The 124,400-nt window shown below is 33.9% G+C and overlaps 2 protein-coding genes across 3 annotated transcripts; one reads left to right on the plus strand and one right to left on the minus strand.

Moving 5' to 3' along the window:
* Positions 1-13,619: 13,619 nt before the first annotated feature.
* LOC111056285 (cholesterol 7-desaturase nvd) lies at positions 13,620-79,815 on the minus strand. Of its 2 annotated transcripts, none has more exons than XM_039425631.1 (8): positions 39,880-39,900; positions 37,527-37,738; positions 30,093-30,294; positions 27,807-27,995; positions 24,611-24,789; positions 20,479-20,727; positions 17,662-17,832; positions 13,620-14,127 (listed from the first exon to the last, which is right to left on the minus strand). In XM_039425631.1, exons 2-8 carry the CDS (start codon positions 37,713-37,715, stop codon positions 13,966-13,968), a joined length of 1,341 nt encoding a protein of 446 aa, XP_039281565.1. In that variant the 5' UTR covers positions 37,716-37,738; positions 39,880-39,900; the 3' UTR covers positions 13,620-13,965. The 2 variants fall into 2 exon arrangements, with proteins under 2 accessions (XP_039281565.1, XP_022199322.2); XM_022343630.2 differs by lacking the exon at positions 39,880-39,900 and adding an exon at positions 79,682-79,815 and having other exon boundaries at positions 13,621-14,127.
* Positions 79,816-79,876: 61 nt separating this feature from the next.
* Positions 79,877-112,271, plus strand: LOC111056287 (cytochrome P450 307a1). Its single transcript, XM_022343632.2, has 7 exons — positions 79,877-80,671; positions 86,547-86,846; positions 100,393-100,615; positions 103,710-103,941; positions 107,020-107,217; positions 109,686-109,857; positions 111,599-112,271. The coding sequence occupies exons 1-7, from the start codon at positions 80,581-80,583 to the stop codon at positions 111,943-111,945; spliced, it is 1,563 nt and encodes a 520-aa protein (XP_022199324.2). The 5' UTR covers positions 79,877-80,580; the 3' UTR covers positions 111,946-112,271.
* Positions 112,272-124,400: the final 12,129 nt, after the last annotated feature.

A 124,400-nucleotide genomic window follows, 5' to 3' on the forward strand; every position in this document is an offset into this window, starting at 1 on the left:
AGATAGCATGGTCCTTCATTTTTCACAATTATTTTATATACCAGAATCAGGAGGAAATATTTCCTTCGATTCTTGAGTTCCAGCCATTCCAGTTGCATAAAGTAAGGCGTTATATGCTCATCCCGCCTGGCATCGTAGATGTATCTTATTGCATAATTGAGGGATCTCTGCATCCTACCATTCAATTCATCTGTCAGGTCAACGTATACGGTTGAGCAATAATCAAGAAAGGGTATTATTAATGATCTGACCAATAGGATACGTGTGCTTTGAGGCAGGAAATGTTTCAGACGTTTGAGCTGGTGCATGCCTGCAAACACTCTGTTACATAAATGAGTGGTCTGCTCCTTCCAGCTAAGACTCTGGTCTAGATACAGTCCAAGAGTTCGCACACTCTTCAGGTAGGGAACAACATTTCCTGCAACAGTGATAGCCGGGAGTCTCTCCTGATCAAATCTGCTCAGAAGAGTTGGGAAGCCAAGAATGATGCTTTTCGTCTTTTGTGCATTGAGGATCAGCTGATGGGCATCAGTCCACTGCAGGAGTGACTCAATATTCTGGTTCATGGACTGAACTGCTTCTGAAATTCTTTCTTTTGAACAGTGAACGTAGATCATAAGATCATCAGCAAATAGGTGATAAGAACAGTTTGAGAAAACAGAGGAAACATTATTGATGAAAACAGAGAAGAGAAGGGGTCCCAACACAGAGCCCTGAGGAACACCTCTCAAAACTGGTCTCCAATTAGAGGAATCACCACAGCTACCAAATACTGCCTGAAATCTGTTGGACAAATATGAGGAGAACCATGCTACTGCAGAATCGGAGAAGTGGCAATGATACTTCAGCTTATGAATTAGCAAGGCATGAGAAACATTATCAAATGCCTTGCTCAAGTCGAACTGAATAAGTAACGTGAGTAATCTTTTATCCATAGCTGCACGTATGTCATCTGTTATGCGCAAGAGAGCAGTACATGTGCTATGATTTGGGCGGAAGCCAGACTGGAAAGATATTGAAAGATATTGACTTACCTGAGCATGCACAATTCTCTCCAGTGCCTTAGATATGGAACACAGAATATGGATGGGCCTGCAGTCTGCAGGAGCGATTGGATTAGTCGATTTAGGAATGGGTTTCACCATGGAGCATTTCCAAAGATCAGGAAATTTTCCTGTCTGAAGAGAGACATTGAATATGTGAGTGATAGAAGGTAAAATAACTGGTAACAATTTTTTATAAAATAAGCTTGGGATATTGTCAATTCCTTTAGAGTTTTTTGAGCAAGAACATATTATCTTTGACACCATAGATGGAGTAACATGTGAGAAATAGAATTTCTCTGCCGGCAAGTTATGATTGAACTGCATGATAAGATGGTCTGAAGCCAGTGGTGCGTTGGATGCATCTGGCTGATTTGAACTGAGAGTGAAGAAATCGTTCAGTTCATTAAGAGGTATATTGATTCTAGTATTAGATCTGGCTTTATGCGCTCCTAGTCTTCTGACATTATCCACAGAGTAGATGTTGAATTATTTTGATTAACTGCCTGTGATAGAAGCGAAGTTTTGCATTGCAACTCATAGATTTCACACGATTTCTCCAAGTTTTAAAGACCTCAAAGTCTATCTGGCTGCTGGTCCTTTTAAATACTCTTCTGGCTTTATCACGCTCATGTCTGGCAATCAGTATCTCTTCATTCATCCAGGGCACTGGTTTCCGCTTAGGATGCGCAGTACGCACAGGGGCATGCCTATCAAAAATGCTGTGAATCATATTATTGAATACTGCAACCTTATCATTGATGTCATCAATGAAACCTATAGTGTGCCATGGCATGTTGATAGCATCCTCAAGACATCTATCATCATTGAAATGTTTGAAGTCTCTATATAAATAGCTCACTGCAGACAACTCATCACATTTCAAGTTGTAGACTAAATAAATCATATCATGCATGGAGAAGCAAGGCATAGGTATCTGTCCAAAAGAAGAAACATAATCTTTATCACTCACCACCGCTAGATCTAGTAAAGTATGTGAATTGGGTAAGTGGTAAGTCGGGTCAACATTATTTACAATGTGGAAGTTGATAGAATCAAAGAGTGTCACGAGTTGCCTCCTTTCGAAGCTATCTCTCAATAGATTAGAGTTGAAATCACCAAGTAAGACAATATGTTGATAGCTATGCATTATCTGCAACAGAGAGTGCTCAAGGAGTGACAGTCGACCTGCTTTGGGTGGCCGGTATACAATCCCTACAAGAATTTTGTCTTCACAAGCTGTGATCTCTATGAAGATAAACTCCGGAGAGTTGGAGTAGGGTTGAGGAGAAGATAACACATGTTTGGGTGACAAAGAGGAGCGAACATACACGGCAACCCCACCTCTGTCCCTCCCGACTCTATCATTACGAAAAACGCAATACTCCGGAATGCTGAAAGAACAGGAATCCAGTGATGGTTTAAGCCAGGATTCACTAACACCTATTATATCAAAATTCAAAATAGTGGAAAATGTCTCCCTGAAATCATCGAAATGACCAGGTAAAGATTCAGCATTGATATGACAGAACCTGAGAGAAGACGAGTGACCATCTAGCAGTCGTGCTAACTCAGATACACTCACATCCATTAGTATGAAATGTAATGTACTAGTAATGTATAAATATATTATTATAGGAAGATATATGAAATCACAGTGTACCCTGACAATGGTCTTAAGTAATCTTAAACAGAGCAAATTTATTAAAAAATACAGAATGCGTGAAATCAATCAAGTAAAGATCAATATTTATTTCAAATAGTTGGGAAGGTAAATTAAAAATTTAAACGATAATCTCAATTTAATCGTAGGCGACGTCGTAATTGAGCCCCCTTTGATGTGAGATAACTACTGAACAACAGTGGGCTTAAGTAATCTTAAACAGAGCAAATTTATAAATATTACAGAATGCGTGAAATCAATCAAGTAATCCAATAAAAAAAATATTCTTATAAAATAAAATAATCGTATAAAATATTAATCTCAATAAAATATTAAGAATAAATCATTTCCATGATGAACTCACCAAGTAATCATGAAAAAAAAATTCTATAATGACCAATCATCATAATGATCAAACTACAATCATTCTTCTAATTGAGATCATAATTCAATGAATATTGAGATTACAAGGATACATGTTCACAGAGAAGCGGAAAAAATAAAAATTAACATTGCAATAATCATATTCAAAAGTACTGTCAGAGTTAGATTAAAGAACAGTGAAATCAAGTTCATAAGTATGGAAAATATATGGCTTCTATTAATTACTCGTCGAAAATTAGCTTCATGGAAATAAATAATTTCGAAAGGAAAATAAACAATAGTGAGAAAAAAAAATAATAATAATAAGAAGAAGAAAAATCATTTCAATGATAAACTCACCAAGTAATAATTATCAGTGCTTGGTAGGCAATGAAACTACGTACGGTACTTTACATATGACTATCACCGAGCTGATCCGAATTCGCATTATTATTAGGGCCATTAGAGAACTCAGAGAAGACTCTGTTGTTGTCTCTCCAAAAAACACGCCCATCACGACTCCAGACGTTCTTGAAACCCACTCTTCCACACATTTCCCGGAAAAACAAGTGACGCGTGAGATCTTCTTGCACTGAGAAACCGGTACCACTCAACTGACGCCTATTCGATATTATAGAACTTCGCTTTTGATAACTGATAAACTTGACGAGAATCTGCCGAGGTCTCGGCTCTTGGTTGTCACGCGGTTGAGCGAGGCGACCGACGCGGTGGCATCTGTCGATGTCAGCCGGCTGGATCGGAACGCCCAGCTTGTCGCTGAGTAGTTGCACCGTGGTCGCTGTCACATCCTCGTCACTCGCCTCAGGAACACCAGTGATGCGGATATTATTTCGCCGGGAATATTGAGCCAAACCGTCCAGTCGCATGTCTGAGCTCTCCTTGAGTTGAGCAAGCTCGGCGCGAAGGGCGTCCATCTCGCCATTAAGATCGACCAGCCTGTTCTCAGCCACCTGCAGACGGCCCCCAAGATCCTCCAAGACTCGAGCGCTGACAGTCTCCGAGAGGCGTGCAGCTAGTCGATCAACGAAGGCGTCGCTCGTCAACAGTTTTTCGAGAGCCGCCGCAAGTTGTTGTTCGGTTGCTAAGGAGACAGCAGAGCAGTCAGCTGTTGAGCAAGACGGAGAGCTATGAGGCCGGGCAGCATTCACTCTCTGTTGTTGTTGTTGTAGAATCTTTTTCTGTTTAGGCTGCTTTGCTGCCGGCGACTGCGCAACAGAGGTGGCCTTATCGTTTTCGGATTTCAGCCCTGTGTTTGCTCGTGTAACTGCTGGTGATGGAGACATAACGTTTTACGATTTACCGTGTTTGATAATAGAAAAAACAACAAAGTAACTAGATCAATCGATTCACAAAATACTATTACACTAGTAAGCAAAAATTCAATTCGATCCACTTAAGAAAACCCACGAAAAATTGACAAAAACTGGGAGCTCGATTTATAACACGCTAGCCTGACATTTCTCTTATCTATGAGAGGGAACTTTTCGAAAATTTTGATGTAAAATCACACTACAGCTCAAACTAATTGGCCTACAGGCTTAAAACTTTGCACAAATATTCTTCAAACATGCTAGACGCGCACTAAGAACTGATTTTGAGATATTTTGCCTCTAAGGGTTTCAAAGGATGAAAAAGGATCCTATTAAGTAAGCTTATGGTAAGGTGAACTCCATATGGAACTGAGATAATTGACACATGATATTCTAACATATATTGTAATCATTGGAAAGCTTAAAACAATTTCATCAATTAGCTGATCGAATTGATTTTGCGTTGATTGAGAGTGCGAGCTTACCACGTGTTTTACGTGGTAAACGTTCTACAGATTTATAGTATTCCTGGTGATTGATCCTGTCTTTTTCAGCGTTGTCTATTAATAATAAAGCTTAATTTACAACTAGCTTACCCAGCGAACTTCGCACCGCCAATGTATATCATGTTACACTTGGACTTTATTTGGTGAATCATGAAATTTATCTGACAATCAACATGTTCATCTCAATACGGACTTCCTATGTGCTTAGTCATGCAGCATTCATTATTCCGAAAACATATTATTCTTCTCAATCAATTGGTAGTAATATCTATCAGTAAAGTTTTCAATTAAAAAAAAGGCTATATCAGTGTTTCAAAGAAAAATATTCAATGTTTTCATAGCTGTAGATTGTCGATATATGGTCCAGGAAATATGCGATGTACGATGAATCACACAGAATTCCATATTCTTTCCATTTTAGGATGAATATAAGCTAAGCCAAATTCAAAAAATTGTAAATTATTCTTTCATTCTTCAGTAATTAATGAATGCAATATGAATACTATACATATATACTATACAATATATACTCTCTTTCATTAGGTGATAATTTTGTTCAACATTTTCCAGTTTCTCAATGATAGGGGAGTGATAATTATTTGTATAGGTCTTCTAAGGAACCATTATCAACAGCTGGTACCAATCAACTACACTTCAACTCCAAACTACCGTTTTAATACCAGTATACAATAATTTATGACATGGTGATATGTTTATTACAGCTGGTAACTTTAGATGCTAAATCATATTATCACAATATGATCTTGAATCATGATCATCTTTTTGTTCTTCAGTAGCCGCTCGGCCGAAAATTTCGAAAACATATGTCTGTAAAATGGATTAATAAATAACTATTATTAGCCCCCCTATTAAAATTTCTGTTCAGAAATCATCCCACAACATATTCCCAAAGTTTCATGCCGTTATGTCAAGTAGTTTTCAAGTCTACAGGGAACAAACAAACATACAAACAAACACACAAACAGACATTCATTTTTTATAAATAGATTTCCATTCGGCTCAAACAAAAGCCTCTCTAAATGAAGGTAGAATGATAAGGATTCAGTTTTTTGTTTTAACATTTTTTCAAATCACTTTCAAAAAGTTCATGTAGTACCTACTATTGTGTTTGAGACACTTCTGGCGCTATCATAGTTTCACCACTATTCTGTTCCACAGTCCTATCTCTTGCAGTCGTTAACTATATCTATAATAATTATATAAAGTAAAGAGCTGGCTTATGCACGTACGGGATAGGAAAATTATGTTTGACGCATCATCACGTCTGAACTACTGGACTAATTAACTTGAAATTTTGCTTATAGATTCTTAAATAACCAAGGATGGTTATAGGCCTATTCTCAATTCTTCAAAATTTCATTACATCAAGTTTTAAAATAGATCCTTGCGAAGCACGGGTTCTTGCTAGTAGAATCTATAAGGATTAAGTTATAACCATTTTGTTAATAACTTTGGTGTAAATTCAGCTTAAAGATGCATACCTCTTTAATGTCTTTGATTGAAACTATAGACCTTATACAAATACAGTAATAGACTGGCTTCTCCACACATCTGTGTAATCACTTGTCAGCTGATTTATGATAAATAATTCTATAGTCTGATTAATTTTTACTCTAATATTGGCCTATGAAGGGGAGGCTCCTTATTCCTTTTATATTATCCTTGAAAAGCAAAATTTCCAAAAACCTTGAATAAGCTATACGTCGAAGCGCAATTAAAAAAGTCAAATCTCGTGATAATTTATTACCGCGTTTCGCCATAAATGCACAACATATGAACAAGTTGAACATTTAAACACATTTAAACATTAAGAGAAATGCCAAACCTTCAACTTGAATCTTAAAAATGTATTATGTACTATGTTAAAGATGATAATGGAACCTTTGTGAGTGTAAAAAAAGTTACACCTTCACAATGGTCCTCCAAAAAATTATAATATAAATAACGCAAAAAACTTGTATGATAATGACTGATTACATGCATTCTACTATACAAAACTCTTCCACAAATCTGCAACGAGAGCCGGCAGCTTGAAAGTCAGTTATAAGTAACAAATTCAATGTCAATCGCATTGAAATTCATTTTGTGAGTTCTTTGCACATCAAGAAAAGGTTTTTGATGGTAAAAAACGTGAAAATTCAACACTAAATTACTTAAAATCCTTGTTAAATGTTGCCTTTACGAGAACTTGAGTAGGAAAAAGCTTAATGTGGTTGTAAAACGTCACGCTAGATGGCGCTGGCAGTAGACAATCTAATAGAATCTATAAGGTTAGCTGCATACCTCTTTAATGTCTTTGATTGAAACTATAGACCTTATACAAATACAGTAATAGACTGGCTTCTCCACACATCTGTGTAATCACTTGTCAGCTGATTTATGATGAATAATTTATTCTATAGTCTGATTTTTACTCTAATATTGGCGTATGAAGGAGGCTCCTTTTTCCTTTTATATTATCCTTGAAATGCAAAATTTCCAAAAACCTTGTATATACGTCGACGCGCAATTTAAAAAGGAACATACGTAGGTACCTGTCAAATTTCATGAAAATATATTACCGCGTTTCGCCGTAAATGCGCAACATATAAACATTTAAACATTAAGAGAAATGCCAAACCGTCGACTTGAATCTTAGACCTCACTTCGTTCGGTCAATTATACCTGTATTTGTACAGATGCAGTAACACAGTATACATACAGTACGGAAACTTGGCTATACCCTGACGCCAAAATCCGCCATCTTGTTAGAAAGCGCCGCATTGTAATAGTATTGATGGTAGGTTCGGATCACTTTAATGATCCGGATCAATATTGATCTCGTTCACTGCCACGAGCCAATCAGAAGACCAGGATTGGAACTTCCCAAGGTCACGTGACGTGTTTAGTATTGGGGTCATGTAAAAAGCATTGGTTAGATAGGCGTTTGATTACAAGTTTCCATTCTGTATCTATTCTGTGGCAGTAAGATACAGATATAATGACCATAGTTTCAGCTGATGGAAAGCAAACTGCGTGTGATTGTGCACTCAAGTCTGTACCTCAATTAATCTTCTTTGTTCTCCTGTATAGCGATTTTTAGCGTGCAGACCTATGTCGAAGCCACATCCAATGAAGTTCAGGATTTCGACTGTACAGAAGTATATCGGACATGTGAAACACTGCGTTAGTAGCCCTCAAGCCCTGCACACACACACATCGATTTTTGTTCGTATGATATTTTGCCGTCCCTATGAATTCTATCAGATTAAACGGAACTTGACAAACATCATCTGTTTGAAATCGTCTGCTTAATCTAATAGAATTTATACGGACGGAAAAATACCGTACGAACAGAAATCTATGTGTGTACTAAATCTATGGCTTTACTCATCTCAAATTATGTTTAAAAAACGCTGTTTCTGTTATCAATTCCGCTTCATTAAAATTTATTTATTTATTAGATAGAGCGAACAATACAATAGTCGGAAAATAAAAAACAGGCTATTGCCCAAAACTTCTTCAATTTCCTGATTTTGTCACAAATTGTCCAAATATTATGTAGGTTATGTTCACTTCAATTTCAACACCAAATCTTCAATCTTACTTGAAAAATTACTTGATCAATCATTAGTACAGCTGAAGATGTATTGGTTCCAACCAGGATCTCCTATATACCAAGTATATAAGAGGTCCTTTATACCAAGAATGTGGGAGATCCTGGTTTCAACACGAAATTGTAGTCCTGCAAGCTATTTTAGTAGAGTGGATTTGATTTGACAACAAAAATAGTCAGTGTTTTTCATTTATGGAGTTTTAGTTCCAAAACATCAATATGTATCCATCAAATCTTATAAAATAAGAGACAATTATTAGATTATAATTATTAATAAGAGACAATTACTGTTTATGCTTTTCTTTTTTCTTTATTTTATTGCGGATGATTCCCACGTGAGCTTTTTGCTTGTGCGTGGGTAATGAGAATTGGGAGGGTGAACAATGAGATGATCAAACGTCCATGCCTATTCGATGGGATTCGAACCCGTGACCAGGCAGCACTAGCAGACTGATAGATAGATATTACGTCTGGTTGGCCTCAGCGGCGTCAGACAAGTCAAAGTGCTAGCAAAAGCGAGACACCATTAATTTTTTATGAAATTTATATCTAGTATATAATTACTATTTGCCTTTGACTCTATTACAGTAATCAAAATAGTCCTTCAGACTTTAAAAGCACTCCTCCTTTAGAAATAATTTTAAACTTTGTTTAAACTCTTTTATCATTAATATTTTTTCCCGCAACCGAATTGGTAGTACTTGGTCAATCTTTCTACCAATATAACTGGGTTTTACTTCATACAAAGTCAATCTATGATATTCCGAGAAGGTACTCTTATGCCGTGTATTATATTCATGCGTCTTATTAATAGTCTGTAGTGAACACCTTCTAATATATACACACATTTCCAAAATATAGAGAGAGGGAATATTCCAGATAATGGAATAATAATTCCAAAATATAGAGAGAGACTGAAGGGTGCAACGCCTCAGTCAACTCAGTTATCTGACCGGCTAATAATATGCATATCAGAATTACATTAAATATATGCAGCATTATAATAAAATAAGTGGTTCTAAGGTTCTAGAGTAATGTGAAGATGATGCCAATGAAGAATACACATGATTAAATAATTATAAAAATATAAACGTTTATTCAACTAAGCTTATACAATAATTGACGAGTCTCTCACACTAATACACTAAAAAACCGACTAAATTCTAATTTTTAATTCGGGTAATGACTTTTAAGAGAATATGAATAGTTGAATAGGTAGTTAAACTGTGTCAGTACAACAATACATGGCTGCATTTATCATATAACGTGTTTCATTCAGGTGTTTAATGTGTTTAAACGAACAGTTGACATTAATTTCTCCGGTTAAACCGAGTAGGCCTATCTGCATACAGGCCTAAGAAAGGAATAAATGAATCTGGTTGACCCAAGCCTGGTTGCACAAAAACCAGTTATATTTAAATCATGATTAAATCCATGAGAACCAATGAGAGAAGGGTATTTTGAAAATAAGGCTCTTCTCTTTTGGAATTAATCACGGTTAAAATTTAATAGGATTTTGTGCAACCGGGCTTGGGTTTTCCAGATTCATTTATTCCTTTCTTAGGCCCGTATGCAGATAGGCCTACTCTGTTTAAAAGGAGTCAAGACTCAAATGTGTCATTTGGACAATAATGGATGTATTCTATTTAAATATGGATAGTTGAATAAGTTCTGAGTCAACTATGTCAGTACAATAATTGTCAAGTCACACTAATGAAAACTAGATTCTGATTTATAATCTGGGTAATAACTTAAAATAAGATAGCAATAGTTGAATCTCCAAGACTAAACTGTGTCATTTTGACAATAACATTGATGAAAATCACAAGATTCCAATTAAAAACTCGAGTAATGACTTCTAATTATATAAAAACATTCAACTATGCCAGTACAATAATTTGCAAGTCACACTAATGAAAACTAGATTCTAATTTATAAGCTGGGTGATACCTTAAAATAACATAACAATAGTTGAATCTTCTAGACTAAACTGTGTCATTTTGACAATAACATTGATGAAAATCACAAGATTCTTTATGTTAGATTTCGTCTCATATTTTAGCCAGTCTTATGGTCGTCCATCTTGTTTTTGTAGCATTTGAATCTACCGCTGCTACAGTCCGCAGACAACTTTCTCACGTGTCATGCGATCTCTGACGTCACGGTTTCATTGATCGCTTGATCGATAGTAGCGCTAGTTGTCGTCTGCTTCTTTCAATGTTTTCTAGTTTAATATTCGTCTATAAGTATTTTGAATTGTATTTTCATTATTTTTGAACCTCCTTTGGTATACTTCAACAGTCACTTCAACCTCAACACCTTCAGTTCGCTTAATATCGATTTTATATTTTCACTTCATTCGTTGAGTTTGTGCTCATGACTGCCGTGGACGTCATGTTTCCGCTATTGGGCAGTTCCTGTCTCTTCAACCAGTTTTTGGCAAGAAGACTCACTCTCTTTGTACAGTCATACGATGTAACATCTCAGTTTTTAACGCGTCCATCTTTGGAAAACTTTATCCATTTTCATCATTCATTATGTCCTAGTTTGTGTGCTTATTCAAGAACCATTCAACGCATTTTTCATCAGTGAACGTTTTTCAACCATATTTTCTATGAATTTAACTTACCTTTCGGGACTTTTCTACTAAGCGTCCTTTTTGCAAATCACGCCATGCTTTCTGCGTACAACGTTTTTCAATTATTCATCATATTATTATTATGAACTGTAAGTAATTTCAACATGAATTCCACATGAGCTTTCAACAATCCTCAATATGAACTTTTGATTTATTATTTATCACTTCAATTTTACTGAGCATCAGTACACATTTTTTAGCGGTCACATTCATTCTTCATGTATGCTCATAGGAGATACATTTTTCAACTTGGGAAGTCTTGTGCAAGTGCAGCTTACCTTATTCAACATTTCAACTCAGGAAATTTGCGCAAGTGCAGTTTGCCTTCATTGTCAACCGCTACTCATTTTTAGCTACTCAGTCTTAGCTACTCATCATTTATTTAGTCGAACTTTGTCAATCTCAATTCTTACTGATGCCAGTGATTTCATTCATCAAGAACATTTTATCTCGTTTTTTCAAATATTTATTCACTGCAATTACATCAACTTTAGGACATAACCTCAAACATTATTCTACTTAACTCATGGTGGAACTTTTTCCAATTAACATTCAACCAGTGAAACTCATTCAATTTGTGAAGTGCCCATTCGTCGTTATACTCATTATCAATTTAATATTGGAACAGTCTCAACTTTCAATATCTCAACGTATTCAAGTCAAGTTCTCTTCCGCATCGGTCATCGTTTATCAGGATATAATCAAGATATCTTCATCGTTCAACTTCTATTAGCCCAGCAGCTGTCTGCAACTACAATGTACTTGACAGGAGTCAAGTTTCATCCTCGGAATTTGAGTCACCGTAGGCCTATCACTTTGGCAACACATCATTAATTATTCAGGGAAGTCTTATTCTATTATTCACATTTTTGTACTTACCCTCTCAGAGGCACTGTGTTTACTGGTAGTCTTCATCCCATTCAATTTTGTTCCTGATTAACTTTTTATTCCTAAATAATAACTATTTAAATACTATCAATCATTCAATTTTTTTATCTTCTATTATTATTACTTATGTGTTCTACATATAGTAATATTCCCCATGTAACTTGACATGCGTTAAGCTGTCATTTCCCAGCCCGCTTATGTAATACAATATGCTGAGCTTCGTCTCCTTTCAATATTGTATTTGGTATTTTTCAACCTTTTCTATTTTTAATTATTAATCGAACCTTCAGTTCTGGACAGACTTTCTGCTCCTTCTGCTTACATTATAGCCAAGTTGCTATATTTGTCCTCTTTCAGTGTTACATAGTCAACAGCTTGAAAGCTTCAGGTACGATTGGATTCTACCTAAACTGAATTCCTAGTTTTCATTTTTTGTGAAATTAGGTAATTGTTCATATTCATATAATTTCTTTATTTTCATACCTTTAAGATTACTAAGAATTTTGCAGGACTTTTATCTAGGATTTTTGTCTCTCGACTGATTTTATTAGGCAGGTTAAGATTCTCATATATACTATCATTTTTCAAGTATTCTAAATTTTTATTCATTTTAAACATTGCTAAATTTTGTACGTTCAATTCAATCTTTACTCATTGTCATTATTATTCTATTATTAGTTTCAGCATCAATATACTCTTTGTGTATTTCAACATTAACATTGTTATCCCAACTTTATCTTTGTATTACTCAATCTTTTGCGCTCACAGAGGTAACATCATTTTGAAACATTGTATCAGTATTCTTAAACGTACTAGCAAAAAGTCTAGGTACAATAAACAACTTGAGTTCATTCCTAATTCTTTTTATTTTAATTACAACTACATTAATTTTAAGCATTCCAATAGTTACATTCAAATATCAGCCTTACATACGGATAATAAGAAACTTATTATCTATCATTCTTCAATTATTAGTCATCATTATTGCACTACCTTTGTGCATTCTACTTGTGCTCAGACGCACAGTAAACCAGAGGTATTTTTCGGATCTACACATTCAAGGTTTGTAAATCCGCTCATAGCAAATAATGAAAAGCTGTCAGTGCCTAGATCAGATATAGATCTCATCTACACACTTCCACACAGTCCACTACTTTGCAGATCGGCCTTACAACCCGGTCTACTGACAGTCAACACCAATCAAAAACTAGAGTTGAATGACTTCTAATTCAATAAATAGCATTATTATTATTAAACGAAAATCCAAATTAAATGCTTTAATTCATCCCGAAGACTTCTGCTACTGCAAATATTGACAACAGGATAAAAAGCTATAAACATAGGGGTGAAGGATTTAATTTGGATTTTTGTTTAATAATAATAATTAATTCATTAGCATTTGAATAATTGCAATATCTCAGTAATTTCCATCTATAAAAGCAGTTGAACATAGAAGATTCATTTGTGTCACTGGTTCACAGACTAAACTGTGTCATTTTGACAATAACATTGATGAAAATCACAAGATTCCAATTAAAAACTCGAGTAATGACTTCTAATTATATAAAAACAGTTAAACCTAGAAGACTCAACTGTCACTGGGTCAATAACTTATGAAAATTCCTTAATTCTAATATAAAATTCGAATTATGACCCCTAATAAAATAGGAACAGTTGAACATGAAAGATCCAACCGTAGAAGGAATAAGGTAGCTGTGGTGTCTTCACCAGTAAGTTAGGTGATACCACAGAAGAAAGAAGAATATTGGGTATTCTAAAATGTGTTCTCTCCTCCGTGGTGATACCATAGATAAAAGATCTTATGCTATCTTTTCTCTATGGAGATACTTACAAAAATTGATGAATAATAGTAAAATATGGGTAGTGAAAACAATTATTTAGGATTAAACTATTTCATCACCAATCAATGGCGTCTCGTCTAAAGGTGAATAAAGGACTGTGCTCGGAGTAGAACTGTCTGTACCAGCGTCTGTGGTTCTGAAGCATGGTTTCCTCTTTGGTGACTAGTGGTCGCTTCTTGTATTTCTTGTGGTTCCAGGCACCGATGTCTCTCTTGATCTGCAAATAAAACAGTATCTATTAAAATGTGGTTTCATTCGATAAACTCTACTAAATATTATTGTTATTGAAATCACATTGAAGTTTTACAGAATAAGTTTACAGACTTATTATACCGTGTAGTATTTTATTCATCATAAATACAGTATTTAAATTATTAGAATATGTGGAAACTGTGACTTTTTATAAAAATCAAAAATCTTTAAAAAACTAGTCACGAGCTATCTCAATAATTTTTTCTCAGAGTATTAGCTCTAGAGATTTAGAGAATTTTTTGGAAAGTATTTCCAATTTTTCTCCACAGATTTCGACAATTTTGAATACCACCACACTTGCACAGAATCTTCTTTGATAAAAACTTGATACATGAGATCAAGACGTTGATTGCCGTGGTCATCAGCATCATCAGCATCATTATCATCATCATCATCATCATCATCATCATCATCATCATCATCATCATCATCATCATCATCATCATCATCATCATCATCATCTCATCATCATCATCATCATCATCATCATCATCATCATCCTCATCATCATCATCATCACATCATCATCATCATCATCATATCATCATCATCATCATCATCATCATCATCATCATCATCATCATCATCATCATCATCATCATCATCATCATCATCCATCTTCTTCTTCGTCATCTTCTTCTTCTTCTTCTTCTTCTTCTTCTTCTTCTTCTTCTTCTTCTTCTTCTTCTTCTTCTTCTTCTTCTTCTTCTTCTTCTCTTCTCTTCTTCTTCTTCTCTTCTTCTTCTTCTTCTTCTTCTTCTTCTCTTCTTCTTCTTCTTCTTCTTCTTCTTCTTCTCTCTTCTTCTTCTTCTTCTTCTCTTCTTCTCTTCTTCTTCTTCTTCTCTTCTTCTTCTTCTTCTTCTTCTCTTCTTCTCTTCTTCTTCTTTCTTCTTCTTCTTCTTCTCTTCTTCTTCTTCTTCTCTTCTCTTCTTCTTCTTCTTCTTCTTCTTCTTCTTCTTCTTCTTCTTCTTCTTCTTCTTCTTCATCTTCTCCTTCTTTTTCTAGTTCAAGAAATCCTTTCTACAAAGGTTCCTCCACCGTAGGAGTTATTCCTCCTGCATTATATCCATGTTTACAATCATAATTCTGATATTGTTTTTAGTACGATTATGTAATATTTATCCACAATGACACACTAGAATATTGTTTAATGATATCACAAGTTTCTTGAAACGCCTATAAAAATCACACCATAGATGTTGAATCTAGTATTTAATTAGTGTAATTATTGTGTCAGGCACCTTCAATTTACATGGCTTTTTCTGTTAACTGAATAATACTAATGATAACTCAGAATGTGCTGCCCGCACAAAATGCTGTTTAATTGCTTTATTAATTTATATTTTTTATGTTCAATACTTTTTCTCTAGTAATTTTTGTTCAAAATTCTACAGTTTTTAAATTTATGTGTAATATCCAAGTATGACATATTTTCATTTGATTTTTCACTTATTTCATTCAATTTTTTTTTTCTTCTTCAACTTTGATTGAAGACCAAGCAATGCTGCACCCAATAATAAGGGTCTCTTTATACACTTATCTAGGCTACGCTTAAATATGTCCTATCTACCAATGTTCAATCCAAGTTACGAATCTGTCCCGTTCACATTCATAGCTTGAATTTAACATTGGGAGATAGGATGTGCTTTTAGTGTATGTAGTAGCTAAGTGTAAAGAAACCCTAACTTTTGAGTCAACTCATATATTGTTGATCTGACATTTTCCAGCCGTGTGTTGATGGAAAAGATATTGTTATATTCCCTTTTCAGTGTGTTGTCAACTATTTGTTGAACCTCCCCGATTCATGTACCGTACGGTAGTTGTTACATTGCAATATTATTATACCCCAACTCTTGAGTCAACTCATATTATTGACCTGACATTTTCCAGCCGTGTGTTGATGGAAAAGATATTATTATATTTCCTTTTCAGTGTGTAGACAATTATTTGTTGAATCTCCCCGATTTATGTACGGTAGTTACATTACAATATTATTTAATCATAAAATTCAAATTGCATTCAATCTTCTTTCTGATTAATAAATAATAAATATTACTTTGCAAAATTTGTTGAATAAAATTCAAATAAATCATGAATTCTCTGTCCAACGCAAGTGGACTGTATTTTAAGGGTGAAGAGAGTGGGAGATAATTATATAGAATGAGGGACAGAAAAATTTTCCTGATTTAATACTGGTGCACCCTTGTGCATGATCTTGCCTTGGCCAATAGCTTGTCATGCAAAGGGGTAGATATGGCACCTTTGGTAATTAAAATAAGACAGATTAGGTGAACAAACGTTGTCGACAAAATAGTTAAATATGAGTATAAAATTTAATGAACAAGGTCTATTATCCCTGCTACTACATGTCAAGTCTGAGGAAACAAATCTAACCAGAAACAAATTCATCCACACACACCATACAAGAAGCTATGCAAATTTGCATATACCACAAGTACGGTTATCAAAGACCTTAAGAAGCCATGTAAATGTAGGTTTGAGACTCTTCAATCACCTTTCTCAAGAAATAAGAAATTTCCCGTTTTTGAAGTTTAAAGATGCACTTTACAATTTTCTAGTCAAAAATCCCTTTTACAGCTTGAAAGAGTACTATGAGAAGTGAATAATTGAATGTATTATGACTTTTAAAAAATGAATACTTTGATTTTATCATGACTTATATTGTTAAGATGTAATTGAATATTATAACTATCTTGACAACGTCTCATGCAATCATGTGATTGTTCTTGGACAAATAAAAATATTCTATTCTATTCTATTACTAGAAGTAATAACAAGAAATGTGTCAGATGGAGTAGGCTACATATACTGTAATTTATTATTGTAAATCATAAGTGTAGAATATATTGTACTGTAACTTACATGAATGAATCATTTTAATCTAATCTAATTTTATTTTTTACAACCTATCAAATTCTTCTAAATCCATCTAACTTTCAAAGAATAGACATGAATATTTATAAGGCTCCACCAATTAATGTAGATACAAAACAATATTATTTTATAGTGATTCCAAATTGCATTTTTTCATATCATATTCAGTTCAATAATTATTATTTCAGTTTAAGTTATTTAAATTCGTTTGAAACTTGTAGGATATTATACAATAAATACATGTATATAAGCCAGTACCTTAATGTTGTAATCTGCATGAATAATTATTCAAACACTCATATCAATGTATTTTGAGATTTTTATATTTAAGTATTTTCCAGTTTGATTTCACATTACCCACATTTTATTTTTGAATTTTTTCTGTGTGGAATGAATTTGCATGTGAAGAATCTTAGTTTATAAGTACTAAGTCGTTGTTGTTTATCCATCTTGTTTTCATTGGAATTATTACTAGTGCATTCTTATAAAACTTGTTTTTCACTTTAAAGTTTTATAAGAATAAATCTAGGTAGTAATTATAAGTTGGTACCGTACTAAGTTAAATGAGTAGCATAATATTGTAGTTCTGGGAAAAATCACTCACCATGACATTCTCACCATACATGACGATAGCGGCATAAATCATGAGATGTGGCGGACAGTAGAACCTGTGAACTACTCTCTGCAGTAGAGGCTCCAGGGGGGTCACCTCCATCAACACCAGAATCGGACCGAAAGTGGTGTTCAGTTGCAGTTTCACATGAGTTGGTCCAATCTGTTAACAATAATAATCATTATCTCAATTCAATTCAAATTATTTTCTTCATAATTTTACAAAATTTTTAAATTTGTGGTTGTATGGTAAAGTGCTAATAGTTATAGCACAGGAGACAACGATATATTAGGATCATATACGTATCTTCTTCTTCTGGCTTTACAGCTCGATGTGAGCTTTAGCCTCTCTCACAAGAACCCTCCATACATCACGGTCACATGCCTTCCGTCTCCATGCTATTATCCTCATCTTCCGGAGCAGTGGCGTAACGTTTCCAAACCGGCCCCCCCGCAAAAAGATTCCGGGCCCCTCTTCTAAGATCGTACCACCTTTCTCCAGCCCCCTTCTCCCTTAATCCCAAGCATTGAACTCTAATGTGAACGTACATCTTTCATGAGTGAATTACATAGCTTAGTTGAAAAAATAAAACTTGTTCTCGATTGAATTCTACAATTCAAGTCAAGAATTATGATTCAAGCAACAAATATAGAATCCAACCTTTAGAGCTGGAACTAGAGTTAGTAAGTAGTATCTAGTCTTAAGATTCATGAATTATTAAAATAATAACGATAATAATTTATGAAAACCTTTAATTTGATGTCTCCTACAAGCCTCCAAGTTCTGCAATCACTGCTTTCTATAACCACACTGATAACATTGTTCTATTGCATATTTCTTCTTACACAATGGATGAAACCTGTCATCTTCCACAATAAAACTTTTGCTTTTTTATCAAAAGTTACTTCCATGATTATTTAATTTTTCTTTTTAAAAGTATGCAATATATAATTATCATTTCGGGCCCTAACCCGGGCCCTGACCCGGGCCCTCTAGACCGGGTACGGTAATTTTTTTTTCAGAAAACCTATATTAGCCTACATATTATCCAGGCCCTAGCCCGGGCCCCCCGCGCCGCGGGGGCAGCGGGGGTGTACGTTACGCCACTGTTCCGGAGATCATCACTGCTTCACTTCATATCTTCATTGGTTGCGTGGTTTCCCCTGACATCTTCTGCCCTCCATCCTGGCATTAATTCATTCAATAGTATGGTCCGACGCCAACATCTGCCTTGAAATTCTTTTTTTTTCTTTTCAGGAAATAAAATAATTAATAATCAGGTCTTAGACCCTCGTCTCCAAAACATAAAATATCAGTTTCAGGCCTAGCCTGAAAATAAAAATTTTCACTTCTTCCATAGTCACTCACAATTATTATATTCTTAGCTGCTTTAACCAGTCTACAGCTCTGTTTGTGGCTTCATGCAACTCTCTTAAGGTGCGTACAGACTTTCGCTCTGCTCCGCAACCGAACGTCACTCCAGCAGAGCGATTGATGATCGACCGGCGAGCAAGAGTGGTTCTCGGGGAACGCGAGAAGATCTAACATCTTCCGTAACGTTTATGATGGGTGCGTGGGCGGAGCGACTGTGGTTCGATGGTGGTACGAGGGCGGTACGAGGGAGGAGCGTGCTCGGTGCGGGGTGGAAGCGCGAATATGTGTACCCAGCTTTAGATCTCCCTCGAAAGAATGGATTGGACACTCAGCAGTTATGTGGCTCATGGTTTGTGTTTGGCCACACTCACACAAATCTGACTGCTGTAGGCTCCATCTCTTTTGCTCCTGAGCGCATCGACCTTTTCCCACAAGGATCCGATTGAGTGAGAGCACTCCACTCTTTCCTCTGGAGTTCAAATCCATTCACCCTTTCAGTTGGATCTTCAACTAGGAAGTTATTTGTGGGTGTATCTTGTGCCCACTTTGATCTCCACCTCTCTTTCATGTTACCACGCTCCATAATCATCGGGTACATCTTCCATGGAGGATTTATAGACTTGAGGGTAGTTTGTGGAAAGAGTGGGATGTCATCATACATCAGCGTTTTTGGATTGTGTCGGCACTTTTCCAATTCTCTCTCACTCTCTCTCTTTCTCTATCTATCTCTCTCTCTCTCTCTCCCTCTCTCTCTCTAGGTGCTCTTCTCTACGAAGCTGTGCTGGGCTAAAACTGGAAGCCATAGAACAGGAGTCGGTCTGCTAGCCAATCATTTATTGCGACTGAACCAGGGCAGCCAACCATACTTTGCTAGCCAATTATTTATTGCGACTGAACCAGGGCAGCCAACCATACTTTGCTAGCCAATCATTTATTGCGACTGAACCAGGGCAGCCAACCATACTTTGCTAGCCAATTATTTATTGCAACTGAACCAGGGCAGCCAACCATACTTTGATAGCCAATTATTTATTGCAACTGAACCAGGGCATCCAACCATACTTTGCTAGCCAATTATTTATTGCGACTGAACCAGGGCAGCCAACCATACTTTGCTAGCCAATTATTTATTGCAACTGAACCAGGGCAGCCAACCATACTTTGCTAGCCAATTATTTATTGCAACTGAACCAGGGCAGCCAACCATACTTTGCTAGCCAATTATTTATTGCGACTGAACCAGGGCAGCCAACCATACTTTGCTAGCCAATGATTTCTTGCGACTGAACCAGGGCAGCCAACCATTACTAGCCAATAATTTCTTGTGACTGAACCAGGGCAGCCAACCATACTATTCTATATATCCACACTATTTCTTGCAAATTCACCATCGTTAGCTTAATAAGGACTTGAGCCTAGAGTATATATATGTACCTGTTTTCCGTCGACATGAATGTGCATCAACTCCAGGGCTCCAAACAGCTGTACACAGTGCTCTATGGTGATGAGTCCCACATGTTGTTGTAGTTCGTTGGGTGTCCACTCGGCGCGCCACTTGTGCTTGAAGAACGATGTCAGCGCCATTTGTGGGCCGTTGAAGGAACCCGGTTTGCTGCCCGCCAACATCGACTGGCTATGGATGGCGTTCAGGTGCGCTGTGTCGGCTGCGTTCTCCGATATGTCCTGGCAAAAAATTACCACAAAATATAGAAACTGTAATAATATTAAAATATTCATAAATCATTGCCAGTTGTAATTAAGGTAGGGACGCCCAATAACACACCCCCAAAATTCAGCACCAGCGCTTAAATTAGTCTATAGACAACCCACAAAGGTTGTCAAATTGTGCACAGATAGCTTAGAAAGCTAAGCTCACCGTGTCCCTATGTGTGGGACTCAAAATTCCTAAACTTAGAGTCAACCATGCAGGGGCATTCAACATTGTCGGGCGTCCCCAATATGGATATGATATCAGATAATATATGATACTGTACCATGTAAAGCATGTAAAGCAATGTATACGGTATCCATGTAAAGCATTCGACACTGTCGTGCATCCCCAGCATATGCATGTAGGAGGCGTTCAGCATTGTCACGAGTCCATATCCTCAACAGTGGATAAATACCCACTAAACTGCATAGTGTCCCCAAACTTTGAGACTGGAATTCTCATAGAAAGAATCTTGCTTTAGTCTATATTGTATTACCTACTCATGTTCTAATTTATATTTGTATTATACACTTATGTTATTAATAAAACAAAATAAAACTTGTAGCACCCTTTATTTATTAAAAAACTTAAAATAGTTGAACAACTAGTTTCGGTTCTAAAACCATCTTCAGGTTCTAAAATAAATAAATAAAATTCAATAACTGTTTACTAATTGATATAAAACTGACATATGTTTAAATTCATATGACTAATTATTTATGGTAAAAGTTATTAAATTTAAATTTAAATTTATATTTTAAAATTTTTATTTTATTTATTCATTTTTAATTTTATCAAAAATAGGATTATTTAAGTCAAATTGGATTATATTTATTAAATTATTCCTATTCAATTTTTATAAAATTTTATAAAACAAGTTTTATTTTGTTTTATTAATTTAAAAGCAGCCCATTTCAATAAGTGTTTACTCATGTTATTGTACATAATTATATGTATTTTTCATTTTCTGGTAATAAATTAACTTCAACTCAATTCAATTTGTTTGTAATAATTTAATATAGAGAATTTAATACCGCATCAGTTTTAATATTACTGATTTGTTCCAGTTCTTTTTGATAGATATGTTATTGTATGAACGTATATTGTAAGCTATAGAAAATCATTCATGTGCATTATCAGAATTCTATTTATTTTTCAACTTTTCTCTTTCATATGAAGTTATCACAAATAGTTTCATTCCACAATTCCACTGTTAGGCACACACTAAAGTTGAATATAACAGTAGAGTTTCCACTTGAAATTTAACAAATTAAAGACTGGCAGTCTATTTTTTTATTTTTGAAACCTGAGGATGACAATAGATATAATAGAATTTTATTGGTCATAAAATATTCACATGAATACATGGACTTCGTCAATTTTTTAACACTAAAGTAACTCAAAACAAACACAAAAACACTAAGATCAGTCAGTATCAGTACAATACAATAAAATAACATGAATCACATAAAACGATTCCAATCTATTCTAAAATAGTCATGTACGGTATACAAACATTCATCAATAAATTAACACTGCTTTCAATATTTTTTTTAATTGTGTGCATGTGAGTACTTTTAAGTGGTCAGGCGTGGAGTTATATAATTATTTGATGGACGTGAAGTGTCAGTTTCTTTGTGATTTAGTGTGACTGTACAACGGAATTCTAAGTTTGTGTCTATTGCTTGTATTTTAACGATGGAAGCTATTAGAATCATACCGACTTATTCATGCCTTGTACATAACATAATATGTTTGAGACGTATAACGACGGCAGCGTCAAGATACCTAGGTGAATGAAATAAGCTCTACAATGTGCATTATATGGTAGCTGGTATATTACCTGCATATTGCCTTCTTTCGAAGGACAAAAATTGATTTGGCGCTCACACTGTCTGCCCAAAGCATTATTTCATAAGAAAGGAGACTCTGGATCCATTCGATAGATCTCATTGTGAAAGTAAGTTTGAACACAAAAGCATCGAGTGAATAAACATAGACTAAACTAAATAAATAATGTTAATTTTATAGTCTATGAACAAAGTTAAAAAATAAACTGCTAGTCCTCAATTTATTAGATTTAAAGTGAACTATAATCATCGCAGTTTAAGATAGAATCCAAAATTGATGAAAATAGCTTGAATAGCAATGTTCTTGCTAGAATTGTATTCGACCGGTGATCAATCTATATTCTATCTGTTCTATTCTATCGAATTTATTTCAATCATTCTCTGATGATTCAATTATAAAACTCATGGTTTATTTTATTACCGCATGAAGCTGGATTCGCACACAGCAGTGACAATGAACAGTGAAAATATAATCCCAATGCGTTCTAATGGTATTGTTCATACTCAGTCGACTAAGATGAGTGGAAATAGTCCAATAAGAACTCGTGGGAATCATATTTTCACTGCTCACTGTCACTCTTGTGTGCGAATCCAGCTTGACTATGATTCCATGAATCAATTATGTTATTTTTTATAAATAAAGATCTCATTGTCATACTGTCCACTCAATAAGAGATTTAAAAATCTACGTTGTAAAAATAAAAAATCTGGTGTGGTACACTCACACAACTTTCCTTGCACATTGAACTATAAGCCTCATTATCAAACGAGAATAATTCAGGGGAATAACGACGATTGACGGCAACATATTTTGCAACTACGATCAGACTAGGTACTGTATAATATGTGTATATACAATTGTTTTCAGAGTACTTTTTCCTTCATGTAGATTGTGAAATTCGATGATTTTTTTTTAAATTCGTCAAAACAGCTGTTCTACAGATGAAATATCTTGACTATGACTGTGTTCTTTTCATAAACTGCTCTACCTCATGAACGAGAAGGAGGTTACCAAGTCCATTTCTCAAGGATTGGGTGGACCCCCCATTAGTACCCCAGGAGAAAGACTCATGTCAGTTGATAGAGCTAATAAATAACTATACAGGGTATGGAATTGAAAAAAATCGTTAGAACCATTTTTGAGAAAATCGTGAAAAACATAGTTTTTTAGTAACTGTCATTTTTCTCAAGAATATTACGGAGCTCCTGCAATTTTCTCAGAAATGAGACTCTTGTCAGTTGATAGGGCTTATCAATATCTATCCTTGGTATAAATTTGAAGAAAATCTTTGGAGCCGTTTTCGAGAAAACCGTGAAAAACATGGCTTTTTAGTCATTATCCGCCATTTTTCTGAAGAATATTACGGAGCTCCTGAATTTTTTCCAGAAATGAGACTTATACCAGTTGATAGGGCTTATGAATAGCTATCCATGGTATAAATTTGAAGAAAATCGTTAGAGCCATTTTCGAGAAAAACGTGAAAAACATGGTTTTTTAATAATTATCCGCCATTTTTTCCGCCATCTTGAATTGAATTTTATTGAATTTCTTATTATCGGGTCCTCATGGTATAAGGACCTTAAGTTTAAAATTTCAAGTCAATCGGTTAATTAGGAATGGAGTTATCGTGTTCACAGACATACACACACACACACACACATACACACACACACACACACACATGCACACACACAGACCAATACCCAAAAATCATGTTTTTGGACTCAGGGGACCTTGAAACGTATAGAAAACTTGAAATTGGGGTACCTTAATTTTTTTTGGAAAGCAATACTTTCCTTACCTATGGTAAAAGGGCAAGGAAAGTAAAAAGAACTAAAAATTTTGTGAAGTGACACAATTCACTACAAGACTCCAATTTCGGACAATGTGTAACATTATCTAAATTTGGGAGAGGAATCGCACAAGGATAGCCTACCTTATTTTCTCTCTCCCTATCATTTTGATGATGTACTTATTGTATCAATCAATAAAAGATATATTTACCTCAACATGAGAGTTGACAATGAACTCATTGCGCCCGCGGAACCACCATTCTCCGCTCTTGATCTGAGGAACCTCTTCCACTTGCCAGAGTGGATCACAGCCCTCAGCATGGTACCAAACGTAGATGAAGTCGTTAGCCTCGCAAGAGAACCATTTCTTCACCTTGGCTACGTTCAGCGCTGTCAAAAAGAAAAGGATAACAATTTAAATACAGTATAGTATAATAGTTCAAAATGACGTAGGCTACGTTACTCCTCTATGTATTTTGTGTATGTATTTTTATGTATTACTCCTCTATATCAATTGAAACATTTACAATATTCCCATTAATAAATGAATCCTTAGTTTAATTAATGAAATCAACGTTTTGGTAGAGAGTTAGTGGGGAGGATATTTTCAATATTCTTTCCGAAGAATGGTCATTGATATGTCCAAAGCTCCGCCAATTTATGTAGATTCATAAAAACATAATTATCTATAGTTATTATATTACAAATTGCTTTTTCATATCATATACAGTTCAATAATTATTTTCTTAGTCTATATTATGTAAATTCATCTATAATTTTGCTGTATTGTAAGTGTATAAGCCAGTATATATTGTAATCTACATAAATAAAGTACTCAATCAATCAATCAATATTTTGAGTAAGTTTAAAACCTGAATTCTCATCCCATTGAATCAGCAAAATGAAAAGTCACAAAAAACAAAATGATTCAGTATTCTCACTCTAGATATATAGTGAGGTACACGTTATAATGGCAGTGTTTAATTAGCAATTGTATTGCTATCCTTGTCTATCATTCAACAAAGCGGATAGCGCTATCTCTTTCTCGCTTTGCTCTGTTGCCAGATTGTTTTTTTAACAATGTAGAAATATAATTAATTAACAAAATATTCAATCTCGATTATGAAAATTCATTATGAAATCATTGAAAAGTAATTTATTGCTTGATAAAATATAATTGATTATTTTAAACGAGAATGAACAGTTAATATTACATCAATAAACCGATATCAGTTGCCCTCCATAGAAGGCTTTGACAAGACAGTGGATCGGCAACGTTGTTCTAATATCTTTCTCCACTGCCATTATAAAGTGGACCTCACTATAGATCTAGAATGAGGATACTGTATCATTTTGATTTTTTGTGACTTTTCCATTTTGCTGACTAATGGGATGAGTTTTCAGGTTTTAAACTCATTGTCTCAAGTATATAGAGGAGTAACTACGTCATTTTGAACGGTTTAATTTAATTCCATGATTGAACACCTAGAACATTCCCAGTAGTCAAGCAAGATTCCAATTAGAAAAAAATATTATTGCGGACGATGCCCACATGAGTCGTTTGCTTATGCGTGAGCCTGTAATGAAAAGTGAGAGGATGGTTTCATGAGATGATCAAACGTCCATACCTACCGACGGGATTCGAACCCGCGACCAGGTAGCGCTAGCTACCTAGACTGCAGGGTGTAACACCTTGGTCGTCTCGGCTACACTTATTCAAACATTTTGTAATCTGAAATATTATTAAATTAATTTATTGCTGCTGTGTTTATAAACTCATTAACTCATATTTCAGAAATCAGACCCCTCAACTAGAATTAAACAAAATATCCAACTGAGCTATCCCATCGATTTCATAATATGTGCATCAACTCCTAGGCCCGGTTGCAAAAGAGCCTGTTAAATGTAAACCATAATTATAAATGACACTAGAACTATTCAGAGAAACTTTCTTTTCACAACAGCCTTCTCTGATTGGTTCTCGTGGCATTTTTAATCACGGTTAAATTCTAACAGGCTTTTGTGCGACCGGGCCCTAGACTCTCAAAAACTCTCTTGAAATAGAACTTCTGTTCAATTATATTTTCACAAATAAACCTGCATTATCAAAGATCATTTATCGAGGCTTCAAGTCTCTTTAGATGTCAAAGAATTCTACGTTTCCAATATTTAATGTTACCGTACTTGAAAAAAAATCATTTTGTATAACATTTAAATCCACAAACCCTTTTTAGAGTTTGGTATATCGAATCTCCAGTTCTCAATTTCCACATATAATTCTTCGAGATTCAATTATTAAATGTTACAAATGTTTTTTACTTTCCTTGCCCTATTACCATAGGTAAGGAAAGTATTGCTTTCCGAAAAAATTAAGGTACCCCAATTTCTAAATTTCTAAACGTTTCAAGGTCCCCTGAGTCCAAAACTAAAAACTGTGTGTGTGTGTGTGTGTGTGTGTGTGTGTGTGTGTGTGTGTGTGTGTGTGTGTGTGTATGAGTGTATGTGCGTCTTTGTACACGATATCTCATCTCCCAATCAACGGAATGACTTGAAATTTGGAACTTAAGGTCCTTACGCTATAAGGATCCGACACGATCAATTTCGATCAAATGCGATTCAAGATGGCGGCTAAAATGGAGAAAATGTTGTCAAAAACACGGTTTTTCGCGATTTTCTCTAAAACGGCTCCAACGATTTTGATCAAATTTATACCCAAAATAGTCATTGGAAAGCTCTATCAACTGCCACGATGTAAAAATATCAGAAGCTCCGCCCCATCTATGCAAAGTTTGACTTTAGATTCCCTATTATCTGCCTTCAGATACAATTTAAACGAAAAAATTCAAGTGGAAAAGATTGAACATGAAAATCTCTACAACTAATGTTCAGTAACATTTTCACCTAAAATTGAAAATAAGCTTCAAATTCGAGAAAATGTGATTATCCAATTACAAACTGTTGGCAACTGTTGATTCTATTAAATCATTCACTATGAAGAGATAGCAGACCTCATGTGTCACCAGCGTTATTGTCCTGTCACCAGCTGGCTTAGATCCTTGAATAGTATAGACTTGAGATGCGCGTGGACGCTACGTCAGGTGATTAATTTTCATAACAGCAAGGAAAGTTGTGTGAGTGCGCCACACCAGATTTTTTGAATAATATTTTAATCTCCACAAACCCTTATCGGAGTTTGGTATATCGACTCCCAAATTCTCAATTCCCTCATACAATTTACTAATTTGAATATTGAATGTTTGACTTTTTGTGTAGTTGAGTTTCAGTTTATCAGAGATTGACAATGGTATAACAACCGAAACCGGTCTTTCCAACTTTCAATAACATCTGTGGTTTTTGGCAATTTCTTAATCTTTTTATTCAATTTGAATGTTTGAATGTTAGCAAACCTTTATCGGAGTAGGGAATATCGACGCACATCCCCGTTGATCCATCGAAAGTCCATCCGTGGAAGGGACACTGCAGACAATCCCCCTTCACCACCCCACCAATCGCCAAATTTGCCCCCAGGTGAGGGCAGTAGGCGTCCAGTATCATTATCTCTCCCTTCTCACTCCTGAATACTGCCAAGCTTTCACCTGAAAAAATTGTTCTCTTTTTAATCAAATTTCTTCTTATTTCTGAATTCTCAAATATAGTGCCGGCTGCACAACAGCCGGTTAAATTTTAACCGTGATTAATTTCAAGAGTACGAATCAGAGAAGGCGTTTTTGAAAAGACGGCTCCTCTGATTGATTTTCTTTAAATTGATCACGGTTAAATTTTAACCGTGATTAATTTCAAGAGTACGAATCAGAGAAGGCGTTTTTGAAAAGACGGCTCCTCTGATAGATTTTCTTTAAATTGATCACGGTTAAAATTTAACCGGCTGTTGTGCAACAGGGCCACAGTATGATAAATACAAATAAGTAAAAATTTTATATTGAAAATGAATCACAAGTTCATAGAGAAAGAACGTTTTATTTTGTCTTATGTAAAGCTATTGCCAATGTTTGGGGTAGGTACAAGTACTAAAGTTTTAATTCCAGTATGCAGTGTAAGAAGACGAAGGAGAGGGAAGAGAAGAAGGAAAAGGAGAAGGAGAAGACATAGGAGAAAAATATTGTGGAAAATGAGAAGGACTAGAAGAAGAAGGAGGAAAGCGAGAGGAAAACAATAAGTAGACGGTGAAAAAGGTGGAGAAGAAGATTAAGGAAAAGGAGAAGGCGAAGATGAAGAAGAAGAAGAAGAAAAATAAGAAGAAGAAGGAGGAGATGGAGAAGGAAAAGAAAAATAAGAAGATGAAAAAGAAGATAAAGAAGGAAGAGGAGAAAAATATAATAAGAGAGGAGGAAGAGAAGAACAGCAACAAAAATAACAAGAAGAAGAGGAGAAAGAAGAAGAAGAAGAAGAAGAAGAAGAAGAAGAAGAAGAAGAAGAGAAGAACAGCAACAACAACAACAGGAATAAGAATAGGAACCAAAACAACAGCAAGAACAACAACTGGAAAAATAATAAGAGCAACAACAACATCAACAACAGGAAGAAGAAGAATGACTACAACAATGACAACATGAAGAAGAATAAGTACTACAACAAAAACAGGAAAAAGAATAAGAACTAGACAACAACAACAAGAACTAGAAGAGGATGAATAAGGAGAAGGAGAAGGCGACGGAGAAGGAGAATGATTCAATGGGCCATATGAATAAAGTTGAGCATTTGCTCATACTTCTTAAATATGGAGCATTTGCTTCATTTTCTATGAATAAACGTGAGCAAAACCATTTGCTCATGCTCATCAAAATAATAGTTTGAGCATTTGCTCAAAAGTGAAAGCTTTTGCTCAAAATTGTATGAATAAACTAGAGCATTTGCTCAACTTTTGAAGCAAATGCTTCAAAAAAGGTGAGTCTAGTCTAGAGCAGCTTATCACCTTTTGCTCATAGTAAAATGGCTCAACTAATCTGTATGAGGAAGAGGAAACTATACCAGATACGATCACAACCAACAGTTGAGAACTATAAAACTCTTATTAGATTCAACCATGATATATATCACCATTATCCCTACAAAAGAATAGATACAAAAGATAGCTACCTGTTATAAAGATAGCCATCACAAAATAGGAAACAGGCATTTAAGAAGATGAGAGTGTGGACGATTATAAGAAGGCTATCGATATTAAAAGAATATGCTGAAGATTATTATAGAGATGACATTTTAACTCAACTAACCTAAAACTCTATTAATAAATAGAAAACAGAGCAGACGACGCAAACACAAGCGGTGCACCCTATTTGCATATTTAGCGCTTCCGTGAGCTATAAAACAAACTAAGGCTACAAAAGCGAATCAGCTGATGAAAAATCTCTAAAATACGTGAGCATTTGCTCCAGAGCTCAGGAGCATAAGGTAAGAGTATAAGGTAAAGCTTATTCATATAAAAATGAGCAAATGCTTTTGCTTCTACCTTTTGCTCATGAGCAAAACCTTATGCTCCATGCTCTTGCTCATGAGCATTTGCTCTGGTTTTATTCATATGGGCCATTGATTTTATTACAGCTGGAAAATACATACAGTACACTAGGCCATGTCATTACAATAAAATTTCTTTTAGAAGAAGAACAATAACATCAAGAACAAGAAAACTAATAAAACGAAGTAATTGTAGGAGAAGAATACAGTCTATTTACCCAGTGCAGCAATATGCTTGACTTGGCCCTTGCTTATGTTGTTGGATTCGAACAGCGCAATCCACCCGTTGGGATAGACAGGGGGCAGATCTCCAATGTGACGTAGCTTCCTCACGTCTTGCACCATCTGACGTCTGGCGGCCCGCGAGGTCCACATGGACTTTCGCTCCCACAGAAAATCATAGCCCACGTCACACAGCTCCTAAACACACAATTCAATAATTACATTACATTTTCGTGATAATACCATTGAGGTTCCATAAAAAAGAAACGGAAGTCCACTCTGATTGTCCCTCCCACAGAAAGTCGTAACCCACGCTCCTGAACACACACAATAATCGATAATTACATTACATTTTATTCCAAACACATAATATCATATAGTCCGGGAGAAATAATAATAATATCGATTCACAGTTTAAAAATAGAATAGTACAATTGAATTCAATTTAAATTATTTTGTTGCAATCAGAAGCACTGTACCATAGTCACCTCTAATACAAGGCCCCGTCCTACGATATTGCAACATCGTAGCATAGGCCTAGAATCTAATACACGATTGATGAAAAAAAGATCAGCTGGTATTTCTTTAAATCTTTTTCACCAATCATTATATTAGACTAGCCGTCAGGCGCGCTTCGCTCGCCATATCCGTCTAGCCAGGGGGCTCCGCCCCCTAGACCCCAGACTGGATCGTCCAGAATGAGATCAGCAGGCTCGCTTCGCTCGCCTGCATTTTTCATTTGAGCATTTTTATCATATGCTAGGACAATCCAGTCGGGGGTCCAGACTAAACGTCTGGCTAAACGGATATGGCGAGCGAAGCGAGCCTGACGGCTAGTATGATATGATATGATATGGAAATTTCAATTATAATATTAAGAGATTGGGAGAAGAAGAATATACATGCTAAAAGACCAACTTTAAACCCTTAAAAACAACCCTTAGAGTTAAAATATTTCTTAGTGCGCCTCTAAAGGCCAACTGAACATACCTACCAATTTGAACGTTTTTGGTCCGGTAGATTTTTAGTTATGCGAGTGAGTGAGTGAGTGAGTCAGTCAGTCAGTCAGTTAGTCAGTTAGTCAGTCAGTGAGTGAGTGCCATTCATTTCGCTTTTATATATATAGATTCTAGTCCTACACTGCGACGTTGCAATATCGTAGGCAGGGCCTTGTATTAGAGGTGGCTATGACTGTACAGTCTGCTAAAAGATAACATTACTATTAAGATTGTAAAAAATTAAGTTTAATAGTCCGGGAGCAAATATATAACAATTATTGTATAGAAAGGTTATCCGAAAAACTCGTGTCCGTTCTTGAATCGCATTTGATCGAAATTGTTCGTGTCCCATACTTTATAGCGTAAGGACCTTAAGTTCCAAATTTCAAGTCATTCCGTTAATTGGGAGATGAGATATCGTGTACACAGACGCACATACACTCATACATACACACACATACACACACATACACACACATACACACACATACACACACACACATACAGACCAATACCCAAAAACCACTTTTTTGGACTCAGGGGACCTTGAAACGTATAGAAATTTCGAAATTGGGGTACCTTAATTTTTTTCGGAAAGCAATACTTTTCTTACCAATGGTAATAGGGCAAGGAAAGTAAAATGAGACTATAGAATATTATTCATCATAAATCAGCTGACAAGTGATTACACATTTCGTTGCACGAAAATCTCGTGCAAAAAACGGTGGAATATCTTGAATGGTTATCAATATACAAACTATAAAGCAAAACCCTGGAAATTCTGTTTCTAGCCATTTTGTTTTCGAGGTGTTAGCCTGTGATTTCGAATTATCATCATTGTGTTTCTCTTTAGACTAGTCTTAAAGGAAGAAGAGATTGAGACATCTTCGGGCTAAAAGCCTTGCACAAACACATCGATTTTTGTTCGTACAATATTTAGCCGTACGTATGAATTCTATCAGATTAGACAGAACTTGTCAAACATCATCTGTTTAAAATCATCTGTTTAATGTAATAGAATTTATAATGACAGCAAAATATCGTTATATAGTGTTAATTTATAATGATAATTTAACGTTAATTTAGAATACGGCACATCGATTTTTGTCCGTACAATATTTTGCCGTACGTATGAATTCTATCAGATTAGACGGAACTTGTCAAACATCATCTGTTTGAAATCATCTGTTTAATCTAATAGAATTTATAATGATAGCAAAATATCGTTATATAGTGTTAATTTATAATGATAATTTAATGTTATTTTATAATACAGCACATCGATTTTTGTTCGTACAATATTTTGCCGTACGTATGAATTCTATCAGATTAGACGAAACTTGTCAAACATCATCTGTTTGAAATCATCTGTCTAATCTAATAAAATTTATAATGACGGCAAAATATCGTACGACCAAAAATCGATGCTAGCGGTTGTTACTGGAATCGAAAATGATCTCGGAGTACCTTTTTAGCAACGTTAGTAGACAGAAGGTTGAGAGGTGGGTTTTTTGCTTTTATATTGCAAAATGCTTGTATTATTCAAATGTTTTGATAATTATTGTAAAGCAGAAACAGAAAGCTTGCATGTCAGAAAATGTTTGTGTTATATAATTTGACTATAGGTCACCGTATGATTTTCAAGAATGCGATATTCTGCCTACTCTGTACTACAGCCTACGTCACGGCTGCAGTTCCCCCACTCCAATTGCATTTCAACTAAAATACTATAGATGAGTGACCAACCTTCTGTCTACTAACTTTGCCTTTTTAGTACATTTACGCCTAGACTACAACAAACTCAATAATTACATTTTATTACTTTCCTTGCTCTATTACCATAGGTAAGGAAAGTATTGCTTTCCGAAAAAAATTAAGGTACCCCAATTTCTATATTTCTATATGTTTCAAGTAGTCCTGAGTCCAAAAAACTGGTTTTTGGGTATTGGTCTGTATGTGTGTGTGTGTGTGTGTGTGTGTGTGTGTGTGTGTATGTATGAGTGTATGTGCGTCTGTGTACACGATATCTCATCTCTCAATTAACGGAATGACTTGAAATTTGGAACTTAAGGTCCTTTCACTATAAGGATCCGACACGAACAATTTCGATCAAATGCAATTCAAGATGGCGGCTAAAATGGCGAAAATGTTGTCAAAAACAGGGTTTTTCGTGATTTTCTCGGAAACGGCTCCAACGATTTTGATCAAATTCATACTTAAAATAGTCATCGATAAGCTCTATCAACTGCCACAAGTCCCATATCTGTAAAACTTTCAGGAGCTCCGCCCCATCAATGCAGATAGATTCCCAATTATCAGGCTTCAGATACAATTGAAACAAAAACAATCAAGTGGAGTAGATTGAGCATGAAAATCTCTACAATTAATGTTTAGTAACATTTTCACCTAAATTTGAAAATAAGCTTCAAATTCGAGAAAATGTGATCATTCAATTATTATTGATTCTATTAAATCATTCACTATGAAGTGATAGCAGACCTCATGTGTGTCTCCAGCGTTATTGCCCTGTTACCAGCTGGCTCAAATCTTTGAATAGTAAACTTGAGATGCGCGGGTACACTAGCGTCAGGTGATCAATTTTCATTACGGCAAGGAAAGTTGTGTGAGTGCGCCACACCAGATTTTTATCTTAGTGAATAACAGTTCAAATTTAATTTGAATAAACTCTCATAAAATTAATAGGCTACCGTACTTGTGCTGGATTTTCATCAGCTTCTGTGCCGATGTCCGATTTAGTGGAAATATGTTTCCTATGTGTTCTAATATGACTATTCACACTCGCTCATCCAGTTTGAGTGTGAACAGTCCCATTTGAACTCATGGGAAGCATATTTCCAATGAACCGGATACGATCACTGAGAGCCTGTTGCACAAAATCCTGTTAAATTCTAATCATGATTAAATTCCATGAGAACTAATCAGAGAAGGCTCCTTCTCAGAGAAACCTTCTCTGATTGGTGATTCCATCAAACATCGATTGATAATTCTGTTGTCAACATTCGCACCTATTTATAGAAGGTTTCAAAATAGCTTAATGTCGTAGTTGCTATTTGCCTTCAATCACCCATTAATTCAATATAATAATATTCAATACAAAGAATTTCACACCATTAAAACCGATGAAAATCAATTATTGTTATGTGCATTGATAATAGGAAGGAATCGTTCCAATAAACCATTAAGAATACATGCGGCATTGATCTATATTGACGACATTGAAATCAATAAAAATTAAAATAGGAACTTTTATAACCAAAACAATCTAAAACAACGTGAAATTGATCTACCATGTACTTTGAAAGTTATTTATAACTAGACGTCAGGCTCGCTTTGCTCGCCATATCCGTCTGGACCCCCGACTGGATCGTCCAAAAATGAGATAAGCGAGCTCGCTTTGCTCGCCTTCATTTTTCATTTGAGCATGCTTCATTCCATCAGAAAGTTAAAGTACTGAGAAAACGCAGAGAAGCTGGAAAAACGTTGGAAAAAAGCTGATTTTGGGCGTATCTTTGATGAAATATTAAAATCACGTCATCACAGAATTTATAGACCCTACCTAAACCTCCGTACCAAATTTGAACATTTTCTGTCTATTACTTGATTAAAGAACTGAGAAAACGCAAGAAACCGCTAATTTTGGGCTTATCTTTGGCGTTATTTCAAATCCCTTCTAACACAACATTATTACACCCTAGCTTAGCTTCTGTACTAAATTTGAACAATTTATGTTCATTTGTTCTCGATAAATCTGAGAAAAAGCAAAAAACCGCTGGAAAAACGCTAATTTTGGGCGTATCTTTGACGTTATGGAATTTTTTTCCATATCCATTCTTAGTGCGCCTCTAAAGGGCCAATTGAACATAACTACCAAATTTGAACGTTTTTGGTCCGGTAGATTTTTAGTTCTGCGAGTGAGTGAGTGCCATTTCGCTTTTATGTCTAGAAAACGTCTAGACGCAATTCAATCTTTAAAATCTTTTGAACTTTTGGGAGTGAATTCTAGAACTATTTTTCTTATTTACGCTGAAAATACAATAACATTGATGTTTCCAAGATTGAATTCTCCAATTTATTACTAATTGTTAAAAAGTAGGACTATCTAGGACTATTTTTTATTGAAGCGATAAAAAAGGGATTACAAATTTTTTCAAGAAAGTGGTGGTTTATTCTGGTTAAAAGCCGATCGTTCGATTGGATTAGAAATCCTGAATAATCACTTCCTTAAATGAACAACAAGGTCTCAAATTTCTCAATTTATCAGTTCTGATTTCGGGAAAATATTGTAGACTAAGCAAGTAGCCTAAATAACGAAAATAAACAAGTTTATTTTAGTGAGGTAGTTTTTGGAATCGGATGGCTGGTTTTTGGATAATTCTTTTAATTTTTTCTTGATTCAATGATACAAAATTATAATGTAAGATGATTTGGGGGAGGATCAACAGGCACAGCCCAAAACTGTTCCTGTACCGAATTTTGATTCATTAAAATAGTCCAGAAAAAATCTAAATATGTCAAATTCGGTCAGTTTTTGTAAAAAAATAATTTTTCCAGATCATTTTCAAATTGAGTAAGTAGGTACTGAATTGTTTCCACTTGGAAAACCCCATCATGAAAATAAAATATTTTCAGACAGCTTACAATATACGTTATCAATCTTTTTTCAAGTATGAAAGTGGAAGGTCAACTTCTCAGATATTAACCGTGATAGAATATATAGGTTTGAAGAAAAGCTGGTAAATTCAATTACTGCGCAAAAAAAGTATCGTCATAATATGGCCTACTTTTCAAGACTGATGTTTACTTTTCTACTATTGGAATATTGCATATAAATTTTTAATGAACTTGAAAGTATTGATCTAAATAATACATTTGATGCACTTTATCTAATCACTTATAATCAAAGTAGGCCTATATAACCAATAAATTTATTAACTCAAGAATTTGGTTTAAACATAGAGTATTGTCAATAAAAAGAAAGAATAATTATATATTGTTAGGCATAGAAACAATATCAATCAATCAATTATTTACAGTTTCAGTCTCTACTGTAGTTATCGTTTACTTAATTTTAGTTCAGTCTTTCAGTCTTACAGTTTTAGAAACATCACATTTTAATTTGATGGGTGTTACAGTTGGGTGTTACAAAACAAAGTCAACAGCTAAAATAATATTGTAAGCAGACAAATATCGACAGAAAACAAAACACAGCAAACAAGAAACATACATTCAGAAAACATCCATATCACAGTTCAAATCAAGAATCACAGCCTACATGTCAAACTCAGTTTCATTCAAGAACTCAGCAATAGAACAGAGTGGGGCCCGGTTGCACAACAGCCGGTTAAATTTTAATCGTGATTAATTTCACGAGAACCAATCGGAGAAGGCGTTTTGGAAAAGACTCTGATTATTTCTCGTGGAATTACGGTTAAAATTTAACAGCTGTTGTGCAACCGGCACTAGGGGTTCAGACATCATGATAGCTGCCAACGTGAGAATTCAACCAATAAGAGAATAGCTATTTTGTTTACAAGGCAACAGCCAATGGGAGTTGAGTTGAATTGGAAACAGAATTGAATTGGAATCACAAGCAAACCAATGAGAAAGTCCTACTGTAAATGTCATGACAAAAACGATCGTGATAGTTATTATAATAGTCATGATGTATTATTACCTACTAGAAGGAAACCCGTGCTCCTCAAGGGTCTATTTTAAAACATGACAAACTGAAAACTTGACGTAATGAAATCTTGAAGAATTGAAAATAGGCCTATAACCATTCTAGGTTAATTAAGAATCTATATGCAAAATTTCAAGTTAATCAATCCAGTAGATCAGACGTGATGATTCGTCAAACATAATTTTCCTATCCCGTACATGTATAAGCCAGTCCTTTACTTTATTATAGTACTAGCCGTCAGGCTCGCTTCGCTCGCCATATCCGTCTATCCAGGGGGCTCCGCCCCCTGGACCCCCGACTGGATCGTCCAAGAATGACATCAGCAGGCTCGCTTCGCTCGCCTGCATTTTTAGTTCGAGCATTTTTATCATATGTTAGAACAATCCAGTCGGGGGTCCAGACTAAACGTCTGGCTAAACGGATATGGCGAGCGAAGCGAGCCTGACGGCTAGTAATAATATATTCCCAGGATTGAAGTAGCAGTGCCCAATCAATTTTTCCTCGATAAATGCATTTAAATCTTCAACTTGGTGCCAATATATATCACAATTTTATTATAATATGGTTGTGATATTCTTCAAATTTTCAGCATTGCATGCTAAAAATAGCTTCAATAATAATTTAGTATCAATCAGTTTGCATTTAGTTGTCTACTTCAATATTAAATAATTTTTGAACGTATGTTTGGAGTTTCAATTTTCAGAATTTGGAAACAATAAGATTCTACTCACGTGATTCCAGTCGAATTTCCAAAACTGAAGGAAAATCATGAATAGTAGGAACGCTATCACTAAAGTGAGATAGACGTATGAAGGGAATTGCATATCCAACACGTAAATGTCGTCTGTCTCAAGTAGAAAGAGATGGAGGGATCGCTTCTCATAGCTTGTCAAGTTGTATGTTGTCGTCTCAGTCGCCATCTTGTGAGATCACGATGAGTGACCTGAAAAAAAATAATTCTTTAAAAAAATATATCGAAAATAGATTGAAATCAATACAGGAGTCTGGAGAAATTGGTGGGTTGCTAGAATATATGAAGAAGGAGAAACAATTTCTTCTAAGGTCTTCGTAAAGATAAACAGCTATAATTCAAATCATTCTGTAAGATGATTCCATCTTATAAAGATGATTCATCTTCAAATCAGTACTCTATTGTACACATTAGACCAGGAAAGTGAGGAACTGTTTGTAACATTTGTTCTGGACCAGGAAAATTTATGCTATGTGGTAGACTTTTGAAAACTATCTTGGATTGATATAAAAATAAATAATTTTTACTAATGTTTTATGAACTATAATATTTATAGTACAGTCTCTAGTTAACGTACTACGCATTATATATTTGTACTGATTATTTATTTATAGACTAATAATGTGGGAGAGAATATATTTATTATAAGATCGAAATCTATGAGAAGAGTCGATGGAACAAATATTACAGAGGTCTTCAAAACAACAATCGAAGTAGACTTTTTTGTCGATTCATGTAATGAACCGTAGTTATTTCATATAATAAATAGAAAATTCATGTGAAACTGATAATTTATCTTGAAATTGGTGAAATGTGAAGCTTCTCTGGCAAATAGGAGAGAAATGGATTCAAGATATTGACAAGATTTAGTTTTGTCAAACATTTTTGATTAATTTGTGTTGCTTTTATTTTGTATTTCTAAGATGTTGTGATTTTTTTATTTCTGCCGATAAAACATTTCATTTCATTTAAAAATTTCTGAGAAGTCCGCCAAATAATGGGAAACGATCTATGAGAAGATATTCAAGAGGGAAAACTTCAAGATTAGGAAAAGATAAAGCGAAGAAAGGAAAGCTGGATTTCCTCAAAAAATGAAAAGCTGGTAGGCTGAGAAAACACTTCAAAACTTCTCAAATGAATATTATCACGTTACTACGGATCATTTACTCCGAAAATATATATGATTGAATCATTCAACCAGAATAATGATTTTTCATTCGACACTCTTATGTAGTCCTGTGGAAGACTAGAGAAGGAGACTCATTTAGAGAAGAAGATAGATCAATGCAATAACAAAAATTATTAATCGAAAATTCGAATGTGAATAACCTCTCATTTGGACTCGTTTTATCAAAATTAGGGAGTGAAACAGTCTTGGGTTAATCCTGTTGATTCTCTACCAATAATTAATTTGATATTGTAATTGTGGAATGAAATATATAAATAAATATTAATAAATATATATAAAAATATATATTAAAAATATCTAATATTAATAAAATATTAATTTCCACTTGAAAAGTTATTTTAATCAATTGCGTTTTGATGGTTTCCCTCAACAAATAGATTATCTATCAGGTACCCACTTATCACAGAGAAGAATATTGATCAAAAACAAGAATAATATTATCTCTTGGAATAATAATATCATGTGACCTGGCTGGCTCAGATCTGGTGTCAGAGTTTTCAGGTCGCAACTGATCAATTTCAGGGCCTCTGACATGATCTAAAGACTGCTTTTTAGACAGCCGGGATCGACGGCTTAACATGTCCATCCGAAACACAGGAGTGGCCCGAGAAAAATATCTTGCCTGGGCTGGGATTCGAACCCGGGCCTTTGGAGTACAAAGCCAGCATCCAAATGTTTGCAACTGGTATAACTAAATGGACTGTATTCGATAATTAAATAACTTGTGACAAAAATACTCGAAATCGACAAACTTTCATTGTACACAAACGGGACTGCACATCTCTTGGAATAAAATAGTCAATGATCGCACTATATATTATTTGAAATACACTTATTAGAATGGTAAGTGTTTGAACGAAAGTGGACACTGAAAACAAGTGCTCAAACTATTTTTTCATAGCCCATTCTCCAAGAGATCATCTATCAATAGGCTACTTTCGGTAAGTTTGACTGTCGTTAAATCCTTCCAACTATAAAAGTAAAAACAACTATCTAAATATAGTAGGCTCACTCTCACAGATCCCTGTCTCATAAAAAAGTCGATTTTAAAATAACTAAAAGTAAAAACAACCACTATCAAAATAATACAGTGCACCTACTGATATAATGGATACAGTAAGTTATTTACTTTACGAACACTGACCTTTTGAACACTTTTAGTTCGGGAAAGAAGTCAAGTTCTACAAGAGATAACCACGACAAAAACTCCTTAGGTACTGGGAAAGATTCTCAAGAATGTAAGTTACTCCGATTTGATCAGATATGGAAATTCAACAGTGGTGAAGAGAAAGGGATAGATAGATGGAGAGAGAGAGAGAGAGAGAGAGGGACGTCTGATGTCGACTCAAAAACAAAATTCTCCCAGAAGCACTAAAAGGCTATGGTTGGATTTATTTTATAATGTCAGCATAGTTTTAAAGGGAAGCACAGATATTATCTGGAAGGAATGGTGACAGTTGAAAGTGAATCTCGCTGTATAGCAGATATGAAGTAGCGGTCATTCAGAGCAAACTATCATTTCCAAGTCAAATTTTCAGTCTCCACTTCACGACATCTTCCAACGTCACAGAATTTTGTTCAAAGAGATCTATTGATCATTTCGAAAAGTCAGACTGTTGGTTGAATGGTAAGTATTTGTGTCATGCTGAGAATTGGGAATGATTGATTAATTGCCTTTTTTTAAAGGCGGAGTTAGGACTACAGGTCCTCTCTGCCACACAACCCTTTACATTTAATACTTATGAATACTATGATATGATAACAAAATCAAGATTACAATAAATTAATTAGAAAAATGAACAGAAAATCTAAACTTCAAATGATAACTAATCTTCTATAGAAATAAAAATCGAGCCTCAAATTTTGACATTCAATAACTTTTTTATGTGTGCACCGAATTTGATGATTTTTTTCAGTTGTGTTTGTTATGTTCAGAACCAGGGTTATGGCCTATCAAATTTATGATCCGACTTCAGGACTCTTTCCTACGGTCCATCAAAGTTTACATGTAATCCTTATGGGAGAAGATTTTTGAGCTGGCCACACACAGAAATAAAAATCAGCTGTTATAATCATTGCGTCATACAACAGCCGTCGGTAGATAGTAGACAAGAGTGTGTGCTGCTTCATAATCGCCCATGTATTTTATTCTAAACGCCCCGACTAAAAACAAAATGACTGTTCTGTGTGTAACCATCCAGCAGTGCGGCCTCAGGTTAAAGACTTACATGCACTAAATACATTGCTTTGTTTCGAATAATTATGATGTCTTTGGTGTTTATAATTAATTTTTAGTAAATTATTCATTTTGCAGTTGGATAATTGACCGAGCGAAGTGAGGTCTAAGATTCAAGTCGACGGTTTGGCATTGCTCTTAATGTTTAGATGTTTGAATGTTTAGATGTTTGAATGTTTAAATGTTTTTATGTTGCGCATTTACGGCGAAACGCGGTAATAGATTTTCATGAAATTTGACAGGTTTTTGGAAATATTGCATTTCAAGGATAATATAAAAGGAAAAAGGAGCTTCCTCCATACGCCAATATTGGAGTAAAAATCAAACTATAGAATTATTCATCATAAATCAGCTGACAAGTGATTACACTCATGTGTGGAGAAGCCAGTCTATTGCTGAATTTCCATAAGGTCTATAGTTTCAATCAGGTACTTGTGGATGAGAATACTACATGAGGTCTACTGTTCACAGAACTACTAGTTATCTATATAAATAAAATCCATTAAAATTGATAATTGGAATAATATGAATAATAGCATCTGCTATTCAAAACCAATAAGCAAGAAGCACCTGGATGCAAAATGCCACATCGCGCCTCCTCAGGTGCTAAAGTTTGTCATGAGATGCATTAACTATTTGGCGGTACGAAGTTCGCCGGGCCAGCTACTACAAAATAAATTTGAATGCTGAAGGTTTTTAAGTGAAGTCACTATAGAAGCATATGGATAAACATCCGAAAAACACATAGGTCATGTAACTAAATTATTCTGGAATAAATTAAAGTCGTGTATTGGATATTGAAACAATATTATACTGAATATTGAACGCCGGTTGGGTTGGTCTAGTAGTGAGAAACGTTACAAACTTCGATCTGCTAGCACCGCCTGGTTCGTGGGTTCGAATCCCGCCGATGGCATGGACGTTTGATCATTTTATGAACTCACTAACGCACTTCCATTAGCCACGCACAGGCAAAAAGCTCATATGGCGTCATCCGCATCTCTATAATAAGAGAGAGTAGGGTTGTGTTTGTTCGTTTGTTCGCATCAAAACATGTCAACTTGTTGATTGCATACCGGAAAAAACGAGAATGATTTAGATCTCCAAATTTTGAACATAGATTCTAAAAATATCAATCTTGTGCACTTGGAAGCCCAAATTTCAATTTTCCTTCTAGATTTTTCAGAATTAGTGTTTAAACTTCATTAATTAATTTATACTTATAAAATTCTTAACTCACTGACTCACTGATCACGATTTCTGGAAAACTACTGGATGGATTGCAACAAAACTTGGAATATAGGTTCCTTAAACGTCCTAGGTGCTCACTAAGAAATCTTTTGGCGATATTTCAACTCTACGGGTGGTTTTTAAGGGTTTAAAGTTCGTCTTTTAGCATGTATATTCTTCTTCTCCCTATCTCCTTATTATAATAGAAATGTCCATATCATATGTTATCATAAATCTATAATCTAGAGAGTACCTCTTCGAAACAGTTGTTAACTGGCAACATGATTAATAATTTTGACAGGTTGGCATTAAGTTGAGATGACTTCATTAGGTTGGCATCAAGTTGAAGAACGAATCAAAATGCATTTATCGAGAACAAATTGATTGGGCACTGCTGCTTCAATCAGAGCTATTCCTGGGAGATAGTTTTTATTTTTCATAAAACAAACTTTTATGACGGGAGTTGCTTCTATCAAGTGATCCTATTCTATCAAGACTAATTTAATTTTGTTTGTATATCCGATCGCGATAACTGCTCAAACAATTTCGATGAAATTATAATATATCAGTATGATTTATGGAATGTATTTTCAAAACTTCAGAAGTGTCCGTTGTGAAATCTGTTTGCAAAGAATGAGGAAATTCGGCCAAAATTATTTAACTTGGGCGGAAGAAAGGGGCCATTTATTAAAACGGCCAAATAGCTGTTCTTCCTTTTCCCAATATTCTACAAAATTCGCTGCAATTGGACTACTATTCTACAGAGCACTTCCAACACATCAATGATTAATCGAATGATTTGACTCAATAGTTTTCATGCCAAGTTGTGGCCTTATCTCAAAAACGATTATAACAATGTTGGTAGAATTTAGATTATAAATGGTTCACAAAAATAATCTTTCAATTCTCGAAGCGAAGCACGGGTGCCCTGCTAGTTAAAAATAAACTTAAACAGGGTAAGGAAAAAGACCAGCTGTAACAATACACAATAATTTTTGAAGAAAAGAAGTATTCATAGTAAACATGTTTGTACAACTCTGACACTGTGACACACTTGCAAAAATGTTTTACAATTTTCACCCCTATTTCAACAACAAAACAGAGACCTTAGCCTGTATTTTTCTTTGAGGGACAGAATATAAATAGGGTAGGAGAACACTAGATCATACATCTATAGATCACTAGATCTATAGTTGCATATCTATCTTTGCCTATCTTTATCTATAAATTTATTACACTTGAAAACAATGTTCGCCCCATAAATTTTCTTTTCATCTATTCAACTTTGTTTCAGTTGTTATTATAGTTGGGTGCTTCATTATTTCCATATCCACTGAACCAAACAAAACCCAAACCAGTACATGTGTGTACAACCTTGAAACCCCGCTTAAAATTTTGAGTTGTATAGTTTGAAGTCCAGTGAATACTTTTTGGATTGGACACGGAGGATCGTTTAAACAAAGAGGAGAAGACATGAGGACTAGACAAAGAGGCGAAAGTGATTTTTAGCATTTGGGGGAGAACGTCTTCAACAAGAGATAATTTACTGGCAGCTTTGTGTTAACAGCTATGTCAAAACAGTCAAAAAGACTAGATTCGAATAGAAACTGGACGTATTGATGGAAACTGAGAGTGGTACGGTGCAGCCCTTTCACGACGGGACCCTAGACAGTTACTGGAACGCCTCTATCACAGTCCAGAAGCCGATTTGTAAAACACAAAACGTCTCCAAATCTTTATTTATTTCAAAATTCGTTCTGGTGACCCAGGTCAGTTTTGGCCTTGAGCTGTCCTCTATTCACAGAACTTTCATTATTTCCTGAAACAAAAAGGCTTCCTATGCTTGATTTCGCTTTCTGCGAAGCCCATTCTGTTGAAATGTTTGAGGGAATGGAAACCGGTTGCAGTTGCAACCCTTCAACGATTTCTTGAAATATCCGTTTCTGACACACCTATTCAGGCTACTCGAGTACAATAGTTCCTTCTATACAAAACTTTAGATTCTATAGGCCAAGATATTCTATTTCAGAATAAAGTGGAAGACGCAGTTTTCAACTGTCTCTATTCATATAGTGAGGATCACGTTAAAATGGCAGTGTTTGATTAGCAAAGGTACTGCTATCCTTGTCTATCATTCAACAAAGCGGATAGCGCTATCTCTTTCTTGCTTTGCTCTGATGCCAGATGTATTTTAACAATGTAGAATAAATAATTAATTATATTTCATCTAAATTATGAATTTATTGAAAAATATAATTTCTTGCTCAGTAAAATATAATTGGTTATTTTAAACGAGAATGAACCGTTAATGTTTCATCAATAATCCTGTATCAGCTACCGTTTATAGAAGGCATTGACAAGACAGAGGATCGGCAACGTTGTTCTCCTATATTTCTCCACTGCCATTATAACGTGGACCTCACTAAATAAAAATTTATTTATTAGGGTACTAACTAATTATAGGGTACTGGTAGTTCTTTCTGAAAATAATGTTATTTATTGAAAGAATTTCAGATAAAACTACGTGTACTTAACAGAGAGTATAGAATTGTTATAGTAACTTTCTGGATACGCTACTGGTGATAATTCTTTGTATAATCTTTGGTTTCGATGTGGTCCAGTTGTATTTTATTGTGGTTAGTTGTGTGCGTGTGTGAGTGAATGATAGATAACTTAGTAAGTTACTGGAATTGTTGATTTGGATTCAACTTTATTTTTATGGGTTTCAACTTTGATAATTTCAATGATTAAATTGAGTGACATTTCTTCAAATATGTTCCAACTCATTGCATTAGTTATTTGAAATTCAGATTTTCTTCCCGTTGTAATTGCATTTTTCAGTGAGGATTATCTATTTTCTATGTATTCATTCGTAAACTGATATAATATTTTTGATGTGAAGGGTTGTGTGGCAGAGAGGACCTGGAGTCCTACCTTCTCCCACAATCAATGGATTATTATAATGTTATCATACAATCACTCTCTTTCCCTCAGTCTCACTTCCTCTCTCTCACTCTCACTCTCTCTCTTCAGATAGAGAGTAAGGGCCAGACCATATTGGGCGTTTTTCAGTCGCCAAGCCAACCAGCCAATTGGAAAGCTTCCTGCCCTGCCGACTCTGAAAAACGCCGCCTGGAATGCCTGAAAAAACCCTGGCCCTTTTTTCAATTTCAATTTGTTTTTTACACACACATACAAGTTTAATACAGAGATTAACAAAAAGAATACATGCAAACAACAACAACAACACACATTAAAACAAAAGAAAAAGAAAGTGGTGCAAAAAAAGATGGAAGATTTAAGGGGTTTTCCAACTATGGATATCCATGTACTAGGAATGAAAATTCCTAAATGGGAAGGTTAATATTCTGAGTAGCCTATCCTTCCAAAGAATGGTCATAGCTCCACCAAGTTATGTAGATGAATAACAATATTATCTCATAGTTAGTCAAAATTGCATTTTTCCATAATATCATGTCCAGTTCAATAATTATTCAAGTTTATGTTATTCGAATCCATCTGAAACTATGCTGTATTGTGAGCTATTACAAATAAGTAGTGTATAAGCCAGTATTTTGTAATCAGCATAAATGAAGCACACAATCGAATAATCTCTCTCTTTTACTCTCTCAATAATAATTATTATTTCAGTTTATATTATGTAAAGTTATCAAAAACTTTGCTGTATTGTGAGCGTGTATAAACCAGTATGCATTGTGTTCTGCATGAATCTCTCTCAATCTCTCTCACTCTCTCTCCTACTAAATCTCTCTCTCTCTTCATTCTAGTAGCGACCCTCGTCAAGAAGCGGTAAACTTGCATTCTCCAGCGAATTCGTTATCCGTTGTCCTTTATCCTGAACGGTCAGGAATAAACTAGTGAAAAGAGAACCCGTTACGCATTTTCCTGCCAATTATTATCCCGTCTTGCGAAATAGCCGTGAAAGAATGAAAGTAACAGAGAAGGTAGATGAATTTAAAGAGATGAACAACTCATTAAAAGTTGAAAAGCTACCATTCCAGTAGTAGACAATAGTATTGTCTTTGGAATTTAGTTAGTCTTTTGATTCTGGAATTTTGTTGAAAGCGAGGGTGGAAAGAAATAATAGACAAAGCCAACTTCTGACTTCAATAGAATTGTAACATCTTCAATAGGACCTTTTATATATTCATTTAGATTACTCACGGTGCTTGGTGTGACATTGTGTGTTGTTTACAGTTAGTATGCAATTTTAGTACCTTAACAATGGAACGGATGCACAAGAATTATCCTGAAAGTGGTGGACCCAAAGAAAATTCCACTACAAGTCTTTGAAAATATTTCCAAAGCATTTGACTCTATGAACACGTTCTTCTCGTTTATTATTTTATTTATTGTATTGAAAGTATTTTGTTTCTAAAGTATTAAAGTGCTCATTCTTGTTATTTGTTCCTGTTCATGTTCACATACACAATGGTCTCTGTTCCAGTTGACATAATTCCTGCTCATGTAAACATGCTCTATGTTCCTATACACTGCATAAATCATGATCCCTGCTTCCTGTTCATAATCACAGAGAGAATCACCTAAAAACTCCCAGTTGCATGTATTTCATCCAATGGAATCAACGAAGGATATACTTCGTTGTCGTCGTTTAACCGCAGTTAAATTTTCATGCAGCCAGGCTAATAGTAGTTTTCACACTTACCGTACCGATTTCTTGACGACACGGCACGGCAGGACAGGAAGCTCTCCGTTTGACTGATTGGGTTGGTGTATCGAGAATCAGCTTACTGTCCTGTCGTTCCGTGCCGTGTCGTCAAGAAATCGGTGAGAGTGAAATGGTCATTATTGTTGTAGAATGTATTGTGCTACTAGTAGTTCTGTGAACCTCGTGCAGTCATAAACCACAGTCTCTTCTAATACTGTCGATCAGAGTAAATTCTGTCCTGTCCTGTCGTGTCGGCGAGATATCGGAGTATAAACGACTAATGGATGTTTGGGTTGTATCGATAATGCTAATAATTTGATGTAAACAGCTATGCTACTTTCATCAAAAGCTTACCGAAATGAAAGCAGAGAAAAGTCGGGAGAAAATACTATGCTACTTCAAGTTATTAATTGCATGCCTCACTGCATGCAATTAATATTCGACACAACAGCTGTTTACATTGACATATTGAACCGCATGAGTCATTGCATGCAATTTATAATCTACTCGACAGCTTATGATGAATGATTCTATAATCCGATTTTTACTCTAATACTGCGTATGAAGGAGGCTCCTTTTCCATTTATATTATCCTTGGAATGCAAAATTTCCAAAAAAATTCCTTGTATATAAAATGTCGACGCACAATTAAAAAAGGAACATACCTGTCAAATTTCATGAAAATCTATTGCCGCCTTTCGCAATAAATGCGCAACATATAAACTTAAAGAGAAATGCAAAACCCTCGACTTGAATCTTAGACCTCATTGAGCTCGGTCAATAATATGTAACAATCATGAATAACCAATTATTATTTATTGTTACAATACTATTGCAATCTGCATTATTATAATTTGATATGCAAAGATAGTGCCTTTCGGATACCTGCTACTCGGTATATAGGATCAATAACTCTTTCATACCATTCAATGGTACATTTGTTTTATATTCTGACACGTATGATACGTGTACTACATCGATTATGTTATCACAAAATTTTTGAACTAGTTACTTTCCTTGCCCTATTACCATAGGTAAGGAAAGGTATTGCTTTCCGAAAAAAATTAAGGTACCCCAATTTCTAAATTTCTATACGTTTCAAGGTCCCCTGAGTCCAAAAAAGTGGTTTTTGGTTATTGGTCTGTATGTGTGTGTATGTGTATGAGTGTATGTGTGTCTGTGTACACGATATCTCATCTCCCAATTAACGGAATGACTTTAAATTTGGATCTTAAGGTCCTTACACTATAAGGATCCGACACGAACAATTTCGATCAAATGCAATTTAAGATGGCGGCTAAAATGGCGAAAATGTTATCAAAAAAGGGTTTTCCGCGATTTTCTCGAAAACGGCTCCAACGATTTTGATAAAATTTATACCAAAAAAAGTCATTGATAAGCTCTATCAAATGCCACCATTCCCATATCTGTAAAAATTTCAGGAGCTCCGCCCCATCTGTGCAAAGTTTGATTTTAGATTCCCCATCAATAGGTTTCAGATACAATTTGAACATAAAATTTCAAAATATAGAGCATGAAAATCTCTACAATTAATTTTCATTAACAATTTCACCTAAAATTGAAAATAAGCTCGAAATTCGAGAACATGCTATTATTCAATTGCTAACTGTTGGCAACTGTTGATTCTATTCAACTATGAAGAGATAGCAGACTTCGTGTGTCTCCAGCGTTATTGTACTGTCACCAGCTGCTTGGATCTTTGAATAGTAGACTTAAGATGCGCGTGAACACTAGCGACAGGTGATCAATTTTCATAACGGCAAGGAAAGTTGTGTGAGTGCGCCACACCAGATTTTTTCTTTTGTTTATGTTCCACTTGTGAGCTGATGTTGTTGATGAAGAAGAAGAATCGATGATGATGATGAAAAATAGATTATGATGATGATGATATACTCTTGAGTCGTATTTCCACTGTGCTGGTCACGCTCTCTGATACTGATATTTGCAGCTTAATTGTGTTCCAGTGAGTAATAATTATATCATTTCAGATAGTTTCAGTGAAACTCATGTGTGGGAATCCAGCTTGGTAAACTTGATTTCAATCTTGAATCGAAACGAACTAACCTTCACCTTCACGAGAAGACGAACTGCATCCCTAATCACTGTAAACTCTTGACACACAATCAAAGTGAAAAATGCAAACTCATTTTCACTGGCCAACCCGTTCTCGATGCTCGATTATGATCACGTCCACTTTTACATGCTAATCGAATGCTTCACAACATCAGAGACTAACGGTATGCATGTCGGCAGACAACAATAACATCAACAAAAGAAGTAACCAGCTCAAGGGCACCACGATGATGATTATGATGATGTTGATGATCAGATGATGTTGATGATGATAATGGTGATCAGATCATGATGATGATGATAAAATTATAATGATGATGAGATGGTGATGTTGATGATTCTAATGTTATGATGATAATGATGGTGAAGAAGATGATGATGATGATGAGGATGTGATGATGATGACGATGATGTGATAATGATGATGATGATGACGGTGAAGATGATCAGATGATGTTGATGATGATGACGGTGAAGATGATCAGATGATGTTGATGATGATACTGGTGATCAGATGATGATGGTGATAGAGTTAAAATGATGATGTTGATAATGATGATCTAATGAAGATCAGGTGATAATGATGAAGAATTGATGATTGTAATATGGTTATGATGATGATTGTAATAAGATGATGATGATGATTATGATTGTAATAATATGGTGATGAAGATGTTGATGAAGTTGACAATAATGGTGACGACGATGATGTTGATCATGATGATGATTATGATGATGATGATGATGATGACGAGATGATTATGTTGATGCTAGATGCTAATGACAAGATGATGTTGATGATGATGATAACGATGATGTTGATGAAGAATTGTTGATAAATTTATTATGATGATGTGATAATGATGATGATGATGAGATGATAATGATGATGATGATGATGAGATGATGATGATGATGACGAGATGATGATGTTCATGTTTGTAATGATGATGATGGTGATGATGATGTTGATGAAGAATTGATGAAAAATTTATGATCAGATGATGATGACAATGATTTTTTACGATGATGTTGATGATGATGATGATGATTGTAATAAGATTATGATGATGATTTATGAAGATATTGATGATGGTAATGATTATGATGGTCATAATGACAATGGTAATGATTATGATGATCAATGATGATGATAGTAATGATGACTCTGACGATCTGATGAAAATGTATTTGATGATGATGATGATTATTGATGATACATAGATGATGATGCTTGATGATAAATTGATAAAGATGATGACTACTAAGACGCTTTTTGCACTCTGTAGCCAAGACCTTGTCCCCGAGAGCTCCAGATAGTAGGTGAAAGGGTGAGAGAGAGTGAGAGGTCAAGATAGAGTGAGAGTGTGTTCGAGAGAGAGAGTTTGATTAAGCGAGAGAGTGTGAGGTTTGGAGTTGCCATCGGTGATCAATAAATTTACTATCTTTTGCAGGTCAATGTCAAGGTGAAAAGGATAACTGAACGGGTCTTTGCATCTTTCTCCTTCTTCTTTTTCTTCTTCTTCGGCTTCTTCTTCTTCTTCTTCTTCTTCTTCTTCTTCTTCTTCTTCTTCTTCTTCTTCTTCTTCTTCCTCTTCTTCTTCTTCTCCTTATTATTTATTAGATTTTTAATCGAGCGGTGCAGTGCATAAAACAAGATCAAAAGCAACAACAACACCTATTGAAGCTTGTATCAAAAGGCTGCATTGCATATCCCGTTATACTCTGCAATAATAATTGAATGATGTTTAATAATAATTATTGTATGATGGTCTTGAAAGTTGTTTTGCCATCAGTGAAAAATAAAATTTGAATAGCAAGTAAATTAAGTCCTTTGACAATGATCAGGTCGATCGCGTAATAGTCAATTCTCAATTATTACTCTATCGAGAGTAATTACTCAGATTGATTAATATTGATAATCAAACCATAGAGTAAAGAAAACTATATGGGAGATTTGAAGAGATTTATATTGATTTAAAGATTTAAAGGACTATCAGATTGAGTTGAATTTGGAACATGAACCATGGTATCCTATACTATTAAACGAGCAATTTCTGTTTAGACGTTTGTATGTTATGTATCTGTATGTGACCGGATCTCGAAAACGGCTTCAACGATTCTCACGAAATTTGGAGCAAAGTAGGTTTATGATATGAAAATTCGATTGCACTAGGTCTCAATCCTGGGATAACTTGCTGAAGGACATTAAAAGGATAAATACGTCCTTGGAAAAACAGCTGGAATTTTTGTCGTCTGTCGATACCGTAATGGAAGTGAGTGAGCGAGTGCATGTATGGATTATTCCTCAGCTGATCTCACGAGAAAAATAATCCACCAAGAAAAACTTTTTTTTTGTTTATTTCTCGTTTATTTTAGAAAAGATGTTTACTTCAGAAAGTCCAAAATAGTAACTATAGTGTGCTGTTAGTGTAGAAAAGTACCATAGAGAAACAATAGTGTAAGTAGATATCCCATGGTATAGGGCGTTTATGTCGCAACTTTTACTGTTATCTCAAGCTGAAAAACTTATTTTTGTTTATTTCTCGTTTATTTTAGAAAACATGTTTACTTCAGAAAGTCCAAAATAGTAACTATAATTATTATTATGCTGTTAGTGTAGAAAAGTACCATAGAGAAACAATAGTGTAAGTAGATATCCCATGGTATAGGGCGTTTATGTCGCAACTTTTACTGTTATCTCAAGCTGATTACTTTTGATTATTGTCGATTTTTACTGTTTTGTTGGGGTGAGAGTGCATGAACGGCACAATATGAGAGACTACCAGTGTCACACAGCTTCACGGGAAAGAATTACATGAACTATCGGCTTGAGATAACAGTAAAAGTTGCGACATAAACGTCCTATACCATGGGATATCTACTTACGCTATTGTTTCTCTATGATAGTACATAGTATATTAACAAATATTGTAACAAACATAGTTTATCATTCTAAATCGAATTCATAGTATATCTATTTGTAGATGATGTGTTTGTTTTTTGAAGTGTGAATGAATTATTATTTTGATGAGTGATAGTAGCTTAACCTAGATTTTGATTTGGTCTGTAGTATAAATTTGAAAAGGGACAGTTTTGGGCATAAGCCTGTTGAGCCTCCTCATATAACTGTAAAAATAAGAGAATGAGAATATATATCATATAACTATAAGTACGAATGAGAAAATGGATAAATAAATATAGCCTAAACTATAAATTCAATCTTTCGTTACAAATTTTCTATGCTTTTCACTCCAGTGCGATATTATCTATAATGGTATAGATAACGATATTATCGTTTATAGATAAACGATTTAATTTATTACGATAAATTATAATAACGATATTATTTTGTAATGGTATCTTTTCTCCATGGTACTACGGTACTTGAAACAGCAGTGTTTGAACAAACAAACTAAAATTCGACAAGAATATTTTTGGATATTCAAGAATCCCTTAACCATTGACATACAACTGAAGATGGGAGATTTAAAGATAGACTATTGATAAACATCTATAAATCATCCATAACTAGAATGATTCAATTCTAAGATAATCTTTTGTTGATCTGTTTTTAAAATAATTAGTGTTGCGATAATGACACACAAACAGATACTCAGATACGGATGACAGTACGAACCTTCGTAATGGAAACTCTATAACTATAACTATAATCTATAACTATAATCTATAACTATAATTTGTCGTCTCCAAAACCTATAACCCCAGGCGAGCTCACCCTCCGTGACAATATTTAAAAACCACAACACCTTCAATGGAATGAATCCAGGTGATTGATAGCCTGCTGTTTACACGATTATCTATATCTATAGCGTGGATAGATATAGATATATGTGTAGATGTAGTTCGCACTCTATATTGTAGTGAAGAATGTTAATTGGAAGGAGCCTAATGAAAGTGAGAAAGAAAACAGCTTGTTAAAAACGTGTCAGCCTAAATCCCTTGGGCAGATTGTGTGGAGAATATTAGGCGATGGATAAACATATAGCGGCTTACAATCTGTTTATGATGTTCAGCAAGTGCCAAAATCTACAAATTTGTTACAAATTGGATAACATGGATTGTAACACAGCTCTATTAGTGGAGAGTGGAATCAATGGTTTTCCATGTATTGTGAGATTCAGGTTAATTTGTCGGGTTTCCATATGAATGAGACCAACGCTTTTCATTCTGAAAATTTTGACAGTATGAATTGAACCTCACTTTTGAGGTATAGCGGCCTAGCCCTCCCTAATCAATTTTCAATATAAATATTTAAAAGATTCTATGTGAAAATATTGATTAAAACGTATGAAGTAGATAGACATCAGTTCTGAAAATTTTCAAAAATGTTATGGAAATGAGGTAATGTTTATGATACTATGAATAATATTGATGAAGAGGAAAATCATAGGAGACGGAAGAAGTAGAAGTAGAAGTAGAAGAAGAAGAATAAGAAGAATAAGAAGAAGAAGAAGAATAAGAAGAAGTAGTAGAAGAAGAAGAAGAAGAAGACGAAGAAAAAGAAGAAGAAAAAGAAGAAGAAATAAACAGACAACAAAAATCATCCCAACAACTTCAAGAGGATAAATCATATAGTATATAATATACTCACTCTCACTGAGTATAAAATATGTAGACTTATGTTCCAAAAAAGAACAGTTAGTAATCGGTCGCTGAAAATCGAATTTAGTCTTGCATACATTACAAGGTTAATACATTGCATACATACAAGGTTGTCACACATATCTTATTAGGTTTATTTATGTTCTTCCCAAGTATACAAGCTTCTGTTGACTATCCCATATAGTGCACATCGATCATCACGGTTTTCTCACAGCTCTGGTTTAGATTGCACTGCAGAAATCAATCAATTCATATCAACATCTGGTAAACTACTTAATTTATTAAACAAACTGATACAATGATTTAACAGGAATTATTTATTTAAAAACAACTTCTACGATAAATTGAAGAAATGATTTTGACTTGGAAGGGTCTTCAAACAGATCCATTCGCTTCAGGTCGATCTATATCAGTTTCTATAAACTGAACCGAGCGTGTGACTTACTTGTTTGCTGTTCCCTGGAAACGAATTCGAACCTCATGAAACTTATTGTGTCGAAAGGATTTTCGGTATTGTGTGGTTTCTATTCTGAACTGAATTAAAACTGCATAGTTAAGAATTCATATTTAAGAATACTTTGCGCACTGTTTCACACTTGTCGGAATTGACCGAAAACAAACAAACAAGCTTCTATCGAATTTTCTGTGCGAGGCTGATTTAAATGTGTCAAAAATATTTGGGAGGTTCACTAGGGGTGCCAGAGGAGTGAAATTTTCAAGTTTTGGAGGTTTTCCTCGGAGGTGTGTTCTCTAACTGAATATGTGTTTACTTTCAGCAGACAGAAAGCAGTATTGACACATTAGTATCTCTCATTAGAAGACACACTTCTGTGGATGATACATTATAATAACTTTCAATACCCTTTTATTAAAAACTTTAATAAAGTTGAAATTTAATTTGAAAATGAACTATGGTCGAACTAGTCAAATATTGTAAAGTTTTTAATAAAAGGGTATTAAAAGTTGTTTTTTTTTTAAATCAAGTAGTCCATATAAGCGAAGTGATTTTATGATAGACTAGCCGTCAGGCTCGCTTCGCTCGCCATGTCCGTCTAGCCAGGGGGCTCCGCCCCCTCGACCCCCGACTGGATCGTCCGTTAATGAGATCAGCGGGCTCGCTTCGCTCGCCAGCATGTAGACCTCAGCGGAACCTCTGTACCGAATTCTGGACCCCCGACTGGATTGTCCAAAAATGAGATCAGCGGGCTCGCTTCGCTCGCCTGCATGTAGGCCTCAGCGGAACCTCTGTACCGAATTTGAACGTATTATGTTAATTTGATCTCGAAAAACACCTGTTACTATATCGGCGTATCTTTGGCGAACAAGATTCTTCCACCTCAGCTAAACCTGTGTAAAACTGAATTTTTTTTAATATATTTCCATCAATTGTTGAAAAAGGTGAGGAAACGCAGAAAAGCTGAGAAAACGCTAATTTTGGCTAATTGGATAAATTGGTATTTAGGAGATCCTGGATAAATGCATTTCAATCTTCAAATTGGTGCCAACCTAACAAAGTCAACTCAACTTAATGCCAACCTGATAAAATTTTTAATTTAGTTACCAGAACAACTGTTTCGAAGAGGTACTCTAGATTATAGTTCTATATTAACATATGGTATGGACATTTCAATTATAATTTTAAGATATTGGAATAAGAAGAATATACATGCTACAAGAACTATAAATCCTTAGAAACCACCCTTAGAGTTAAAATATCGCCAAAAGATTTCTTAGTGCGCCTCTAAAGGACCAACTGAACATACCTACCAAATTTGAACGTTTTTGGTCCGGTAGATTTTCAGTTCTGCGAGTGAGTGAGTCAGTAAGTCAGTCAGTCAGTGAGTGAGTGCCATTTCGCTTTTATATATATATATATATATAGATTATCTTTTTTATGATAGATTATCTTTTCTCTATTTGAAATCCATTTAGAAGATACACTTTTCAAGAACAGCCCACATTTCGTCAATACTTACGCAAATAACGTCAATGCTTCTCCAATGCTGAACGTTCGTTTAGAGAAGTGAATCTCACATATTCAGCAAGAGCGAAGGGGGTAAGGATCAAGGATAGTATATACTAGTAGTTCTGTGAACAGTAGACCTCACGCAATATTCTCATCCACAAGTACCAGATGTCAACTGTTTTAAATGTTAACAAACTCAGTTCACGTTTGAGTTTGTATTTCATTATGATATAATTCATCCAGTTCCGTAATGATCTTTCTATCTGATGAAAATTAATGTTTTAGAATAAAAAATATACTAGTAGTTCTGTGAACAGTAGACCTCACGCAATATTCTCATCCACAAGTACCAGATGTCAACTGTTTTAAATGTTAACAAACTCAGTTCACGTTTGAATTTGTATTTCATTATGATATAATTCATCCAGTTCCGTGATGATCTTTCTATCTGATGAAAATTAATGTTTTAGAACAAAAAATATTATAATTTCTCCAGCATTATTTAATTCATTTGTTTATTTTTATTCACCTATTAAATTAGTCTTTTCGAATGTGAGAATATTGATACTGATGGGCACGCATAATAATACCATGATTGCAAAACAAATATTGAAACCAAAGACCTTAAAGCTGCGATTAGACCAAATTTATTAAAAAAAAATGTTAATAACTCAATCCTTTTAGATTATATTAGATTGAACATAACTTATCATACGCATGATGAACATATGTGTTTGTCAACTTCCGTTCAATCTAATAGAATCTATAATGATAAAGTTATAACCATTTTGTTAATAGCTTTGGTGTAAACCCAGCTTAAAGATGCATACCTCTTTAATGTCTTTGATTGAAACTATAGACCTTATTCAAATACAGTAATAGACTGGCTTCTCCACACATCTTTATAATCACTTGTCAGCTGATTTATGATGAATAATTCTATAGTCTGATTTTTACTCTAATATTGGCGTATGAAGGAGGCTCCTTTTATATTATCCTTGAAATGCAAAATTTCCAAAAAACCTTGTATATATGTCGACGCGCAATTAAAAAAGGAACATACCTGTCAAATTTCATGAAAATCTACTACCGCGTTTCGCCGTAAATGCGCAACATATAAATATATAAACATTCAAACATTAAGAGAAATGCCAAACCGTCGACTTGAATCTTAGACCTCACTTCGTTCGGTCAATTATATAGTATATAGTTATATACCATTCTTGGGTAAGGATAATCTTGAGGATGATGATAATACACTTTTCCTTTGAAAGGAAGCTTGTATGCAATCATGTGTATCATGCTTGTTTCTATCCTTATCATATCCAACAATGGCTAAGCCAGATAACAACAAAATGTTAATAAAGCAGTACCGTTACATTGTCCCCTGCAAAAACTGACAACATGAGAATCAGGTCATTACCGCTCCACCAACATCTGGAACAGGAAAAATAGTTGCGCATGCGCACAACACCACTGTTTTTCTAGATCATCGATAATTATTTTGATAAAACAATTTATTATTATCCAACGTGGGCCAAAAATCAGATTTCGTCGAAGTTTCAGATTGTCCGTCAGACATTGTTGAAGAATGACATCATCGGGTCGCCTGACCGATGACAATTTTTCTTCTCAAACAAGCTGCAGTGAACTATATTTTCATTCACGTTTTTACAACAATCGATTCACGGTGGCACAGAAAATGTCTGTGGAGAATGTATGACTGATAAAAATATTATTTCAACTATGTTTTCGTGTTGACACAAACAAAAAACAGACGGCTTAACAAGCTGCCGTTCTGAAGATGCTGTGCGGAGACTGGAGACGTGATCATTGATGAAAATTTGAGGACATTGATAGATTTTTGAGCATGAAGATTGATAGATTTATTTATAGATTGCACATCATTTTTCAAGTCTACGTTCAGGCAGTTTTGATGCTCAAGTTTTATCTTTATTGATTCATACAATAACTAAATCATCGAAATGATAGGGAAAGAAAAAATAAGGTAACTTGTGCTATTCCTCTCCAAAATTTAGATAAGGTCACACATAGTCCGAAATAGTCTTGTAGTTGTTCACTTCAAAAAATTTTCAGTCCTTAATTATTTTCACAAAGTAGATTTTTCAATTTAGATGCTTCAAAACCAAACCTAGAAGAAATATTTTACATTATTATCACTAAAATAGGAAATATTCACATATTAGAGAAATAATTTTGCAGGATACTTTAGCCAAAAGTGTGACCTATTCAAGTGAAGAAATAAAATTCAAACTGACAGCGTCTATAGTCTATATTATTTACAATTATATTACTGTCAGTATACTTCTGGAATGTTCTATTATTAGTCAAAGTATTATTATATTGTATTATTCAATGGTACAATAGAGTTTATTTTCATTTTCTTTATAGACTGTTAATATAGGCTGCATAAATCAATCAGTACTGTTATAACTATGATAAAAATAGGACCAAGAAAACCTTTGAGATGTTAATTAAGCCAACGGAACTTGGGATCGATTCATGAATTAAGGGTACAGTGCTATTACATCATAATGGTAATGAAAGTAATGTGGTATTACAGAGCTGTTAGGCTCAACTGAGATCTTAGTTAAATATCTCGAGATCTACCTACTATAGATCTAACTAGGCTCAACTTATTTTTTATTCATCAATGATAAAAATATATAATCATAGGATGGTTGTGAATTGATTATAGAAGAACAAAGCTAAAGTATGAAGTACGAGTAAACGAATTAGGTCTACGAAGTTGAAGCTTGTCATGAAATGATAATATGACGTTGTCTGTAACTAAGATCAGTTGAATGGCAATGGAATTATATTTTTTAATTATTTTAAGCAGGATGATAAATATTATTATCCTTCAATATTCAAATATTCTTCAGGCTGAGAAATATTGAAATATATGGGCCTATATTGGGGCACAATTGAAATATCTTTTAAAGAGAAATTCTTTCAATTTTGCATTGTTTTCCTGTAACAAAATTTATATTACATTCTCTATTTCTATCTGAACACGACCAATGATAGCTCGTCAAATTGTCAAGTCTTCAAGTTGAACTAAGTCAAGTTGACATAGAAATTTTCCTCATTTCCAAACTTTACCTCTGAGAAGTTTCCTCCTATTATCTTGACATCCTATATCGTCAAAATAAGGTAGGTCTATAGGCAAACATATTCTTCAACAAATTATTGATTGATACTCATATTCATCAAATTATTGATGAGTCAGAGTGTTGGTTCCAATGAATTCGATGTTTACATCTCGATGATATCCCTTATCTAACTTTCTAGTTTGTCTATTATTTCATTGTTTATCTACAACTTTCTAGCTTATCTAAACTAGTTCGAAACTGTAAGAACACCTCTATATTATATAACTGGTCGTGCAGATGATATTGTGATAGATAACAATATTCAATGGAAATACCAGAATTAGTCAGAGTCAACGATTTTTCAAAAATAATAAGATACTAGTTTCATTATTTAGTCCTCAATCAATCAATCAATCAATAATCAATCTTAAACAAATCACTGTGTAAAGAACTTCTTCCCTCAGTTGTCTTAACTGAACAAAAATCTCCAGGAACGCAACTAATTATGAATGGAAAAAGTTTACTATACTGAAGTCCACGTTATAATGACAGCGAAGAAAGATAGCAGAACAACGTTGCCGATCCTCTGTCTTGTCAATGCCCAAGTATAGTATATAGATTCAGTTAATAGCTATATCCTTGGTCAATTGACCTATCCTTGGTCAATGCCTTCTATAGACAGTAGCTGTTACAGGTTTATTGATGTAATATTAGCTGTTCATTCTCGTTTAAAATAATCAATTATATTTTTCATTAAGCAAGAAATTATATTTTTCAATAAATTCCTGATGAATTTTCATAATAAAGATGAAATATTTTGTTAGTTATTCAATAATATTCTACGAATTATTGGCAACAGAGCAAAGCGAGAAAGAGATAGTGCTATCCGCTTTGTTGAATGATAGACAAGGATAGCAATATCAATGCTAATCAAACACTGTCATTATAACGTGGACCTCACTATAGTGAGGTCTACGTTATAATGACAGTATTTGATCAACTTTGGTTTTGCAATCCTTGTCTATCATTCAACAAAGCCGGTGGTACTATCCTTTTCTAGGTCCACAACGATGACAATGATGTTTTTGACAGTGTAGAAATATAATTAATTAATGCAGAGAATCGGCATCGCTATTCTTCTATCCCACTGCCATTATAACATGGACCACACTATAGGTTTACTTATCTATAGTGAGGTCCACGTTATAATGGCAGTGGATAAAGATATAAGAATAGTGATGCCGATTCTCTGCATTAATTAATTATATTTCTACACTGTCAAAAACATAATTGGCATCTTTGTGGACCTAGAAAAGGATAGTACCACCGGCTTTGTCGAATGATAGACAAGGATAGCAAAACAAAAGTTGATCAAATACTGTCATTATAACGTGGACCTCACTATAGGTGTCTCCTAGAATACATGTATTTTGGGTACATTGCTAATTTCTGTTCGGGTGTAACAACCAAAAATAGTTTCTATCCAAATAAGTGGTTTTGACTATTCAAAGTTCTCTTGTATACCTAAAGTATTGTATATTTTCAGCCAATAGATTCTAATTTCCAATCTGAATAAGGTTAGGCTCACACCAGTTAGTCAACACAAGACAAAACATGATCAGACACGTTTAGTCACAATAATTCACATAGTTGCTTATGAAGACATGTTTAATTGCAATGACTAATCAGTGTGAGTTGCGTCATAAGCAACAATGTGAAGTATTGTGACTAAACGTGTCTGATCATGTCTTGTCTTGACTAACTGGTGGGCGCCTATCCTAAGTATTATAATGTAATTGACCGAACGAAGTAAGGTCTGAAGGTGTGTACAGATTTACGCGCCGCGAACATGAGCAATTCACTTTTAATCAGCTGATGCCAAGACTTTTAAATCTGTATCTTACCGTCTCTGTAAAAGTTTTCACATAGGTATATACTGACTATATACAGATATAGTCAGCTGATTAGAAGTGAATTGCTCATGTTCGCATCGCGTATATATACGCACCTTCAGATTCAAGTCGACGGTTTGGCATTTCTCTTAATTTTTAAATGTTTATATGTTGCGCATTCACGGCGAAACGCGGTAATAGATTTCATGAAATTTGACAGGTATGTTCCTTTTTAAATTGCGCGTCGACGTATATACAAGGTTTTTGGAAATTTTGCATTTCAAGGATAATATAAAAGGAAATAGAAGCCTCCTTCATGCGTCAATATTAGAGTAAAAATTAGACTATAGAACTATTCATCATAAATCAGCTGTCTTTAATATAGTGGACTATAATACTACCCGTTCAAAAACATCGAACATCTTGAAAATCTATCTTTCCATCAACGTTGTAGACAGTTGCAGCCAGACCTTATAACAGCGACACGTCTCGGTACGATAGGACAGAAAGCTCTATGTTTATTTAGGTTTTTTTCTAGACATTTTAAATTGATAAATTATTTATTAATTTTTGAGAAAACATAGCAACAGGTCAATGTAACTTACTGAGCGCGAGGTCTACTGTTCACAGAACTACTAGTCCTACTTTAGTTAGCATCATTTATAACATCCAGCGCGCTCTAAACTGAAAGTTCTGTGAATATTTTTGTAGGTGAAAAACTGTAAAGATGTTGTGGATATGATGTAATTAACAGTTCTTGGAACTGTTACAACTGCATCAATCTGTTACAAAAATAGTCGGCGAACCGTTCCAGTTCCCGGTCCTGTTCGAGGAAAAAGGAAGAGTTGTAAAGAAGTGCACCAAGGTCAAGGGCGAAGAAAGGTCGAGCAAAAAGCGGTCCTTCCTATTCTTTCCTTCTCTATCCTTTTCCCTCCTTCTCTCCTTTCCTTTCACCCATTACCATAATATTCTCTTTCGTTCTCGCTCGCTAATCGAGCATCAGAGCCAAAACGGGATTATCGAATTTTTTGTCAGAATCAAGGATTGAAGAAGAAGAATAAGTTTAAGAAGAAGGGGGAGAAGAAGAAGAAGAAGAAGTAGAAAAAAAGAAGAATATGATGATGATCATGAAGAAGGAGATGACGATGTGATGACAATACAGTTGATGATTGTTGAAAAAGAAGAAGAAAAAGAAGAAGAAGAATGTGACGCTTCCACAAGTCTTGCACCATTTGCAATCATCTATTATTCTCCTAATCAAGGATTGAGTAGATTGAGGAGATTGAGAAGAAGATGAACGGAGAAAGATAAGAAAGTGGAGGAAAAAGAATAAAGAAGGATGAGAAGAACAAGAAGAACGAGAGCAAGTAAATGAACAAGAACAAGAGAAGGAGAGAAAGAGAAGTGAAAGAGGTAAAGGAAAAAGACTGGAGAAGAAGAAGAAATCATGAGAAAAAGAAGAAAAAGAATTTTTAGATGATCAAGAAGAAAAAGACAGGGGGAAGAAGAGGAAGATGAAGATGAAGAAGAAAAAGAAGAAGATGAAAAAATAAAAGAAGAGGAGGAAGGAGAAGAAGGAGAAGAAGAAGAGAAAGAAAAAGATGATGATGCCTATTATCAGCAATAATAGCTCGATATTTTCGAGCTCAAAATTTAAGAGGTTTCATTCTTTATTTTTGTGAATTTAAAGTTTGTTCCATGTTTTTACGAAAGTTTTACTAAATTTGAAATTGTTCGTTTTATTCTAATCTATATTCTCAGATTGTGATTTGGTGTAGAGGAAATGGACATAATCTATGTATAATATTTGGACAATTTGAAACTAAATTAGGAAATTGGAAAAGTTTTAGGCAATAGCCTGTTTTTTCTTTTTCGATCATAGTATTGTTTTTGCTAACCAAATAAATTAATAAATAAATATAATTATGTAAGTGATCTAAAGACTGTTTACCAGATGCAGCAATACGATTGAAGGAGGAACAGGAGAAGGCAGGAAAGGAGAAAGAGGAGAAGGAGGAAAAGAAGAAGGAGAAGGATGAGAATGAGATTGAGGAGAAGGTATAGGAGAAGAAGAAGAAGAAGAAGAAGAAGAAGAAGAAGAAGAAGAAGAAGAAGAAGAAGAAGAAGAAGGAGAAGAAGAAGAAGAAAAGAAGAAGAAGAAGAAGAAGAAGAAGAAGAAGAATAAGAAGAAAAAGAATAATAATAATAAGAAGAAGAATATTATGAAAATGAAGAAGAAAAAGAAGATGAAGGAGAAGGAATTGATGATGATGATGATGATGGTAGCTCTTTATCAGCAATAAGAAGAAGAAGAAGAAGAAGAAGAAAAAGAAGAAAACAAAAAAAGAATCAAAATAAAAAGAAGAAGAATAAGAAGAAGAAGAAGAAAAAGAAGAAGAAGAAGAAGAGGAGGAAGAAGGAGCAGCAGCAGCCAATAACGGGATTATCTTCTTGTCGAAATCAACGATATTGATAATATTACGGCATTCGGCCGATAATACAGTGATATTGCCAACATTCCTCCTTGATGCTTCCCAGTCTTCCACTGCTGATATTTGGAAGTGAATCACCCCACAACATCCACTCTTACTGAGACCTACCTTTCTATTTATTTGTTTTCTTCCAGCTTCGACTCAGATAAACATGTAGACTAAATATTCATGAGTTTCTTGGAATTCTAATTGGAAATCGTTCGGAGAAATTGTTGAAAGGCTGAAAGAGGTTCACAGTTATGATTTTATTTATGGATTTGTTAGTATGAGAACTGTTATGAATATATTTGTTATTGTTTTGGCGAGGGTGATTTGGTAGAGAGTTAGTGGGGAGGATATTTTTAATATTCTTTCCGAAGAATGGACATTGATATGTCCAAAGCTGCGCCAATTTATGTAGATGCATAACAATATAATTATCCATTGTTATTATATTACAAATTACTTTTTCATATCATATACTTTCAATAATTATTTTCTTAGTCTATATTATGTAAATTCATCTATAATTTTGCTGTATTGTAAGCTATTGTATATAAGTGTATAAGCCAGTATATATTGTAATCTACATAAATAAAGTAGTACTCAATCAATCAATCAATCAATCAATGCCCACAAGAGCTCCAGGATTCTGATTTGGAATTTTAGAATGGATAATGATTATGATGATGATGATAATGATGATAGGTGTATGGATAAGCAACAGTATTAGATGGGCTTCAAACCACTCGCTGCAGGAAGTATTTTCTGTACTTCAGTCATAGTGAGGTCCACGTTTTAATGACAGTAGGCATATTCAATAAACATTGGTGTTCCTATCCTTGTCTATCATCCTTGTATAATCTAAAGGTGCGTACAGATATACGCGCCGCAAACATGAGCAATTCACTTTTAATCAGCTGATTATATCTGTATTTTTACAGAAACGGTAAGATACAGATATAAAAAGCTTGGCATCAGCTGATTAAAAGTGAATTGTTCATGTTCGCGGCGCGTAAATCTGTACGCACCTTTTGAATCATCTTCTTCTAGTGAAGTCCACATTATAATGACAGTATTTGATAAAAATTGGTGTTGATATCCTTGTCTATCATTCTTGTATCATCTTTGTAAAATTTTTGTATCATCTTCCTTTTGTGAGGTCCACATTATAATGGCAGTATTTGATAAACGTTGGTGTTGCTATCCTTGTCTATCATTCTTGTATGATCTTTGTATAATTTTTGTATCACCTTCCTTTTGTGAGGTCCACATTATAATGGCAGTATTTGATAAACGTCGGTGTTGCTATCCTTGTCTATCATTCTTGTATGATCTTTGTATAATTTTTGTATCACCTTCCTTTTGTGAGGTCCATATTATAATGGCAGTATTTGATAAACGTTGGTGTTGCTATCCTTGTCTATCATTCTTGTATCATCTTTGTAAAATTTTTGTATCATCTTCCTTTTGAGAGGTCCACGTTATAATGACAGTATTTGATAAACATTGGTGTTGCTATCCTTGTCTATCATTCTTGTATCATCTTTGTAAAATTTTTGTATCATCTTCCTTTTGAGAGGTCCACGTTATAATGACAGTATTTGATAAACATTGGTGTTGCTATCCTTGTCTATCATTCTTGTATGATCTTTGTATAATTTTTGTATCATCTTCCTTTTGTGAGGTCCACATTATAATGGCAGTATTTGATAAACGTTGGTTTTGCTATCCTTGTCTATCATCCTTGTATAATCTTTGTATCATCTTCCCTTAGTGAAGTCTACGTTATAATGACAATATTTGATGAATATTGGTTTTGCTATCCTTGTTTATCATCCTTGTCTATCATCTTCCTATAGTGAGGTCCACATTATAATGACAGTATTTAATAAACATTGGTGTTGCTATCCTTGTCTGTCACTTGTCAAAGCAGATAGCGCTATCCTATATTACCTCAGCGATGTCGCCAGATTGTTTTTCAACAATATAGAAATATAATTGATTAGCAAAATATTCAATCACAATTTATTAAAAAAAAATATTATTAAATCATTGAAAGATGAGATTTATTGGCGAATGAAATATAATTGATTATTTTTAACAAGAATGAACAGTAGATTTACATCGGATATATCGGTATAAGCTATCTCTCATAGAAGGCAGTGGCAAGGTAGAGAATCGGCAACACGGTTCTCCTGTCTTTCTCCACAATTTATTATTAAATAAAATTTCTTGGCGAATAAAATATAATTGGTTATTTTTAACAAAAATGAACAATGAGCTATCTCTCATAGAAGGCAGTGGCAAGGTAGAGAATCGGCAACGCGGTTCTCCTGTCTTTCTCCACAATTTATTATTAAATAAAATTTCTTGGCGAATAAAATATAATTGGTTATTTTTAACAAAAATGAACAGTTGATAAACATCAGATATCGGTATCAGCTATCTTTCATAGAAGGCAGTGACAAGGCAGAGAATCGGCAACGCTGTCCCCCTATCTTTCTCCACTGCCATTATAACGTGAACTTCACTATAAGGGTAGGTACCTTTTTTGAGAGGATTCTCGAAGAAATGCATTGAATTAACTCACATATTAACACTTATTTATATTTCAAACTCAAACACTAGGTGCCAGTTGCACAAAAGCCGGTTAAATTTTAACCTTGATTAATTTTACGAGAACCAATCAGAGAAGCCGTCTTTTCTAAAAGGCCTTCTCTGATTGGTTCTCGTGAAATTAATCATGGTTAAAATTTAACCGGCTTTTGTGCAACCGGCACCTAGATGTTGATCGATTGAAGAAGTATAGAAAATTTTCAGAATGAGCCATAAAATTAAGCATTACCATTTCTCCAGACACGAAAAAGTCAATCACTGTGAATTGAATTCAGATGAATGAATTCGGAAACTGAATTTCGAATTCTAGGAAAGCTAGCATCATCTTTTCTACGGTGAAAGCTTGACTATAAAATATGCCAATAATGGAAATGGTCAGTAGCCTAAAAATTCATTGATGAAATGTGTTGAGCTTGGGGGCCAAGCGGCTTAAACGCTGGGAGAAAATATCTCACAATTTTTCTCATTTGGAAAAATTAACTGGCAAGCAGATTGTTTCCTGGAAGAAAATAAATAGACTGAAGGTTCGTTTGCATTTGTTCAATCATTGCATAGTGAACAGATTGAGTTAGAATGAAATGGAATCATGATCATGCCAAATCTTTAAAATTGTCTGTTAATTTTGATTCGCTATTTCTCAACTGTCTAAGAATTGGAGCTGAGTACCACCAGTTCTGTGAACAGTAGACCTCACGCAGTTTTCTCATCCACAAGTATCTGATGTCACCTGTTCTAGTCGATTTAGTTGAATCACAATTAATTCACAGTTGAATCATAATTATTTACTCTTAAAAACTGTTATTTGTTTTCTCCAAGATCAAAAACTCACTCATGTTAATAAACTCAGTTCACATTTGAATTTGTATCCCATAGATGATTTATCCAGTTTCGTGATAACCTTTCCATCTGATAAAAATATTTCTCAACTATTTTAAAATTAATTTTTTCCAATCAAGAATATTATAATTTCTTCGGAATTGTTCAGTTCATTTATTCATTTCTAATTTTATTTTCAATCACCTATTAAATTTGTTTTTCAAATGTGAGAATATAATTGATACTGATGGGCATGCATCATAAAAAATATTGAAACCCTACCTTATAGAAACAGACACGGCCAGACATCTGTGTATTGCATGCAATGAATAATCCACTTGTCAGATGATTGATTATGAATAATACTATAGTCTGATTGATCCTATCTTCAAAGTAGATTATATAAATAGTGATATCAGAGTATGGAGGAATTCCTTTTCTTTTCATATTATCCATAAAATGCAAAATTTCAAAAAACCTTGTGTACACATCGATGCGCAGTTGAAAAAGGAATATTCCTGCCAAATCTCATCGAATTCTATCAACGCGTTTGGCCATGATCGCGTTACATACAGACAGACAAAAGCAAATCGAATTGAACATAGACCTCACTACGTTCGGTCAATTAATTTCTTCATCATAATACAAAAATGTTGATTGATATATTTAACTGTCGAATAGTAGGTACTTATTACTGTAAATTATACTTTCATCAGAGTTGATTGAAAAAATTGAGATTTCATCCGAAATTTTCAAATAAAAAAATTCTACATGCTGTAACCGTGTAACCCTTTGCTGATTCCTATTTTTATCCTAATCTGCCTACGTCCAGTATCCATAATTCGAATCTTTTTTCAAGCCAACAGGTATTGGCTACTAGCAGGTAACCCGTGCTCCGCAAGGGTCCATTATAAAACTTGACGAACTAAAAACTTGACGATATGAAATCTTGAAGAGTTGAAGATAAGCCTCTAACCATCCTCAGATAAAGAATCTACATGCGAAATTTCAAGTTAATCAGTCCAGTAGTTCAGACGTGATGATGTGTCAAACATAATTTTCCTATCACCTACGTGTATAAGCCAGTTCTTTCCTTTATTATAGTATAGATTACAATTTATTTCTGTCGAAAGCATAATAGGCTACCTGAATTCATCTTAGTATACTCTACTAGCTTTCTGGTATAGTATTATACTTAAAAAATATATATTATTTCTTATGAATGTTCAATTATTTGTTAAAATCTTCAAATTCATGTAGAAACAGCACATATTTAACTTGTTAAATTATCGTTCCTATAATTATTATTACACTTTATTTCTGTTCCGACCAATCCACAAATTAATTGATTTATATTATATTTGAGTTACCTATATTGTCGTTTATCGAGAACCAGTATGTAAGCTGGCATATAATGTGATAATCCACATGAATGAAGAAATCCATTCTTATCTAACTGTGGACATAAGGGCGTAAGCTAAAAGGGATATGAAAATATTACTACCGTACACTCAAACTCATATTAGCACACTCAAAAATAAGGCAGTCATCCTATTCTATTTTATTCTATATTGCAATGAACAGTTTGTTAATCACAAAGCGGCTCTCAATATTGTAAACAGAATTCAATTAGAAAAATATAAAAAATTGACAGCTTAAAATTTACAGTAAAGCCACGTTTACACCACAGTTGTCAACAGAAATTTTGATAATTTGTTGTAATTTTCTAAAGAAACGCAGCAGCATTCAACTTGTTTTCTACAGAACATTTTTTTGAAGAAAACTTTTATTGTGAACAATATTAACAATGTTGTCGACACTAGTATAACGGACAGACAACAGTCAGAAAAAAGTTTCTTTATTTCAAAAAATTCATTTAACAAGCCACAAACGTGGCTTTATTTTCTCACCAAAACACGTCTTCATTAATATATAATTTCATAATTATTCTATCATATTGATAATCTATCTGTCAATAATATAAAAATTATTCCAACAGCATCTATCCACAAAACAAAAATAACCTACCCTTGAAGTGAATATGATGATTATGAATCCAACAGAAGATCATATTTTTCTCAACAAATAGTTTTATGATTCCAACCCAATAACCTACTGTAACGTCACGTCAGCTGTACTACTCACAAGCTGCAAATAGCAGAAAACAGCTATACTAACAAACACTACCATACCCAACACTGAATTTCGTCGAAAACATACATTCTGACGTATTGTTAGGTAAGTGGGTCAGATGCGAATACAAAGGTGAAGGGTGTAGGACTGTCTGGGTCCAAGGATAGTATATAGGTACTGGTCATATCTCCCATATAGTATATAGGGCTGTATATAGGGTGTAGGGCTGTCTGGGACGAAGGATAGTATATAGGCATTGGTCCTCTATCCTGTATAACTCAGAGTTAACAATCAGTATAGAAGTTTTCTCTACTATATAGGTATTGGTTCTATATTCTTTAAACGATATTGGTCCTATATACTAATATAGGTCCTATATACTATCCATGATCTGGGACTAGGTGTTATCTGATTGGGTTTCACTTCAAATTGTCAGGATTACTTGTAAAATATCACCGATGCTTCAAAGTCATCAAAACGCTGACTGTTTGAAGTAGAAAAGGACAGACAGATGATAAAAGACACATGCTAAGGGATGGAAGTCAGAATTCTTCATAAATGACACCAATGCTTTGCTTTCAAATAATACTGACAGATTGAAGTGGGAAAGGGCCGACAGATGATAGGCACGTGCTAAGGGATGGAAAAGGATAGACAGATGGTGAGAGACACGTGCTAAGGGTTGGAGAAGGATAGACTGATGATGAGAGGCACGTGCTAAGGGATGGAAACGGATAGACAGATGGTGAGAGACACGTGCTAAGGGTTGGAGAAGGATAGACTGATGATGAGAGGCACGTGCTTGGGGATGGAAAAGGATAGATGATGTAAGGCACAAGGTAAGGGATGAAAAAGGATGGACAGATGACTAGGCACGTGCTAAAAGGATCATCCAGGTGTCACCGGTTATTTTGCCCGATTTTTGGCAAAGTTTTGCATCATTTCTGACCAGCTGTAACCTCACATCCTACGTAACACTTTTGCAACCCTTCTGCAATTCGGCGTAATCACGAAAACAACATGTGAACTCCTACCAACCCTGACCCCCTCGGGAGCCCCCCCCCCACCCCAACCTCCCAGCATTGGATGAATGGAAAGCATTCATGTTATAAGAAATGCTAACAGTTGACAGAGGTCAGAATTGGTTAGATGGGGTGCATTGATGTTATCCATAAAGAACGCTGTCAATTTCAAGAGAATCTCACTAAGCCGACCTTACTTTCGCTGTCAGACATCACCAACAGCTGAAGTTATGTCGGCAAAGAAGTTACGTTATTGAAAAGGGTGGAGGTTTGTCGTTTATTTGTGTAGGCATTATTGAAAATAGGATGCAGAAGGTAAAAACTATTGAGAATCGAATGCTAGCGGATGGAGTATGTCTTTTATTTGTGTGAGAATATTGTCGAAAAATGATAATTATTCTCATGAAATACTGCCTTTTATTTGTGAGAGAATATTGTCCAATAATAATAATTATGCTCATGTAGTACTGTCTTTTATTTGTGAGATAATATTGTCGAAACACATGGAACACACATGCTGAGCAACTTATGAAAAGGCTCAGTTCTGCATCGTATGCAATAAATGATTTGAAGGATACATGCAGTCTGGGTGTCGTACTGGACGTCTACAGAGGCTTCTTTGAAAGTTTAGTAAAGTTGGGGTACATCGTCTCAATTAGATAAAAATATTCAAAGCCCAAAAAATAGCCTATTATTCGGCGAATTTTTAATTTGAGATGGAGACACCCATGTAGAGACATCTTCAAGAATAAAAAAATTCTCACCGTTCCCTCAGTTTATATACTCCCTCAATACTCATGTTAGCATTCAGAAACCTCAATATACTGAACAAAAGGAATGAAACAGCAAGAGAAACAAGAGCACATAACTTATTATACTACCCAATGCATAGGACAACTAAATTTGAAAAAGGAGCACTATATAGAGCAGTAAAATTCTTCAACAAACTTCCAAGCGAAACTTAAGTTTTTAATTCCAAATTTCAATTCAAGAAGAATATCTCACAGTATTTGACAAATAGAGCTTATTTCTCCGATTGCGAGTTTTTAGATGAATGACTGATGATTTTAATTTTTTTACCGCTTTCCTCCCTCGGATCCAACTCCAACCTATCTAGACACAAGGCTTGATTGGATTCAAATAAAAAATTTGTAGCCTTATAATAGTTACTAAACTTCTCTAGTGTCTTATTATGTATTTTATAAATTTGTGATTTATATTATTGAATATATGTAGAATTGTAACAATGCAGAAATTCTTTATATGTTGTAAATAATATTGTAAACGAATGAAATTGCAAATACATACTTTGAATTTGAAAAATAATAATAATTTTGCTCATGGAGTACTGTCTATTATTTGTGAGAGAATATTGTCGAAAAATAATAATCATGCTCATGTAGTACTGTCTTTTATTTGTGAGAGAATATTGTCTAAAATGATATTATGTTCATTTAGTACTGTCTTTTATTTGTGAGAGAATATTGTCGAAAAATAAAATGCTCAAATACAGTGAAAGTAGGATACGGAGTAGCAATTACTGAGATGTTAGATGGATTTTTATTCATTTTAATTGTGTGAGTAATGTTGAAAAATAGTATAATCATGTGTTTTGAGAATACTAGAGGTGGTAGTTATTGGATGGAAGCATAAATATGTTGTTGCCATTGGAGCATTGCCTTTCATGTTTTATGTGAAACAATAAATTCAAGAAATTCGTGTTTCTTGAAAACAATACATTTGGATAATTTGAAGTTACGGGAAATCAAATTGGTGAGTCGAATTTAATTTGATTTAAAATAATAATCAACATTGTTGAAAGCGTTCTACTGCAGTTGATAATGATAGTTCCTAATGAATCATAGGTGGCGAGTGGAGGGTTGTTTTATGTAAGAATTTTGAAAAATAACTTGATAAAAGAGAATGTTGGAGCTGATAGATATTGAGACTTGTTATTTGGTGGGTAGAGTACTTTTTTTAATGTCACTTCTAATACATTCAATACGGTAATGTTCGAGAAAAGAAACTGGAGGTGATGGATGAGAATAATTTGTAATGTTTGAGTAATTTCTATCGGTACACTGAGGTAAGATTGTAATAAAATAATAGGGAATGATAAAATTATCATGTTAGTCGAATTTAAGTAGCCTTAGCAACACCTTGATTTGAGATACCACATAAATCCAAGTCGAAGCGCCCTTGGGTAGAGAATCTTCTCCAGTCATTAATTTGATGATTATGATCAGATATTGTACCTTGAATCTACACAAGCCTCAACTCCTACTCCCTGTAGCCTGCCTAGGGAACTCTTGCAAGGGGATAGGTTCATTGAAACAAATATAATGCGGAGAAATTAATGCTTTTAATTGTAATTGGCATCATCCAAATCTGCGTACAGACTTATGCGCCACGAACACGCTCTTGCGCTCTTCATCAGATATTGTATCGGTAGTCTACAAATTTAGTAAGTTGCAGATCTCATAATAATCATGCACCAGCTGAAGAAAAGTCAAGGCACTATGAATACTAGTGGTTCTGTGAACAGTAGACCTCACGCAGTATTCTCATTCACAAGTACCTGATTGAAACTATAGACCTTATGGAAATACAGCAATAGACTGGCTTCTCCACACATCTGTGTAATCACTTGTCAGCTGATTTATGATTAATAATTCTATAGTCTGATTTTTACTCTAATATTGGCGTATGAAGGAGGCTCCTTTTTCCTTTTATATTATCCTTGAAATGCAAAATTTCCAAAAACCTTGTATATACGTCGACGCGCAATTAAAAAAGGAACATTCCTGTCAAATTTCATGAAAATCTATTACCGCGTTTCGCCGTAAATGCGCAACATATAAACATTTAAACATTATAAGAGAAATGCCAAACCGTCGACTTGAATCTTAGACCTCACTTCGCTCGGTCAATGATAGGTTAATATGAATATGAAGTGATTTGAAAAGCTCTCAAACAATTTATTCCATTGAGGTAAAGTGATTCAATGTAGTTCAAAATTATTTCAATGTGCAACTGAATGAAAAAATATTTTGTTTTGAGTGTAATTCAGTAAAAAATTACAAATAGGCACACTACAAAGTAGGTAGATAAGACAACCTACTATAGGCTACTCTGAATAAAACATTTCGAGATTTCGATTTTTTCATGGATGTTCATATTAATATTGGAAAAATCCAAGACTGAGGTTTTATTAATAGTACAGTGGGCCTATTCGTAGTTGTTTGCCGAATTACACTCGAATCGAAAGCATGATTTATTTAGAGCTATTTTAGCTTTCCAATTATTACGAAAGCTACTCTCAGTATTTTCGAGTACATCGCTTGGAAAATTAAAATTTGTGAAGAGGTAAAAACTAGGAGGAATAAACATGTATAATAGATACAAAGAATAATCTAAATGGAACACAAATACAAAAAAATCTGGTGTGGCGCACTCACACAACTTTCCTTGCCGTTATGAGAATTGATCACCTGACGCTAGTGTTGTCGCGCATCTGAAGTCTACTTATAAACAAAGATCTGAGTCAGCTGGTGACAGGACAATAACGCTGGAGACATACGAGGTCTGCTATCTCTTCATAGTGAATCATTCAATAGAATCAACAGTTACCAACAGTTTGCAATTGGATAATCACATTTTCTGGAATTTCGAGCTTATTTTCAATTTTAGGTGAAAATGTTACTGAACATCAATTGTAGAGATTTTCATGCTCAATCTTTTCCACTCGAATTTTTTGTTTAAATTGTATCTGAAGCCTGATAATTGGGAATCTAAAATCAAACTTTGCAATGATGGGGCGGAGCTCCTAAAATTTTTACAGATATGGGACTTATGACAGTTGATAGAGCTTATCAATTTCTATTTCAGGTATGAATTTGATCAAAATCGTTGAAGCCGTTTTCGAGAAAATCGCGAAAAACCCTGTTTTTGACAAAATTTTCGCTATTTTAGCCGATATCTTGAATTGCATTTGATTGAAATTGTTCGTGTCGGATACTTATAGTGTAAGGACCTTAAGTTCCAAATTTCAAGTCATTCCGTTAATTGGGAGATGAGATATCGTGTACACAAACGCACATACACTCATACACACACACACACACACACACACACACACACACACCACACACACACACACACACATACAGACCAATACCCAAAAACCACTTTTTTGTACTCAGGGGACCTTGAAACGTATAGAAATTTAGAAATTGGGGTACCTTAATTTTTTTCGGAAAGCAATACTTTCCTTACCTATGGTAATAGGGCAAGGAAAGTAATAGAGACATAGACGAAGGAATGGATGCAAAAGAAGAGTGCAGCAACTAATGAGAACGACTGGCCAATCACGAACGAGATCCAGATGACAGGCTTCTAAGCTCCGCCCACTTTCTCCTGATAGTTCAACTCTGTATAGGCCTAGTTCTGAATTCTTCCGGTAGGTGGCAACACTTACAGGGTCGAGTATAATATCATAGAGAACCAATAGCATAAGTAGATATCCCATGGTATAGGGCTATTATGTCGCAACTTTTACTGTTATCTCAAGCCGATAGTTCATGTAATTCTTTCCCGTGAAGCTGTGTGACACTGGTAGTCTCTCATATTATGCCGTCCATACACTCTCATCACAACAAAACAGTAAAAATCGACAATATTCAGCAGTAATCGGCTTGAGATAACAGTAAAAGTTGCTACTTAAACGCCCTATACCATGGGATACCTACTTACGCTATTGTTTCTCTATGATAATATTCTACACTGATCATTTTCAAATTGAGATAAAATAAATTTTGAGCATAGTCATGATTGTACAGTAATGAATTAAACAGTATTTTTCTTGAACTTGCTATTTGACTTTCAAACTTGGAATTGAATCTTGTTGAGTTGTGAGATATAAATAATTATAGTGACTATTAAATTCAATAATATTAAATTATATGAAATGAATGATCATAATTCAATAGCTTCTCCCACTTTGCCAAAATTTCGTTGATGAGGCGAAAAATGTAAAACAATTAAAAATGCTATTTCATAAACATTACTGTTTTAATTCGACTGCTTGATTGAATAGGGGAATTCCATACGGTACATTTATAATACAATTATCGTAATTGTATTTATTATTGTTTAAATGCATTTTATGGAATAAAGAATATTTGAATTTGAATAAGAGACAAGTCACACGGAGCGTTTTTCCAGGCGTTTTCAGACGAGTCGACAGGGCAGGAAGTTCTTTGATTATCAGCTGATTCCCGAACGCCAACCCAATTATAGTCAATCGGAAAGCTTCCAGCCCTGCCGACTCGTCTGAAAACGCCTGAAAAAACGCTTCGTGTAGCTTGACCCTAGAGCTACGCAAATCTGAACAGAAAAATCGGTGCTTGGCGCTTAGAGACTTAAGACCCATAGGCAGATACTCAGTTTAAACGGAGAAATATCAGCTGTTTGTTTAAACCCCGTATGAAACACATTATGATAAATGCAACTATATTCACAAGTAAACGTGGTTTAGCGTTAAACGTAGTGTTAGCATATGGCCCTTAATTATTAGTTACAAGCTAGTTTTTTATGGTTTCACATCCGTATTCCAGTAGGAGTTTATCATAAATGCAACTATATTCACAAGTAATTAACGTCGTTTAGCATTAAACGTAGTGTTAGCATATGGTCCTTAATTATTAGTTCCAAGCTAGTTTTTTATTGTTTCAGACTCGTATTCCAGTAGGAGTTATGGAAGATTTAGCTATGAATAGTTTTACTAACATACTTTTTTCTAGTTCATTATTTTACTTGTTAGATCCATGTCTCCCCTGAAATGCTTCCAGGAGCGTTGAGACTTCCAGTAGGAGTTATGGAAGATTCAGCTATGAATAGTTTTACTATCATACTTCTATCTAGTTCATTATTTGACTTGTTAGATCCATGCCTCCCCTGAAATGTTTCCAGAAGCATTGCGACTTCCCCTTAACCTCTCCCCTCACAAAGAGTTCAAGATTCACTCCTAAATAAGGAGTTTGATAAGGAATGTTATAGCCTAACCGCTACTATAAAAGCCATTCGATAGAGAATTTGATAGTGTAATAATGGAGTTAGACCACCTAGATAGTTGGTGATTCTACCTTCCATTCCTCCCGCTTACCATGGTTAAACTTGTGGAATTTTATCAGTTTTTTCTTCAATCAACTTCCTATAAGAAGCAGCATGTTTCTAGAGTGGGATTCACCACAAACTGATGTTAGCATTCCTTATAAATAACATTAGTGTTTCTCATTTAATTAATGATGACAGCATGAAGTGAATCTCTGTAGAGGACTTGAGCCTACTACCCAAGTTTTAAGTCCTGACTTGATTACACAATTGATTGTTCGTTGAAAGCACCAGTGAGAAGGAAGGATTCATTTTGTTTAGTTTTTCTCTGTATTCCTGATCCTAGCCTGATCCTTGTGGGATCTCCTTTTTTAAATTTGAATTTGAATTTAATCTCCTTTTTTTCAATATTCACAGTGAGAATCACAGTTTTCAAGACGAATGCATCATAGATGCACCAAATGTAAGTTTGACAAACTTTTACATTTACATTTATTACATTCCTTTATCACAACATCAAATTAATGATTGGGAGAGAATCAACAGGATAAACCCAAAACTGTTCCTCTCCCTAATTTTGATAAAAATAGTTCAAATGAGGTTATGAAAACACTTTTATAAAGATCACAAAAATTTACAGTCCAAATATACATTATACTAAAAAATTTGTATCTCGGTTGATCAGAAAGATGAAACAAATTATTATTACACTTGAAAATGCATTAATAAATTGAAAAATATTAAAAAACTTGATAAATTTGAAGCCAGAAATAAATTTTGAAAATTTTGTATACCACAATGAACGGTGTAGAGAGAGTATAGTTTCAGTTGCTACACTATTAACAATATATCTAAAACTAAACTTCTAGTGGCTGGACTGTAGTCCATGACTACATGAATATATCATATTTTTACTGAATAAGATTCTATACCTTATTAGAACCGTATTATATTATAGAAATACTATATAAATATTGTTGTTATGTATGAAAGTATTCAAATATAACCGATATGAAATAATATCAAATATGACCAATTCCATAATCGAAGATCGTCAAGATGAAAGATCCAATCAAAGATTGTATCAAACATCTTTAAAAAAAGTATTCTATATTGTAATTAGTCCCATAGTAAAGAAAGGGGTGATCGTCTGACTATTTATATTTACGAGTTGCAGAGGATTAAAACTGATTACAGAGCGTTGGAGAATGACTTAGTTCTGATTACAAAATCATTCTCACAACTGTATCATAGAAAGTTTTCTGTAAAGTTTGAAGTTTTTAGCTCAAAAATTTCTAGTTTCATTCAAAATTTAGACTTTTTAAATAATTATTAAGTTACTTTTCTAGATTTTCTAATTTTAGACTCTAATAGTATCTATTCGATTCAAAATTTGCTCGTTCATCTGAGTATTGAAGAGCGTAAATTTTATTTTGAAAAGTGAAAGTGACATAACCAACATTTTGATTTAGACAGTAACCTATACAGTAGTATAAATTGGAAATGGGGCAGTTCAGGCATGAGCCTGTTGTGCCTTTCCTCATGTTAAGTATTTGTACACAATGTGATAAATAAATAAATAGAAAAGAGAGGGTTGAGCACCTCATTATATTTATATCCTTTATATTCACGAAAGGAGGATGAAGAATTATGTTTCCAACTCTCACGACAACACTGTATCATAGAGGGGACAGAATTGAGCATCTGACTATTTATATCAACTAGTAAAGGATTGAAGCCTTCTGTTTACAATATTCTCATGACAGGTGTCATTATTTGAGAGAAGGAAAGATATGTTATATGAACAATCTTTGTCTGATTATTGATATTAGCTAGTAAAGTATCAAATAATTCCAATTACAATTCTCAAATCTCAATGATGAATGTGTCATATAGAAGAAAGGATAGAACATCTGATCCTCGAGTGAAGGATTAAATAATTCAGATTACAATTCTCACGACGACAACTATTATAACAGTAGAGATAAGGGTGAGCCTCCAATCATCTACATTTTCGGAAGACGGAGAATTTGATAAATAATCTATCGTTAGAGGATTAAAGAATTCAGATTACAATTCTCACGAATTGTAGAGGAAAGGGTGAGCCTCCAATCATCAACATTTTTGGAAGACGGAGAATTTGATAAATAATCTATCGTTAGAGGATTAAAGAATTCAGATTACAATTCTCACGAATTGTAGAGGAAAGGGTGAGCCCCCAATCATTTACACTTTCGGAAGACGGAGGATTTGATAAATAATCGATCGTTAAAGGATTACCGGCTTCTGATTACAGCGACCGATCATTTATATTTTCGAATGACGAAGGTTTAGGTAATCGATCATTACATGGTTTCTGATTGCAGCGTTCGATCATTTACATTTTCTAGATTACGACCATAAGATCTGATAAGCGATGGCTAGAGGACTACAAACTCCAGATTACTTTTGATAACCGATCGTTAGAGAACTACAGATTACTGATTGCATTAGATTTCTAATTTGAGAGTATTTTTGTTTGCTGTTTGTATGCTTGTTACTTTCCTTGCCCTATTACCATAGGTAATGAAAGTATTGCTTTCCGAAAAAAATTGAGGTACCCCAATTTCTAAATTTCTATACGTTTCAAGGTCCCCTGAGTCCAAAAAAGTGGTTTTTGGGTATTGGTCTGTATGTATGTATGTGTGTGTGTGTGTGTGTGTGTGTGTGTGTGTGTGTGTGTGTGTGTGTGTGTGTGTGTGTGTGTATGAGTGTATGTGCGTCTGTGTACACGATATCTCATCTCCCAATTAACGGAATGACTTGAAATTTGGAACTTAAGGTCCTTTCACTATAAGGATCCGACACGAACAATTTCGATCAAATGCAATTCAAGATGGCGGCTAAAATGGCAAATATGTTGTCAAAACAGGGTTTTTCGTGATTTTCTCGAAAACGGCTCCAACGATTTTGATCAAATTTATACCTGGAATAGTCATTGATAAGCTCTATCAACTGCCACAAGTCCTATATCTGTAAAAATTTCAGGAGCTTCACCCCATCTATGCAAAGTTTAATTTTAGATTCTCAATTATCAGCCTTCATATACAATTTAAACGAAAAATTTAAAATGGAAAAGATTGAGCATGAAAGTCTCTGCAATTAATGTTTAGTAAAATTTCCACCTAGAATTGAAAATAAGCTTGAAATCCGAGAAAATGTGATTATTAAATTGCAAACTGTTGGCTCTATTCAATGATTCACTATGAAGAGATAGCAGACCTCATGTGTGTCTCCAGCGTTATTGCCCTGTCACCAGCTGGCTCAAATCTTTGAATAGTAGACTTGTGATGCGCGGGAACACTAGCGTCAGGTGATCAATTTTCATAACGGCAAGGAAAGTTGTGTGAGTGCGCCACACCAGATTTTTTTTGTTTGCTGTTTGTATGCTTGTGTTTGAATTTTTATTTCTTTGAATGTAAATACTTTCCATTCACCATGTTTAATTCATGACTATGCATTTGTATATAAATGTTTTTCGCAATAAAGAAATCTTGAATATTGATAATCGTTAGAAGACTACAGGCTACAGATCGCATTGATTAACAGATAGTAAGTGAACTTCAAACTTCAGATTACATTGGATAACCGACAGTTAAAGATTACATTAGATAACCGATCGTTAGAAGACTATAGATGACATTAATTAACAGATGGTTAGTGAACTTCAAGGCTGCAATCAATAAAGTGAAAATTGCCGTGATGATTTCCAACCTCCGATAGGAGAAGGAACCAGAAGAAGAAGTGAACTTCAAAGTTCAGATTACATTGGATAACCGACAGTTAAAGGGCTACAGATTACTGATCACATACCTCTAGCGGTATTGATACATTGAAACATTGGATAACCGACAGTTAAATGACTACAGATTACTGATCACATACCTTCAGCGGCAGACGAAGCGGAGGTCAGTATCAAGATCAAGGAGAAGGTATCACTTCGCCGGTAGAGACAAAACAATGAGAGTCAGCGTGGTGCTGCAGACTGTGTACTCCCTTGCCGAGAGCATCAGCTGTCCTGGCTGTGGGTTGGGATTGGTGCTGGGGTGGGGGTAGGCACATAGACTAGCTCGGAGCCCAGCCGCGGACGGTCAATCGACAATCGTAGTCAGACAGTGACACAACTCGTGTTAGCTCCGCAATCGGTGAAGTTGGTCTCATAGTTTCAATCGGAAAACGTGATACACCACGCCAATGGTCTCTATTTAGACATCTACTAAATTTGATCTCTTGATTTTATCGATAAGTGCTACTCTCTTCGACAATGGTCTCTCATTAGTCTTCAAAATTAGGACTCGGTTTATTCTCTTGAAGTGCTAATCCTTTTCTCTATTTAGCCCTCTACTAAATTTGCTATCGATTTAGTCTCTTGATTTTAACGAAAGGTGCTAATCCTTGTCTCTATTTAGCCCTCTACTAAATTTGCTCTCGATTTGCCCAGATTTTATCGAAAAAAGTGATTTCAACTCTACCAATTTTCTGTATTTAATCTTCTACTAAATTCTCCCACATTAGCTTCTAGTATTGATTCTAGTAAGATACTTTACTTCTCTAGTAAAGATATTAGTTCAAACTTTACATCCTAGTTGTTAGTTTCAATTGGAAAAAGTGCAAATATCTCCCCAATGAACACTTATTAATCTAGTTTTTATCGCAGTGATCAACCGCGTCAATGATCTCTAAATAGTCAGAACCAATTCTTCGCCAATGGTAACTATTTAGTGAGCTTTATCTAGTTTTTATCGGGCTCGATAATTGTGCGGAAAATCTGGTGATAGAGAATCATGTCGGCGACTACTGTTGTTCTTCTTCTGCTCTCCACTATCCTGGCGTTGATCAGGGTTTTTGTGAAAGGATTTGGCCACAGTTTTAATGGTAAGTGAGCTCTGTTTCTCAGGTTTAAAATAATTATGTTTTGAATTAAGTGGGGTTAATTGAGTGCTGTATTTATATTGATGGAGTATTTTATTGATTGAAAACAAGACTTGTTTAGTATAAATGATTTGAATTGAATAATTGCCTCTATTAAGTGTGGAGTTAGGACTCTAGGTCCTCTCTGCCACACATGATTTGATAGATGGATAAATAATATCAATCAAATTCTCCTCAATTTTAGGACGATTCATGTATAGAATTTGAGTGGGATTATTCATGAAGTGTTGTGTTTATATTGTTGATGAAGTATTTGACTGAAAACAAGTATCAATCATTTGATAGATAAATAAATAAATGAACAATTGCCTGTTTACTGTAGAGGCTCTGCTCCTAAATTTCAAGACAATACATGTCTGGAAATTGAGTTTGATTATTCATTAAGTGCCGGTTTCACAACAGCCGGTTGAATTTCAACTGTAATTAATTCCACGAGAACCAATCAGAGAAGCCGTCTTTTCAAAAAAGGCTTCTCTGATTGGTTCTCGTGAAATTAATCACGGTTAAAATTTAACGGGCTGTTGTGCATCCGGGCCTTAGTTTTGTATTTGTAGTGATGGAGTATTTGACTGGAAAGAGTATAAATTATTGGATAAATAATAAATAAGTGGATAAACAATTGCATGTCTACTGTAAGGGCAGTTACCTTAATGATGTTTGGGAGTTTTCTTTAGTTGATTAAATCATTGTCAGTTTTAATTTATGTACCGTATATTTGATGAAAGTTTTAATGGTGTAGAATCTATTACTCATGTGATCTATACTCTTTTCAACAATTTATTAGGATGTAACATTGGAATAATTGTCAATTGGAAATCATAGTTTTTAAAGATTGACTAGAAATATGGTAGCATCAGCTATTGACCGCTATATACATTAATAGCTATTACTTTACGTCATATTGGGAAAAGTTCTCTTTACTAAATGAAATTGTTGTTTACGGAGCTTCCTTCAAGTCAATAATATTTTTTTCATTTATTCATATGGTAATAGAATTTGATTTATAAGGTTTATGAATGAATACATAAGTTTTACATCAAAATATTGAGGGAGTTTTCGTCGATAGTCGAAGTGGGGGAGTATTCTTTATTCTTTATTTCATCGATTCATACAATAAATACCTCATCAAAATGATAGGGAGAGAGAAAATAAGGTAACCTTGTGCTATTCCTCTCCCACATTTAGATATTATTTGAAGCTTTTTTTCAAGTGTAGGATCACCGTTTTCCATTGAGAGCTTTCCAATCAAGTTCTGTTTATCAGTGAGTTGACTTTACTCTTCAAATTCTCAACAATTCATCTCATAGAAAATAGAAATAAGTTGATTGTTATTTCCTGATTAGATTAGGGTTGATTGTTGAGGAAGTTTTTCTCAATTTGGAGATTGTGAGTTGTTGTTAAAGGGTTGTTTTTCATTGAGATTCACCTATTTTTCAATATCTCATTCTAGAATGAGATAGCGAGGAACGCGTCATTACAATACTTTTGTATCAATCTTGTCATTTTCTATAATCGAACCATGCATAGTTCACTCGAAAATAGCGTAGTATGGTCTCATTCCTTTAATTTCGAATCAATCATGTGATTCAATCAGACAATATCGAGAGAATCAAAGATAAGTGTAATATAATTTTAACATAAATGTAATAATTGGACATGACTGAATAAATAAATAAATATTTGACTTACATTATTTGAGAACTTCAATTATAAATATTATCAACCCCAAAATTTCCATGAAATCCGACCAATAACTTACCCAGAACTTACCTCATCTGTAGGCTACTCTGTGTTTAAATCAAAATCAATTTTTAATTAATGTTTTTTCGTTATTTGACTTCGAAATATTCATGATACCACAATACTACATAGTAACAATCATGTTGAGTATATTATAAAACAAATTTTCCATGTAACTTTTGCGCTTTGAAATAGGAAGCTTTAGGATTGTAGGCTACATGAAATACAGTGTACAAAATAGATACCTAACCGTAATTTTGTTTCTGATAAACAATCATCACTATAAGCTTATAGTAAATTGTAATAATAATAATAATTGAGAAATAAACAAAATACCGTAATTTACCGTAGTCTAGTTCTCAATGCAAGCATGAAGTCATAGGCATAAATCCTTGAAATTGTTATTAAAGTCATAAAAAGTTAGTGATTTGAAACACTAATAAAAATGATTGAACGTTTGCTTGGTACCGATCTACTTATTCATTTAGATGAAGTCACAATAAATTCATTATTTATTATTGGTGAGCATTGTAGCCAGAAAATAGGTTGAATAATTCAGTCGAATTCACCCAGAGACGTCTAGCAAAGATCCCTTATATTTAATTTGAATACCGTACCACTATCCTCGCATTTTTATCTCCATCAAAAGATCATCACAGTTTATCAACAATCATGAAGATGTCACCTGTTACCTAGCTGTCTGCTCGAAGATTATTAATTATGCAATTTTTTAATGGAAGGGATTTGGTAGGCCTACATCCCCCAATTTAGCAACTGATACTACTCAAATTTTGTCATTGTACCCCAGTGTGTTGGGTTTTGAAATATCCACTTTGCTGATAAAAGTCCTTTTTCATCTCCATGTATTTCACAATATAATTTCTCATTGGCAAAAACATAATATTATTTCAAATCCTTCGGGAGACATAATATTTTACCTGGATATCCTCCTTCAAGAGTGTACCGTTATACATTAAAAATTTGCTATTTATCAAGATAAAACAACACAATATTAATTTTATTATAAAAATTGCATTTATTCTCCATATCGTCTAATAACTCTTCAGTTCATATTTACTCGAATTCAGTTAGCTATAATAAGCCAGAAGTCCGCGAAATAATTATATTGTGATTTATAGGAAAAAAGATTCTAATCTAGTGTAAATCTTTCTATCTCTAGACCATACTATCTCTATCTCTCGACTGTTAAGATATAGATCGGACATTCTACGTAGAATACTCGTACATTGGATTGACAATGCAGTTGCAACAACTAGTTAGTTATCTAGTTAGTTGATTTTACTAGTTAGAACAAGTTAGTTGTTGATTTGGAATGATATTAACGGGTAACTGCCTGCATAAAATACAATTAAAAAATCAAATCTTTAGATAGATTTCTCTCTTGATCAACTAATCGGCTAAGAAAAACTACAATACAATAGTGTAATACTAGTAAAATACTAGTAAATACTAGTAGTGTATTGCTAGTAAAATTCCGGCTATAAATGTAGATTGTGATGAAATATACAACGACCACTTCCCATTAATAAACGAACAGTTTACCCTGAATCCTGTTACGAGTGATGAGATTAAATGTATTATAAAAAATTTGAAGAATTCAGCAAGCCCCGGACTAGACCATATCAATAATAGTACAATAAAGAAAATATCTACTTGGATTGCAGAACCTTTATGTTTCATCATTAATAAATGCTTTGAGGCTGGTGAATTCCCGATTTGCTTCAAGACAGCCAGAATTAAACCGCTTTTCAAGTCAGGTAACGTTGATCTTCCGGAGAATTATAGACCCATAAGTTTAATCAGTAATCTAGCAAAAATAATGGAGAAAGCAATCAAAACTAGATTGATGGGTTTTATAAACAATCACAACATAATTCATAAGGATCAATATGGCTTCCAAAGTAACAAAAATACTGAGGATGCTCTGGCCGCCTTTACAAATGAAGTTTCTGAAGCCATGTCTTCCAATAACAACAGATGCCTAGCTATAATGATTGACCTGGCAAAAGCCTATGATACCATACCCCACAATAAATTACTAAAAAAATTTGAGAGGTACGGGATTAGAGGACTCCACCTTGAATTATTTAAGAATTATTTAAGTGATCGGACACAATTAATATCTGATAACAACAGTTACAAATCAAATACTACAAAACTTAACGACTTTGGATTACCACAAGGTACCGTCTTGTCCCCGATTTTATTTTTACTCTATATCAACGACATCTTTAAACTAAATATTAATAGTTCGAAAATAATTTCCTTTGCTGACGATACGGCTGTAATAGTTAAGGATCGCTCATGGTTAGAGACGTACTCGAGAGCAGAAAGAGTAATATCCATTGTTAAACAATGGCTTGATATTAATACATTGAGTATAAATACATCAAAAACCAAATATATTACATTTTCTCCTACAATAGTTGGTCAACCAAATGATGCTATGAATTTAAAAATACATACAAATTGTGATTTTGAGAAATGGAAGGATTGTGCATGCCCTCAACTAAAAAATGAAAAATCTATAAAGTATCTGGGCATCATGGTTGATTGTAACCTTAAGTGGGAGCCTCATATAGAATATATTTGTAAACGCTTAAAATTTATTTCATTTATCTTTTATAAAGTCCGTAAAATATTAGACATTAAATTACTTAGGGTCCTTTACTTTGCCTATGTTCAATCGGTGCTGCAATATGGGTTAGTGGTATGGGGAGGAGCGTATGATGTTTTCATGAATAAAATTTTTACATTTCAAAAAATGATAATAAAAGCAATTCTTAATAAGCCAAGGGCTTTTTCTAGTAGTGAAACATTTGCCGAATTTAAAGTGATGACAGTACGTCAAATTTATATAAAGAAACTTCTCTATTATGCATGGATGAGGAAGGATGAATTTACAGTGAATAATAACGTTTCTATGTATAACCTGAGAGTTACATCTCATAACATTTATAATATCAACTATTCAGATTTGACAATAGTGCGAAGACAATTGGGGTATCTTAGCTCAAAAATAATAAATATCTTGCCAAATGCATTGTCAGAATATCTTTCTAATAGGGGCAGACAGAGGATGGAACAGATAAATAAGTGGGTGATACAAAAATTTTTCTTCGACATCAGTCAAATATTATAGTTACTAGTAATTTGTTGTTAACTTCGATTTTTGTAGCTTTGATTATTAGTAAATAAATTTTTATATTGTCTAATCAGCTGATACTCTCACTCAGCGGTCAGGGTTTTGCCCTTGCTGGGTGGTGCCATGTAATTTTAATTTATTTTGTAAAATAGCATATTATTATAATCTAGAATATTTCTTTTGTAAGTTTTTTTTTATTTTGTATTTGTTTTTATGGGCAATAAAGATGTTTAAAAAAAAAAAAAAAAATACCATTCTAATTTCTAGATTTGACCAGAAATTGCTACGATTTGTGTTCACATGCACACAAAAACTTAACATTACGATAGATTTTTATTTTAATAAAATGCTAGGTCTCGATAGACCCGTTGCACTAAACAACAGTACAATACAAAAAACAAATAAACAATATACAACAGTATTCAAATAAACAAAATTCAGTATAAGTATTACAAATAAAAACAGTTAACTGTTGAAAGTTAAAATAGAATTAAATTAGATAACCACGAAGAAGATAGTGTGAAGGTACGAACAGAACGAGTACGTCGCGGTGAAGATCGATGCCATTTGGTGCCGATTTCACAAAAGCCGGTTAAATTTTAATCGTGATTAATATCATGAGAACCAATCAGAGAAGCCTTCTTTACGAAAAAGAAGTTTTGTTTCTTTGCTTCTACATCCTTTGTTGATCATGTCGCTTTACTGTTTGTGCATTCAATTTTTTATTTACGAAAAAGGCTTATTTGATTGGTTCTCGTGAAATTAATTACGATTAAAATTTAACCAGCTTTTGTGCCACCGGGCCTTGGCGTCATTGATATAGATCACATATACATACACTAAACCACCTTGCAATCGTCTACTATTATTTGGTTGCGATTTGACAACAATTAAGACGATATTTTTCCGCAGGAGCCCAGAAGCTGTCCCCTTTTCCGACGTCCCCCAAGCGACGCATGCCAGGCCCCACGCCCTGGCCACTGATAGGCGATCTGCCGCGTCTCGGCGCTACAGAGAGTCCCTTTCAGGCATTCTCGGCGCTTTCCCGCGTCTACGGCGAGATCTACCGTCTGCGACTCGGAACAGCTGATTGCGTCGTGGTCAGTTCGTTCCGCCTCATCAAGGAGGTCCTCATTTCCAAGGGCGCACATTTTGGAGGGCGTCCCGATTTGTTGCGGTTCCATGCGCTGTTCGGAGGAGACCGCAATAATTGTGAGTACATTTTCTATGCATGATAACCGCATGAAAGTCATCTCTCGTCCATAAATCCAATTTATCAATGAAATTCTATTTGGATTGTTTTTATGTGATAAATTACAATTTGAAGCAATTTTGGACATTTTTAATGATGAGAATAATTTTGAAAATGTTTTTTTTTCTGTGTGAATTGAAAATTGAGTTCCAACCTTCTTTAATCTCGAAATTGTTCCAGCAATCAGATTTTTAACTTAAATATGTGTAACGCTAGTTCGCCTCCATGGTGCACATTGGGTAACGCTAAATGGACTAGCAAATAATGGCGGTCAGACAAACTTATGTTCTCCTGACCGAAAACTACACAACATCTCAAAAAATTTGGAAATATACAGTGTATATCTAGGCATTTGAGACTCATGAGATATATATTTGTTGTGTATCTGCCATACGCTAAATAATAAATGAATAAAAGATTACTTCATCTTTTTATCCTTTGAATCTACTCATTATCATTGTACAGTGAACAAATCATTCCTCATTCATAGATCTAATTTATCAATGAAATCATTTCATTCTTCAAACTCGATGCCATTGATGTAAAGACCAGAATAATTGTCCGAATATTACCATAGAGAAACGATATCATTAGAGGGTATCCCAAGGTATTGGTCGTTTATGCTCCGAATTTCAAGCCGATTTTTGTCAAAAATAGCCGATTACTGTCTATAATTACTGTTTTGGCCAGGATGAGAGTGTGTGGCGAATCATCTGATATTTGCCGCCTGTGATTAACAACCTGTTTTCAACTTGCATTAGTTTGCTTATTAATTGTATCAGTTTATTTAATATTTTCTCAGTTCAATTTTGTCATCTCTACATTAAAACATCTAATCATTCATCCAGTTTTATTCAACCTATTTTTGAGCGTCACATAACTTCACGAAAATAACTACTAGGACTATCAGCTTGACTTAACAGTGAAATATGCAACTTAAACGCCCTACACCATGGGATATCTTCTTATGCTATCTTTCTCTATGATAAAAGTAATTTGTCATTCATAGACTCACTTTATCAATGAAATATTAATGTAGGTAATCTTATATTTATAATTTTAAATAAATATAACTGAGTAAATTCTACACATTCTTTATTTTATTCTTCATTTATTCTCTTTTACAATGAAGCACAGATCGGGAGAGAAAAACTAAGAATACCTTGTACTATTTCTCTCCCAAATTTAGGTAGGCTAACATTAAAAGTCCGAAATGGGGTTATGTCTTCTAGATTTCCACAAAATTTTCAGTCCAAAAATATTCATACAAACCATTCTTTTGAATTTAGATGTTCCAAATACCAGAATAATGATAATTTATAACACTCAGTTATTTTTAAAATAGAGAATATTCACTTAGAAGAGAAATTTTAAAACATGAACCGAGAAACAAACTTACTACATTATTGTACAAGAATAATTTCTCATTCATAGATTTGATTTATCGATGAAATATCTTTGTGAATAACTGTATTTCCATCCTTTGGTCTCGATGCTATTCATGTAAAGACCAGATTAATTGTCGGGATAATATTATCAAGTGATACCCAAAATTGTTTCCGTTCATAAATGCAAGACTCAACCTATTTTGGACTATGTGTAACCTTATATAAATTTGGGAGAGGAATAGCACAAGGTTATCTTATTTTTTCTCTCCCTATCATTTTGATGATGTACTTATTGTATGAATCAATGAAGAATAAATGCACGAAATTCTATTCGATTTCATACTAATTTTCACAACTTTACCGCTCGGTAGATAAAGGAAATACCAAGAGCGCTCGTCAATCACTATATTTTTTATGGCTCATATTGGCAGAGATCCTTTCGGATGTTTTGCCTCGCGGTATCAGCTAATAACACTTTACGATACTTGAATCAAAGCCCAATGAATGAAAAATAGAATTAAGTTCATTGATTCATACAATAAGTACATCATCAAAATGATAGCGAGAGAAAAAATAAGGTAACCTTGTGCTACTCCTCTCTCAAATTTAGATAAGATTACACATAGTCCGAAGTAAGTTAAGTCTTGTTGTTCACTTCACAAAATGTCTAGTCCTCAATTATTTTAACAGAGATGAAGAATTGGATCAACAATCGATGTACTTATTGTATGAATCAATAAAGAATAAATGCACGACATTCTATTAGATTCCATCCTTTTGACAGCTTCACCGCTCAGTAGATAAAGTCCTCATCTCCATAGAGAAACGATCAAGGACATACATAGAGAACCATGGACATACTAATTTTATCTGATAAATACACGTTCTGTGATATAACTCATTCGTAATTTTTTGGCATGACTACTACTTTATTATTTTCTGCAAGTTATTCCATTCATTATTATCAGCTCGCTCGAAAAAAATCAATTCTCTTGAGAGATGAAAATTGTGACTCGATACAGAATAAATTAATACGACGGTCACGTTCATCAACTCCATTACAATAACAACAATTAAAAAAGGATACAATGTATTCGAGTATTACGTCTACAAGTTTTAATTTGTGGGAGTAGATTCAACTCTCTCAGCATATTTTGCTCAACAATCATGAATTCGCAGAGGTGAACTTGGAATGCAATGCTTTCGCTAATTGTTATTAGCAACTTTTCCAACTTACTTTTACTCGAAATAGGCTTTTCCTAGGAAAATTGTTTTCCCAGCCTCGTTAATAGTGTGACCAGCACGATCCCATGTTATATAATGAAACTTCTTTATTTATGGCTGTATATTGTTTGTTGACGATAGCGTTGCTAGTATTACTATATTTTTTGGGCTAGACGAATCAGGATTGTGTAGAGCACGCTTAGTATAGACTACTTGAAATTTGATATACTTGACTGTAAGTTTAAGATTTGATATTTTTATTATTTATTTTTTTAAATTTTTTTATTGCATCCCAAACATCCCAATAATCAGACTGAGGATAAGTCAAAAAGAGCAACCTAAAGGAGGTTCTCAACACATATCATAATACATTGATAAAATACTGTAATTATACAATAGTCACATGAAATATATTCATATATATCTATATATAAACGCAGTTAGTCAAGAGTACCTATGTACAAGGACCTGGGAAGAATCAAAGACAAGGAACAATAATATATCACTCCTGCAGAAACTCATCCAAAAATATTAGGTTTCAAAGTTTCGTACTATACAAAATTTCATATTTGGTATTCTCTGATTCAAAACTGCAATTTCCTCTAGAGAATTTAATATTTTTTTCTAATTTTCACAGTTAATATCACTGTTGTCAGTAGATTTGTACAATAGATAATTAATGTGTAATCAAACGTAGGTAAGATAAAGCTCATTTTAGAAATTTTTAGAATCCAATAAGGGTTATTGAGATTTGCACTCAACTTTCATTGAAGAATTTGAACTCGATCTTTCTGTTATTGAAATTAGAATCACTCTTAAATACATTTTTGTAATTTCTCTGGGCTTGAATAGATTAAGTACGTTTAAGAAGATTCATAGAAGATCACTAATATTCAATGTTTCAAGTGAACCATTAATTGAAATCGGTGTTTAGTAGGTCTAAAAACTCGTAGTGTATTTGATATCCGTTTTTTATTTAATTTGTCTGATTAATTCAATAATCTATGTATCCTGATTCTGGAACCTGACCTACTTGAGCAACTTCTCTTCTTTGATAATTCTCTCTATTTCAGAATCATTAGATGCAATCAATTAAAAAAATTCTAAACGATTTTCGTAACGTAGGGAAACAGGGTGACCTGAGCTACTCTAGTGAATTCCCTTATATGATCATTTTCATTCCAGGATGATTGATAGAATCAAATTGCAAGTATTTAAGTTCAATTACTTATATCCAGTTAAACCTTCATCATTTGTTGTGTAGTTGAGAAGTTGATATAGTGGTAATTATTCATATTGAATGAAATGAATTTGACAATTTCTTAGTCTTTTTCATTCAAAACTTCATTTAGTCTTTTTCATTCAATTTATATATAGGAGTATTCGATAATAATGACTGAAGATCTCTATCAATTGAGTATACTGAAAGCTCTTCTAGAACTCTAAATGTTGCCTAGAGCCTAGTATAGCAAATTAATAATTGTTGAATCAAATTAAAAACATATCAATCAATGAACATATAGAAACACTACTTGATAATCATGAATTATAATTGATAACTGAGTATATCGGAAGCTCTCCTAGAACTCTACATGTTGCCTAGAGCCTAGTACAGTATATTAATAAACTGTTGAATCAAATTCCAATATTATAAATCAATGAACATATAGAGACACTACTTGATAATCATCAATGAAGATTGTTATCAATTGAATTCCACAAGCTCCTCTAGTGTTCCCTTGTGCAGAATTATCTACTAATTGTTCAAATAAAATTCTAATTTAGCACATGACTTCATTAATTCGATGGTGGAATACTTCCCATTCTGTTGGAATAATAATCATATCAATCAATGAACATTTATATAAACACTTGATGATCATGTATGAAGATTGCTATCAATTGAATTTCACAAGCTCCTCTAGTGTTCCCTTGTGCAGAATAATCTACTAATTGTTCAAATAAAATTCTAATTTAGCACATGACTTCATTATTTCGATGGTGAAATACTTCCCACTTTGTTGGTATACTTCTCAACAATGTCTGATATCAGATAATAATTTTCCATGACTCACACAGTTAGCATTTGACAGGCAAATCAATAGAATACCACCAAGAATTTTCGTAGAATTCTTATAAATAGATCCCATTCATACCTCCCAGGGATTTGTTAGTTCCTATCACTAATTAGGGTCCGCTTCAATGAATACTTTCCCTCAACGTTGAATGAAATAGACTCTTGAAAGGAATGGAAGGTGGGAACTATCCCACCATGCAAATATACACCAGTTCAACAACTAATTAAGTGCCAGTAACTGTATGCATGACTGATCTTCTAGGTCGATATTCGTTACACTTGACACATTTATCTATGGTTAGTTAATAATAATGTATGAATAGCTAGAATTGTGACGTTTTTCAAGAATTTTGGGGCATAACTGTGATGGTTCCCACACACGTCAATTATTTGCATTATTGTTTGCTGACACCTGTGTAGGTAACTTGGTCCTGTTCAAACATGATAACAATGTGGGGTGGTCTAAGCTAATGAATGACATTCCAGTTTCATGGAAGTAACTGATTACAGTACTGTATTTTCAAATTAGTAATTAAATTGTAAGTAATACAGTAAGTAACCAAAATACTGGATACGAATGAATGCATTTACGTTGACAAATCAAAGTATGAAAGCAATATGAGCCAAGAATCTACAATGAGTTTTTTGAGAAGGTTAATAATTTCATTTCTGAACAGAGAATAACAACAGATATAAAGTATAATGAGAATACATGTGCTTGGGAAATATGAGGAATTACTACTGTATTAAAAATATATTATATTAATGAAATAATCATCATTATTGATGAACTACGACAATTTAATTGAGTTGCGAATGAATTAGTGATCTCAAATTGAGTCCGCGTAAAAAGTGATTGGAGAAGCTTTGTGATTTGTGTAATCAATCAATTCAAATGAAACGAAAAAACACTGTTTCATTTGTCAACTCCACTTTTATTGATACGGAACAAAAATGCATACGAAATATCAATATATATATTCAACAAATTTTATCAGATGAACGTTCGAATACAAACTTCATTCTCGAACAAAACCTTATTATTCGATTTTTAAAAGATGCTCCCAACATCCTGGCTTCAGACATGTTATAATAGTGGATTGAATAATTTTTAATTCTAATTGAGAGTTGGAGATTATTATTTCAAATGTTTAATAGATTCAAGATTCAAGTTTTATTTATTGCAAAAACATTTATGTACAGATGCATAGCATTGTCATAAATTAAACATGTTAAATAAAAATTATTTACATTCTATGTAGACCTTGCAATTTTCTTTCACGTCGGTAGGAGTGGCCGTAGTCGAGTGGATCAGATGCTGGCTTTATGATTCAGAGGCCCGGGTTCAAATCCCGGCCCGGGCAAGATATTTATCTCGGGCCACTCCCGTGTTTCGGATGGACACGTTAAGTCGTCGGTCCCGGCTCCCTAAAAAGCAGTCGTTAGGTCATGTCAGAGGCCCTGAAATTGATCAGTTGCGACCTGAAAACTCTGACACCAGACCTGAGCCAGCCAGGTCACTCGATATTATTATTATTATTTACGTCGGTATTTTCAGAGTATGTTCTCTAAAACGCTCACACATGAAGTAGATTTGGTGCAACTTTTTATTTTTGTTGAGAGAGAATATTTTCGAAATGTTCACTCGTGTGAGAGATAATTTTCTGGTGATAAATCTTCGAATTTTGTTAAAAAAAGGTGTCTAAAATATTCATAAGTGTGAGAGACAAATTTCTCAAATTTCGAATTTTGTTAAAAGAGGTGTCTAAAATATTCATAAGTGTGAGAGACAAATTTCTCAAATTTCGAGATCTTCGAATCTTCTAATTTTGAGAGGTTTCCAAAATGTTCACACGTGTGACAAATTTTTCGGATTGGGAATTTTAATTTCGTTTTAACGGGCCACTGGAAACTAGACCTGTTTGTCGAATAATCGATTATTAAATGTCTGTAACACGAAAAATACAAATAATTATCCAAATTTATCGGGGAGGATGACGTCAGTGCCTAGGAAGCTAGGCCTACTCCACTAAATTTTTGCTACGGTGACGGAATTTGATGGCCTTCTAGAAATCAATTAAAATACATTGCACATAACATACCAAGCTTACGCTAAAATCGTGCAGTAGATCACATTTCAGTAGCCTTGAAGATAAAAGCTGAATTTCCCCTAAAAAATGCAGTGTTGGGAGATTTTTGGGAGCTAATTTGTCTTCTTTACAATGAATCAAGGGATATAAACGATATATTCTGTCTTTGAGGGAAAACTGATTAGAACGGTCTTTTTTCGAAATTCTTCTCTTAAGATTGTAGAACATTCCGTAATAGTGTTATACTAATAAGCTGATAACTCTTCCCCAATATGGCAGTAAAGATTGTTTCTATGTAGTAAAGAACACTGTATCCCTCAACTCACACTTAAGCGACTCAGGTCGAGAAGAGACTCGACTCTAGTCGAGAGCATGTGTTTCCAAATGGTGACACTTAGAACAGTCGACTCTAGTTTCCGCGAAATGAAATGAAATGAAAATGAAATTAAATGAAAATACTCTTTATTAGGCGGAGTTAGGACTAAAAAGTCCTTTCAACCACTCAACCTCCGCGACTCACTACTTTGAAAACACATGCTCTCGACTAGAGTCGAGTCTCTTCTCCACCTGAGTCGTGTAAGTGTGAGTTGAGCCTTACACTTCTGAACATAATCTAGAAGAGAAATCAACTAAAATCAATAAATCATTTTCTAAATCTCCCTGCTTTTATTTGAATTGTATACTTTTTTAAAGTATTTTATTTTGTTATTAATTTTCTTTCGATTCTCCGTTTTATTATTTTCTATTCCGTTCATATATTTGCTTCTGTGCTAACTCAATTTAAATCAGGTTAAGCGTATTATAATCTTATGTCCTACTCCCACTGGCGAACAAGAGTCATCTCATGCCAGTGGTTTTTTTCACTTACCGTTTATTATTATTACATTCTGGTTTGTATTATGTTGTCATGTTAAGCTTTGTTTGATTCATGTATATGTATTTATGAGTGTGGAATAGATTTGAATGTGAGAAAGTGAATTTCAATTTAAATTGTGCTGAAGCAACATCCCAATCAATACTACTGAGTTTAATAGAGAAAAACTCATGTACTTATAATAAATTATAAATTTATGTGAATTTTATGTAAGTTTATGTAAATTTCGAATCTGTTTTCCAATACCGGTGTACTCTCATCCCCACATGAGATCCTATAGTGAGGACCACGTTATAATGGCAATGTTTGATTATGAATGGCATTGCTATCCTTGTCTATCATTCAAAAAAGCGGATAGCGCTATCTCTTTCTCGCTTTGCTCTGTTGCCAGATCGACTTTTAACAATGTAGAATTGATAATTGAATAACAAAATATATCATCTTAATCATTAAAATTCATGATGAAATTATTGAAAAATATAATTCCTTACTTAAAAAAATATAATTGATTATTTTAAACGAGAATGAACAGTTAATATTACATCAATAAACCTGTATCAGCTACCGTTATTGACAAGACAGAGGATCGGCAACGTTGTTCTGCTATCTTTCTCCACTGCCATTATAACGTGGACCTCATTATAGCTTTTGGGCATTTACTTACTTCTCTTATCTCACGATACGATTTTCGAAAAAAAAGCGTAGATATTATTCGATAAAGACTGACAGATTATGCATACTGCATGTATTCAGATAATGGTAGCATAGATTGATAATATTGTCTCATTCCATAGTTTTCCATAATTTACCATACGACTCCAGTCACCGGTTCCTGTATTCTGGACTTATTTAAAATTGTGTATTTAATCTATCAAAATAGTATCATTATTATCCAATTTGGAAAAATTATTCTATAATTGACAACATTGTGTAAGCCTATACTATTTATAGCAGCCTCCAGTTCTAGATGGTTTGAGTAATATTGGAGCTACGGAAATGTCCAATTTTAACTAAAACAAATCTAATAATAATAATGCGAGACACCTTCTCCATGCCCTGCGGTGAATACAATTATTTTTCGCTACAATTCTCAGCTACAAAATTGAAGAGATTCCTTCTTACTATGTCTCTCTTGAGGAAAAACGGTAAAAGAATTTACTCCTGATTCTGATTGAATAACTGAGAAATAATGCTCCCTGAGAAAATGAAAATAGTTTTCCATAGACTGGAAAATAAATTTTGAATCATAATTAGTTAACAAAATTGTCTAATTGTATTTTTTACAATAGGGCTACTTTTGAATATGGCTCAAGTAGCCGAAATAAGTCGTGACGAAATAATTTAAAAAGGGTATTCAGATTTATATTTATATTATTATGCGTCAAATTCCCTTGTATGGAAATCGCTAAGGATTTACTTTGAATGCCGTACTAGACCCTTATTTCTTCGATTCTCCCCGAAATTTTTCATTCTAGCCGATATAGCCTCTCTTCTTATTTTCATTTATAACAAAATTGTATTTTTCAAATGTATAAATTCAGAGCTACTTTCTTGTATTTATAAAATAGAATTACAGTACCCTTTAAAAATAAATAAAATATTAAAAAACAAGAATACAAATTGTAACGTAACTACTAGTTTCGGTCCAAATAGGTTTTTGACCAAAACTAGTAGTTACGTTACAATTTGTATTCTTGTTTTTTAATATTTTATTTATTTTAAAATTGTACTATAATTCTATTTTATAAAAACAAATATGTCATTTATAAGTATTTTTACATTTGATATCAATCTCAGACGAAAATTTTGGAAGGAATTGAAATTAAAATTGACTTAATTAGAAAACAATATTGTATTTTCTTTCCGGGATGTAGGCTATTTGTTTATTCATTTAAATACAGAATAAAGAATACTAGAAAAAATTAATTATTCAAACGAATAGAACTCTGAGGCCCGGTTGTACAAAAGCCTGTTGAATTTTAACCGTGATTAAATGCCACGATAACCAATCAGAGAGAAGACTTTTGAAACGAAGGCTTTTCTGCACTCTGATTGGCTCTCGTGTAATTTAATCACGGTTAAAATTCAACAGGCTTTTGTTCAACCGAGCCTTGATTAAAGGAGATTGTGACAAACGTTAAAACATAGTTATAATACGAGTATTTCCTATTGAATATGGATAGAAGATGAAATCCATCCTTGAAATGTTTAAGTATATATTAAAAATGTACTTCACCACGAATAGTCTTCTATTGTAGTGAGCCAATTTTATTTTTTCAATTAAATTCTATTGTAATAATTTTTCTAGAATAATAATAGGTCTTTCCAGGTATTGACATTGAGTTCTAACTTTCCTGCTCTAGGCATGAATAAAACAATACGATTTTGAACTTGAAATTGATCAAGTTATGTATTCGAAACCTTTGTAAGCTATGGTTTGATCGAAATTGAACTTGACACCATAGCACATAGGCCTAATATAATATCGTCTATACCTGCAAATTATGGATTTATTATTTGATTAATTCAAATAATAAATTCATAAATGAATGATTAGTTAGATGCATTTCATTTTTATTGACCGAGCGAAGTGAGGTCTAAGATTCAAGTCGACGGTTTGGCATTTCTCTTAATGTTTAGATGTTTATATGTTTTTATGTTGCGCATTTACGGCGAAACGCGGTAATAGATTTTCATGAAATTTGACAGGTATGTTCCTTTCTTAATTGCGCGTCGACGTATATACAAGGTTTTTGGGAATTTTGCATTTCAAGGATAATATAAAATGAAAAAGGAGCCTCCTTCATACGCCAATATTAGAGTAAAAATCTGGTGTGGCGCACTCACACAACTTTCCTTCCGTTATGAAAATTGATCACCAGACGCTAGTGTTCCCGCGCATCTCAAGTCTACTATTCAAAGATTTGATCCAGCTGGTGACAGGGCAATAACGCTGGAGACACACGAGGTCTGCTATCTCTTCATAGTGAATCATAATAGAATCAACAGTTTGCAATTGGATAATCACATTTTCTCGAATTTCGAGCTTATTTTCAATTTTAGGTGAAAATGTTACTGAACATTAATTGTAGAGATTCTCATGCTCAATCTTTTCCACTTGAAATTTTTTGTTTAAATCGTGTCTGAAGCCTAATAATTGAGAATCTAAAATCGAACTTTGCATAGATGGGGCAAAGCTCCTGAAATTTTTACAGAAATGGGACTTGTGGCAGTTGATAGAGCTTATTGATGACTATTTTAGGTATAACTCTAATCAAAATCGTAGGAAAATTTCGAGAAAATCGCGAAAAACCCTGTTTTTGACAACATTTTCGCCATTTTAGCCGCCATCTTGAATCGCATTTGATTGAAATTGTTCGTGTCGGATCCTTATATTGTAAGGACCTCACGTTCCAAATTTCAAGTCAATCCGTTGATTGGGAGATGAGGTATCGTGTACACAGACGCACATACACTCATACACACACACACACACACACACACACACACACACACACACACACACACACACACACACACATACAGACCAATATCCAAAAACCACTTTTTTGGTCTCAGGGGACCTTGAAACGTATAGAAATTTAGAAATTAGGGTACCTTAATTTTTTTCGGAAAGCAATACTTTCCTTACCTATGGTAATAGGGCAAGGAAAGTAAAAATCAGACTATAGAATTAATCATCATAAATCAGCTGACAAGTGATTACACAGATGTGTGGAGAAGCCAGTCTATTGCTGTATTTCCATAAGGTCTATAGTTTCAATCAGGTATTTGTGGATGAGAATACTGCGTGAGGTCTACTGTTCACAGAACGTCTAGTAATATTATTTTTACAATAGAATATTTTCGGACTTCAAACTTATCAAATAATGTACCTAACCGAACTACCTATCAGTACCATGTGACAATACATCTCGGGCCATTTTATACTACTTATATAAAGCTCTGTCAAGTTGAAGGTTTGCGACAATATTCATTTTTCATACTGGTCAACAGATAACTAATTTTAAACCTATATTTACAAAAAGATTATTTTGAGTTTTGAGATGTTCATGTTGAGAGAATATTCATTTTTCAAACTGGTCAACCGATAACTCATTTAAATCTATATTATTTACAAAAAGATTATTTTGAGTTTTGAGATGTTCATGTTGAGAGAATATTCATTTTTCAAACTGGTCAACAGATAACTAATTTTAAACCTATATTTACAAAAAGATTATTTTGAGTTTTGAGATGCTCATGGTCATGTATCCTATGATAATCGAGATTTGAGAGTTGAGATACTATCATATCATCGTTGAGCCAATCTATGAAAATTTGATATCAGATAAATTATAAACTTCACAGCACGTGTAAAAACAACCAATCAGATTTTCAAAACTGCGATAAGATGTAGGGTGAATCACGTTCAAGAGTTTGTAATCAATGATTTTCTTGGATAAATTATTTTAAATCAATGTCAATGTTGAGGATGGTCGTGACCTTCGTCTGTTTTAATAATTTTGTTGATATAAATTATTATGGCTGTTGAAGTTGAAGAAAATCATCTCTGATTAATTGAGATAGTAATTTTCCACAGCGATATCTTATTTCATCAGAGACGTTCAACTTGATCACTCACTGTACTATATTATACTATTCATATAATATATTGTACTATATAATACTATATTGTATTATACTATACTGTACTATCAAACTTGAAATGGATTTATAAAGAGAATTTATTCACAGTGAAATAGTAACAATATTATTTGTGGTTTACAATATGGATGGTATACAGTACAAAGCTAATCGAAGCTGTAAATAACCCATATTTAGATGAAATACAGATTTGAAAAAATATATTATTATATTATATTATAAATATAAATTTAGAATTGTGGTCTGATTCTCTTTCATATGGTAGGCCTAATGTTCATTGAGAAATTTTCAACTAGATTTTTTTAATTTCCCAAGATATCTCTTAGAAGGTCTTGAGGTTGAGATAAATAATATATTCCAGAAGTTCAATTTTCAAAAAGGAAAAATAATATAAATGCTGAAATGAAGTACTTCTATAATAAAATGCTTCTATAATAAATCTACGATCTTGAAAAACCAACAATTCAATTTTCTCCAACGTATTTTTTCAATTTCCCAAGATATCACTTAGAAGGTCTTGTGAGGTTGAGATTCCGTAAATAAATTACCGTAATAACACTTCATTTCAGAAGTTAAATCCCCAAAAAGGGAAAATAATATAAATGCTGAAATAAAGTGTTTCCATAATAATAATTAAATGCTGAAATATATACGATCTTGGAAAATCAACACTACAATCTTCTCCAACTTCTTTTCAGATATTTCCAAAAGCCAGGACAATGATATCGATTTTTACTAAAAATATTGTATTTCTCAGTGTTATTAATTTCTTTAAACACTTCTTCGTATTTTTTATATTCTCTTGGTGAATAAATTAAATGTTTTTTCTACGCATTTATCATGTTCTTAAATCTATTTATTCATCTGTCGCAGAACTTTGCGACTAGTCTTAAAGTACTGACTTATTTATCTTACCTTCAAATTTTTATTTTGTTCAAGTTTTCATACCGTCTTTTTCTACTTTACTATTTGTGAAAGATCTAGTCAGTTTAGTTATCTAACTTCCGACTTGTTTTGTTCTGTTTTGTATCTTCAATAGTACAGACTAATCATTGTATGTACCTTCATTTTTTATTTTGGTGAACTTCATTATACCGTCGATATCTGCTGTACTGTTTGTGAATGATTCATCCAATTACTTATTTATATTTTATTTATTTTATTCAATTAATTTATCTGTCGCAGCCCTTGCCCTATGCGACTGGTCTTCGCTGCAGAAACGGCGTCGCGGAATCGCGCGTACCTACTGCTCCCCCCGCTTCGCCTCGTCCAACTACGATCAGCTGGACCGAGTGGCCAATGAGGAGGCAGAGTGCTTCATCCAGCACTTGGACACGCACGTCCAACACAACGCGGAGATCCACATTAAACCTCTGCTCCTGGCTGCTTGTGCCAACATGTTCTCCAGGTAAACATCGTCTCAACAATAAAGTTTAATTAGTAACATCACAGTGAACCATTGACAAAGTCTACAGTGAAGTTCACGATATAATTGATTGATTGATTGATTGATTGATTGATTGATTGAGTACTTTATTTATGTAGATTACAATATATACTGGCTTATACACTTATATACAATAGCTTACAATACAGTAAAATTATAGATGAATTTACATAATATAGACTAAGAAAATAACTATTGAACTGTATATGATATGAAAAAGCAATTTGTAATATAATAACTATAGATAATAATCATATTGTTATGCATCTACATAAATTGGCGGAGCTTTAGACATATCAATGTACATTCTTTGGGAAGAATATTAAAAATATCCTCCCCACTAACTCTCTACCAAAACGTTAATTTCGTTATTTAAACTAAGGATTTATTTATTAATGGAAATATTGTAAAAGTTTTAATCAATATGAATATTGAAGAGAAAAAAAACAGAAAATTGATAAAGTAAAATAATTATAATGACAGTGGAGAAAGATAGGGGAAAAATGTTGCCGATCCTCGGTCTTGTCAATGCCTTCTATAGACGGTACGGTAGCTGATACAGGTTTATTGATATAATATTAACTGTTCATTTTCATTTAAAATAATCAATTATACATACTATTAAGCAAACTATTATAGTTTTTAATAATTTCATAATGAATTTTCATTATTAATATGAAATATTTTGTTAATTATTAATTCCACATTGTTGAAAGACGATTTGGCAACAGAGCAAAGCGAGAAAGAGATTGCGCTATTCGCTTTGTTGAATGATAGACTTTGTTGATGATTCAAGATACGCTGTCAATGATCTATATATATAAAAGCGAAATGGCACTGACTCACTCACTCACTCACTCACTCACTCACTCGCATAACTAAAAATCTACCGGACCAAAAACATTCAAATTTGGTAGGTATGTTCAGTTGGCCCTTTAGAGGCGCACTAAGAAATCTTTTGGCAATATTTTAACTCTAAGGGTTGTTTTTAAGGGTTTAAAGTTCGTATTTTAGCATGTATATTCTTCTTCTCCCAATCTCTTAATTATAATTGAAATTTCCATATCATATGTTACTATAGAACTATAATCTAGATAGAGTACCTCTTCGAAACAGTTGTTAACTGGCAACTAAATTAATAATTTTGTCAGGTTGGCATTAAGTTGAGTTGACTTTGTTAGGTTGGCACCAAGTTGAAGATTTAAATGCATTTATCGCGGAAAAATTGATTGGGCACTGCTACTTCAATCCTGGGAATATTATATTACTAGCCGTCAGGCTCGCTTCGCTCGCCATATCCGTTTAGCCAGACGTTTAGTCTGGACCCACGACTGGATTGTTCTAACATATGATAAAAATGCTCAAATGAAAAATGCAGGCGAGCGAAGCGAGCCTGCTGATCTCATTCCTGGACGATCCAGTCGGGGGTCCAGGGGGCGGAGCCCCCTGGCTAGACGGATACGGCGAGCGAAGCGAGCCTGACGGCTAGTATACTATAAAATTCTTATTATAATAGTGAGGTCCACGTTATAATGGCAGTGTTTGATTGGCAATGGTATTGCTATCCTTGTCCATCATTCAACAAAGCGGATAGCGTCATCTCTTTCTCGCTTTGCTCTGTTGCCATATCGTCTTTCAACAATGAAGAATTAATAATTAACAAAATATTTCATCTTAATTATGGAATTATTGAAAAATATGATCTATTGCTTAATAAAATATATTTTTTATTTCAAATGAGAATGAACAGTTGATATCACATCAATAAACCTGTATCAGCTACCGTCTGTAGAAGGCATTGACAAGACAGAGACGGCTTGTTCTGCTATCTTTATTCACTGTCATTATAACGTGGACCTCACTATAGTTGTTCGAACTCACTGCTGGCGCATAAGCTGTACTTTGCCGGTAGTGCCATTTTGTAATTGAGAATATTATTTTATTTTATCAATTTATTATAATTTTCATGGCAAAAAATGAATTTTAATCTTGAAAACACAAATTTAAATTGTCAACCACTTTTATAGTGTCAAATTGTCAACCACAATAAAAGTGGTTTTTCACTTTCCTTGCCCTATGAACAGTTGATATCACATCAATAAACCTGTATCAGCGGATAGGTAAGGAAAGTAAGTTATTGCTTTCCAAAAAAAAAATTGAGGTACCCCAATTTCATGTTTTCTATACGTTTCAAGGTCCCCTAAGTCCAAAAACATGATTTTTGGGTGTTGGTCTGTGTGTGTGTGTGTATGTCTGTGAACACGATAACTCCATTCCTAATTAACCGATTGACTTGAAATTTTAAACTTAAGGTCCTTTTACCATGAGTATCCGACAATAAGAAATTCAATAAAATTCAATTCAAAATGGCGGATAATGGCTAAAAAAACCATGTTTTTCACGGTTTTCTTGAAAACGGCTCTAACGATTTTCTTCAAATTTATACCCTAGATAGATAGCCCTATCAACTGACATGAGTCTCATTTCTGGGAAAATTGAAGGAACTCCGTAATATTCCTGAGAAGGATGAATTTTGTTAAATTTCTATAACGATTCTCTCAAAAATGACTTGACCGATTTTTTTCAAATTCATACCCTGTATAGTTATATATCAGCTCTATTGACTGGCATGAGTCTCCTCCCTCAGAAATTAACAGGGGGTCCACCCCATCCTTGAGAAATTTACTTTGTAACCTCCTTCTCGTGCGTGAGGTAGGTAGGTAGAGCAGTTTATTCAAAAGAACACATGTCGATATTTTATTTGTAGAACAGCTGTTTTGACAAATTTTAAAAAATCCTCAAATTTCATAATTCAAACAAAGGGAAATGTACTCTGAACACAATCACAATAGTATAATCGTAGTTTTAATTATTTATCGGCATAATGTTATTCCCTAAATTATCCTTGTTAATGAGGTTTATAGATCAATGAGCAAGGAAAGTTGTGTGAGTGTACCACACCAGATTTTTCAATTTGTGTTTTATTATGGAAAAGTACCACATCACACCCAACACAACTGTAAGGTAAATTTTAATCTAATGTAATTTGTTATAGCTACATGTGCAGTACTCGATTCCAGTACGAGGACACCGGCTTCAGAAACATGGTACGACGTTTCGACGAGATCTTCTGGGAAATTAACCAGGGTTACGTGGTCGACTTTCTGCCCTGGTTGCAGCCGTTCTACGCTCGCCACCTCGACAAGCTGGCCGGCTGGACTAGAGACATTCGCCGATTCGTGCACGAGCGAGTGGTCGAGGAACGCGTGCGACCGACTACCACAAAGGTATTTACTAATCACCTATTCTCGTATGATCATGATAGAGATGGGAACAACAAGATGCATAGGTTCCAACAATAGTCTTAATAGAATGATTAACTTAATACAATGATTTACTGTCTTAATGCCCATGATTTTCACCTTAATCAATTCATATATATTTTGCTGTGTAATTCACCGCCTCTTGGGACTCCAGTCGCTCTTCCTATCATAAAGGTTATTATCATAAAGGTTTAGTACAGAAATCACACATGTATTAAAGATGTATGGTTTCTTAAATGAACTGAATATTAATATATCGATAGCATTAATATTGAAAGGCTTGACTTTCATTTGTGGGAAATTTTATTTTATTTTATGAAATTGGGATGAAAAGAAGTTTTGGACTGTAGTCTGTTTCTTTGTCCTTAATTCGATTGTAAATGATAAATAAATAAAATTAATATTCAATGTCATTTCTGTTTCCCAAGGAAACATTGAATTAGTGTTGCTTCTCTATGAAACGATGTATTTACATTAGAAGATGCATTTCAGTTAAAAATTGAAAATGACAAAAAAAATTGATATGAGTGATTTCTCAAATAAGCGATTAGTATGTTCTTAATAGGTTTCAACCTATAATGTGGAACAATCCATCAAAATCTACTCTCGCAGTATTCATTTCCTAACTAGTATTGATATGGAAGAATGAGCTTCATTAGTGTATAATTATACTTGTTTATATTACTTTCAGCATTGTATTATGTATTACTAAGTCTTAAGCCGGGTCCACACTGAAAAAATATTCGACATACATGTTCGGCAAACATGTTTGTTGAGAGGCTCAGGGACAAACATTTTAAAAAGATTGGACATTCATTGTTTGTCAAACAAAAAATTACTGTTTTCCAAACATTTTCAGTGTTTGCTGTACTGTAAAACATAGAACCTATTCTCCCCACTTATAATATTTTGTTTGGTGATGCGTCCACACTGGCCACGGGCAAACATTGTTTGTCAAACATAAAAAAAATTTGCCCAAACATTTTCAACAAACATGTTTGTAGAACATTTGCCCAGTGTGGGCACGGCTTAAGTTCATTTTGTTTAGAGTGTGAGCCATCCCTCCACACAGGTTTAACTTAAAAGAGGGATGCACTGTTGTGGAAATTCACGTTATCTTATATTATGCGACAAAACAAGATTCTAATAGTATCTATTAGATTCAAAATTTGCTCGTTTATCTGAGTATTGAAGAGTGTAAATTGTATTTTGAAAAGTGAAAGTGACATAACCAACATTTTGATTTGGACAGTATAGTATAAATTGGAAATGGGACAGTTTTGGGCATGAGCCTGTTGTGCCTTTCCACATGTTAAGTATTTGTACACAATGTAAATAAATAACTAAAACGTTCTGTATTATTATATTAATTTGAATTTCTGCTACATTGTAAACTTGCAGTGGAATAAATGAATGATTATTATTTCAAAAACTTCAATGAAATATGTAGTATCACGGTTTATTCTCTTTGTCCCGGTTGCTCAAAATCCTGTTAAATTTTTAATCATGATTAAATGTCACTAGAACCTTCAATCACAGAAGCCTTCTTTTCAAAAAAAATTTCTCTGGTTGGTTCCCGTTGCATTTATTTATTTTGGTACTAATACCATCAAAGTAGAATGGCCAACATGTTGTGTTTGTTTCAATATAAGAGTAGCCTACGGTGATCTCTATATATAAATTTTATAGTTACCTCAGACAGTCGACAGACCATAAGTAGTTACTTGTCAGCGAAAAAACCTTAAATAAAAGAATTTTAAAAACATAGGAATTTTCAAAAAATATGAAATGTATATTAATAACAACTATGTTATTATTTTTTGTTTGAAACCTTGAAAACATAGGAATTTTCAAAAAATATAAAATGTATATTAATAACAACTATGTTATTATTTTTTGTTTTCAAGACACTATTATTCTATTCAATGTTTGTTTCCATTACTATTATTCTATTCTATTCATAATTGAGTAATTTGTTGGGAATGATAAATTAACTATAAATAACTATTTAACTAATAATAACTAAATAAATAACTATTTTTTGATGTTGTGGAACTCCTCCAGAACCGAAAACACGCTGTTTTTAACTGTATTATCCACTTTTATAAATTCAAGCTGTAATTGAATAAATGAAGTTGACGACTAAGAAAGAGTTGAAGTCTTGAGTTTCTTTATCCATTACGAACTGCTATAATTGTTCAATCAAGTTTTAACACTAAATTGACGACTTGCATACAATGATAGTTATTGTGAAAAATATGACATATTTACTCACTGGCTGGTGCATGCTTTAAAGTCGACAATGACTGTTGAATCCCTTGTGATTGGAACGCTCGATCAGTGAGTAAATATTTCATATTTTTTATAATTATTATATTCTGTAGTGTTAAAACATTATGAATCAATTAGCAGTTCGTAATGGATAAAGAAACTCAAGACTTCTACTCTTTTTTATTCGTCAACTCCACTTTTATTAATTCAATTACAGCTTGAATTTATAAAAGTGAAAATTTATATAAATTCAAGCTGTAATTGAATTAATAAAAGTGAAGAATTCAGATCAAAACAGTGTTTTCAATTCTGGAAGAGTTCCACAACATCAGTAAATATTCAAAAAATTCATCATTACCAACAAATTGATTGATTGTAATTGATGAATGTTAAGTGACACATAACCTAGCTACATTTGGACTGTTGTATAAATTAGAATTGGAACCGTTTTGGGCTTATAAGCCTGTGGTACTTTTCTGTACGTTGTGTAATTATGAATGATTAAATTATTCTATTCTAAATCAATAAATACAATAAAAAAACTTGTAGTATTATCAAAAACTTTGAAATGAAGGGTACTACAAGTTTTTATATTGTTTTTATTAATTTGTACAAAAATAGCCCATATAAGTGAAGTGTTTTTATTCTATTCTGTTATATTATGTCGGCAATCTAGTGTTAAAACAGTGTTTTAAATTCTATGGGAATGATGCGAATGTGAGTAATCTCCAGGTGAAAAATGTTTGAATAAATTATTTTTTATTAAATTAGGACGGTGAACAGACCACAAACAGCAGCGCAGAAACGGAACCTAAGGACTTCACAGACGCACTTCTGGCTCATTTGAAGGAAGACCCCTCCCTCGGCTGGCATCACATTCTCTATGAGTTGGAGGACTTCCTCGGAGGTCACTCGGCGGTCGGAAACCTCGCCATGCTTGTGCTCACTGCTATCGTCAGGAATCCTCAGGTCAGAACTAAGATTGAGCTGAATAACTAAGATTAATTATTCAATTTGTTGTCACACTTATGCCTGGCTTCACCAAACCCAGTCAATATATTTCCCGGGTACGGGATTCACAAGTGTGCACTAGGATTCTCGATGGTAACTATTGTCATAAAAGTAATATGTTCCAGTGCACTCGTTGTAAAGCATATCTTCAAGAAATACCCCCACGTTTTAAAGCATATCTTCAAGAAATACCCCCACGTTTTAAAGCATATCTTCAATAATTACCCCCTCGTTTTAAAGCATATTTTCAAGAAATACCCCTCAGTTGATAGATAATAACGTTTTTTAAGAACTCCAACTCCAGTTATAGAGTATAAGACAAGTCAGGTCAATAACTCATCAAAAGATCAATATTTACATAATAGTGTTTACAACACTAAGTACGGTAAATCAAACCTAGTCTTGGTTTGAAAGGAACTCTTGTACACTAGTAGTTCTGTGAACAGTAGACCTCACGCAGTATTCTCATCCACAAGTACCTGATTGAAACTATAGACCTTATGGGAGGAAATACAGCAATAGACTGGCTTCTCCACACATCTGTGTAACCACTTGTCAGCTGATTTATGATGAATAATTATTATATAGTCTGATTTTTATTCCAATATTGGCCTATGAAGGAGGCTCCTTTTCCCTTCTATATTATCCTTGAAATGCAAAATTTCCAAAAACCTTGTATATACGTCGACACGCAATTAAAAATGGAACATACCTGTCAAATTTCATGAAAATCAATTACCGCGTTTCGCCGTAAATGCGCAACATATAAACATTTGAACATTCAAACATTAAGAGAAATGCCAAACCGTCCACTTGAATCTAAGACCTCACTTGCTCGGTCAATACAAATACTCTCAATTAAATATTTTTCCAAATGTCTTTTGAATCTTCAAATCATTTTGATGAGGATTTGTGGTAACCTGTTATAAAATTTCCTTCCAATAATCATTCAATTATATCTAGAAAATACCTTCCAGACCAATAATACCTGTAAGTTGATTTGACAATTTAATTGTGAATAACAACTTTATCGAATAAGTTACGGTATGACAAAACAACAAAACAAGGTAAAGATCGGATAAATTCAGTAAGTTTGTAGATCATGTAACCTATGTGTAGCCTATATATTTGTAATTATTATTTAACGAAAATCCTAAATAAATGCTGTAAATCACCCCGAAGACTTCTGCTACTGCAGACATTGACAACAGGGTTAACAGCTAGATGGAGATTCGATGAGAACTACTATCCAAAGATTATTTGCCAGCCCGGAATCGAACCCGGTACCTCCCAATTGCTAGTCAGGAATGCTTACCCTTACACCAAACTGACAATCTCTGAATAGCAGCGCTCATTTTATACGAAGCCATAGCGGCCAACTAGTATACAGATGGAATTAATAATAGAGAATGCATTTATTCAAATGCCAATTAATATATAATTATTATTTAACGAAAATCCTAAATAAATGCTGTAAATCACCCCGAAGACTTCTGCTACTGCAGACATTGACAACTGGGTTAACAGCTAGATGCAAATTCGATGAGAATTAAATGAGCGCTGCTATCCAGAGATTGTCAGTTTGGTGTAAGGGTAAGCATTCCTGTCTAGCAATTGGGAGGTACCGGGTTCGATTCCCGGGCTGGCAAATGATTTTTGGATAGTAGTTCTCATCGAATTTCCATCTAGCTGTTAACCCTGTTGTCAATGTCTGCAGTAGCAGAAGTCTTCGGGGTGATTTACAGCATTTATTTAGGATTTTCGTTAAATAATAATTATATATTAATTAGCATTTGAATAAATGCATTCTCTATTATTAATTCCATCTATATATTTGTATTTATGACGACTGTGATATACATGCATTCCTTGCTATTGTATTTATACAGAAATAAAGAATTTAAATTTTAAATTTGAATCATTCTAGGCTTTAAAAGAGCTAAGCTCAATATAAAATATTCCTGAACATCTTCATAATTCACTAAACCAATAATTGAATAAACGCTTAGTTATTCCTTGTTTTCACGATTCTAGTGGACGATCTAGTTATACTTGGAAGCTATGGCCCGCCACGTTAGGAGGGGATATGGAACCTTTTATCACGATTACTGAAAGTGATTTGAACTGTGTATCCACTTAAAGGTACTGGAATCAGAAAACCGGCCATTAATACAGAACGAAATGCATTAGCTGAAACGTTCTTTAATCAGTATTAAGTTTGTAGCGTGAATAAGTCTCTTCAATTAATCAGTATTAAATAGTGAAATTGCAATGAATCATTTTCATAATTATATCATAATAATGAATTATGTTAAGTGACTCTTAGGTAGGCCTACACAATTTACTTTACAATTCACTCTTCGTATCAATATATAATATGTATTGTAAAATTTCACTAGTTTAATTCATCAAATTTTTTCTCACAGGTTGGTAAGAAAATCCAGGAAGAAGTAGATAGAATCACGAAGGGAACAAGGAGCATAAATCTGTTCGACAAAGCTGATATGCCCTACACAGAGGCCACCATACTGGAAACACTCAGGACCACATCTTCACCCATTGTTCCACACGTTGCTACACAGCATACAACAATTGCCGGTAATTTATTATTACAATATTATTCATTATCACAGTCATTTCTACCAAAGAAAACTAGAATATATACCTATTTTACAATACTATTATCCTTGATTCCTATTCTTATCCTCCTTGTTGCTACCCTATTACAACGGATCAAGTCAAGTCAAGTCAAAAATAAGTTTATTTCCAAATCTTTCTAAGATTATAAAAGTTACATACAGCGCTTAAAAGTAAACAATATACAAATCAAAAATGATACAAAACGTGTTCATTATACTATCATACCTAATGATTTACAATGTAACAGTTATAATTATATTATAATTTCAGTTGTAATTTCACATGGAAATGTGCCTACATAGGTGTAAAACCTGAGCGTAGACACGAGTCTATGTGGGGAAAATTCACAAGTTTTGTATATCCTTTTATTCATGTACTGCATACTGAATTTGTGGAAATAACTTCATTTGATTTGATTCGATAACAATATTGATTAGAAAACCACTTTTAGAACTTTTAAATTTCATTATTTTCGGGCACATAATATATTGTTTGTCCTAAAGCTTTGACCCTTGTTTATCATTCTTGTAATTAAGTTATATTTTGTCAATCTACTTATATTGAAGTAGATTGAACCAAAATAACACCCACACCTTAAGCTTTAACTGTTTTGTAACAAAATGACACCATTCTCAACTCTGTAAGTAATTTCAGAGTGTTAACGAGACGAAATCCTCTTGGAGAGTCTGCGAGATATGCAGGAAACATGTCGACTAGAAATTCATTATATTTTATGTTTCCAAAAGTGTATGAATACAATGTTAGTTCTGATGGCTTTAGAACTTCTGGCTTTATCCAGATTTTGATTAATCTTTATTCAGAGCTAGTTTACTGTATAACGAGTAACTATACTAGTAGCATAGATAGTATACAGTAATACAGTTACTGTTCTTTATACATTAATTGTAGTTTGGACCAACCCCAGCCTGAGAAGAGCAGCTTAGGGTTGAGCCTGTTCTTCTCTCTCCCAATCATAGCGAAATTATAATATAGGGTGATTATAAAAGGACTTTACAACTTTGAAAGCACAAAAATATTTATTGAAATTACTTAAAAAGTTGAGAACGGTGTCATTTTGTTACAAAACACTTCAAGTTTAAAGTGTGGGTGTTATTTTGATTCAATGTGACAGCCGTTGGTAATGAGACATACAACCAACGGCTGTCACATCGAACCAAAATAACACCCACACCTTTAACTTAAAGTGTTTTGTAACAAAATGACACCATTCTCAACTCTGTAAGTAATTTGAATAAATATTTATGTGCTTTCAAAGTTATAAAGTCCTTTTATAAATATCCTGTATAATTTTTGATATTGTAAGAAATGAGAATAACTTTATGTCTACTTATGAGTTGAGCCTCTTGCTCTCTCCCAATCATAACTAATATAATTTAATTTGTGATATTGTTTTAATAAATGAAAATTGTTCTATAGTGAGGTCCACGTTATAATGACAGTATTTGATCAACTTTGGTTTTGCTATCCTTGTCTATCATTCGACAAAGCCGGTGGTACTATCCTTTTCTAGGTCCGCAGCGATGCCAATTATGTTTTTGTCAGTGTAGGAATATAATTAATCAATGAAGAGAATCGGCATCGCCATCCTTTTATCTTTATCCAATGCCATTATAACGTGGACCTCACTATAGCTCTACTAATACACTAAATGACTAATTCATGTTTTCTTTTGTAACAGACTACCCAGTCAAGAAAGGCACAATCGTCTTCCTCAACAACTACGAGTTGAACACAGCAGCCGAGTACTGGGAAGCGGCCGACGAGTTCCGACCGGAACGGTTCATCAGCAACGAGGGACAAATTAAGAAACCAGAGTTCTTCATTCCGTTCAGCACGGGAAAGCGCACATGCATTGGACAGAAACTGGTGAACGGATTCTGTTTTGTGCTCATCACACGGCTGTTGCAGCACTACGACATAGCAGCTGTGGATTTGGACCTGATTGACACGAGGCCGGCGTGTGTTGCCTTGCCTCCCGACTCATTCCCACTCAAGATCACGCACAGGGCTAAGGTTGTCACGTAGTAGTACCGACTGTCACTGAGTCAGTCACACATTGACTCAGTCACTGACTCTGTCACAATATCGGTCACTGACTCTGACACAATATCAGTCACTGACTAGTCTTGTAATCCTGCTAAAGTCACTCTTAGTGCCGGTTGCACAACAGCCGGTTAAATTTTAACCGTGATTAATTTCACGAGAACCAATCAGAGAAGCCGTCTTTTCAAAAACGCTTTCTCTGATTGGTTCTCGTGAAATATCTCACGGTTAAAATTTAACCGGCTGTTGTGCAACCGGGCCATAGGTCTCAAGTTGTCATGTGGTTTTGGACTCAGACACATTATCAGTCAGTGATTATCAGTCAGTCATTATCAGTCATAGAGAGAGTCAACAATATTAGTCACTGACTCAGTCAACAATGTCAGTCACTGACTCAGTCAACAATATCAGTCACTGACTCAGTCACAATAGCAATCACTGACTCAGTCAACAATATCAGTCACTGACTCAGTCAACAATATCAGTCACTGACTCAGTCAACAATATCAGTCACTGATTGTTCTAGTAATTCTGCTAACAACTCATACTCTCAGGTCTCAAGTTGTCCACTACCTCCTTAAACAAAGCCATGGTGCATTCGTGTGACGTCAGCACAGGTAGGGCTCCTACACCAATAAAAACACTAGCTGATATAGATCAGCTGAAATCATCGAATTTTTCTTGGTGTAGGAGCCCTATCTGTGCTGACGTCACACGAATGCACTACGGCTTTGTTCAAGGAGGTAGTGGACAACCTGAGACCTGAGAGTGAGTTTTTAGCAGAATTATTTGTTTACGGAGGTAGTGAGTTGTCACGTAGCTTTGGACTTAGAGACACCATCTGATACTGACTCAGTCATAATACGGTATTAGTCACTGATTAGTCATGCACTCCTGCTGAAAATCATAAGCAGTAGAGCAATTTTAATAATGTAGTGATCATTTAATCCCGATAAAAACACACACAGGTCTTGAATTGTAATGTAGTAATACGGTCACAATATCAGTGATTTGATAAAATTAGTAGAATTGATGGTGATGTTGTGAAATCTCTCCATAATAAGAAAACAAAGATATTGTCAAATTTCACTAAAAATTTATTAAAAACTTTAAAACAGAACATGGTTTCACGTAGTTTACCAACGCATCAACAGCTGTACTGAGACATGAACATGTTTTAATAAATGTTTAGTGAAATTTGACAATATCTTTGTTTTCTTATCAGTGATTTGACTGGTCTTGTAATCCTGCTAAAAAACACATACTATTATAAGAAAGCTTCAGCCTGGCCGCTGATTCAATTATTTCATTATTTGTGACTTTGACGCATGTATTTGATATCATGCAATTGTTTAAGTGTGAATGTATAGTTATGATAAAAATCTTCAGCTTGATCGCTGATTCAATTAATTTTTATCAAGTTGACAATCAAGTCAATATTCGTTATTGACATTTCCCTAATAAAGTTTTTGACAATATAGTATCATAATATTATGGTATATTTTTTGAGTATCCCTGAAAAAATGTTTAGTGGAAAAGAATTAAAACCTGAATGACGTCTAACTTGTATGAATGTTTATGTTTTATTATGAGCTTGTGAATTGAATTAGATGAGAATAATATATATTTTTCAAGATGCTATATTATGTAATTGTATTTTGTACTATGTATTTGCTTGATGTCAACGATATCAAATTTGTTTTAACTTGTATGTATGTTTATGTTTTATTATAAGCTTGTGAATTGAATTAGATGAGAATAATATATATTTTTCAAGATGCTATATTATGTACTTGTATTTTGTACTATGTGTTTGCTTGATGTCAACGATATCAAATTTGTTTTAACATTTGCATCTGATTTTAATTTAAATGAGTAGGTAATAATCTCCAATTTATAATGATTGCATAACATAGTGTAAATATTCTCAACTATTATTAGACATATGAAAGAAATGCATGGTACTACCTAGCATATAATATTATATTATATTGAATGTACTTTAATTTGTATTGAGTTTAGTCCAACATTTCTCAACTTGAGAACATATATTTGTAAATATCTTAGATTTTAGGTATTTCCTAGAGAATAATTTATTTATTGACTACTTCATAGTATTATATTTTATAGAATATTTGTGTTTCCTCTGTTTATAACATATCATCTTCTTGAGGGGCCACCAATACTAAAGATCCATCAACAAACATAAAACTAATATTAATAAACATAAACATACCGTACTATTATTGATATCATGATGTTAATCCATAATGTTAGCATTAAAAATTTATTGGTTACAATGGATGTTAATCCATTGATATCATAGTTGATAGTTTATGATTAAATAACGATTATTTATTGAGAAATAAATTTAATGTACCCTATACTCTTAAGACTTTGTTCTACTACAGTATATGTTTTTACAGAAGTTGAAAGTATTATTTCAATTGACTCAACACCTTTCTTCTTAAACTCAAGGAAATAACAAAGTATTGTTTTTAATTCTAGTCTCCTGAATACTGGATAATCAAGCATTAATATATTAAACGTACGGTAATAGCCTAATGTAATTTGAATATTTGAGTTAAAGAACTTGAAAAATACCCAGTATCTCCTTTAGTTTTTGCATTGATATTCTAGTTGAGGCTACGATTTTATTAAGTTCTATTCTAGTTTCACAACTACAATTTGTTTTATCACTAGCTTGTTACATGAATGATCACTGACTCTGAAACTCATTCACAGTGAAGATCCGACATGTTGGAAAAATTATTCATTGATATTTTATTGAGGCTTTAAATTTTTCCTTGTTGATAGCATAATTTCCAGGCTGAGTGATTGAAATAATTGTAAATGTAATGGCTAAAATTAGGATTAAATGATAATTTAAACTGTATTGTTTAATAATAATTGGATATAAGTTAATAATAATTTATTGTTGAGCCAAATTTTTGAAAATTTGATATTGTATATTTTGTGTAAATTATTCTAATATAATTATTTATTTATTCATAAAACCTGTATGATTATTATACATTCCCAAACTGGATTCCATTCCTCAATCTTTATTCTTTATTGATTCGTCATACAATAAGTACATCATCAAAATGATAGGGAGAGAAAAATAAGGTAACCTTGTGCTATTCCTCTCCCAAATTTAGATAAGGTTACACATACCGGTAGTCCGAAATAGGTTAAGTCTTGTAGATTTTTCTGATCTGGGAGTAGAGGTAAGATTTTATGTTTCAGTGAATAACTTACCCTGTATTGTAGCGAAACGACTCATATCATAACACGACATTTGTTAGGTCAACCTCTATCCATAGCCCAAATATCAAATATATCTAATCAAAAGTATCTAATAGTACAATTTGAGGTTATGAAGTCGACTCATGAGAAAAATCAACCCTCCATTCTAGCGTCTTTCATTGTAAGTATACTTTTATATATTTTTCCACAATACCGGCATCATATTGTTTTACAACCTCAAGTAGGAAAACCACAAAGGAAAATAATAATTATTGAAGATGGAGATTGCGAATGGATCATGATAATAATTGACGTAAACCCCTACACGCAACAAATTTGGAAATAGAAAAGTGATAAGGTTTCGAACAGTAGTAGAACCATTATTGGAAAACGGTCTTATAATATTAATTACGAGTGGAAAACGTACTTACATCAACGGCTAAAAGCCGGAAAATACACAAATTTGGGAGATTTTCATTTCTCATGAAATCCATATTATACATTCGTAAACTGGATTCCATTCCTCAATCTTTATTCTTTATTGATTCATACAATAAGTTCATCATCAAAATGATGGGAAAGGAAAATAAGGTAACCTTGTGCTATTGATTGATTTTGCAAAAAATGGTAGAAAATTGAAATCGCTCAAACTCTCAGGAATGATAGTATTTGACGAGAGGAACAATAATATGTCATCACATTGGCGAAATTCACTCCTATTCTTGAGTTATAAGCGTTTGAAGATGAGTGATTTCTCTGATGTGAGAGTTGAGAAAAGATTTTATGTTTCAGTGAATAACTCGCCTGGTTGGCAGTGTTCATACATTGCACTATTCTACCATTATGTGAACAGTCCCATGAGAAGCACTGATATTTAAATTTATTTTTCCTACAGTTACGTTGAAAAGTGGCCATTGCTGCACTGATTACAGAACGCAAAGAATCACTTTTCCGCTCTAGTGCGGGAATAGTATATTTCGCACCTAGGGCCGAAAATGAGACTTTTCTGGCTCGAAATCGGTTTTCAAGTCCGAGGCCGTAGGCCGAGGACTAGAAAGATTGAGAGCCGGAAAAACAGTAGCGGCTCGTGATCTTCTAGCTTGGGGGTTCAACCTCATGATCTAATGGAGAGAAAGGTCAAGAGGATATAGAGTATTGAGCATAATCAAGTGTAAAGGTGATCAATAATAATTTTAAGGAATTACACCCCAAAGATTGAGCATATTTTCTACAAATATAAATTTTTGTCCTGTTCATATTTTCTTGTTTGATTTTTACTTCGGGAGTTGGTCACCATTATGTTTCATTTTACACCTACCCTCAATATCAATATTGTTTGTATTTAACAAATACTGAACCTTATTCATATTTCTTCATTAAAATGCTGTACGGTAACACAATAAATTATATTCACACTCTCACTAAAAGAAAATGGACACACTCGAAATACTCACGAATACACGAAACACACTAGAAATTACTATATTCTTCTACAAGCAAAAACAATTTATACAACGAAAAATGCAGTGAAATCTATCACAACTGTATACAGTATAATATAATTATATACCCGAAATCATATCGTATAACCTCAAAACTGTCACGCTTTCTACTTCTTGTTTACCGCTTTTTTACTGCTTACTGCCACCAAATTTGAATTTATTGGTTATGTTCAAGATGGCAGTTATACTGAATCCGTATCACGAATATTCACGATTCATTCCGAGGTTTACCGAATGCTTCACTTGCCTCGGCTAGGTTCGGCTACTCTCGGATGAACTCGTGCAAAATTGGTTCAGACAGGATTGTGAACCAAATCCGTGCTAGCAAACCGATTCCCCTCCTCCGTTCCACTACCTCACCCAGCCCTGTTTTGGGTTCACATCGGGGAATGAACACTGCTTTCCACCTCCACGCGTCTCGTCATCCCATTCGGTGCTGTATCAAGCAAGCCACTCCGGGACCTCAGGCACCGGCAGCAAAACATCAACGTTAAGTTACATAGATGAAAAATGTTGTGATGTAATTTAATGAGAATGAAATAAAAATATAATTATTTGAGTTGCAATTCATCATTGTATAGGAAGTTGATTCAATTCTGGGGGTTCAATGAACCATTGAACACATAGGACGAGCCGCCACTGCCGGAAAAACATTTTTGCCCATGGTGAGAACGTAATTTTTTGCCACACAGAAAAATTAACAATATATATATATGAGAATAATAATATTATTCTCATTGTCTATTATAAGCACTTCCGAAAGCAAAAGTGGAAGGTCATAGCTCTAGCAAATCTGAATATCAAGAAATTGTCCAAGTATTTTTATTTTTTATTCTGATTTGTCTAAATAACCTAAAATATTATGTTCAATTATGTAAGAGGTTGAGTTTATACTTTTTATTCTTCCAAATGACAATAAGATGATATTATTATAAATGTTTTAATTATTGAATGATAAACTCAAATAATGAAAAGTTTTTGATCAGCTGGTTTATCACACTTGAAAAAGTTTTTGATCAGCTGGTTTATCACACTTGAAAAAGTTTTTGATCAGCTGTTTTGGCACACTTGAAATTCGGCCAATCCGATGTGATCTGAATGTCAATGGAAGTTTAGGTTAGAATTCTATCCTTCTATGAAAATCGAATTATTTGAATAGTTTATAATCTTATCTGTATTTTATTCATTTAAATAAAATGATAGTATATTATTACAGAATACTTTATTGAATTCTAGAAGCATAAAATGATTCCGTTTATCCACCATGTTCCATGATAAACGCTTTACTAGGAGGTTTGAGGTTAGATTCTGTTATACTCTGAAAATTGAATTTGAATAGTTTTTAATATCTCATTTGTATTTCATTCATCCAAATAAAATGATAGTATCTTATTGCAAAAACTTTATTCAATTCTAGAAGCATAAACTGATTCCGTTTCATAAACTATTTTGTAAACATGTTCACATCAAATCAGAATCAGCTGACTTCAAGGTTATTTTACAGCCCTAGGGCCGTAAAAATTTTACCGGCCTGGTCAGAAAACAATCACTTTCGGCCTCCATATGACGCACGTAAACCAGCTCATTACATCCAAGTGGGGCGAAAAAATTTTTCTGCACTCCAGATTTGCAACATGGCAACACAAAATACTTAGTAGGTTATATGGAGCAACAGTGCAGCAAAATCAAAATGAAGTTGGTAACAGTGACTGCTGTGGCTGCTATAGTGAGCAGAGGTGCAACCAAGCACAACGCGCTAATTATTATCATTATATATTATAACCAAGGACAACGAGGACTTTAGGATTTTAGGATTAAGGTTTTATCAATAATAAAATACACAGAAAAACATTTGATGCATTTCAGGCAATTTTACCCATAATTACCCACTTTTCATATTCAATGGTAACTGTAGGAAAAACTTAATGTGAAATACGTGCGCAAAGTTCCTCTGCTGCACTCAAGAAACCATTCCGCCCTCGCCTACGGCTCGGGCGTAAACGTTTCTTTCGGTGCAGCAAACTGTCACTTTGCGCACTAGTTGCACAAATAACTATTACTGCATAGCATAAGATAAAAATATACTGATAAATCTTCTATCACCTCGAAGGCTGAACCAAATTGTATAGAAATGAATAAAACCGGTATAATAAGAACCACATAGGCTGAACCAAATTGTATAGAAATGAATAAAACCGGTATAATAAGAACCACATGAGAAACTTCATATTCTTCAGCTATTTCAATACAATATTTCATAAAACAATATGAAATCTTATAACAACCTTTATTAAAAAAAACTTTAAAATAGTTTAACGACTAGTTTCGGTGGTAACCACCGTCAGGTTATAAAATAAAATTCAATAAATGTTCACTAATTGATACAAAATGAACATTTATGCTTAATTTCATATGATTAATTTATTTCTGGTTAAAGTTATTAAATTTATATTTTTATAAAATTTCAAATTTTATTTATTCACTTCCAATTTTATCAAAAAAAGGATTATTCAAGTCAAATTAGAATATATTTTTTAAATTATTCCTATTCAATTTGCAGGTTTATAGATAGATTAAAATTCTTCTTTTACATTCAATTTATTACTTCATTACCAATGCTTAATATTTCTATATTAGAATTTATATTGATATAATTATGATTATTTTCAATTAAATGCTCTGCAAACGCTGATTTTGAATCATGTCAATGAAGTGTTCTTAAAAGTTTCATAAAATCAAGTATCAAGGTACCCTATCTTAAGATACCCCAATACCATAGGTTGGCACTTAGATATTTAAGATATCTTGGAGTAGATATTGTCAAGTGTGATGACATAATTTGAAATGTCCATTTTATTTATTACATAAAAAATACTAGTAGTTCTGTGAACAATAGACCTTGCGCTCAGAAAGTTACATTGACCTGTTGTTATGTTTTCTCAAAAATTAATAACTAATTTATCAATTCAAAATGTCTAGAAAAAATCCTAAATAGACATAGAGCTTTCTTTCTGTCCTATCGTATCGTGACGTGTCGTCCCGGAATGTGAGTGTGAGCGCTGTTATCAGGTCTGGCTGCTGTCGATACGCCAATCCAATCAACCCATCAGAGAAAATTCTGTGTTGTGTTGGCGAAAAATCGGTGTGTAGAAATAAACTACCATAATGCTGATTTCCTACAAACTTCATTTCTCACTTTTCATGATTTCAGAAATCAATTTCTTTCCAATAATATTTGTTACAATTTTAATTATCAGATTAAAAAATAAAAATGTAAAAAAATGTTTTCTATCAATAACTCCAAACTAGAATCATGGAAGCTTAGAAGCTTATAGAAAGACAAAGTTAGTAGACAACTGTCTACTAACGTTGATGGAAAGATACATTTTCAAGATGTTCGATGTTTTTGAACGGGTAGTATTATAGCAGGACCTCCTAAATACCTAGTATTAGTCCTGATTATAGTCCACTAGACAGCTGATTTATGATAATTTATTCTATACTCTGATTTTTACTCTAATATTGGCGTATGAAGGAGGCTCATTTTCCTTTCATATTATCCTTGAAATGCAAAATTTCCAAAAACCTTGTATATACGTCGACGCGCAATTTAAAAAGGAACATACCTGTCAAATTTCATGAAAATATCTTACCGCGTTTCGCCGTAAATGCAACATATAAACTTCAAGAGAAATGCTAAACCGTCGTCTGTCTTGAATCTTAGACTTCACTTCGCTCGGTCAATTATTCAGAGAGTACTTCTAAAGCTGCGTTTACACTAAAGTTATTAAGAAAAAGTTTATTTTTCCGTTCTTATAGATTCTATTAGATTGAACATAACTTATCATACATATAGGTCCTATATACTATCCATGATCTGGGACTAGGGCACGTGTTATCATCTGATTGGGTTTCACTTCAATTGACAGAATTCCTTGTAAATATCACCGATGCTTCAAAGTAATCAAAACGCTGTTTGAAGTAGAAAAGGACAGACAGATGATAAAAGACACATGCTAAGGGATGGAAGTCAGAATTCTTCATAAATGACACCAATGCTTTGCTTTCAAATAATACTTTCAAATCACTTCGCTCGGTCAATTAAAGGGAAGGCTACTTTAATCCCAATACCTTAGGTAGGTACTTAGATATTCAAGATATCTTGGAGTAGATATTGTCAAATTGTGACCACATAATTTGAAATTGAAATTGGCAATATCCATTTTATTTAATGCATGAAAAAAAAATTCCAACAATATCTTATCAATTGTGGAAGAGATTATTATGATTATAGATGATGGAGAAGATTATTATATAGGATTGAAGTCAAAGATAACTAAAATTGAAACATAATCAATAGATCTTTATTGAAAAAGTGAAAAAATTGCCCTCTCAACTGGACAATATGATCTCATGGAGATATCAGAATAAAACTGCTTTTAACAAAAGATCGCTGTACAATATATATCTCATGAATATAGAAAATAAAGATCAACACTGTACAATATATATATCTCATAGAGATGAATAATGCGAAAATAAAATTCTCCTACAAATTAGAGGCTACTATAAGATAGTATTCATCTCAAGCCGATGATAAATAAATAAAATCACCTTACAATCTAGAGATTGTACAACACATTTCATAAAGATTCAAAATAAAAATAATACTGAAAACCAAACACTACTGTACAATATATTTCATTGAGATAGATCAAAACTAAAAAATACTATAAATCAAAAACTTAACAAATACAATCACAGGCTGTCACTTGAACATCATTTTATCAAATTGTACATGCAGTCAATTCTGTAAAAATAAATGTGCAGGTGCCATCACTTTGAAGTGAATAAGAATAATTCGACATGTGATGAGAAATTGGAAAAATAATGAGATCTTTGCTTGAAGTAGTTATTTGGATAATGCCGAACTGAGAATGTCACTGTGTCTATATTATCACTATTGGCCTTAAAATGTACCTTAAAAACAATATTTTTTGAGTTATTGAGTTGAATAGCTCAATGAAAAACTGAAGATAATCAAGTTTTTTGCTTTAAGTAGTTTTATTATTGAACTATTTAGATAATGTGTAACTGAAAATGTCACTGTGTCTATATTCTTACTATTGGCCTTAAAATGTACATTAAAAACAATATTTTGAGTTATTGAGTTGAATAGCTCAATGAAAAACTGAAAATAATAAAGTTTTTGGCTTGAAGTAGTTCTATTATTAAACTGTTTGGATAATGTCTAATTGAAAATGTCACTGTGTCTATAGTCTTACTATTGTTCAAAAATATATTGGCCTTAAAATGTACCTTAAAACCATATTTTTTGAGTTATTAAGTTCAATAAATCGACTTACGGGAAACTGAAAAAGTACCTAATAAAGTTTTCTGCTGGAAGTAGTTCAATCGTTGAACTATTTTGAAAATGTCCAACTGATAGGCTCAACTCACACTTACGCGACTCAAGTCGAGAAGAGACTGTGATACTAGCATGTGTTAGCAAATGGTGACACTCAGACCAGGCGACTCTAGTCTCCGCGACCTCACGACTGTGAGACTGAGTCGATCGTCATTTTTAATGAAAGTGAGTTTATGTTTTATGGAAGAGATGTTTTATCATATTAGATAAGACAATAATAAAGTTAGATAGACAATATATTCATAATAATTATCATAAAATTTGTTACATGCGAATTGGATCTCATATTTTTAATAATGTGAGGTTAGAAATGGAGTAGCATGGAATTGAAGTAGTGACAATGAGCACGAAAGTCGTAAGGTCGAGAGACTGCAGTTTCCTCGACTGGAGTCGTACGATTTGAGCCGAGGTAGTGTGAGTTGAGCCTATCTGATAATGTCACAGTCTATAGTCTCATTACTGGTTTTTCCGGTAACTGGAATATATTGTATATTTATTTATTTATTCAAGTTATTGATTTGAATAAACCGACTTATCATGACAAACTGAAAATAATCAAGTTTTTGCTTGAAATAAATGAATCATTGAACTATTTGGATACTGTTTAACTGATGACACTGTCATCAAGTTTTACTACTGCTTTTGCTGGTGACTGAAAGACCTATTCATATTAATTCAGTTAACTTGTATAAACCGACTTATCATGAGAAATTGAAAATGAAGTTTTTGCTCGAAATAGTTCAATCATTGAACTATTTGGATAATGTCCAATCGATATTATCACTGTCTTCATAGTCTTACAACTGATTTTTCCAGTAACTGGAAAACCATAAGTATGCAAATTATTGACTTGAATAAACAGATTTATCATGAGAAACTGAAAATGATAATGTTTTTGCTTTGAATAGTTCACTCTTTGAATTATTTGGATAATGACAGTGTCTATAATCTCACAACTGATTTTGCCGGTAACTGTTGAGGTGCGTACAGACTGTCGCTCTGCTCCGCAACCGAACGTCACTGCAGCAGAGCGATTGATGATCGACCGGCGAGCAACAGTGGTTCGACCGGGGAACGCGAGAAGATCTAACATCTTCCGTAACGTTCATGATGGGTGCGTGGGCGGTGCGACTGTGGTTCGATGGTGGTACGAGGGCGGTACGAGGGCAGTACGAGGGAGAAGCGTGCTCGGTGCGGGTTGGAAGCGCGAATATGTGTACGCAGCTTAAGACCTATTAAGTCTTTACTGGCAAAATCAGTTGTAAGACTATGAAGACAGTAATAATATCGGTTAGACATTATCCAAATAGTTCAACGATTAAACTATTCCAAGCAAAAACTTCATTTTCAGTTACTCATAATAAATAGGCTTATTCGAGTTAACTTGAATGAATATATAGGTCTTACAGTTACCGGCAAAATCAGTTGTGAGATTATAGATTGTGATATTATCCAAATAGTTCAATGAACTATTCCAAGCAAAAACATTTTCATTTTCAGTTTCTCATTATAAATAGGCTTATTCAAGTTAACTTGAATAAACCGATTCATTATGAGAAACTGAAAATAATAAAGTTTTTGCTTGAAATAGTTCAATGATTGAACTATTTGGAAACTATCACAGTCTATAATCTCACAACTGATTTTGCCGGTAACTGTAAGACCTATATATTCATTCAAGTTAACTTGAATAAGCCTATTTATAATGAGAAACTGAAAATAATTAAGTTTTTGCTTGGAATAGTTCATTGAACTATTTGGATACTATCACAGTCTATAATCTCACAACTGATTTTGCCGTAACTGTAAGACCTATATTCATTCAAGTTAACTTGAATAAACCGACTTATCATGAGAAACTGAAAATGAAAATGTATCATTTTCAGTTTCTCATAATAAATAGGCTTATTCAAGTTAACTTGAATGAATATATAGGTCTTACAGTTACCGGCAAAATCAGTTGTGAGATTATAGATTGTGTTAGTATCCAAATAGTTCAATGATTGAACTATTTCAAGCAAAAACTTTATTTTTTCCAGTTTCTCATAATAAATCGGTTTATTCAAGGTTTATTAACTTGAATGAATATATAGGATTCATTCAAGTTAATAAACCTTGAATAAACCGATTTATTATGAGAAACTGAAAATGAAAATGTTTTTGCTAGAAATAGTTTAATCATGGAACTATTTGTATACTAACACAATCTATAATCTCACAACTGATTTTGCCGGTAACTGTAAGACCTATATATTCAT

This window comes from Nilaparvata lugens, chromosome 4 (assembly GCF_014356525.2).
Source record: "Nilaparvata lugens isolate BPH chromosome 4, ASM1435652v1, whole genome shotgun sequence".
Taxonomy (NCBI): domain Eukaryota; kingdom Metazoa; phylum Arthropoda; class Insecta; order Hemiptera; family Delphacidae; genus Nilaparvata; species Nilaparvata lugens.

Bases quoted from the DNA above. Each gene is read 5' to 3' on its own strand.
- LOC111056287 (XM_022343632.2), top strand. From the start codon at position 80,581: ATGTCGGCGACTACTGTTGTTCTTCTTCTGCTCTCCACTATCCTGGCG. The intron at 80,672-86,546 runs GTAAGTGAGCTC...ATTTTTCCGCAG, and splicing joins ATTTGGCCACAGTTTTAATG to GAGCCCAGAAGCTGTCCCCT. The intron at 107,218-109,685 runs GTCAGAACTAAG...TTTTTCTCACAG, and splicing joins CTATCGTCAGGAATCCTCAG to GTTGGTAAGAAAATCCAGGA.
- LOC111056285 (XM_039425631.1), bottom strand. From the start codon at position 37,715: ATGGCGACTGAGACGACAACATACAACTTGACAAGCTATGAGAAGCGA. The intron at 17,833-20,478 runs GTACATATATAT...TATTGTTAACAG, and splicing joins TTCATGTCGACGGAAAACAG to ATTGGACCAACTCATGTGAA. The intron at 14,128-17,661 runs GTGAGTGATTTT...TTTTATTTGCAG, and splicing joins TGTATGGTGAGAATGTCATG to ATCAAGAGAGACATCGGTGC.